This window comes from Lynx canadensis, chromosome B2 (assembly GCF_007474595.2).
Source record: "Lynx canadensis isolate LIC74 chromosome B2, mLynCan4.pri.v2, whole genome shotgun sequence".
Lineage (NCBI taxonomy): Eukaryota > Metazoa > Chordata > Mammalia > Carnivora > Felidae > Lynx > Lynx canadensis.
This window is the reverse complement of record NC_044307.1, coordinates 51,026,204-51,170,382: the sequence shown is the minus strand read 5'-3', so window position 1 is coordinate 51,170,382 and position 144,179 is coordinate 51,026,204. Positions and strand designations below refer to the sequence as shown.

Below are 144,179 nucleotides of genomic sequence, written 5' to 3'. Positions count from 1 at the left end.
TCAAATAATAAATATTTATTAAATATTAAAGAATACTCAAAGGAAATTAGAAAAGGGCAATAAATATTTTTAAAATTCATCTTAGTGAGTAAAGATCTTATTTGTATTATAGCCACCTGGCACCCATTTGCAGGATGCCTTGATATTTGTATACTCCATCCCAAAAGGACTAGCACAGCTCACAAGGTCTCTTTATTTTGGACCCGGACTTTCTATTTGAGAGCCTAGCATCAGGTGGCAGGTGCCTTCTTCGTGGCCACCACCAGGGTCCCTCTTTTTGATGACTACCTTTCTAAGGGAGAGAGGCTGCTGCTCATTCCTAAGGTTCTCTGTCTTGGTTTAGGTTTCTGGTCTGAAAAGTACACCATGATCAGGTAATGGATACCAGAGGTGACACTGGCCTTCATGTGATAGAGTTGGCAGTAATATCTGTGATCCCACTGATCACCAAGGTGATACTACTGATCTAGTTGTTATCAGCTTTCTCATGGAGGCTCACCAATCTTTCTAAAGCCATGCAAAGACACTAACCCAGAGGCATGGGCTTAACAGGGTAACCATGTCTTAAAAAGAATCAGAGATAACCCTGATAGAAAAGTAATTTCCTAACTAGTGTGTCCCAAACTTGTTTAATAAAAATCATTTAGGACGTCTGTTGACAGGTGAGTGGTAAATGGCAGAGCCAGGACTCCATGATTTCAAAGCCCTGCTCTTACACACTCCTTACACACAAATACTAATTATATACGTTTGGGCAGGTCACTTAACAGCTTCATTTACATAGGACCTTATGGTTTATGAAACAATTTCACACCATTATTTAATTATTACAACCCTATCAAGTTGATAAAATTACCCCCATTTTATAGATGCTCAGAAAAGTCGAGTGAATGGCTAAGGCAGGAGTCACACATTCAAATGCCTCTAGAGACCAGGCAGTTTCATCCATTTTTTCAATGACTGATCCATTCACTTATCTCTCTAGTAAGCATTTACTCATTCATCAGTTTAAGAAGTATTTATGGAATATCGATGACAAAGGATTTAGCAGTGAATTATATAAAATCCTTGCCTTCGTGGAGGTCACACATTCTGTGAGGAAAGACCAACAGTAAGCTCATAAAGAACAAATTAATAACACAATTTTGGATTATCATATGTACTATGAAAGCAATAAAACAGGCCTTTTGAGTGGGGGTGGGAGGCACTTTTCCCAGGATTGTCTGCTATGATAGCCACTACCCTCCATGTGTCTACTGAGCTTTTGAAATATGGCTAGAGAACATTGAGATAAAATACACACTGGATTTCAAAGACTTAGTACAAAAAAATATCAAATATCCTGATCATAATTTTTATGTTGATTACAAGTTGAAATGGTATTTTAGTCATATTGGACAGAATAAATTATTAAAATCAATTTCACTTGGTTCTTTTTGTTTTTAATGTAAAATTACATATGTGGGTCACATTTGTGACTCCCACCATATGTTCTTTGAATGGTGCTGATCCAGATTGACCTGTCAGAAGCAGAGATCTCAGCGATGAGAGAGTTCACCATGAGAAGATCTGAGAGAGGTAGTTCCCCAGGAAGAGGAAACTGTGGGTGGAAACTCACCTAAGGCGGACTGTGACTCTTGATCTTGGAAAACAGCAGAGAGTGGTAGAACCTACAGAGAACAAGAGTATTTCCCACCCAAATCATTTAAATCCAAAATGTTTAAACATCACAAAGGACAAAGAAGTGAGTGCCCGAATTATTTTCTGTCTTGCTCAACCTGACTTTAGATCATACTGCTCCCACCCTTAAAATGAGTAAATGTGCTGGTCAGGGTCACAGGGAAAGCCAGATCAGCCCCATCAATTCAACCAGCTCGGCTGAGCAGCAGTCAGCCCTGCCAAACCTCCTGCAAATCCAATCACTCAGCCAGAAAATACTAGGAGAATTTTTCTTCTCATTCCAAATCCTGTGTTCTTTCCACTTAGCCTGTTTGAGGCAACAGGTCCCTTTGAGAATCTGCTGATAACTATGGGCCAAATCCACCTCCAGTACCCCCACCACGATATGCCCACATTAATACTGTGTATCATTTAAGGGGCTCAGAAGTCCTTTTCCAAAGCCTATCCATGAACCTCAGATTAAGCTCTGCAGTATAGATATCTGGCTCCTTTCTATGCACCAAACTATAACATGGAGATAAAATCAGTTTCCTTTACATCACTGAAATACTGTCAGGATCAAATAAGATGATGTTAGTGAAATCACTGTCTGAATACACAGTATTACTGGTACATTTGGCTAGGATTTAAGGGCCTATAATGGTAGTGCTAAAGCCTTGAATGGATTTTTTTAACTGAAGACCTAATTACAGATTTACCAAGAAAGGGAAGAGGCCAAGTAATTTTCAAGTGATATAAATTTGGGGGAATCTATTTTAGATCTATGTTTCTCATTGCTGCCTGTATCTTAGAATCACTAAGAGAATTTTTTTTTAATTTTGATGAGGGCGCCTGGGTGGCCCAGTCATTAAGCACCTAACGGTGAAGTCATGATCTCACAGCTCAGTTCATGAGTTCCAAATCAGGTGAGCTTGTGCTCCACTTCGGGTGAGCCACACTTCTCTCTCACTCTCCCCCTCCTGGGATTCTCTCTCTATGCCACTCACTCACTTTTGCCCTCTGTCTCATAAAATAAATACACATACACACTCATCTATTCATTCTGATGAAATAGCCCAACCCCTCAGAAGGGAATAAGTTATATGTAAAAAATTTGCATGTGCCTTCTGACCCAGCAATACTTCTAGGACTCAATTTCAAAGATGTGATGGTAAATTTTGAAAAGGAGGCAAGTATAAAATTATCCATTGCTGCACTATTTCCAATAGCAAAAGCCTAGAAACAACCCAGTTGTCCAGAGAAGAAGGATTAACATGCTTAAGACTGAACCCCTGCAGGCTGGTTTTCTAGAAAAGCATTGGGCCTCCTGTGAATCTCCCTGGAAATCTTTGGGGCCCTGTGCTTCAGGTGATCAATTCTGGTCTGCTTAGATCCCCATACCCTCCTCATTCTGATGATGCCAGGGCCAGGGCTAGAACACAATCATCAACATTTTTGTGGAAAATCCTGCCATCATGAAGCCACCTCAAAGAGCTGTGGATCCCAGTGCCTTGATCATCATGGGAGGGCTGGTGATTCTTGCAACCTGAAAACTGATTAGCAGGATCAGACCAGAAACTAGGAGACACCTCACTGTATTGCAATGGCATCCAGTCATGTTGACAAGGGAGGGGTCAGTGCTTCCTCCATCTTTGAGCTTAAATGCCCCATATCACAAGAAAGGGAATCTGGGATTCAGATCAGCATAAAAGGACAAGGAGACACCAATCCTATGTCTGTGAGTTTTTCCTAGTGAATACTGTGCTAACAGGCCTGATATGCACACTACTTGACCATTTGCCCATTTTTACACTCAGCTAGTACAATGAGCTGAGCATCTGGCCAGCCAGTCACTATAACTTCCTGGAAAATAGTCAACAGATCAGGAATCAAAGTCCAACCATGGGGATAGGACAAATCTCCTTTGGGTAGCATGGCTAGCTATTGGGATGATTAGTCACTAATTGCTTGTGGGAATCTCGTGGAACCTCAGCAACAGGAGACCTAGTGGGTAAGACCTCCTGGAATAGAATTTGTTAGTATAAGCTGGCAAGAGAGTTTCCAAGGAAGGGGTGGGCAGCTCCATTGAATGAAGACTGAACCAGCACTGATACTAGTACCTTTCTGGAATCACTGAAGAATGTTCATCTTATGCCTAACCACTTAGTACCTAAGATGGAGAGGAGTTGGAAAAGGCACAGATCACTCTCAAGACTGGCCCAAGGAGGATCCAAAAATTACACTCCTTCTCTTTTGAATATAACTAGTAAAATCAGCAAGGTGAAACAAAAGAAACTGACTTTGTACTTTACCTACTTCCATTATTCCACTGGGAATTGCAAATGGTGATAGTCTAATTCGTTTAATCCTTTTTCATTTATTAGAATTTTTCCATAAAGAACATCCCTTCATCTGCTTTTTGTACATCTTGAGGTACCATACAGGAAAGGCATGAAAATTCCAGGCTTGTTTTCTTTATTTCCTGCCCCCAGATCCAGGCTGTATGTTCCTCCAAAAACAGTTTTGGTGTTTAGTGAGAAATTATATTTACAGACCATAATATGGGCTTACCGGTTCTCATTGCTTCTAAGCTGGTTATTTTTTTTTATATGCCTGTTTTGTAAGCAGAGTTAGGACATATGCATTTTTTCAAAGGAGAAAATATGTTAGGATTTTATTCTGACCTTTCCAATTCAAATTTAGGGTTAAAAAGATTTTATAAACCTATCTTATCTTTTCATCTTCTGAAAACTTAGTTCTTTATGATACTAACATCATTATCAATTTTTTCTATCTTACCTCCCAAGATATACCCACTGATCACAAAGAGAAAGGCAACCAGACCTGACATGCTTACTGACATGAAACAATAGGAAATACATATTTCATCGCCTAAGAAATATCTTTGCTAAAAATTCTAACCTGAATGTGAAGTAGATCTAATTAATGATTTTCAGAAAATACAGCAAACTAAGCAACATAAGACCAAATAGATGGAGTCAGCAAAAGCCAAAACGAAAAGAGTTTGGGAAGATGATAGAGTAGGAGGATCCTGAGCTCACCTTGTCCCTCTCTCCGCCCCCAATACACACACACACACACACACACACACACACACACACACACACACACATCAAGATAACAGCGACATCGATGCAACTAACTCAGAAAATGATCTGAGGACTGGCAGAACAGACCTCCCACAGCTAATCATAAAGAAAAGGCTGCATCAGAAAGGGTAGGAAGGGTGCAGACACAATCAGGAACCAAACCCCTAGTGAGACTAACAACTAACAAGAAGGACATCCCACGCACAGAGAAGTGAGAGCATCAGAGCCCACCAGACACTGGGGACCCACACTGGGAAGACCAGTCTTCATAACATCCGGCTGTGAAAAACAGCGGGGCTTAACCCAAGAGCTTTAGAAATCAGCTAATTCTGAGAGCTTTTTAAAAACAGTAAGCTTAGCACTGGGAGAGCTAGAGGCTGACGGGAAACTGAATACCTGCCCTTAGAAAGCCAGCAAACTAAGTAACTCAGACTGAGACACAGCACAGAAGCAGCAGTTTGAAGAGTGCTTGGGGTAAACGTGAGTGAGATTTACTGACTAATCTTAATGCTGGAGGGGTGGGGACCTTTAAGAGATTTCTCCTGGAACTCAGTGATGAACAGAGCTGGCGGCCTCCATTTCTCTTCCCCTCCCTTAGGCTACATAGGACACTTGTTGCAGCCAGAGCTGCAGTTCCCATCTACCCTGCTAGCACCATGGGTCTTCCATACCCACAGACCCCTGCTGACGGCCCACTCAACCCTCCCACCTTGGCAAGGTGCCCTTCCAAAGCTGCTCCTGCCTTCTCACACCTTGCAGGCAGCCCCTGCAAGGCCCACACCACTCAAAAGTGACTCCTGCACTGGGAAGAGGGGAAGATAACCCCAGACTCCTGCATGCCTGAAGTTCCAGCAGCTCAGCCTCTTAGCTGGCTGTGCAGGGAACAGGCCCTGCCCTCCAGTGCACCTACAGCCATAGCAGATAGGCTAAATGCAGACAGCTAGGCTGACTGCTGGCCCCAACCACCAACAATCCCACGGTGGCCTCAGAGAGCCCTTGCAACAGCGTAGGGACCAAACCCCACCCAATGTACTCAGAGCAGATCATTGCAGCTGGCTGGGCTAAAGGCAAACGGGGCTAAGCCACAACAGAAGGATGCCTACAGCCTACACAGGGGACACTCCTGGAGCACCACATGCTGTTGACCTAGGAGGGGATGGTACCATAGGGCATCACAGGACCTCTTCTATATAAGGCCACTACTTTCAAGAGTAGAAGATATAGCTGTAACTATTACATCCCTAATACATAGAAACAGAGAGTTAAACAAAATGAGGAGACACAAAAATATGTCCCAAATGAAAGAACAAAACAAAATCACGGTCTAGAGTTACATGAAGTGGAGTTAAGCAATATACTTGATAAAGAATTCAAGGTTATATCATAAAAATATTCACTGGACTTGAGTAAGAGTGAGCGAACGCACTGAGAACTTCAATAGATATATAGATAGATAGATAGATAGATAGATAGATAGATAGATAGATAGATGGGAGGAAAGGAGACTGAAACTGCTAGGAAGAAAATGGGAAAGCTGGAAAAAAGATAGGTGGGTAATTGCAAACTGGGGGAGATTAAAAAAAAGGCCTCAGGCACAGAGGGGAGGGACCCCCTTCTGCGGAGAGACAAAGGGCAAAGAAAGAGCGGCTAGGGAAGTGCAGGACCATAGCTGGACAGGAGAGAGACCTCAGACTGAGACTGAGAGGGATACCATCTCTAACTGCGGGGCTTTCTTCTGACTGGAGCCGGCTCCCTGTTCGTGCACCTGGGGAGGAGAGGAGGCAGCCTTGGGTGCAGTGGTAGGTCAAGGGCTCAGTCCGCAACTGGAGAAAGTGATTCCCTCCCTGGAGGGCTGCACGATAGCACGGAACCTGCCTGCGTCTGCCACCCCCGGGGCACAGTGGCCAGGCCAAGGGCTCAGTCTGCAAGAGGAAAAGTCTGCCGTTTCCCTGGAGTACTATGGGAAAAGACAAAGCCTCCCTGCATCCACCACCCCGGGGGCTCGAGGTGGCTAGGGCAGCAGCTCTCAGTCCACAGTAGGAGAAGGCTGTCCTCCCTGAAGTGCTGCAGCAAAGACAAAGCCAGCCAGGACCACATATTGCTGCCCTGAGAGGTGCTTCCCCAGCACCAGAGTACATGGAGCAGGACTTTGAATCCTAGCCAAGCACAGGGTCAGGGGTGTTGGTAGAGCGAGAAGGACCGTCCCATCTGCACTCGATGCACAGTGAGGACAACTCAAACTGAGTCCACTGGTCTGGCTCTGTGGGGAAGAGACTGGGGGAACACCATTCCCCTCAACACCACCACCACCACCACAACAGGGCCTCAGGGATCACTCCCGGGGCCCATAGTGGAGGTGGGTCCAGAAAATGCCAAACCACACCCCTTTGCACTGGATACCTGTGTATCCACCAGAGCGGCACAGACCCTGTGGACAGCTACTACCCATAAGTGCTGAAGCATTGCCTGGATTAACTCTAGGTCAATTCTGGATATAAAGATATATTCTCACTCCCCCCTTTTCTCCTCATCTCTTCCCTCCCCTAGGCTGGGTACTCTGGTTATTGGTCTGTCTAAACAGGCATATTGAATCCATTGTTTTGATACATGTTCTACACCTCCGTCTTTACACTCCTTTCTCTCTGGAATAATCAAGCCATATAGTTTCTCTGTCTGGGTAACTTTATCTTTGTTTCGTTTTTCCCACCTCCTTCTTTATTTTCCTTTCTCTCTCTCTAGATTAAGCCTTTTAGTCTCTCTGCCTCATCAACGTTTATTTCCACCACCCCCCACTCCTGTCATTTCTCTCTTTGTATGTGCTCTTCCATCAGCACCGCCTCCACCCTCTTGTTTACTTGTAGTCGGTGTTTTGGGTTTTTTTTGTTTTTAGTCTTCAGGTTTTTGTTTTTATTCATTTGTTTGTGTTATTTGTTTGCGTGTTTGCATGTTTTTGTCTCCTGTTTGTCTGTTTTCCTTTACAGGGCTACTCCAAGGAACAAATCAAAGCACACCTGGTGGAGGGTACAAAATAGTACTATGAGTAGGGTAATAAAATAACCAAAGTCACAACAACAGAGAACGAGTAACAATCCCCAAAAAAACACCTCCTGAAGGGCCAAGCCCTGGACAGTGTATGACACCCCTTTAATATAGCAGTGCTCCAGGTGCAGAGCACACAAGCTTTTAAAATGCATAAGGGACAGAAAACTAGCCAAAATGATGAAATGGAAGAATTCTATTCAAAAGAAACTTTAGGAAGTAGCGACAGCTAATGAATTGATCAAAACCAATTTAAGCAATATAACGGAACAAGAATTTAGAGTAATAGTCATAAAATTAATTGCTGGGCTTGAAAAAAGCATATAGGACAGCAGAGAATCTATTGCTACAGAGATCAAAGGACTAAAAAATAGTCATGAGGAAGTAAAAAATGCTATAAATGAGGTGCAAAATAAAACGGAGGCGGCCACAGCATGGATTGAAGAGGCAGAGGAGAGAATAGATGAATTACAAGATAAAATTGTGGAAAAAGAGGAAGCTGACAAAAAACGAGAGATAAAAAAATCCAGGATTATGAGAGGAGAATTAGAGAACTAAGTGATGCAATCAAACGGAACAATATCTGTATCATAGGAATTCTAGAAGAAGAAGAGAGAGAGAAAGGGGCTGAAATTGTACTTGAATAAATCATAGCTGAGAACTTCTCAGATCTGGGGAGGGAAACAGGCATTGAAATCCAAGAGGCACAGAGAACTGCCTTCAGAGGTAACTTGAATCGATCTTCTGCACGACATATCGTAGTGAAACTGGCAAAATACAAGGATAAAGAGAGAATTCTAAAGGTAGGGATAAAAGGACCCTAACATACAAAGGTAGACACATAAGGGTAGTAGCAGACCTATCTACTGAAACTTGGCAGGCCAGAAAGGAGTGGCAGGAAATCTTCAATGTGATAAACAGAAAAAAATAGGCAGCCGAGAATCCTTTATCCAGCAAGTCTGTCATTCAGAATAGAAGGAGAAAGGTTTTCCCAAACAAACAAAAACTTAAGGAATTCATCACCGCTAAACCAGCCCTACAAGAGATCCTAAGGGTGACTCTGTGAGTGAAATTTGCAAGGACTACAAAGTACCAGAGACACCACTACAAGCATGAAACCTACAGACATCACAATGACTCTAAACCCTATCTTTCTATAATAACACTGAAGGCAAATGGACTAAATGTTCCAACCAAAAGACACAGGGTATCAGAATGGATAAAAAAAACAAGACCCAACTATTTGCTGTCTACAAGAGACTCATTTTAGACCTGAGGACACCTTCAGATTGAAAATGAGGGGATGGATGCGAGGAGATAGGAAGATGGCGGTGTAGGAGGATGCTGGGCTCACTGCGACTCCTGACGCTGATTACTTAGATTCCACCTACACCTGCCTAACTAACCCAGAAACCACCAGAAGACTAGCAGAATGGAGTCTCCGGAGCCAAGCGCAGACGAGAGGCCCACGGAAGAAGGTAGGAAGGGCGGAGAGGCGGTGCGTGCTGCACGGACTGGCAGGAGGGAGCCGGGATGGAGGGGCAGCCTGCCGGCCAAGCAGAGCCCCTGAGTCTGGCTTGCAAAAGCGGAGGGGCCGGGTCGGAGTGTGTTCCAACAGCAAGCGAGACTTAGCATCTGGGAGGTCATAAGTGAACAGCTCTGCTTGGAAAGTGGGAAGGCTGGAGGACAAAGGGAGGGAGAGTTGCTGAGCCCCAGGACGACAGAGCTCAGTTTGGCGGGGAACAAAGGCACTCGCCAGCGCCATCTCCCTCGCCCATCCCTCAGCCAAAATCCCCAAGAGAACCAGTCCATGCCAGGGAACTTGCTTGCTCCGCGCAAACATCGAACGTGGTGCTTCTGCGAAGCCACCCCTCTGGCAGCAGGTCTGACTCCCTCCTGCTGCCACAGGGCCCCTCCTGAAGTGGATCACCTAAGGAGAAGCGAGCTAAGCCTGCCCCTCCTGCCCCCGTGCACCTTGCCTACCCACTCCAGCTAATACACCAGATCCCCAGCACCACAAGTCTGGCAGTGTGCAAGTAGCCCAGACGGGCCATGCCCCCCCACAGTGAATCCCACCCCTAGGAGAGGGGAAGAGAAGGCACACACCAGTCTGACTGTGGCCCCAGCGGTGGGCTGGGGGCAGACATCAGGTCTGACTGCGGCTCTGCCCACCAACTCCAGTTATACACCACAGCACAGAGGAAGTGCCCTGCAGGTCCGCACCACTCCAGGGACAATCCAAAATGGCCAAACGGAAGAATTCCCCTCAGAAGAATCTCCAGGAAATAACAACAGCTAATGAACTGATCAAAAAGGATTTAAATAATATAACAGAAAGTGAATTTAGAATAATAGTCATAAAATTAATCGCTGGGCTTGAAAACAGTATACAGGACAGCAGAGAATCTCTTGCTACAGAGATCAAGGGACTAAGGAACAGTCACGAGGAGCTGAAAAACGCTTTAAACGAAATGCAAAACAAAATGGAAACGACGATGGCTTGGATTGAAGAGGCAGAGGAGAGAATAGGTGAACTAGAAGATAAAGTTATGGAAAAAGAGGAAGCTGAGAAAAAGAGAGATAAAAAAAATCCAGGAGTATGAGGGGAAAATTAGAGAACTAAGTGATACACTAAAAAAGAAATAATATACGCATAATTGGTATCCCAGAGGAGGAAGAGAGAGGGAAAGGTGCTGAAGGGGTACTTGAAGAAATAATAGCTGAGAACTTCCCTGAACTGGGGAAGGAAAAAGGCATTGAAATCCAAGAGGCACAGAGAACTCCCTTCAGACGTAACTTGAATCCATCTTCTGCACGACATATCATAGTGAAACTGGCAAAATACAAGGATAAAGAGAAAATTCTGAGAGCAGCAAGGGATAAACATGCCCTAACATATAAAAGGAGATCTAATAAGACTCGTGGCTGATCTCTCTTTTGAAACTTGGCAGGCCAGAAAGGATTGGCACGAGATCTACAATGTGCTGAACAGAAAAAATATGCAGCCGAGAATCCTTTATCCAGCAAGTCTGTCATTTATAATAGAAGGAGAGATAAAGGTCTTCCCAAACAAACAAAAACTGAAGGAATTTGTCACCACTAAACCAGCCCTACAAGAGATCCTAAGGGGGATCCTGTGAGACAAAGTACCAGAGACATCGCTACAAGCATAAATCATACAGACATCACAATGACTCTAAACCCGTATCTTTCTATAATAACACTGAATGTAAATGGATTAAATGCGCCAACCAAAAGACATAGGGTATCGGAATGGATAAGAAAACAAGACCCATCTATTTGCTGTCTACAAGAGACTCATTTTAGACCTGAGGACACCTTCAGATTGAGAGTGAGGGGATGGAGAACTATTTATCATGCTACTGGAAGCCAAAAGAAAGCTGGAGTAGCCATACTTATATCAGACAAACTAGACTTTAAATTAAAGGCTGTAACAAGAGATGAAGAATGGCATTATATCATAATTACAGGGTCTATCCACCAGGAAGAGGTAACAATTATAAATGTCTATGCGCCGAATACCGGAGCCCCCAAATATATAAAACAATTACTCATAAACATAAGCAACCTTATTGATAAGAACGTGGTAATTGTAGGGGACTTTAACACTCCACTTACAGAAATGGATAGATCATCTAGACACATGGTCAGTAAAGAAACAAGGGCCCTGAATGACACATTAGATCAGATGGACTTGACAGATATATTTAGAACTCTGCATCCCAAAGCAACAGAATATACTTTCTTCTCGAGTGCACATGGAACATTCTCCAAGATAGATCATATACTGGGTCACAAAACAGCCCTTCATAAGTTTACAAGAATTGAAATTATACCATGCATACTTTCAGACCACAATGCTATGAAGCTTGAAATCAACCACAGAAAAAAGTCTGGGAAAATCTCCAAAAGCATGGAGGTTAAAGACACCCTACTAAAGAATGAGTGGGTCAACCAGGCAATTAGAGAAGAAATCAAAAAATATATGGAAACAAACGAAAATGAAAATACATCAATCCAAACGCTTTGGGATGCAGCGAAGGCAGTCCTGAGAGGAAAATACATCGCATCCAGGCCTATCTCAAGACACAAGAAAAATCCCAAATACAAAATCTAACAGCAAACCTAAAGGAAATAGAAGCAGAACAGCAAAGACACCCCAAACCAGCAGAAGAAGAGAAATAATAAAGATCAGAGCAGAAATAAATAATATAGAATCTAAAAAAACTGTAGAGCAGATCAATGAAACCAAGAGTTGGTTTTTTGAAAACATAAACAAAATTGATAAACCTCTAGCCAGGCTTCTCAAAAAGAAAAGGGAGATGACCCAAATAGATAAAATCATGAATGAAAATGAAATTATTACAACCAATCCCTCATAAATACAAGCAAGTATCAGGGAATACTATGAAAAATTATATGCCAACAAAACGGACAACCTGGAATAAATGGACAAATTCCTAAACACCCACACACTTCCAAAACTCAAATAGGAAGAAATAGAAAATTTGAACCGACCCATAACCAGTGAAGAAATTGAATCAGTTATCAAAAATCTCTCAACAAATGAGAGTCCAGAACCAAATGGCTTCCCTGGGGAATTCTACCAGATGTTTACAGCAGAGATAATACCTATCCTTCTCAAGCTATTCCAAAAAATAGAAAGGGAAGGAAAACTTCCAGACTCATTCTATGAAGCCAGTATTACTTTGATTCCCAAACCAGAGACCCAGAAACAAAAGAGAACTACAGGCCAATATATCTGATGAACATGGATGCAAAAATTCTCAACAAGATACTAGCCAATCAATCAACAGCATGATCAAGTGGGATTCATTCCTGAGCTGCAGGGCTGGTTCAACAATCGCAAATCAATCGATGTGATACATCACATTAATAAAAGAAAAGATAAGAACCATATGATCCTGCCAATTGATGCAGAAAAGGCCTTTGACAAAATTCAGCTTCCTTTCTTAATAAAAACGCTTGAGAAAGTTGGATGGAAGGAACATACTTAAACATCATAAAAGCCATTTATGAAAAGCCCACATCTAATATCATCCTCAATGAGGAAAAACTGAGAGCTTTCCCCTGAGATCAGGCACAAAACAGGGATGTCCACTCTCATCACTGATGTTTAACATAGTGTTGGAAGTTCTAGCATCAGCCATCAGACAACGAAAGGAAATCAAAGGCATCAAAATTGGCAAAGATGAAGTCAAGCTTTCGCTTTTTGCAGATGACATGATATTATACATGGAAAATCCGACAGACTCCACCAAAATTCTGCTAGAACTGATACATGAATTCAGCAAAGTCGCAGGATACAAAATCAATGTACAGAAATCAGTTGCATTCTTATACACTAAAAATGAAGCAACAGAAAGACAGATAAAGAAACTGATCCCATTCACAATTGCACCAAGAAGCATAAAATACCTAGGAATAAATCTAACCAAAGATGTAAAAGATCTGTATGTTGAAAACTATAGAAAGCTTATGAAGGAAAATGAAGATATAAAGAAATGGAAAAACATTCCGTGCTCATGGGTTGGAAGAATAAATATTGTCAAAATGTCAATACCCCCAAAGCTATCTACACATTCAATGCAATCCCAATCAAAATTGCGCCAGCATTCTTCTCAAAGCTAAAACAAGCAATCCTAAAATTCATATGGAACCACAAAAGGCCCCGAATAGCCAAAGGAATTTTGAAGAAGAAGACCAAAGCAGGAGGCATCACAATCCCAGACTTTAGCCTCTACTACAAAGCTGTCATCATCAAGACAGCATGGTATTGGCACAAAAACAGACACATAGACCAATTGAATAGAATAGAAACCCCCAGAACTAGACCCACAAAAGTATGGCCAACTAATCTTTGACAAAGCAGGAAAGAACATCCAATGGAAAAAAGTTTCTTTAACAAATGATGGTGGGAGAACTGGACAGCAACATGCAGAAGAATGAAACTAGACCACTTTCTTACACCATTCACAAAAATAAACTCAAAATGGATAGAGGACCTGAACGTGAGACAGGAAACCATTCATAACCCTAGAGGAGAAAGCAGGAAAAGACCTCCCTGACCTCAGCCACAGAAATTTCTTACTTGACACATCCCCAAAGGCAAGGGAATTAAAAGCAAAAATGAATTACTGGGACCTTATGTAGATAAAAAGCTTATGCACAGCAAAGGAAACAACCAACAAAACTAAAAGGCAACCAACGGAATGGGAAAAGATATTTGCAAATGACATATCGGACAAAGGGCTAGTATCCAAAATCTATAAAGAGCTCACCAAACTCCACACCTGAAAAACAAATAATCCAGTGAAGAAATGGGCAGAAAACATGAATAGACACTTCTCTAAAGAAGACATCCAGATGGCCAACAGGCACATGAAAAGATGCTCAACGTCACTCCTCATCAGGGAAATACAAATAAAAACCGCACTCAGATCTCACCTTATGCCAGTCAGGGTGGCTAAAATAAACAAATCAGGAGACTATAGATGCTGGAGAGGATGTGGAGCAACAGGAACCCTTTTGCATTGTTGGTGGGAATGCAAACTGGTGCAGCTGCTCTGGAACACAGTGTGAAGGTTCTTCAAAAATTAAAAATAGATCTACCCTATGACCCAGCAATAGCACTGCTAGGAATTTGCCCAAGGGATACAGGAGTGCTGATGCATAGGGGCACTTGTACCCCAATGTTTATAGTAGCACTTTCAACAATAGCCAAATTATGGAAAGAGCCTAAATGTCCAACAACTGATGAATGGATAAAAAAGTTGTGGTTTATATATATAATGGAATACTACTTGGCAATGAGAAAGAATGAAATCTGGCCATTTGTAGCAACTTGGATGGAACTGGAGAATGTAATGCTAAGTGAAATAAGTCATACAGAGAAAGACAGATACCATATGTTTTCACTCTTATGCAGATCCTGAGAAACTTAACAGAAGGCCACGGGGGAGGGGAAAGAAAAAAAAAGAGAGGGAGGGAGCCAAACCATAAGAGACTCTTAAAAACTGAGAATAAACAGAGGGTTGATGGGGAGTGGGAGGGAGGGGAGGGTGGGTGATGGGCATTGAGGAGGGCACCTGTTGGGATGAGCACTGGGTGTTGTATGGAAACCAATTTGACAATAACTTTCATATTTAAAATTTTAAAAAAAATACACATTTTGGTAAATTTAGAATTTTCCCTTAGTATCTTAATAAACCAATATATTGTCAACACCACAGTCATTTGAAAATAAAACACACCCCATAACATTAAAGAAAGAGAGATAAAAAATAGATATAAAGAAAGAACCAGAGAAGAACTCAGTAACTAAAATTAAAAAAAAAAATACACTAGAGGGAATGAAGAGCAGATTAGATGGACAGAAGAACAAATCAGTGATCTGGAAGACAGGGTAATGGAAAGCAACCAAGCTGAACAGCAAAAAGTAAAAAGAGTAACAAAAACTGATAATAAGTTAAGAAAACTCAGCAATATCATCAAACACAGTAACATTTGCATTGTAGGAATCCCAGAAGAAGACAGAGAGAAAGGAACAGAAAGCATATTTAAAGAAATAATAGCTGAAACTTCCATAATCTGGGGAAAGAGACATCCAGGTTCAGGAATCACAGAGAGCTCCAAACAAGATGAACCCAATAAGTCCACACCAAGACACATAATAATCAAAATGGCAGAAGTGGTGATAAAGAGAGCATTTTAAAGAGCAGGAAGAGAAAACAGGTACATACAAAGGAGCCCCCATAAAGTTATCAGATGATTTTTCAGCAGAAAATTTGCAGCCCAAAGGGAGTAGCATGATATATTCAAAGTGTTGAAATGTAAAAATCTACTACCAAGAATACTCTACACAGCAAGATGATCATTCAGAATTGAAGCAGAAATAGAGTCCCAAACAAAAAAAGTTAAAGGAGTTTATCACTACTAAACCAACCTTGTAATAAATGTTAGGGGGAATTCTTTAAGTGTAAAAAAAATAAAATGCCATAAGGAGAAGGACATTATGAAAGGATAAAAATTCGCTGGTAAAAGCAAACATATAACAAAGGAAGTAGATTAATCACTTATAAGTCATTCGTGGAGGTTAAAACACAAATGTAGTAAAATCAATTATCTATAAAAAATAGTCAAGGGGTATGCCAATAAAAAAGTAAAAAGTGACATTATATACCTAAAATATGAGGGGTAAAATTTAGAGATTTTATTTATTTTTCGATAGAGAGAGAGGGAAGGAGTGGGGGAGAGAGGGAAGGAGGGAGGGAGAGGGGCAGAGGGAAACAGAAATCTCAAGCAGGCTCCAGGCTCAGCATGGAGCCCAATGTGGAGCTCAATCCCATGACCCTGGGATCATGACCTGAGCCAAAATCAAGAGTAGGACAACCACCAACTGAGCCACCCAGGCACCCCAAATTTAGAGCCTGGAGAATACGCTTCAGCTTAAGCAACCATCAACTTAAGTGAACTGCTATACACATAAGATGTTATGTATGAACCTGATCGTAACCATAAATTAAAAATCTATAACAGATACACAAAAAATAAAGAGAAAGAAAACCAAGCATAACACTAAAGATAGCCATTAAACCACAAGGGAAGAGAGCAAAAGAGGAAGAGAGAACTACAAAAGCAACCATCAACAACTAGCAAATGGCAGTAAGTACATACATATCGATAATGATTTTAAATGTAAATTAACTAAATGCTCCATTCAAAAGATATAGAATGATGGAATGGATGAAAAAACAGAACCCATCTATATGGTGTGTTCAAGAGACTCACTACAGACCTAAAGAGACATACAGACTACTAGGGAAGGGATGGAAATAGAAAAAAAAAGCTGGGGTACCAATCCTTAGATGAAATACACTTTAAAACAAAGACTGTAATGAGAAACGAAGAAGGGCACTACATAATGATAAAGGGATCAATCCAACAAGAAGATAAGACAATGATAAATATCTATGCACTCAACATAGGAACACCTAAGTACATAAAGAAAAAATTAACATATAAAAAGAGCAACTGACAGTAATACAATAATAGCAGGGGATTTTAACACCTCACTCAGAGCAACTGATAGATCATCCAGAAAGTCAACAAGAAAAATGGTTTTGAATGACACACTAGACCACATAGACCTAAGAGATACAGAACATTCCACCCAAAAACAGAATACACATTCTTTGCAAGTGCACATGGAACATTCTCCAGGATAGATCACATTAGGCCTCAAAACAAGTCTCAATAAATTCAAGAAGATTAAAATCATATCATGCATCTTTCTTGACCACAAAAATACAAAACTAGAAATCAATTAAAGGAGAAAAATCAGACTAAAAAATTGTGGTGGCCAAACAACACACTACTAAACAACCAATGTGGCAACCAAGAAACCACAGAGAAAATTTTAAAAAATACATGGAGACAAATGAAAATGAAGACACAACAGTCCAAAATCTTTGGGATGCAGCAAAAACAGTACTAAGATGGAAGTTTATAGAGAAAGAGGCCTACCTCAAGAAATAAGAAAAATCTCAAATTAACAACCTAAACTTATACCTAAAAAGAAGTAGAAAAAGAACTAAGCTTGCGGCGCCTGGGTGGCGCAGTCGGTTAAGCGTCCGACTTCAGCCAGGTCACGATCTCGCGGTCCGTGAGTTCGAGCCCCACGTCAGGCTCTGGGCTGATGGCTCGGAACCTGGAGCCTGTTTCCGATTCTGTGTCTCCCTCTCCCTCTGCCCCTCCCCCGTTCATGCTCTGTCTCTCTCTCTGTCCCAAAAATAAATAAACGTTGAAAAAAAAAATTAAAAAAAAAAAAAGAAAAAGAACTAAGCTCAAAGCTAACTAAAAGAAGAAAATAATATCAGACAGAGCATAAATAAATGAAATAAAGACCAAAATAATGGGGGGGGGGGAGGAGAATCAATGAAACCAAGAGCTGGTTCTTTAAGAATATAAAAAAAAATTGATAAACTTTCAGCCAGATTAATCAAGAAAAGGAGAGGACACAAATAAAATCAGAAACAAAGTGGCAGTAACTGATACCACAGAAATACAAAGGATTACAAGAGAATGTTATGAAAAATAATGTGTCAACAAAGTGGACAACTGGAAGAAATGGATAAATTTCTAGAAACACACAATCTTCCAAAACTGCATCAGGAATAGAGTATCTGAACAGAGTGATTACTTATAATGAAATTATCAGTAATCAAAAACCTCCCAACAAACAAGAGTCCAAGACCAGATGTATTCACAAGTGAATTCTACCAAACATTTAAAGAAGAGTTATTACATATTCTTTGCAAACTACTGCAAGAGAGAGAGAGACAGAGGGAGAGAAAGGAAAGCTTCTGAATTTATTCTACAAGACCAGCATTACAATGATACCAAAACCAGACAAAGACATTAAAGACAAAACAAAACCAAAACCACAGGCCAATATACCCAATGAACATAAATGCAAAATCCTCAACAAAATATTAGCAAACTAAATTCAATGATACCTTTGAAAAAACATTTGCCATGGTCAAGAGGGATTTATTCCAGGGTTCCAAGTATGGTTCAATATTCACAAATCAATGAATGTGATACATCATATATCCAAGCAGAAGAATAAAAACCATAAAATCATCTCAATAGATGCAGGGAAAGCATTTGACAGACTCCAACATTTGTTCATGATAAAAACACTAAAGAAAATGGGTTTAGAGAAAACACACCCTATTAAAGACCATATATGACACTCACGGCTAACATCATACTCAATGGTGAATGCTTTCTTCTAATATTAGGAACAAGACAAGGATGTCCACTCTCATCATTTTTATTTGACATGTACTAGAATTCCTAGCCACAGCAACAAGACAAGAAAAAGAAATAAAAAGCATCCCAACTGATAAGGAAAAAGTAAAACTGTCACTGTTTGCAGATGACATGACACTATATATAGAAAACCCTAAAAACTCCACCAAAAACTATTACAACGGAAAAGTTAATTTAGGAAATATGTGGGATACAAAATGAATATACAAAAATATTTTCCATTTCTCTACACTAACAATCAAGTTGCAGAAAAAGAAATTAAGAAAACAATTCCGTTTAAAATTGCACCAAAAATAAAATACCTACAAATAAACTTAACAAAAAAGGTGAAAAATCTGTACTCTGAAAACTTTAAGACACTGATGAAAGAAATTGAAGATAACGCTAATGGAAAGATATCCCGTGCTTATGGATTAGAAGAATTCATATCATTAAAATGTCCATACTACCCCAAGCAATCTACAGATTCAATGCAATCCCTATTAAAATACTAACAGCATTTTTCACAGAATCACAATAATCTTAAAACTTGTATGGAACCCCAAAGACTTTGAATAGCCAAAGCAGTCTTGAGAAAGAAGAACAAAGCTGGAGGTGTCAAAATCCCAGATTTCAAGATATACTACAAAGCTTAAAGTAATCAAAGCAGTGTGGTACTGACACATACATCGATAGAACAGAGAGCCCAGAAATAAACCCACACCTATATGGTCAATTAATCTATGTCAAATCAATGTGCTGTACACTTGCAACTAATATAAACTGCATGTTACTTATACTTGAATAAAAAACAAAACACACCATTTTTTAAATGAGGGAAAAAACAACCTCACATTCCTGGGAAACTCTAGTTGATCCTGAAGTATCATCCTTTTTGCATATTTTTGGATTTGACGTACTAAAATTTTGTTTAGAATTTTTTAATTTATGTTTATAAAGGACAATGATCTGTAATTTTCTTGTGTTACCTTTATCCGGCCTTTATCAAGATTTGATAGTCTTATAGAATGAGTTGGGAAATATTCTCTTCTCTTCAATTTTCTGGAAGAGTTTGTGTATCATAGAATTATATCTTCCTTAAATGTTCTTTGGGGTTTTTTGGGTTTTTTTTTTTTTTTAATTTATTTTTGAGAGAGAGAGAGAGAGAGAGGGAGCGCATAAGTGAGCAAGGGCAGAGAGAGAGAGAGAGAGAGAGAATCCCACACAGGCTCCACACTGTCAGCAAAGAGCCCAATGTGGGGTTCAAACTCACAAACCAAGAGATCATGACCTGAGCCAAAGTCGTACACTTAATCAACTGAGCCACCCAGGCACCCCTCCTTAAGTGTTTGATACAATTCACAAGAAAAGCCGTTTGTACCCAGAGCTTTCTTTCTTCCCCCCGAGCTTTGAGGCATAATTGACAAAAATTGTACATATATATATATATATATTTTTTTTAATTCAAAATGTGGGAAACTCCACAAAACCAATGACCAGTTTCCTTAAAAAAAAGTGACAAAGAAAAAAAAGAGTGTAGAGGAACCTCTAGATTAAAATAAATGTATGAGGTACACTAACCAAATGCAATGTGTAAACATTGCATGGATCCTAATTAAAACAAACCTACCTCAAAAAATTGTTTATGAGACAATTGGGGAAATGTGACAACTGACTGGATATTTTATTACATTAGGGATTTTATTATTTGAGGTATGATAAAGATACCATGCTTTACATATCATTTTAGATATACATATCTAAGTCATCAAAGATGACATGATATATGCTTTGGGGGATTTTCTATAGAACAATTCAATAGTGATGAGGAGTAGGGGAGATTATGGAAGAAGTGAAATTGGCCATTCGTTGATAATTGTTGAATCAGGATGATACATATAGAGGGAAGGGCATCATTACACTATTCTACCTTTATCTTGATAGTTAAAGTTCTATTTTTAACTTTTCCATTGTAAAGGTGTTTTTTTAATTCTAATATTCAAACATTATGCCAGAAATTCTTATTCAATTGGTCTGGGATGGGGCACTGGGAGGTTTTTAAAGCTCCAGGTAATTCTAGAGTATAGCTATCATTGAGAACTAACACTATAGGCTGAGTTCCTTAAGGATGAAAGCTAGGTCATGGTCCTTTTTATATTTCAAGCAGTACTGGGCACATAGCACAGTCTCTGTAACATTGAATGTTTACTGAAATTATAAGGAGAGCACTCTATTTTTTACTGGACATGGGGAAGATGAGGAAGACTGAAGAAATATTACAACCTCAAATGAAGACCAGATAAACTAAGAAACTGCAGCCTGCCCAATGGCCCTCTGCACCAACTTCACCACATCCTCTGTGTCACCCAACCTCTTCCTCCAACCAAAGGGCAAACAGTCGTCATTTTAGGTCCACTCCACTTATCCTCCAGACACACTGGATAAATTATAATGGGCAAATCGGCCAGGGACAAAAAAAAAAAAAGTCAGAAACAGGTTTGTTATGTGCAGAGAGGTTTTTAAAATTATTAACCCATATTCTTTCTAGGATCAAAGGTACCATGATCACCAATGAAAATTCACCCTTAAATAACCAATGATCTGCCATTTTTGTAGGAGTCAGCTGGAGAGCAAGGATCATGCTGTCAGGTTTAAATCCTATAGAAGTGCTTGGAGGGAATCAGCACCTCCTTCACTTTGCACCTGTCCACTGAGGGCTGTACCTGCCTGCCACTGAGCACCTTAGCAGGACAGCTGCATGCAGGCAACTGATGACCTCTCACCAGGAGGTCTGGGGCTCATCCCTCCCTTTGCAGATATTTATTTATATCCAGCTGTTTTTCAACATCACACAAATACCTCAGACTCATCCAAAAGTGACTTTATCGAGGAGGCGCAGGAAGATGGCGGCGTAGGAGGACGCTGGGCTCACCGCGCGTCCTGCTGATCACTTAGATTCCACCTACACCTGCCTAAATAACCCAGAAAACCGCCAGAGGATTAGCAGAACGGAGTCACCGGACCCAAGTGCAGACGAGAGGCCCACGGAAGAGGGTAGGAAGGGCGGCGAGGCGGTGCGCGCTCCACGGACTGGCGGGAGGGAGCCGGGGCGGAGGGGCGGCTCGCCAGCCAAGCAGAGCCCCCGAGTCCGGCTTGCAAAAGCGGAGGGGCCTGATGGACTGTGTTCCGACAGCAAGCGCGACTTAGCGTCTGGGAGGTCATAAGTTAACAGCTCTGCTCGGAAAGCGGGAAGGCTGGAGGACAAAGGGAGGGTGAGCTGCGGAGCCCCCGGACGACAGAGCTCAGTTTGGCGGGGAACAAAGGCGCTCGCCAGCGCCATCTCCCCCGCCCATCCCCCAGCCAAAATCCCAAAGGGAACCGGTTCCGGCCAGGGAAATTGCTCGCTCCGCGCAAACACCCAACTCTGTGCTTCTGCGGAGCCAAACCTCCGGCAGCGGATCTGACTCCCTCCGGCTGCCACAGGGCCCCTCCTGAAGTGGATCACCTAAGGAGAAGCGAGCTAAGCCTGCCCCCCCTCCCGCCGTGCACCTTGCCTTCCCACCCCAGCTAATACGCCAGATCCCCAGCATCACAAGCCTGGCAGTGTGCAAGTAGCCCAGACGCGCCACGCCACCCCACAGTGAATCCCGCCCCTAGGAGAGGGGAAGAGAAGGCACACACCAGTCTGACTGTGGCCCCAGCGGTGGGCTGGGGGCAGACATCAGGACTGACTGCGGCCCCGCCCACCAACTCCAGTTATACACCACAGCACAGGGGAAGTGCCCTGCAGGTCTTCACCACACCAGGGACTATCCAAAATGACCAAGCGGAAGAATTCCCCTCAGAAGAATCTCCAGGAAATAACAACAGCTAATGAGCTGATCAAAAAGGACTTAAATAATATAACAGAAAGTGAATTTAGAATAATAGTCATAAAATTAATCGCTGGGCTGGAAAACAGTATACAGGACAGCAGAGAATCTCTTGCTACAGAGATCAAGGGACTAAGGAACAGTCACGAGGAGCTGAAAAACGCTTTAAAGGAAATGCAAAACAAAATGCAAACCACCACAGCTCGGATGGAAGAGGCAGAGGAGAGAATAGGTGAACTAGAAGATAAAGTTATGGAAAAAGAGGAAGCTGAGAAAAAGAGAGAGAAAAAAATCCAGGAGTATGAGGGGAAAATTAGAGAACTAAGTGATACACTAAAAAGAAATAATATACGCATAATTGGTATTCCAGAGGAGGAAGAGAGAGGGAAAGGTGCTGAAGGGGTACTTGAAGAAATAATAGCTGAGAACTTCCCTGAACTGGGGAAGGAAAAAGGCATTGAAATCCAAGAGGCACAGAGAACTCCCTTCAGACGTAACTTGAATCGATCTTCTGCACGACATATCATAGTGAAACTGGCAAAATACAAGGATAAAGAGAAAATTCTGAAAGCAGCAAGGGGTAAACGTGCCCTCACATATAAAGGGAGACCTATAAGACTCGTGACTGATCTCTCTTTTGAAACTTGGCAGGCCAGAAAGGATTGGCACGAGATTTTCAGGGTGCTAGACAGCAAAAATATGCAGCCGAGAATCCTTTATCCAGCAAGTCTGTCATTTAGAATAGAAGGAGAGATAAAGGTCTTCCCAAACAAACAAAAACTGAAGGAATTTGTCACCACTAAACCAGCCCTACAAGAGATCCTAAGGGGGACCCTGTGAGACAAAGTACCAGAGACATCACTACAAGCATAAAACATACAGACATCACAATGACTCTAAACCCGTATCTTTCTATAATAACACTGAATGTAAACGGATTAAATGCGCCAACCAAAAGACATAGGGTATCAGAATGGATAAGAAAACAAGACCCATCTATTTGCTGTCTACAAGAGACTCATTTTAGACCTGAGGACACCTTTAGATTCAGAGTGAGGGGATGGAGAACTATTTATCATGCTACTGGAAGCCAAAAGAAAGCTGGAGTAGCCATACTTATATCAGACAAACTAGACTTTAAATTAAAGGCTGTAACAAGAGATGAAGAAGGACATTATATAATAGTTACAGGGTCTATCCATCAGGAAGAGCTAACAATTATAAATGTCTATGCGCCGAATACCGGAGCCCCCAAGTATATAAAACAATTACTCATAAACAGAAGCAACCTTATTGATAAGAATGTGGTAATTGCAGGGGACTTTAACACCCCACTTACAGAAATGGATAGATCATCTAGACACACAGTCAATAAAGAAACAAGGGCCCTGAATGAGACATTGGATCAGATGGACTTGACAGATATATTTAGAACTCTGCATCCCAAAGCAACAGAATATACTTTCTTCTCGAGTGCACATGGAACATTCTCCAAGATAGATCATATACTGGGTCACAAAACAGCCCTTCATAAGTTTACAAGAATTGAAATTATACCATGCATACTTTCAGACCACAATGCTATGAAGCTTGAAATCAACCACAGGAAAAAGTCTGGAAAACCTCCAAAAGCGTGGAGGTTAAAGAACACCCTACTAACGAATGAGTGGGTCAACCAGGCAATTAGAGAAGAAATCAAAAAATATATGGAAACAAACGAAAATGAAAATACAACAATCCAAACGCTTTGGGATGCAGCGAAGGCAGTCCTGAGAGGAAAATACATTGCAATCCAGGCCTATCTCAAGAACAAGAAAAATCCCAAATACAAAATCTAACAGCACACCTAAAGGAAATAGAAGCAGAACAGCAAAGGCAGCCTAAACCCAGCAGAAGAAGAGAAATAATAAAGATCAGAGCAGAAATAAACAATATAGAATCTAAAAAACTGTAGAACAGATCAACGAAACCAAGAGTTGGTTTTTTGAAAAAATAAACAAAATTGACAAACCTCTAGCCAGGCTTCTCAAAAAGAAAAGGGAGATGACCCAAATAGATAAAATCATGAATGAAAATGGAATTATTACAACCAATCCCTCAGAGATACAAACAATTATCAGGGAATACTATGAAAAATTATATGCCAACAAATTGGACAACCTGGAAGAAATGGACACATTCCTGAACACCCACACTCTTCCAAAACTCAATCAGGAGGAAATAGAAAGCTTGAACAGACCCATAACCAGCGAAGAAATTGAATCGGTTATCAAAAATCTCCCAACAAATAAGAGTCCAGGACCAGATGGCTTCCCAGGGGAGTTCTACCAGACATTTAAAGCAGAGATAATACCTATCCTTCTCAAGCTATTCCAAGAAATAGAAAGGGAAGGAAAACTTCCAGACTCATTCTATGAAGCCAGTATTACTTTGATTCCTAAACCAGACAGAGACCCAGTAAAAAAAGAGAACTACAGGCCAATATCCCTGATGAATATGGATGCAAAAATTCTCAATAAGATACTAGCAAATCGAATTCAACAGCATATAAAAAGAATTATTCACCATGATCAAGTGGGATTCATTCCTGGGATGCAGGGCTGGTTCAACATTCGCAAATCAATCAACGTGATACATCACATTAACAAAAAAAAAGAGAAGAACCATATGATCCTGTCAATCGATGCAGAAAAGGCCTTTGACAAAATCCAGCACCCTTTCTTAATAAAAACCCTTGAGAAAGTCGGGATAGAAGGAACATACTTAAAGATCATAAAAGCCATTTATGAAAAGCCCACAGCTAACATCATCCTCAACGGGGAAAAACTGAGAGCTTTTTCCCTGAGATCAGGAACACGACAGGGATGCCCACTCTCACCGCTGTTGTTTAACATAGTGCTGGAAGTTCTAGCATCAGCAATCAGACAACAAAAGGAAATCAAAGGCATCAAAATTGGCAAAGATGAAGTCAAGCTTTCGCTTTTTGCAGATGACATGATATTATACATGGAAAATCCGATAGACTCCACCAAAAGTCTGCTAGAACTGATACATGAATTCAGCAAAGTTGCAGGATACAAAATCAATGTCCAGAAATCAGTTGCATTCTTATACACTAACAATGAAGCAACAGAAAGACAAATAAAGAAAATGATCCCATTCACAATTGCACCAAGAAGCATAAAATACCTAGGAATAAATCTAACCAAAGATGTAAAGGATCTGTATGCTGAAAACTATAGAAAGCTTATGAAGGTAATTGAAGAAGACTTAAAGAAATGGAAAGACATTCCCTGCTCATGGATTGGAAAAATAAATATTGTCAAAATGTCAATACTACCCAAAGCTATCTACACATTCAATGCAATCCCAATCAAAATTGCACCAGCATTCTTCTCGAAATTAGAACAAGCAATCCTAAAATTCATATGGAACCACAAAAGGCCCCGAATAGCCAAAGGAATTTTGAAGAAGAAGACCAAAGCAGGAGGCATCACAATCCCAGACTTTAGCCTCTACTACAAAGCTGTCATCATCAAGACAGCATGGTATTGGCACAAAAACAGACACACAGACCAATGGAATAGAATAGAAACCCCAGAACTAGACCCACAAACGTATGGCCAACTCATCTTTGACAAAGCAGGAAAGAACATCCAATGGAAAAAAGACAGCCTCTTTAACAAATGGTGCTGGGAGAACTGGACAGCAACATGCAGAAGGTTGAAACTAGACCACTTTCTCACACCATTTACAAAAATAAACTCAAAATGGATAAAGGACCTAAATGTGAGACAGGAAACCATCAAAACCTTAGAGGAGAAAGCAGGAAAAGACCTCTCTGACCTCAGCCGTAGCAATCTCTTACGCGACACATCCCCAAAGGCAAGGGAATTAAAAGCAAAAGTGAATTACTGGGACCTTATGTAGATCAAAAGCTTATGCACAGCAAAGGAAACAACCAACAAAACTAAAAGGCAACCAACGGAATGGGAAAAGATATTTGCAAATGACATATCGGACAAAGGGCTAGTATCTAAAATCTATAAAGAGCTCACCAAACTCCACACCCGAAAAACAAATAACCCAGTGAAGAAATGGGCAGAAAACATGAATAGACACTTCTCTAAAGAAGACATCCAGATGGCCAACAGGCACATGAAAAGATGTTCAGCGTCGCTCCTTATCAGGGAAATACAAATCAAAACCACACTCAGGTATCACCTCACGCCAGTCAGAGTGGCCAAAATGAACAAATCAGGAGACTATAGATGCTGGAGAGGATGTGGAGAAACGGGAACCCTCTTCCACTGTTGGTGGGAATGCAAATTGGTGCAGCCGCTCTGGAAAGCAGTGTGGAGGTTCCTCAGAAAATTAAAAATAGACCTACCCTATGACCCAGCAATAGCACTGCTAGGAATTTATCCAAGGGATACAGGAGTACTGATGCATAGGGGCACTTGTACCCCAATGTTCATAGCAGCACTCTCAACAATAGCCAAATTATGGAAAGAGCCTAAATGTCCATCAACTGATGAATGGATAAAGAAATTGTGGTTTATATACACGATGGAATACTACGTGGCAATGAGGAAAAAATGAAATATGGCCCTTTGTAGCAACGTGGATGGAACTGGAGAGTGTAATGCTAAGTGAAATAAGCCATACAGAGAAAGACAGATACCATATGGTTTCACTCTTATGTGGATCCTGAGAAACTTAACAGGAACCCATGGGGGAGGGGAAGGAAAAAAAAAAAAAGAGGTTAGAGTGGGAGAGAGCCAAAGCATAAGAGACTGTTAAAAACTGAGAACAAACTGAGGGTTGATGGGGGGTGGGAGGGAGGGGAGGGTGGGTGATGGGTATTGAGGAGGGCACCTTTTGGGATGAGCACTGGGTGTTGTATGGAAACAAATTTATCAATAAATTTAATAAAAAAAAAAAAAAAAAAACTCCAAAAAAAAAAAAATTCACTGCTACATAAACTAGAAAAAAAAAAAACAAAAAAAAAACAAAAACAAAAGTGACTTTATCATTTTTTTTTCTACTAAGCCTTCTCCTCCTCTTACATGTTCTAGCTCTAATGATGGTACCTCCATACACCTAATCTAGAAACCCATGTTACCCTTACTCTCTTTTTTCCTCAAACTGTACATCTAGGGAATTGCCAGGTCCTGCTGAGGACATGACCTGTATGTTTCCCAACTCCATGCCTATCTCTGTGTCACAGTTCAGGTTTTCTACTACAGCAGATGTCTCTTCAAATCCACCTGCCACACTTTAGCAGAATAATCTACCTAAAGTGTTTAGTCCATGTTATCCTGAGGCATGGAACTGTCAATGGATCTCCTTCATTTTTCTAGATTAAGTCCCAACTCCTTTACTGGCTATACAAGGCCCTCTATAATCTGGCCTTTGCCTACTTACACAGTCTCATCTTTCACCACCCCCTTTGGACATTACATGTACCAGCAGTATAAAAAATATTTGTAGGGGCACCTGGGTGGCTCAGTCAGTTGAGCGTCCGACTTTGGCTCAGGTCATGATCTCACACCTCATGAGTTCGAGCCCCATTATGGGCTCAGTGCTGACAGCTCGGAGCCTGGGGCCTGTTTCTGATTCTGTGTCTCCCTCTCTCTCTGCCCCTAACCCACTCGCATTCTGTCTCTGTCTCTCTCAAAAATAAACATTAAAAAATATATTTTTAAAAGTATTTGTAGGTCCACACACATACCGTCTTGTTTCTTGCTCCTGCGCTTTTGGTAGGATTATTCCTCAGCATGAAACGTCTCTTCTCTCCAACCTCCTATGGTCTCATCAGTCTTCACAACCTCACTCAAACCTTCCTCCAAGTCCCAACCAAGTCATCACCTTATAAGACATTCTCACTAATCTGAACACACATATATATGCGTACACACTTCCCACCCCAGCTAGGTTGTGTACCCTTCTCGATGCTGCCGTAATACCCTAGGTATTTTTTTTATCACTGCAATTATCAAATGATTCTCTACTCACTCTACTCACTTGTTCACTTATCTACCATGGGGTAAGGACTGTGGCCCTTTGAGGCCCAGGGCTGTCTTAGTGTCCTTGGCACTTCAAGTGCCTGGCCTACTTCTTGGCACCCAATAAGAACCAAATATCTTCGCTTTGAATAAATGAACAAAAGTTATATGGATTAGGTCAGAGCAGGCATGCCAGTGAAAAAGTATTGCAACGAGATTAATGAAATCTTGAATCAAGGCCAGAGAAACGAGAAAGGGGACAAGGAGAAAAGACTGAGGAGTTTTATTTTGTTATTTTTTTCATATGAAATTTATTGTCAAATTGATTTCTATACAACACCCAGTGCTCATCCCAACAGGTGCCCTCCTCAATACCCCTCACCCACCCTCCCCTCCCCCTCCCACCCCCCATCAACCTTCAGTTTGTTCTCAGTTTTTAAGAGTCTCTTATGTTTTGGCTCCCTCCCTCTCTAAACTTTTTTTTTTTTTTCCTTCCCCTCTCCCATGGTCTTCTGTTAAGTTTCTCAGGATCCACATAGGAGTGAAAACATGGTATCTGTCTTTCTCTGTATGACTTATTTCACTTAGCATAACACTTAAGACTGAGGAGTTTAAGAGTTTAACTCACTGGAGCTTTAGCAGCACGGCAGAGGAAGAGATCTAGTATGACTCAGCAGCATCTTCCTTTAGTGACGGAAGGGAGATGGAAATGCAGAGAGAGCTAAACTTTTGTGAGGGGAGAGGCAAAATAGTGAGTTCTGTTTTAGACATGTTGAATCTGAGGTATCAGAGAGAACAAAGTGGTTGGAGAGATGGGAGTCATCAACAGCGTGCTAGGTCGAAACCACGGCATGACTTAGTACAGCCAGAAAAAGGGTAAGGACTGAGCATAAAAGACTATCTGTTGTCTTTGATCATTTTAAAGCTTCTATTCTCTCTTTAGTGCTCTCCTTGACACTTGTTTTAACCTGATTTCCTTTTACCAAAATTGATGTGCCTGTCCAGGGATGCCTCCTGAGACCAAATGCATCAAGAACAGAATCAGATAGCAGAAACTTTTGTTTGTGGAGGAAGCTGGTCCTTCACAGATGTTGTCTTGGATGGCTACCATTAAAGAGTCAAGAAATAAGTATACCTATTTCTGCTTTGCTTTTAAGTTTTTTAAAACTTATTTTGAGAGACAAAGAGAGAGCATGCGTGGGGGAAGGACAGAGAGAGAGGGAGAGAGAAAATCCTAAGCAGGCTCCACACGGGCAGAGCAGAGCCTGATGCAGGGCTTCAACTCACCAACTGTGAGATCATGGCCTGAGCTGAAACCAAGAGTCAGGCACTTCAACTGAGCCACCCAGGTGCTCCATGTTCTGCTTTTAAAAGTATGTTCTCAGGGGCACCTGGGTGGTTCAGTCAGTTGGGCATCCAACTCTTGATCCCAGAGTGGTGGGATTGAGCCCTGCATCGGGCTCTGCACTGAGTATGGAGCCTACTTAAGATTCTCTCTCTCTGCCCCTCTCCCCTGCTCACACTCTCTCTAAAATAATTTTTTCAAAGTGTGTTCTCAAACTATTCATATACACAAACCTGAATTATTTAACATTTTTAAATCAGTATTATCAGATTTAAAAAAACATGTATAGTCACTTTCATATAGGTGCATGCTAGGTACTATAGTATGCTTAAGTTCAAACAAAATATCTTCTGGCCCCAACCTAACCCAGATAAAATAATTTCTTTCTTTAAAATTTAAAACCTGCCTCATAAAACAGGGAAGGAATTGCATATAATAGATCTTATTTTTTCATTTATTTCTTCATTTGGCAAGATTTACTAAGAAATGTCATTTGTCAGGCACTTAGTAGAGCCTATGAACATGGTCATGAATAAAACACACATGGTTATTTCCCTCACAAAGCTTGCAGTCTATTGGGGGAGATAGCAATATGGTTTGTAGGATGAACATTAGGGAATGAAAATGGTATACTAAGAGAAAAAAGCAAATAGTTAAAAGAACAATATGGACGACAATAGAAGTCAGGGAGAAGGATAAGGATGAAGAGTGAGTAAATGAGGAATTATATAAAGTATAAAAAGAAAGGCACAGCCATATTGAACAGAGATATAAAAATCTCCAATAAGGGACACCCGGATGGAGCAGTTGGTTAAGTGACCAACTCTTGATCTCAGTTCATGATCTCACGGCTGGTGAGTTGAGCACATCAGGCTGTGCGCTGACGGTGCAGAGCCTGCTTGGGATTCTCTCTCTCCTCTCTGCTCCTCCCCCCATTACTACTACTACTACTTCTCCTCCTTCTCCTCCTCTCACTCTCTCCCTCAAAGTAAATAAACTTAAAAAATTGTTTTAATATAAAAATCCTCGGGGCGCCTGGGTGGCGCAGTTGGTTAAGCGTCCGACTTCAGCCAGGTCACGATCTTGCGGTCTGTGAGTTCGAGCCCCGCGTCGGGCTCTGGGCTGATGGCTCGGAGCCTGGAGCCTGTTTCCGATTCTGTGTCTCCCTCTCTCTCTGCCCCTCCCCCGTTCATGCTCGGTCTCTCTCTGTCCCAAAAATAAATAAAAACGTTGAAAAAAAAATTTTTTTTAAATAAAAAAAAAAATCCTCAATAAAATATTAGCAAACCACGTTCAACCATATATTAAAAGGATCATTAACCATGATCAAATGGGATTTATTCTGGAGATGCAAGACTGGTTCAATATTCACAAAAATCAATGTGATACACCACACTAACAAAATCAAATGATATAAGTCATATTACCTCACTAGATGCAGAAAAAATATTTGACAAAATTCAACATCTATTCATGATAAAAACTCTCTACTCTCAAAGTGGGTTTAGAGGGACTATACCACACCATAATAAAGACCATATATGAAAACTATACAGCTAATATCATACTCAATAGAGACAAACTGAAAGCTTCTCTAGGGAAAACAAGGATGTCCACTGCCATCACTTTTATTCAGCACAGTACTGGAAATCCTAGCTGCAGCAATAAGAGAAGGAAAATAAATAGAAGGAACCCAAATTCGTAAAGAGGAAGTTAAACTATGACTATTTACAGATGATAGGATAATATACATAGAAACCCTGAAGATTCCACCAAGAAACTATTAAAAGTAATTAATGAATTCAGCAAAGTTGAGGATACAAAATTATTATACAGAAATCTGTTGTCTTTTTATATGCTAATAACAAAGTAGCAGAAAGATAAGTTAAGAAAACAATTTACAATTGCATCAAAAACAATAAAATACTGGGGCTCCTGGGTGGCTCAGTCGGTTAAGCATCTGACTTCAGCTCAGGTCATGATCTCACGGTTCGTGAGTTTGAGCCCCGCGTCAGGCTCTGTGCTGACAGCTCAGAGCCTGGAGCCTGTTTCAGATTCTGTGTCTCCCTCTCTCTCTCTGACCCTCCCCCATTCATGCTCTGTCTCTCTCTGTCTCAAAAGTAAATAAACGTTAAAAAAAAAACTTAAAAAAAAAAACAAACAATAAAATACCTAGGAATAAATTTAACCAAACAGGTTAAAGAAAAGCATTCTGTAAACTCTAAGACACGAATGAAAGAAATTGAAGGCAACACAAAGACATATTATGGCTTATAGGTTTAAAGAATTAATGTTGATTGTTAAAATGTCCATACCTCTCAAAGCAATCTACATATTCAGTGCAGTCCCAATCAAAATATCAACAGCATTTTTTTCACAGAACTACAACAAATACTAAAATTTGTGTGGAATCACAAAAACTCCAAATAACTAAAGCAATCTTGAGGAAGAAGAACAAAGATGGAAGTATCACAATCCCAGATTTCAAGATACACTACAAAGGTATGGTAATCAAAAGGCACCAGTACAAAAAGAGATGCGTAGATCAATGGAACAGAATAGAGAGCTCAATATGGTCACTTATATGGTCAATTAACCCACAACAAAGGAGGCAAGAATATGCAATGGGGAAAATTCACTCTCTGCAATAAATGGTGCTGGGAAAGCTGGAGACCTACATGCAAAAGACTGAAACTGGACCACTTTTGATAAAAAGATCAACAACCCAATTTTTTAAATGGGTACAAGACTTGAACAGACACTTCACAAAAGAAAACATATAAATGTCTAATAAACACACAAAGAGGTACTCAAGAGGATTATTTGTTAGGGAAATGTAAACTAACTTTAATAAGATATCATTGCAAATTCACTAGGAGGATTAAAATTTGAAGAGTGGAAACATCACCTACCAGCAAGGATGTGGAGCCAACAGAATTTTTTTTTTTCAAACAGAACTTTTATCATTGCTTGTGGGAATGTAAAATGCTACATCTACTTTGGAAAATTGGAAATTTCTTAAATAGTTAAACATACATCTAATCCTATGACCCAGCAATGCTAATGCTACTGTTTATCCAAAGGAAATAAGATGTAGGTCCACAAAAAGCCTTGTATGAGAGTGTGCATAGCAGCTTTATTCATAATAGCCCCAAGCTGGAAACAGCCCAAGTGTCCATCAATTGAATAACTCTGGCATATTTATACAATAGAATACTATTCAATAATAAAAATTGACAAACTACTAGCAACATGAATGAATCTCAAAAACTTTATACCAAGTTTAAGAAGTCAGAAACAAAAGAGTACAAAATGTATAATTCCAGGTATATGAAGTTCTGTAGCTGAAAAAATCATTTTATAAGAAAACAGAATAGTGGTTACTTCTGTAAGTATTGGGTGTTGACTGGGAAAGGGTGTGCGGGACCTTCCTGGTTGATTGAAATATATTTCTATCTTGATTATCTTGATAGAGGTGTGAGTTATATGGGTGTAAACATTTGTAAAACTGGTTTAACTGTAGGCTTGAGATATGTGCATTTCACTGTGTATGAATTCTATCTCCATCAAACAACTCATTTCCTGCAAAGAGCTGCATTGTGCATTCTCTAGCACCTTAATACTTTTGTTTTCAATAAAGAATACATAAATATTTGAAGTCTATTCCTATACACACCCACTTCCCCTTTTTGCCTTTTGGACCATGATGAAGGGAGTTATCAGGGACACCATGTGGGGCAATAGGGGTCCCTATGTCACTGGCTATAAACCACCAGCAGTCCAGAAGCTCAAGTAACATAAATTGAATTACCAATTTCAAATAGAAAGAAACATGAAATAAAAAGGAATGTTGTACATTTACAAAGTATACATAATAAAGGCTAATGAGCTAATATGTAACTATTTGTAAATGATCAAGCTGGATATCTGAAAGCAAAGGTCACTTTTCTTTAGTTTTAAGGGAGCAATGTCTTTAACAAGTCATAATCTGTACCATTACTTCTGTGCTTCATTAGGAACTAATTAACAATGTGCAAGGTATTTAAAATACCACTCACAATATTAATTTTTATTCATTTTAGAAACTAGATATAGATGAAGTAAACAGTTTGTTTGGATTTTAGCAGCACACCGTATGGACGATAAACCTAGTTTTTGGTGATTAGAATTTAGCAGTCATTTTGGTGGGTGGTGTAATTAAAACTATCCCTTGTTTCTTTATAGTGTTCCTCTCTTGGTCTCACTCAAAACTTTCTATGGAGATTCAAGTAGACATTTTCCCACTTTTTCTTTATTTTCTTAACCTATTGACAAAGATTCTCTGCTTGATCCAAACTCTAGCTAGGTTTCTGAGCCCTTCCCCTCACTAGGTCCCCATCTTAGCCTGTAAAGACTTGGACAAACATTAACATAGTTTCTAACAGCTCAAAGCCAAATCCCTAGGATGACTCTAACCTCATGAACACCTGCTTTTGGATTAGTCACAGAGCATTCCCCAGTGGTCGCCATCCTGGGCGGCAATGGGCTCTTTCCCAATATAGCCAAGGAAAGGATCTACCCAATGCAGGGGGAAGACTGTGCAAACCAGGAAAGGCTTTTCTACCTCAGGCAGAGACTCTTGGAAGCATATTCTGAGAAGAAGCCAGGGATGCAGGGGAGAGGAAAAACTGAATCAGACTCCCTGGGCATTTCAACCTGCAGCTTTTGTGTTGGGACTCAGAACACAAAGGACCCAAACTACTTGAGGTCAGTTACTTGAGGTCCGGGTGAAGGTAGAGATTCACTTTGTTTCCTTTTACTTTTCAGCATTTCCTATTATGGTTTTGTTGTGTTGTTTCGTTTTGCTGCTCCCCTAGTTTGCTTGGCCAAGGCAACAATCTGAAAACTTAGATTCTCCAGACCCGATAGCACACTCCATCATTATGTCACCTAAAACAAACACTCTGAGGGCTTTCAGAAGTTTCCAAGGCCTTCCAATCAGTTTACTTTGGGAGTATCTAAAACCATCTCTGGGGGCGCCTGGGTGGCGCAGTCGGTTAAGCGTCCGACTTCAGCCAGGTCACGATCTCGCGGTCCGTGAGTTTGAGCCCCGCGTCAGGCTCTGGGCTGATGGCTCAGAGCCTGGAGCCTGTTTCGGATTCTGTGTCTCCCTCTCTCTCTGCCCCTCCCCCGTTCATGCTCTGTCTCTCTCTGTCCCAAAATAAATAAAAAACGTTGAAAAAAAATTTAAAAAAGAAAAAAAAATAAATAAAACCATCTCTGTTTCATTTCAAGGGGTTCCCTCATTCAGTCCTCCATTACGTTATAACCTTCAACTGCAAGAGTCTTCATTTTTCCACTGTTTCTAGCTCTTCTCTCTACCTCAATCCCAGAATGGAATTGATCCTATCAATCATCTAAGACACAGATCCTTTTTTGTCACATCTCTGCTGAGAAACCCTGTCTCCCCACTACATCACTGGTAAATCCAAACCCGCAGCACAGAGGCATCTGGCCCAAGACCATTTTCTGCCTCATAGTCCATCACTCCTTCCCTCTTGGGCCAGCCCTCGTCACCCATATCCCTCTCCTTCTGTCTTCTAAGTGCAACAGAGCGGCCATTTTTCAATCACGCCAAGGGTTTTTATTTCTGTCTTTTGCTTGTATAGTATCCTCTGCCCCTGATACTTTCCTCCCCACACCCCACCTCTGACCTGTACTCCTTACATAGGCCTCAACACCAGCTGAAATATTCCTTCTCAACTCAAAACCATCTCGACTTTTCCAGGCAAAATGAATTTTCCAGTCTGCTCCCCAATTTACCTCTCTATTCCAATTCTTATTGCTTCAGCCTTATTTAACACTGTAAATGCATCCTTTGTTTAAATAGTTTCTTACCAGATTATAAAATCCCCAAAGGTAGAAATGGAGTTACACGCCAAATCTGACACATAATGATTTGTCACCACAAAATGTTTACATTTATTTGTTCATAGGTCTTAATCTTTCCATCTAGATTGTGAACTTTTTGAAGAGTTAAATCATTTTGTTACCTCTTTGACTTCTTCAACTCTTACAGTTGTGATGAACCTAGGTTATCGTTCTATCTGTGAAAGGCAGATTGGGTCTAACATTTGGTAACTCTAAGAGCAAACAGTAGGAACCCAAGAAGTACATCATACGGACTTCACAAGGGCTGCTTTGGTAATATTTATACTCAGGAACCAAACAGTGATTACCTTTTTTAAAGACAAAAGAGAAGTAGGAGCAATGGAGATCCTCCTCCTGTATGCTTGTGCTTGTTGACAACCCATCACATGCCCAACACTGATCTAAGCACAAGGGATATAGCAGAGAACAAAACCACTCTGAGGCCCTACCATCTGTGGAGATTACAGTCAGGTGGGGAGACAAACAAAGGCATACATGGCATGGCCAGGTGGCCACAATGCTGGCAATCAAAAACATTACCCACTACACTACTAGTAACAATAGAAAGCTGGGTAAGTAGCTAAAGAGTGATAAAGGGCACCGATATTTGGGAATGGCAATCAGGTAGGTAGTTCCCTCTAAGGCGATGCTAACCTGTGCATGAAATGCTGCCAGGAGGTCCCCGAGGCCATCCTCACCCTGGTCTGAGGAGTAAGTCAACACAGTGTGGTTAAAGCCCAGAGCTTTGCCAGTAACAGGCACATTTGATTGTTTAAGGGATACAGGAAAAGAGCTTAAAATCTAGTGAAGAAACAGATAAATGGGTAAACAAATTCTAGTATCGCCACAAAACCAAATACTATATAATCATAAATGGTGTTTTAGAGAGGTTTTCTTTAATCTGGAAAAGGAGACTCAATAAAATGTAGCGTGATGAACCATACATATGTATGCTCTCGTGCAAAATAAAATTCTAATTATGTCCACAGAACATACACTGGAAGGAACATCACAAAATATTAACAGTGGTTGTCTCTAGTTGATAGACTCACAGATGAATTCCATTTTTCTTTATACTTCTTTACATTTTTAAGTTTCTACCTCAAGCATGTCTCATTTATACTTTGTTATTGTGGTAAGAACACATGAGATCTACCCTCTTGCATTTTTTAAGTATACAAAACAATATTGTTAACTACAAACACAATGTTTCCTTTCCCGTTTTATTTTCATTTTGAAAATGGTATGTGTGGGGGCACCTGGGTGGTTCAGCAGACTTCGGTTCAGGTCATGATCTCACGGTTCATGAGTTCGAGTCCCACATCTGGTCTCTACTCTCAGTGCAGAGCCTGCTTCAGATTCTCTGTCTCCTTTCTCTCTATATCCCTCCCCTGTTCGCGGTCACTCTCTTGAAAATGTTAAAAAAAAAAAAAAAATGGTGTGTGCGCTTTCAAAATAATTCAAGTACTACGAATGTGCCTAAGGTAAAGAGTCAAAATCTGCCCTCCCCTTACCTTCCCCCCTTCTCTCCTCAGAGCTTTCAACGATTATCTGCCAACAGGTTTTCTCTATATCCTTAGAGAACTCTTATATGCAGGCACAGGCACATATAATATTATTCTCCACTGCCCCCCTCCGCCATGGAATCATAACATATATACCATTATGTAATCTTTTTCATTTGTTTAAAAATACACTTAAATACATTCCTGTGTCAGAACTTAAGGAGACGTCTCCTTTCTCAACCACCAGGTAGAATGCTCTTGTTTGTTATCTTGTTCTATAATTTATCTTAATGGATTGTCTCCAGCGTTTTGCTATTGCAAAGAGGACTGCAAACAGCGGTTGTCTGCAATTCAAGGGTTTCTCTCGCCAGCAGTTATCCGATGTTCAAGGCAGCCGAGAAGACCAGCTCAGCACCTGCGTGCTTCCCTGACTTCATGGAGGCCAACTGCCCTCGCACTGATGGTGTCTTCACACATCTGGCTTCTCCAGTGATTTCTAGGGTGAGACGATGTCTCGGAGGCCTTCAACTACAGAGTCACTTCTGAGATTGGCCAGAGTGTCTGCTGTTGTCATGAGCCACACATACACACCTGTGCCGTGTTCTCTTCTAGTTTGCACTGGGTACAATGTTAGAGAATATTGATATTGGCTAGGTTCTGTAATAGCATCTTTCTCTGTCAGGAAGTGAAGCACTCTCGAGCCAACACTACACAGAAAACCGAAATTAAAACAAGACATTTTGAAAACATAAGCTTTTTTGTCTAAATATCAACTATGGAAGTACATAATGCTTACAGTTGGCAATTGAGTGGACACCAAGCATGGATTTAGCAATGGCGGTAGCTGACTCTACAGCCAGTTTCAGCTAAGCAGGATGTTCTTCAAGGGAGTAAGGTGAAAATGGTGTCTTTTCTGAATTTTCAGATACCCTTGCTTAGAAAATTCCACACATCAATAAAGCTCAGAAATGGTCTTTCCTTCTTTCCAGCTGAACCTGATAAGAACTGATCACAGTGACCCCTTACATATGGTTTCTAGAAACACAATCACACAATTGAAGTTCTAGGCCTGGGCTGCACTGAAGTGGCCATGAGCAAAGTTCCAAAAGAGAAAAAATGTGGAGATGATGGTAGGTGATTCCCTTAATTTCATACCCCCTGAATGCACTAGTTTCCACCCACGGCTGCAGCCAGTCATCAACCATGACACTATTGAGTTTATATAAATATGACAACAGCAACTGGGGATTTTGAGCATCTGACCAAACAATGATAAATTCTCCGCAAGTCATTTTTCAGGCATGCATTGTATGGGTTTGTTTGACTGAATAGCCTCTGGTCAGGTCAAAATCCTTTATGAAATTCACAGCTCCTGGCACAACTCATCCTATAGAAGAATAATCAAAGTCTACATTATGCTATTAAAATGAAAGCTTCTGCACTAGGATACTTTAATCAGAATTGGAAAAGTGGTGTAATTCCCCTGTCCTGGGCATTTGCCTTATTAATGAAATGCGGCCAAAGGTCCCATGCGGACCAGACACAAAGTCCCAGGTATTGAGTAAATGTATAACAGAAGGAAACAAAGACAACTCCAAAGGTGACCAGGGTGCAAAGGACCAGGTGTTTAAATGTAAAAAACACAAAATTTGCTAAGCAAAATTAGAAAGAAAAATTAGGAATATATATGATGGATATATATATATCCATATACATATGCATATATATATCCATCCATATATGACTAACATATAGGTATAAATTATGTTTTTATGAAGACAGGAAAGAAAACAATGATGGGTTACGATATGATGGGTAGTTTGGGTTATTTTCTTCACACTTTAGCATTCTATAATTCAAGTTTTCTACAATGAATCTATATTACTTTATATACCAAAACACATACAAAAAGGAAATGGGATTTTTTTTTAACGAAATAGATGCTCAATCCAAACAGCTGGAATCAGTGCATATTTAAAAGCAAAAAAATAATAATTTTAAAAACTAAAAAGCAAAGGGGCACCTGGGTGGCTCAGTCAGTTAAGTATCCAACTTTGGCTCAGGTCATGATCTCATGGCTCTTCATGAGTTTAAGCCTACAGTCAGGCTCTGTGCTAACAGCTCACTGCTTCGGATTCTGTGTCTCCGTCTCACCTCTCTCCCTCTGCCCCTTCCCCGCTCATGCTCTGTCTTTCTCTCCTTCAAAAATACATAAACATTAAAGAAATAATTTAAAAAATCACTTTAAAAATTAAAAAGTAAAAAAACGAAATTTAAATTCAACACTCCCTGCTATAGAGCCCCTATCATGATTCTTAGCCAAAGCTAACTCCAGCATCCTGTCTGGGATGGGGCAGAGGCTTTGGCTGCCAGATTATGGGAAGTCTGGTTTGGCTAGTGTTCCCAATAACCCTCCTAGTCCTGAGACTTGGAAAAGCATGACAGTACAGGTTCTCTTGCTTGATGGTCAAATGACAATCAAATTGAAATCAATGACTCATCAGCTCTATTATGAGGACACAGAATCATACCTCCCGATCTCAGTCTTCAAGTAATGATCGTGTCATTAGCAGCCAGCCGCACGATTATTAAATAAAGCAAAGAACCTAGAGGTGTGAAAAAAATATTGCCAGGCTGGAAGACATGAGACAGCTTGTTATTCTGCAAAGGCAAGAGTCCACTACAAAACTGCATGAGGAGAGGAGGAAAAAGTACATGGACTGAAGCATTCCTGGTCAGAAAGAGCAGAAGCTGGGGCGCCTGGGTGGCTCAGTCAAGTGTCCAACTTTGGATCAAGTCATGATCTCATGGTTCATGACTTGGAGCCCCAAGTCAGGCTCTGCACTGACAGCCTAGAACCTGCTGGGGATTCTCTCTCTCCGCCCCTCCCCACCCTCTTTCAAAATAAATAAACTTTAAAAAAAAAAAAAAAAGAGCAGGACCTGATGTAATGCTTGATACTTGCTGAAGTATTTGTCTACTCTAAAGCAATGGTTGAATATTTTAAGGAAAAATTAAAAATACACTATCTGGGGGTGCCTGGGTGTCTTAGTTGAATATCCTACTCTTTTCTTTTCTTTTTTTTTAATGATTACTTATTTTTGAGAGAGAGAGTGTGAGCAGGGGAGGAGCAGAGAGAGAGGGAAACACAGAATCCGAAGCAGGCTCCAGGCTCTGAGCTGTCAGCAAAGAGCCCGTTGCGGGGCTTGAACTCAGGAACCGTGGGATCATGACCTGAGCCAAAGTCGGAAGTTTAACCCACAGAGCCACCCAGGTGCCCCGAACATCTAACTGACTCTCGATTTCGGTTCAGGCCACCAATCTCAACGGTTGGTGAGTTCAAGCCCCTCATCAGACTCTGTGCTGACAGTGTGGAGCCTGCTTAGGGTTCTCCTTCTCGGTCTCTCAAAATAAACTTAAAAAAAAAAATACACTATCTGTACCTGTATCAGGCTCAACTAGGCATGAACTTCTAGAGACACCTATATATGCGGAAGGAAATAGACACTGGCCAGTTTGCTATACAACCTGGTTATCACATACCATTTACTGAAGAACTTACTACCAACAGTTTAGAAGAAAATGCATCTTTTTTCTCAAACTAGGGAAAATAGTACTGAAAGACCCACGAGTTTCAAAAGAGGTTTGTCCCAGTGCTTACAATGTCCCTGGCAGTCTTTAAAGAGGCTGCCCTCATCAGCCAAGTTGCCTGGGGATGGACCAGCCCAAAGGAAGCCTAAACTGTGGTGTTTAGGTCAGTGTTCAAGAGCAGTAGAGGCTGCTCAAGTGTGTATGCCTACAGGCTCCAAGTGTATAGACCACAGTAAGTTGAAATCTCCCAGATCAACTTTGCCAGTTTTTTTCTTAGCTGTTTATAGGCTTGGATTTTCACTCACAGATCTGTTGGGGAACGTCATCAAAAAAGACATGATTGCCGGAGGCTCCTCACTCCCACCTCTGTCCCTGGGATGTGGGTTGTGCTTGCCTCTCCCAGAGGCTGCTCCAAGGACATAACCTTGAGATAGTGATGTGGTTGAGAACACTGACACCATACACATGACTGAACCCGGTGAAGGCCACTTTATTAACTTTAAGATTTGGCCTGTCTGTGCAAGCCAAAAGGTATGAGGTATGACTGTTATATTAGATTACTGATCTTTCTTCTCTGAAAATACATTAAGCATCACATCTGGGGAAGCTACAACTTTAAGGGAGTCAATCTCATGTGTTTTTCAAAAATGGAAGTGGAACCTGAATTACCTTCATTTTGCAAAGTGGCTATTGGGTTTATTGCTTAAATTCCATCAAGGAAATAATCCTATTTCACTCATTGTGACATTTGTCCTTAGGGAAACAGGGCAGATTCCAAGTTCTGATAACCTCAGTGTGCTTCTCTAATTTAAAGCCATGTGGAGGGGCTCCATCCCCAATTCCTGGGTCAAGGTGAATTAACCCCACTTTGGAGCACTGGAAACTGTTATTTGCAAAGATTACTGTTACCATTTCAAAATGTGTACACTACCTAAGTTTTCTTTTGAGAAAAACTATTCACCTTAAAAAAACAAAACAAAACAAACTGCCTGGACAAAAACAGTTCTGGTTTGACGAATCATTGTTTCTTCAAATGATAGGTGTTATGCAAGGTGGACCCTTGATGTGCCAACATTGCACGGTGGATACACATCTATGTTTACAAGCTGTCAGAACAGAAGGTGATGTATATAGAAATGTTGCTTTGAAGCAGTATTTGCAAAACATGCAAACTTCCGTATCTGTATTCAGGAAAAAAAAAAAAATCTCATCTTCCTGCCTTCTAAGATAAACCTTGTATGCAAGTCCCCTTTGCTTATTAAAATTGCCATCTATGAACCGAGGCGTCCTGCCTCTTCTTCTTCAGTCTCTCCCTGCCCTCTGGGTACAGCTGCTGTTTCAGATTTCACCAGAGAAATTCAGGGGCATTATAAACCAACAGCATCCCATGCCATCCCCCTGGAAGGAATTCACTAAGATTTTCATTGTCTGTTCACTACACTTGAGTGCAAAGAGTTAACATTTCTTAATATTTCTGAACTTGATTATTTCAATGGGTATTTTTGGCATTTAAGGGGGGAAAAGGGTGTTTAATTAAAAAAAAAAATTGTTTCCTAACCATCACAGCTTGCCCCGCTAAAGGACTATAATCTTCTTCAGGTCTGGATGGTTCCTATACTTCTCTCATGAAATAGTGTGTTTTACCTTTATCATTGTTTTTGTATTTCCTTCATCAAGCTGAAAGCTATTTGAGGCAAGATTTGTCTTATTCATCTTTGTGTGATCTGTAATACTTAGCAAGTGGTAGGAACCCTAGAAATGTGCATGGAGATGAATTTAATGTAATTATTTGGCATAAATGATAGGAATTATACTGTCTTACAGAACTGGCGCAAAATATCCAAAATTGCATTCATTATATCATTCACATTTGTGAATTAAAAGCCTGTTCATTGCCCTCCATTTTTTTTTAAATGTTTTTATTTCTGAGAGAGAGAAGGAGAGCATGAGCAGGGAGGGGCACCTGAAGTAAACTCCACACTGATAACAGAGAGCCAGATGTGGGGCTCAAATCCACAAACTCTGAGATCATGACCTGAGCTGAAGTCAGACACTTAACCAACTGACCACCCAGGCACCCCTTGCCCTGCGTTTTTAATGGCAAATGCCATCCACATTCTCCCAGATACCTATCACTCTCCCCAATTCTCCCCAGCAGCCCCTAGTTGTTTTGTTTTTACTGGTGCATCTTCCCCTCTCGCTCATTTCCTCTGTCCTGCTGCAGGATTATTTTTTTCTAACAGGCTCTGTGGAAGACCCTAATTTGTCTTAGTCCTCTCTGGTGAACCCTTCTCACCACCACCAAGGAAGCCTTCCTCGTACAGGTGAGACTTTAGTTTTCTTCCTCAAAACTTCAAAGCACTCTCACTTACCCAAAACCCAAACGGCTTCTCCAAGGCCCTCTAGTCTGATTTAGCTGGGCCCTAATTTCCAGTTAATCATCATTACCAGCCACGCCCTCCAAACAGACCCTTCATCATTCTACGTCCTTCCCCAGACATGTCCCTACAATTTCAAATGAAGCTGATTTATGTAGAGTCAAGTTTAACAGAGTGAAAGGAAGACACCTGAAACTTCTCCAGCTATTAGTAGTCATGCATTTCTTTAGCTGACGGAGTACAGAAGAACTAAAGCTGGAAGCCTAGACACTCAACATTTCCCCTGTGCTATACATCATGCAGGTATCAAACTCCTGGAAAACACAACTATGATTATACATTTTGACTCTGTGAGGGCAGGGATTCTGGTCTATTATGTTCCCTCATCTCCCAAGTTCTTAGAACAGTGCCTGCCACATAGTAGAAACTACATAAATACCTGTTACATGAGGGCAAAGGTCATGAAGCATATTGTATATGGAAGAAATTGAGGTCAAGATGCATTTAATGTGTACCCACTCTGTAGCTGGCAGTGAATGAGCCCTGGAGACAGCCAAAGGCATAGGGAAACCATGTCTCACTCTTGGGGAGCTTTGACTTCATGAAAGGAGACCAGCATAGAGTAATTATTTGGAGTAACTCAAGTGTGGAATCCTTGATGTTAGGCCTCTGTTTACTCAACTGTCAAGGAAGAAATCCTCTCAATCTCCTATGGTCCCTGTGTCTTGTCTTAAAAATGTGGTTTATATTTCCCAGATGAATGTCCCTAGAGGCCTGGGCTGTGCCCTCTCATCTTTATATTCCCTACAGTACCTAGTAGAATACCTTGTAATTAGTTGTTGCTATTATCTGGTTTTGTCATTAAACTGACTGGGCCACAACTGTGTAATTTTTAAAACAAATAAAATTAGAGATAAAGAGTATCTCTGATAATTCTCTTAAGAAAAGGGTACCCCCAATAAAGAAATCCTTTGAGGTGAGGCAGCACAGAACAGAACTGGCAGAGAAGCTTTCACATTCAGATAATGACTCCTGCTTTGAGTAGTTTCTTAGTAACTTTGAGCCTTGGCTACCTTATACATAGTACTAGAATAATCATACCTAGCTCACAGCATTAAGAGAACATCAGCAGATAATGAACATGAAATTGTTCTCTAGGTATGAAGAACATTCACTAACATTAGTGAATATTATGACCACTATGTGGCTGGCTACAAATCCACTTTGCATCTTCACTGCCTTCTTTCCTAACCTAGTCAATCAAGTAGAGTGTGGAAACATGGTCTTTTGTCTCTTTACCTCCTTAGATTTAAACTATTGGCTGTCTCACATCTAGAATTTAAAATGTGGCTAAAAAATCAAGATTATTGGAAATATCTGTTGATTAATATGACAAAATAATTCAAGAAAGTTAGGAAAATATATTAAAAGTCATACATACTTTTGGTTCATCTCATTTAGAAAAAAAAAAAAGACATGTCAAAAAATAAGGAAATTATCCAAAGAAAACAAAAGTTTACAAAGACATTTATTGCAAAATTAATTTACAACAATGGAAAATCATGACTTTCATAGCCAGCTCTATAAAACCACAAGTTATGTAACAGAGATACTTTAGCTCACCCCCAATATTTGGATTCAGTAGATTTGGTTCAACACCTAGAAATGTGCATTGAGCAACAATGGCTTAAGCAACAGTATGGGACAATTATTAAATGGACATTTTTAAAAAGATAATGTAGCACATGGAAAACCACTAATTGTAATTACTTACAGAATTTAAAAATCTGTATTCATTCAGAACCAAGCAATACGTGGATTTGAGATTTTATAAATCCTTCATTAAAAAAACAGCTAATAGGGGCGCCTGGGTGGCGCAGTCGGTTAAGCGTCCGACTTCAGCCAGGTCACGATCTCGCGGTCCGTGAGTTCGAGCCCCGCGTCGGGCTCTGGGCTGATGGCTCAGAGCCTGGAGCCTGCTTCCGATTCTGTGTCTCCCTCTCTCTCTGCCCCTCCCCCGTTCATGCTCTGTCTCTCTCTGTCCCAAAAATAAATAAACGTTGAAAAAAAACAAACAGCTAATAGCAGTGGTTTCTGCCTTTCCCATAAAGACTTCTAATTAGTGTAGTGAGTAAATATTTACTGGGCTTTAGCAAAATAGGTTAGATTTGTCAGTAGATAAGAGGACAAAACACAATACAGATCATGCCATTAACCTCTGAAAGAACAAAGGGACAACTACAGCAACTGTTACCAGAAATTTAGAACCCAGAAATGTTGGCATCTTGACAATTTAGTGTGCAGATACTACAGTCACATGCATGTAAGACCACTGTGGCTCTCCCAGAACCATTCAAAAGATTAAGCAACTTTGACTTTAACGTTCACTGGTGTTGCTAGATTTTAATCCTTTTGCACCTTTACCTGCAATGTATTCTCTACACTGCAGTTAAGATGAATCCAGAAGTTTGGGGCACCTGGGTGGTTCAGCTGGTAAGCGTCAGACTCTTGATTTTGGCTCAGGTCATGATCTCGTGGTTTGTGAGTTTCGAGCCCTGCATTGTGCTCTGCACTTACAGTGCCGAGCCCGTTTGGGATTCTGTCTTTCCCTCTCTCTCTGCTCCCCACCCACCCCTCTTTCTCTCAAAAATAAATAAATATGCTTAAAAACAAAAAAAAGGATGAATCAACAAGTTTGCTAATTTATAAAATAGTGAGTGTTTAGCAGTCTCCTACTACTTTGGATCCCAATCTCAGTAGTTAATCTCGGGCAATTTAAGTATTTAATAGATGAGTACTTTTTCCCCCATGCCTCTTCATTTCCCTGGGAATCTGTGTCATGCTTATATGTCCCATTGAAGTGGGAATTGGTGGATGCTGGAATCATTACCAGGTTGAATAAAATCAGCTGTGACTTAGGAGATTCAAGCCAAAGTAGATCTTCTCTATTTTCAGGTAACCACCTCTAATTCTTACTTTATTGAGAGCAAACCTAGTCGTGAGTGGAGCACACTAATAGCTTTCTTCTCAGAACTGACAAAAAGGAACAATTTACTCTAGTAAGTTGTGATATCTAGAAACAGAAAACTCTTAGCCATGATCTGGCTAACACAACCAGAGCTAAGGGTAAAGTCCCACCAAAGGCACTATTTTTGCCAGAGCTGGGATGCAGGAATTTGGATGGTATTAAAAACCTACTCTTTCATCCCATACCAGCAACCATGCTATACACAGTTGGTTCAGGAACTAACTTCTGATAACTATTGAAATGGTCAGACCAGAACATAATCTTAGGCCTTCCAGGGATCTTTTAAAAGAACTGAGCCACACCAAACTAACCTAAAAACAGCAATAAATATAAATGTACATAGATTTTTAAAAAAAACAAACTTATTTGGTACAAATGTTTTAGCAGTTCTACCATGCTTCTGATTTCATTTGGGCAGAGAATGTCCCTGCATTGTTTTGCAGAATATTAAACTCATATTTTGAGTATATGGATTTTTCTCCAATGAACTTCCGTTTCTCCCCTTATAGGCCTCTTCCCGTGCCAGAGCCGTTTTCGGCCCAACTCAGGTGAAATTTTAGTTCTGGAGGGGCACATGTTATTCCACCCAGGGTGGACTTGGTGTTGTAGCTCCAGCAATGGCCATTCTTAATTTGGGGCAAGTCCAAAGAACCAGACTGTTTCCTAAAGTGTTGGAGGGTCATAAGGATGTTGGAGGGTCATGAGTCAAGTCCAGGTGACCAGTGTAACTCAGACCCCCAAGAACCCACAAGATCAGCCCTCAGGCAGTTCTGGATCATGCATCTTACACTGGCTCCCCTGAGTGGCAAACCAAATTGAACAAATTCATCTCCCACTGTCACCTTCTCCTATACCTCTTGTCCTTGGGCCCAGTGTTCCTTCCTGAGTTTGGGTCAGTACTTACCTGGCTTCTGAGTGATTGAAAACTTCATGATTAATAGGACAATGCTGAATGTGTGCAGACAAGCCATCTCCAAGAGTAATATCATGCTGGTGCAATTTTGGAGGAGTGGGTTTTATCATGGAGGGAGTCAATATGGAGGAGCCTGTTCACAGTTTTATACCAAAGATCACGTGGCACTTGTTGAAATCCTCCTAAACTAGTGCTTTACAGAAACTGGAGCAGATGGAAAGCATCACCATGAACACACTGAAGAAATCCCATGCCTGTGATTAACCTTACCTGTGCCTCACCCTTGCCTCTCACCTCACCTGTACCTCTCACCTCAGATCGGAAAGCTCTTTCACACGTGGTACTCATTTGATCCCACAACAATTAAGGAACATCACGCTGGGATAACTGCCAAGTTATCCCATTACAGCAGAGAAAACACTACCTCTAGAAGGTTCCCACTTCGGCCATAAAGAAAGCCCTTCTCAGATTAGTCCTATTGTGCATCACCCGCCCCCCCCATTGCCCATCTAGGCTTTTCTGTATGCATCTTTTTATACATAACTTATTCTTCCAATTCTTAAATACTTAGATTCCTCATAATGTGCTACTCTCTTGCCTTCCTTACAAGCAGCCTTCCTGGTGCCACAGACATTAGTGAAACCTTCACCACAGAAATTTACTCATTCTCTCCCAAGGTCTCCATTGTCTAACCGAACCCAGTGCTGTCCAATAGAACATAACAAGGAAGCCACATACACAATTTAAAATTTTTCTGCTGGTGAAGATGTGGAGAAATGGGAACCCTCTTGCACTGTTGGTGGGAATGCAAACTGGTACAGCTACTCTGGAAAATGGTGTGGAGGTTCCTTAAAAAATTAAAAATAGAACTACCCTATGACCCAGCAATATCACTACAAGGAATTTATCCAAGGATACAGGAGTGCTGATTTATAGGGGCACATGTATCCCAATGTGTATAGCAGCGCTTTCAACAATAGCCAAACTATGGAAAGAGCCTAAATGTCCATCAACTGATAAATGGATAAAGAAGATGTAGCTTATATACACAATGGAATGCTACTTGGCAACGAGAAAGAATGAAATCCTGCCATTTGCAGCAACGTGGATGGAACTGGAGGGTATCATGCTAAGTGAAATAAGTCAGTCAGAGAAAGAAGATATCATATGTTTTCACTCATATGTAGAACTTGAGAAACTTAACAGAAGACCATGGGGGAAGGGAAGGGGAAAAAATAGTTACAAAAGAGAGGGAGGGAGGCAAACCACAAGAGACTCTTAAATACAGAGAACACACTGAGGGTGGATGGGGGGTAGGGGAGAGGAGAAAATGGGTGATGGGCATTGAGGAGGGCACTTGTTGGGATGAGCACTGGGTGTTGTATGTAAGTGATGAATCACGGGAATCTACCCCTAAAATCAAGAGCACACTGTATACACTGTATGTTAGCTAACTTGATTATAAATTATATTTTAAAAAATAAAAAAAATAAAATATTTCTAGTAACTGCATTTTTAAATGTGGTAAAATGTACATACCTTTCACATTTTAACCATCTTTAAGTGTACAATTCAGAGGCATTAAGTATATTCACAATGCTGTGCAAATGTCACCACTCTCCATTTCCAGAACATTGTCATTATCCCAAACAGAAATTGCATACCCATTAAGCAATAATTCCTCAATACCTCCAGCCCCAGGTAACCTCTATTGTACTTTCTGCCTCTATGAATTTGCCTATTCTAAGTACCTCATATAAGAGGAATCAAACAATGATTGTGCTTTTGTGACTGGCTTATTTCATCTATTTCACTGCCCAGGTTCATCTGTGTTGTAACACGTATTGAAATTTCATTCCTGGGGTGTCTTGGTGGCTCAGTCAATTAAATGTCTGATTCCCACACAGGTCATGATCTCACAGTTTGTGAGTTCCAGCTCTGCATTGATCTCTCTGCTGTCAGCACAGAGCCTGCTTTGAATCCTCTGTCTCCCTCTCTCTCTGCTCCTCCTCTGCTGGTGCTCGCTCTCTCTCTCTCTCTCAAAAATAAATAACTATTTTTAAAATATTAAAAAGAAAAAGATTGTTAAATTTTTTTTCATTCCTTATTAAGGCTGAATAATATTCATATATTCATACATATATTGTTTTGTTTATGGATTCATCTGTTGGTAGATATTTAGGTTTAACCAACTTTTAACTGTTATCAATAATGCTGTTATGAACAGTGGTGTACAAGTATCTGTTTGAATCCCTGTTTTGAATCCTTTGGGTATATACCAAAATTAGTGAAACTAACTCTAAACATATACTTTACTTAGACCAATATATCCAAAATAGGACCATTTCAACATGTAATCAGTAGAGAAAAATGAGATCTTTTATAATCTTCTATGAGGTCAAAATCCAGTTCAGATGATAAATTTTCACCAAAATTCATCTGTATTTAGATTTCCCAAAATTTATAGTTGAAAAGTAGATTTACATATCCATGTTGTTCCAGATATAGTTTAGGACATGCAAATTAATTAAAATTAAACAGAATTTAAAATTCAGTTCCTCAGTCACATTTCATTACCCTTCCATACTGAACTGGGCAGATCCAAACAATAGGGTAGAAACACTTCTCTCTGCCCCCTGCATCTGCTCCATCCAACCTTCTCAGCCTGCCTCCCACTCTTCCTCAGCATGTATTTTAGGTGGACAGATTCTGAGGTTTAATTTAAAATTTTTTAATGGTTATTTATTTTTGAGAGAGAGAGAGAGAGAGAGAATGACGGAGCGTGAGTGAGGGACGGGCAGAGAGAGAGGGAGACACAGAATCCGAAGCAGGCTCCAGGTCTGAGCTGTCAGCACAGAGCCTGACACAGGGCTTGAACTCATGAACCATGAGATCATGACCTGAGCTGAAGTCAGACGCTCAACTGACTGAGCCACCCAGGCACCCCCTGAGCATTAACTCAAGAAATATTTATTGAGCACTGACAATGTGCTAAGCATTGTGCTAACCACAGGACATGGTAAGAAATAAAACCATGTCTGCACAGAGCCCAAAACAGGTGGGGCCAACAGATAAAAAACAAATCATTTCCCAAATAAATATATGTTATAAATTGTTATAAGCCCTATGAGGAAAAAATGGTTCCATGACAGTACAGGCAGATATCAAAGAGATAATCACACAAATAACAATATATTACAAATTTTGATAAGTGCACTGGCCAAAAAGATCTGATGAGAGTTATAACAGTGGGCTTTATTTAGAAGGGGAACTTCTCAGAGGAAGCAACTTGAAGCTGAGATGGAAGAACAGATGAGCTAGGGAAAGGGGTATAGACAGGGGACAGGGTAGTGAGGTGACCAGGCAGAGGGGACAGCATGTGTAAAAGGCCAGGGTAAGAAAAAGTCTCATCTCTGAGAAACAAGGAGATGAAGAGTATGGTACAAGTACAGACAGTGGTGTCCCAGGAGGATGGGCAGGTAAGCAGGACCCAGTTCATGCAGGGCTTCACATCATGGTAAGGATTTGGGATTTAGTACCAAGTGCAATGGGAACACTATTAAAGAGTGCTTAATGATATTGGGTTGGCTTTTTTTTTTTTTTTTTTTAAGGCCATTCTGGCTGCTTGGTGAAGAAAGTCCTGACTCTTCAACTTGGAGCCTAAAGGGGCCTCCTTTCCTTCTGCATTTTGACCTACACTGCTTGGTAAAAACTCATCCATAACTCTTGCCTTGTATTTAGCTATTGTCACTTTATGTGCTGCCTTCCTTTACTGTTATTCATACACTGGACTCAATAATACGCTTAAGCCAACTGTGATCCTTTCCAGCAGGCAGGAAGAGCTTCTCACTCATCTTTGTGTACCCACAGCATGCAGCAAGGAGCAGATACACTCAGCCAATCTTTTAAATCAGATTGAGTTAAAAGTCTGATCATAGTTTGCTACTTTCTACCCACAAAAAGCATTCTGTGACCTAATTAACTCTGTCTTTGATCCAACTTTTCTGTACTCTGCTTGTCACAAAGACTGAAGTCCCTGAACAAGACCTGGGCAGCCTTCCAGCATCCCCACTGGCAATACTTAATTACAAAAAGGAGTTTTGTTTCAGGTCACGCTAGGGTTGCAAAAAGCATCGGCCCATATGTGACCCCGGTATTTCAGAACTTCAAGGAACTCTCCTTCCAGAACCCTTCAAAGTTCATAGAAAACTATGCACTTACCAGAGTTCTCAAGAAACACAAACCCATCTCCAAGAGGTGTTTGCACTTGGCTAGATGCACCATCTTTAGCTAAGGACTCTCAAAGCGTTGGATTCCTTCCACCTTACACTTATTGTGGATTGAAACTTCATAACCTGGGGGAAGGAAATGTGGACAGGGACCAAACTCTTAATTTACAAACTTGTGATCTTGGCCGGATTAATCTCTGAGCCTGTTCTGACATCTGAAAAGAGTGATAATACCTATTCCTACAGACTGGTTAGCAGAATTAAAAAGAGAAGTGAAAATATCTAGCCAGCAGTTTGCGATCAAACTGCTTTCTGTGCCTTTAAGTGTTTCGGGGGTGGGGGTGGGGGGCAGTGAGGGAGTGACCTTTGCCGCCAATAGAAAAGCCACTAGGTTTCCTCTTTTCCTTCCCGGTGAATACGACGTTATGGAAGATAAATCAGACGGCGGCGGAGAGAGCGCATTTATGAAATAATTCAAGAGAAATATTTTCAATATCTCAATTTATGAGGATACAACAATTAAATACAATTTTAACCTCGACAGAAGCAGCCTTTTGTTATACCTCTCTCACGGCAGAGGACACACGTTAACGAAGTCTATACAGCACAAGGCTAATTCACAGATTATTAAAAAATGACCAAAAGATGAGTAACGATTTAAAGCTTCTCTCTAGAGGCTTTTCCCAGCACCAGCCTTGGGCTGAGCTGCCCACACATTTTTTTTTTTTTTTTTTTTTTTTTTTTTTTTTTTTTTTTTGCTGCCTCATCTCCCCCTTTTATCCCGCCCACGTAGCTGCACCCAGTCGCGCGTCTCAGGACTGAGAATGTAATACGCGCCCATCTGGAAGCTCTGGGCTGGATGTGAGGGGCGTGGGGACCCCTGGAGTCAAAGCCACTTTCCATTCTTCTCCCAAGGCCCGGGCCACCCTCCGATCTCTCCGATCTCGGCAGTCCGGACCGCACGTCTCTCCGCTCCTTCGCTCAGCGCCTCCCCCACCCTAAGTCCCCGGCCGGGTCAGTGCTGGGACGAGGCCGGTCAATGCCCGGGAATAACCCAGCCCGGGCGCGAGCTCGGGGCGGGGCAGGGGCGAGCGCGCGCCTGGCGAGGCCCCGCCCTATCGCCAGATGCGGCGCTGTTGGTGCGCGGTGATTGGCGGGTGCGGCCGCGGGATGAATGGGGTGACCGCGGTGGGGGAGCGGGGCGGGGACGCGGAGAGCGCCGGGCGGGGGAGAGCGGTCGAGGGGCGCGCGCCGAAGGCGGCACCGCCCTTGTGCCGCGGGCGGCTAACGGTCCCCAAAGCGTGCGAGTGGAGGAGGGGACCCGCTGGGCGGGTTCTGGTCCCCGGGCTGGGCCTGCGAGTGGGGGCTCGAGAGCGATGGGGGCCCTAGAGGAGCTGCGGTTCTGACTAGGAGGGTGGGGGTGGGGAAAGGAGAAGCCGCGCCTGCTGCTCAGGCCACTGGCAAAGGGCGTCCCCGCCCCTGAGAATCCCTCCCGGGTGCTCGAAGCACCTTGTGCAAAAGAGGGCCTCGCTCACCGGAGTTAGAGCTATGATTGGAATCCATGTCTGGACATCCCTGTCTGGACACGCAGCTTTTTTCCATTCCTACACCGGTACCCTTTTTTGACTTCATATTTTACATTCGGTCACTCAACAAGTATCTATTGTGTGCATACTTTATGCTTGGCACACCCCAGTAGGCAAGGTAGACTTGTTTCGCACATCCTGAAGTTTAAAGGCTAATTAGTAAGGTAGTGATAAAAATAACCAGAACAATTACGGACTGTGCAAAGTGCTAAGAACTAAGTATTGACTAGTGGCCAAGAAAGCCGAAATGAAAAGAGGTGACTCCTTTCACCCGGGGTAATAGGAAAGACCTATCTGAAAAGGCGACTTCTAAGTCGAGCAGTTTTAAGGAGAGAGCGTAGCCTTCCCAAAGGCCTTGCTGCTTCACTCCCTTTTTCTCATCTTCTGCAACATCTGAATTTTCATGGCACTTTTTCTGCACTTCTTAAGATACATCACTTTTCACCAAGTATTGTGGTTTCGTTATCTCAATTCCTGGCACATACCAGGTCCCCAAAGAATATTCAGTAAATATATACTCAGCATCCACTGATTCCAGATATGCTGTGAGGTGAGGTGCCCAAAGTAATTTAAAAAGTGGACTGAGCATTCATAACTGCTTCCTGAATATTAATTTTGTATTTTTATACCTGTCCTGTACATCCACCGTGGCACCCTTTATCCTTGGCCTTTGGGATTTTTCTTGATTACTTAACCACAAATTTACCAGGCTTTCACACTTTCAGAGCTTAATTGGCTCATCCAATAAACTAATTAGGCCTATCTATTAGTGAATGAAAGTACAGTGGATCATTCTTCTTATAGAATGTGTTTGTTTTTCTGTTTGTGTTTTATTAGTAACCTGCAATGCCTTAACTCAAAGTAATAAATGAAAATTTAAAGCACTTGACTAGCCCCCTGCATTCAGAAGTGTTTACTGACGTTGGGCTGGGAATGTAGGTCCCTTCACCGTAAGCCCTCTTCTTTGGCGCAATCAGTACCTTGATTTGTTTCCAAAGTGGCCTGCCTTGATCTCTACCTCCTCCTACTGCAATTTGGCAACCTATTGCCATATGTGTAAATGTTTTTCTGAGATAGGAGAAAAACCATATTGGGAAAGGCAAATTTCTTGTAACTAAAATATTGACATAGTTATCAAAATACTAGCCATTCCTTGACTGTTCTGACATGTAAACTTTACTGCAATTATTCTCTGATTCTGTTTTAAAAAGTAAAACTATTGATTTTCTTTGCATCAGTTATCTATTGCTTTGTAACAAATTATCCCAAAACAGTGGCTTAAAACAACATTCTTTTCTCTCAAAGTTTCTGTAGGTGAAGAATTTGGGCATTGCTTACTTAGCTGGGTTTTATGTTTCAGGGTTTCTCACAGACTGCAGTCAAGATCTCCACTGGGCCTGTAGTCATCTTAAGGCTTTGATGAGGAGGCACTTCCAAGTTCACTCATGTGGTGATTGGCAGGATTCAGTTCCTTGTGTGCTGTCATACTGAGGACCTCTGTTCCTAGCCAGAAGCCATACTTAGTTTCTTGTCCTGTGAGCATCTCCAATGTGGCACCTTGCTTCACCAAAGTATGCAATCCAGGAGCACCTGGGTGGCTCAGTCAGTCAAGTGTCTACCTTCGTCTCAGGTCACCATCTCATGGTTGGTGGGTTTGAGCCCAAGGTGGGGCTCTGTGCTGACAGATCAGAGCCTGGAGTTTGCTTCAGATTCTGTCTCTCCCTCTCTCTCTGCCCCTTTCCCGCTCATGCTCACGTGTTCTCTCTCTCAAAAATAAATAAACATTTTTTTTTTAAGTATGTAATCCAAAAAACTAGATAGAGAATGCCAGTAAGATAGCAGTCAATTCTTTTCTAACCTAATCTTGAAAGGCCATTCCATCATTTTTGCCATGTTCTTTCTGTCTGTTAGGAGCAAGTAAGTCACTAGGTCCAGTCCATGGGCATGAAGATCAGATGCCAAAGATCTTTGGGAGCACTTTCAGAAGTTGCTAATCATATTATCAGAGCACATTAAACTGATGATAGAAACTTGGGGCTCCAAAAGTCTTTCCTGTGTAATGTGAAACAGCTTACCATGTCTCATTTGCTGTTTTTATTATCAAGAATGCAAATGGTCTTTTGAGAATCTAGTTTAGTAAACATTTATTGAATGCCTGCTAAATATCTGGCATAGCACAAAACTAGAGGAACAAAGATGACACATGACACATTTTCTCACCTTGAGCTGGGGAAGAGAAGTATAAGCAAATAATCGTAATGTTAATATTATAAGTCATCAAAAGAAAAAAAAAGCCTGCATAGAGTGCACTGATTATGGGGAGAATCGGAAAGAAACATTCTGTTCCAGGTCACATTCAAGGAAGTAGAAAGAATAGGAGAGGTGGAGAAATGAAAATGGTTAAAAATTAAAAGATTACATATACTTTAAGAACTATGTAGAAGTTGGGGCACCTGGGTGGCTCAGTTAGGTGAGGGTCTGGCTCTTGGTTTTGGTTCAGGCCATGATCTCGTGGTTTCATGAGGTCGAGCCCTGCATCAGGCTCTGTGCTGGCAGCTCAGAGCCTGCTTGGGATTCTCTCTCTCCCTCTCTCTCTGCCCCTCCCTCATTCACCCTGTCTCTGTCTCTCTCAAAATAAATAAATAAACTTTAAAAAAAAAAGTTTAAGACTATGTAGAAGTTAATCTTACTGATCAGCAAAATGCAGAAGTAATGACATACTATCGTACCTTTTATTTCTAGACCTTAAATAGCTTAAAATTGCCTCAATGTTATGCATAGAGGGTATCTGACAGCTTTTTCAGTTTTATGCCTGAGTTTTATTCTATTGAGACACATCTGATAGATGCATATAGGGTATCTGACAGCTTTTTAAGTTTTATGCCTAAGTTTTATTCTATTGAGATACATCTGATAGAGTGCAGTGTGTCATTTAATCACTTGGATTAGAAGACAATCCTGCATGCTATTTAGCTGAAAGAGAATTGACTTAGTGAACCTAACATTAGGACATTCACATAAATTTGAAAAACAAAAATGTGCTTCACAATCAGATGCCAAGCAATAGTTTGCAAAAATAACTGAAGTGCAACACACACTTGTAGAATTTCATAACTTCACACACTTGCCACATTCACTCTTGGCAAACCGCGAATTTAAGATTGCAAAAAGAAATTGTACTACCGGTTTTGTGACATGTAAGAGCATGTCTAATATTGCAGGTGCACACAAGCCAGGTCTTTTATAGCGCATATAACTAAAATATAACATGACCTAATTATGGAGAACTTGTTTCATAAATGATAGAAAAAGGCAAAGCATATGACTAATTATTGGAGAACTTGTTTCATAAATGATAGAAAAGAGCAAAGCATATTCCATTCTATATCACCAGCACCAAAATCATATAGTGCACTTTCAGAACACACTGCTTTACCAGAACACTCTGCTTTACTAGACATACTCCTTAACAACAGACACCATATGGCTATTCTTTGCCAGCTGCACATAGTTTTTGGCTAGAAGTTTGGTTATTGTCTGGTTTTGGCTACTCCCTAAAAATCTTTAGCTCTTTAATATGTTATAGAATTTTAAAAAATTGATTATGAAAGTTATCTGTTGATAGCCAGCAAAGTAAAAGACATATTGAGAATCTGTCCTGGTTTAAAATCTTTAACACAGTTAAGCCTTTGAAAAAGTTGAGAACTGAAACTTGAATTCAATCTTAATAATAAAAATAAATCTATAGTATGTCAGATAGTGATAAGTGCTTAAGGAGACAAATTAAGCAGAGTGAAAGAGTTCCAGAAAATGGGAGGCAGGGAGGGAGATGTTGCAAATTTAGAGAGTTTAAGGAGAATTCTCTAAAATGACATTTATAGAGATCAGAATGAAGCAAGAATATAAGCCTTGCAGATTTCTGGGTGACATTATTCTAGGCATGGCAGAAGAGTATGTGTAAAGGCCCTGAGGCAAGTCTAGTGCCAAGGAGGCTATTGTGGGTGAAGACAAAGTAGCATTAGGTCAGAGAAATGGCCTGGTGCTAAGACATGAAGGACCTGATAAGCCATTGTAAGGGTTTTGATTTGTACTCTTACTGAGAGGAAAGGTTGATTGATGGTAAGTAGACAAGTAACATGATTTGGCTTTGGTTTAAGAGGATCCCTCAGGCTGCCGGGTTGAAAATAGACTGTAGGAGGCAAAACCACAAGTAGAGGTCCAAGCTATTGCAAAATTCAGGGCATCAGTGTATAGTGACTCAAACCAGTGGTTGTGGTAAACATGGTGAAAAGTAGTAAGATTCTGGATATATTTTGAAAACCGAGTAGACAGAATTTTGCCGATGCGTGGACGTAGGATGTGAGAGAAAGAGAGGAGCTAAACAGAATGCTAAGGTGTTTGGCTTGAGAAAACGAATGAATGGAATTGTCATTTATAAAGGAGGGATAGACCATGGATTTGAGGAAAAAATCAAGGGTTCATTTTTTATTATTTTCAGTTTGAGATGCCTTTTAGACACCCAAGAGGAGAAGTCATTAATAGGCAGTTTTGTATGTAGGTCTAGAATTCAGGGAAAAATACATTTGGGACAAACACATTTGGGAGTCAGCAGAGTATAGATAAAATCCAAAGCCATGAAAGAGGTGATAATAACACCTAGGAAGTAAATGTATATAGAGAAGACTGAGGATGCAGACTCCTTTTGTTGTCCACTCACTCCTGGATAGAGTACTAAAGAGTATAAAAAGAAGGGGAGAAGAAAGCTAGAGAATCCAGAAATAGTTCAAACTGTTCATTGACTCAACAGATATTTATGGACATACACTGTTTGCCAGAGGTTCTACTAGCCATTGGGAAAACAATATGGTAGACCAGGCCTGGACAGTGCCTTCAAGTAGTTCACATCTGTCAAGATGAACATGCAAGGACAGGAATAGAGATAAACCCCAGTACAGTGAAGACGAGTAGCAGCAAGGTAACAATGGAAGTCTAGAAATTACTCCTTGTTCTGGGGAGGAAAGGAAACTGCCTTTAGTCTCTATCTGCTTCCCACAAAGACAAGCCAGGTCAATGGGAACCCAAGATAACAGAAAATACAAATTAGAAGATAAGAAAAAAAGTAAGATCATAAAGAATAGGGAGGAATAAACAGTAGGAGCCATCAGAGACTTCATAGTGATGTCCTTAACATAAACTAGCTTATACTTGGCCAATATTTTAGTCAACTGTCAAACATCCAAAGGCAAACATTACTCAAAAGTCAGATATTATGTTATACAAATATCCCCTAAGCGATATAGTATTTCATCCTTACATGAAACACGTCTCATTCATCAGAACTGCATTCTAATGAAACTTTCAATTGTATTTCTTAATTCAACTACAGATGCTATAATAACAGAACGTACTTTCCAGGATGTTAAATACTTTCTTTCTCAAGAGCAATATTGAAGTGACTTTCCCAGATGCTTGGAAGTGTGTGGTTGCAGGAGGTTTCAAACTGTTGATGAAAACTAAGAGCAGAAACTCTGCTACCAGAATTTAAAAATAAAGAAAAGCAGGAGGAGGAAGATTAAAAGGAATAAAATAATTCAGTAATCACTTCTTGGGGGGCTATCATATGGACATTGTAAAGGAAAAGGCAAGAGCTACAGGTTTTCTTGTTTGTTTTTTTACTGCACCCTACGTGGGCTTACTTTGGATATGTTGGTTATAAGGACTGGGATGGCTCCAGCAGTGTCTAGAACCTGGTTGGCCAAGAATCTGATTCTGACTCTAACTAAAATACCTTTCTTGAATGCTGGCATTGAATCCTAGGCATTCTTTTGATTTATTTTGAAAAAAAAATACCCACAGTTAAGTTGGGGATTCATTTCAGTTCTACTGCTTTCCTTGAAGCTTCATCCATGAATGTGATGGTGCTGCAATCTACAGTAATTCGTACTGTGGTCATGGTAGTTTACACTGTAGGGTATAAGATGAGGTGTGGTTGTGGGGGGGGGGGTGGAAACTCTCCTTAAATCATATATGTATCCAGAACCCTAAGTCTCTGGCTGGAGGAAGAAAGAGAACATGACTTCACTCATTTAGGATTAAGAGGAATCAATAGTCGTGGGACATGACTATGGGGGGGAGGGTTGGAATTCTAGAACAGAAAATGGAAGCACCAGGGGGATGATGGTGAGGATGAGAGGGAGTAAGAATTCACTCATTCACTCACTCAAAACATATTTATTAAGCTTATATACCAGGGACTGTACTAAGATCAGCAGATAAACAATGAGCAAAATTCAACATGTTTCCCCTTCTAATGGAATTTACAACCTAAAGCAGTGATCTTTAAAGTGGGGGTACAAGCATCCCATGGATTGAGCAAGATGGTAGTCAGAAAGCAACATGCATAAAATAGTATCACTTTATATTTACCTTTACCTTAAAATAAGAAAAAAAGTTTAATATTTCATGTATGACTTGACAGTTACATGAGTCCATAATTTAAAAATAAACACAAATATTTTGGTAGTATAGGCTTAAAATACTTTATTGATAAGTGAGCACAATAAAAGCAACTGTAGTGTAAAACTTGAGAATTTTGGAATACTAAGTTAAATTTGAAACTTTTAAAACCTGGAAAGACAGGACTTGGATAGGGTAATAGAGAGCTGAACAAGTTCTGGCCTTGGGCTGATAGCAGAAGTGACGAACAGGGGTGCCTGCGTGGCTCAGTCAGTTGAGCATCAGACTTTGGTTCAGGTCATGATCTCATGGTTGGTGAGGGTGAGCCCCAAGACAGGCTCTGCTCTTTACTGACAGCTCAGAGCCTGCAGCCTACTTTGGATTCTGTGTCTCCCTCTCTCTCTGCCTCTTCCCCATCTAGTGCTCTCTTTTTCAAATAAATAAACATTTACTGACAGCTCAGAGCCTGGAGCCTGCTTCGGATTCTGTGTCTCCATCTCTCTCTCTGCCCCTCCCCTTCTCATGCTCTGTCTCTCCTGTCAAAAATAAATAAACATTAAAAAAAAATAAATAAATATTTAAAAACAAAAAGAAAAAGAGTGAAGAACAGAGGAAATTCCTTCACTAAACTCTGAGGCTTTTCACATGTCCTTTATCAGAAATCTCTTAATCTGTGTATCTTGGTTTCCACTGTAGCATTTACCACTGCACAGTTGTTTCCTGACTGTATCACTTTACAGGCACCAGGGGTCCGTGAAGTTTTTTATTCCTAAAACCTAGGGTTGTATCTAACAAACTGAAACCATTCAGTGTTTATGGAGTTGAATGACAATTGACTATCAAAAATCTCAATTATTTGTGTATGTTTAAATTACCTAATTTGTATACAGTTTGTACACCTGTATTCTTAGTGCAATGGCCCAGTGCCTGGAACAACACAGCTGGCACAGGATAAACATTACATTGTAATTATGTAAAAGAATAAATTTGCCTACATTAACTGGTTGACGATGTTGAGACAATGGGCATGGATTAATAAGAGGGCACAAAGAGAGAGACATAATTTCTGGGGCTTGATATGGGGAAAGTGTGGGATATTAGGATGATGAAGGCCCAAAGTTATCCAATATCAATGAAAAACAGCAAGGATCTTCTATTCGTGCCTTGACCACAACACACTGTCTTACAAGCAGTTACATTTGTCCAGCTGAAAAAGGCGTTGCTTACTTCACCTTTCCTCCTTTTAAACGCCTTTGGAATAATCTCTGGAGCAGACATAAAGTTGGCAGTGACCTCTAAGAAAAAGTATGAATCCTTAATAAAAATCACATTAAGTCTATCATAAGGGAGTGAAGCTGTAACATCAATTTTGAGTGCTTTTCGCTGTTGCCTTATCTTGTTCAACAGCAGACTTTCGCTCCAGTGGTCTCCCGTATGCATTTAACCCTTTCAGCTAAAACAGAGGAGAACTGATCCCTTTCCACAATTGTAAAGGAGATGGCTCCGAGAGTGGGCTTCTGCGGTCCAAAACGCGGCAACTCAACCTTGCCCTGCCTGGCTTGGAGAGATTCAGAGTTCAGGGCATCAGGAACTTCACGGCAGCTATTGCGCAGGCTCTGCGTTCCGCGCAGCCTTGTTAGGAAGAAAAGGGATAAAACTGCCAGGACACATGTGAACCCGAGGGCACCAACCCCGGCCTTGGCTCCCCACTGCAACGGGTTCTGGAATTTACAATCACGAAAGTTCTATTGTCTCGCTATTGGCTCCAGGGCCGCATGACATCATAGCGCTTGATTCATCCCTCGGGCCCCGATTGGCTGGCCGCGCCATTGTGACGTCACGGTCAGCCCACGTTCTGATTGTAGATACCCGGCGCCTTCCTCTTCCCATCGCCGCGGTTCCTCGCTACCGGTGCCTCCCTCCCACATCTTCCTTCGCTCCGCTGGTCGCGGGCGCTCTTGGCCGCCGCCCCGCCTCTCAAAGCTACCGCTGCCCTCTCGGACTACGAGGTAAGCCGTCAGCTCCTGGAAACTTCGCCTGGGGCCGCCGCTCGGCCATGACACCGGCGCGAGCGCGCGGCCGGGACGCGACGGCTGCGAACCGCCGTTAGGACCAGACCCAGTGCCGAGTTACAGCCCCCCGCGCGGCCCGCGCTCCGCCCGCGTGGCGGAGAAGCCTGTCGGGCCCCAGTCCGGCTCCCGGGGCACAGACGGCGGGCGCGGGAGCTCCCGGCAGGCGCGAGGCGGCTCGCCGGCCGCCAGGGAGAAGCTGGGCGTCTCGGGAGTTCCACCGCGCCGCAGTCTCACCTGTTCGGCGGAGGAAGCAGCAGGCGGGCGGGTTTGCACGCTGACAGGCGCCGCGGGGCCGCACGCTGTGCCCTGAGTGCGGGCGGCAGGGATGGGTCTGTAAGCTCGGGTCCGCCCGCCTTGTCGGGACGAACTCGCGGATGGGAGGTCCAGGGAAGCGCCGTCTGGGAGAGCGAGTGCTTTCTTCGGGCAGAACAAAACCTGACTGAGTTCAGAGAGCCTCTGCGGGGTCGCGGAGCGGGTCGGCACCGAGAGCCGGGGCGCGCCCGCCCTCGCCCCACGCGGAGCTCAGGGAGGGCGGTGAGGGGACCCTCCGGCCTTCCTTTTTTCCTTTCCTCTCCCCGCCTCTGCCTCGAGGAGGAAAGCCCGCTAGCCCGGGGCCACTCGGGTTTTGTTAAAACCAGAGAACTGCAGCCCAGCGGTACTCCGGCAGGGATAAGGCCGATGGGGAAGCGGGGGGCGGGGACTCGAGGGCGACCTGGGCGGCCCTTTGGGGAATCCGGGCGCGGGAGCGGCGGACTGGGAGGGAGGCGCGCGGCGCGGCGCGGGAGCGGCTCCGGGCCGGGGTAGCCTTAGGGTCGCGGCTGTTGGGGGTTGTAAGGAAAAGTGCCCTTGTACAGTCTCCACGCCAGTAAGACCTGCCCCTCTCTGCCGCGTCTGCCCGCCTGCGTCCGGGTGGGGGAGGTCGTGCCTGGAGCAAGAGTTCTTTTAAACTGTCTCTTGCAACCGTTCCGTGCTCTTGCACTTTAAGGGTGTTGGTTTCCTCTTCTCACAACTGTAGTTAAGCTCATTTCCCGGCTTCTTGATTGCAGATTTGGAGAGCGTATTAGGCCAATTTTGGAGTGGGGGTAGGGGTCCTGTATGAAAGAATTCAGTGCTTGACTTATTAGCTGGGCTGGGAAACCAGGAGGTTCGGGCGAGGAGGTAATTGCGGCGAGCGAGCAGCCTTAATTCTTTTAAGAACCGACCCTTGGCAGGAAGTGCTTTTTAGAGGTGTACGGAGGAGCTAATATTGCTTGTTAGGTTTTGTAACGTGTTCCCTTAACCACTTAGGTAGATAACCTGTTGGTTTGCACTTGTTTTGCTTGCATGTCTCAGCCAACAACATTTGGTGCAGAATCTGCAGATACCGACGTAGCGAGTTTTGCATTCGATGGCTGTGGACAAACACTTTAACTTTACATCTTCGGTTAGGACACAAGTGAATCACTTTTTTAGTCAGCTCAGATGCTGCCTGGGATTCTCCCAGAAAGCCCCGCACTCGAAAGAGAAATGTAACTCATGTCCCTTTTAGGTTCTTACCCCCAAAGTTGTAACTTCTCATTGCCAGGAGCTTTTCCTGTATTGTTTTCTCTTTTTGCATTTTCTTTTCCATTTCTAACTGAAGACAAAAAGGAAAATGTTATTGATGGCTACAGATGGCTAATTTTACAGAATATAGAATTTTGCTGAACAGTGAAAGTGGAAAGCGTATTAAAATTCGTCAGATTTTTCAAGAAAAGTACCTCATAACTTCAAACGCTGACCTCATTCCCTTGACTCAGTTTCCTTGTGTATACGTGGGTGTTTTCTGATGCAGAATTTTTTTTAAATTTTTTAACGTTTATTCATTTTTTGATAGAGACAGAGCGTGAGTGGGGGAGGGGTGGAGAGAGAGGGAGACACAGAATCTGAAGCAGGCTCCAGGCCCTGAACTGACAGCACAGGGCCAGACATGGGGCTCAAACTCACCGACAGTGAGATCATGACCTGAGCTGAAGTCTGAAGCCCAACCGACTGAGCCACCCAGGCGCCCCTCTGATGCAGAATTTTTATGGATTTCAGGAGATGGATACAAATGAAAGCCCGTCTTGGGGTCCACCAAATAGTGGTTTAATAGATGCTTCCTTATTCTTGGGGAAGAGGAACTGAGATTTATAGGATGTGGCCAAGAATAAAGCTCAAGAATTTTAAATAAATGGGAAAATATTCAAAACTCTAGATTTTTTACACTTATTCCTGTATGCCTATGAAGTCACTTTTGAAAATGAGCTAAGTTATTCCCTTGGATCAGCAGAGCCTCTTTTTTTTCTTATTCCCTGGTTAGAGACCTTAATTTTGGGGATTGCAAGGATCTTTTTTTCACTACCTTTTCTTTTACTCTCAGCATAGTTATTGATTGTCCTCTTGCTTCTAGAGGTGAGTCTCAGTCCTTGGGCGTCTTATTTCCAACATGAATTATACAAATCAAGGCAAAACTGTTAACTTCGTTTCGGATAACTTTGGTGCTCAGTAGATGATAGAGTGTGAGCGACAGTTTTACTTTTTTATTTGGCCACATTCTTCCTCTCCCCTAAGAAATGTTGTTTTTTAATTCCTCATCTGAGCTACTAACTCTTCTGTTACTGATGGGATGAACTTTCCATTAGTTATCCATAAATATGTCTTTTTTGTGTGTGCGTTCAGTTTCAGGTATTGCTGATGTGAACACCTTTCAATTAATAGTTGTTTGCCGTATATAATTCTTATAACATCCTTATCCCCTGCCTCCTTTTTTTAATGAATTGAGACCTGGGGTCCCTGGGTTGCTCAGTCAGTTAAGTGCCCTACTTTTGATCTCAGCTCAGGTCATGGGTTCAAGCTCCGCATTGGACTCCGCGCAGGGTATGAAGCCTACTTTAAAAAAACAACAAAAAAAATTGAGACCTGAGTCCTAGAGATGTCAAGTGACTTTTCCAAATTCACAAAGCTCTGTCTCCAGTATCGTACTGCTCCTTCTTCTATCCTTGTACTGCCAGGATTTGTTCAGTCAGCTGTGTGCCATTTGTGAAATCCTGTTACTCTGTAACTTAAAAACCTAAGGTAGTCAACCCAAGATTAACAGTTTGTCATCTTTCCGATCTACCTGAAATCTGTTCCCATCCTTTTTTTCCTTACTTAATGCACTTTTTACAAATCCATTGGCTTGTCAGTTAATTGAATGTGTAGTGTGTGTGTGTGTGTGTGTGTGTGTGTGTGTGTGTGTGTGTTGGGAGAGGTTTATATACGAAGTTTAATGACATCGTTCTGACTCCAAAAGTCTTCCTGCATTAGTTTACACTTTAATCCTTTCATACCCATACTGAATCTATACCTTGGACTGAAGAGGGTTCAGAAGCAGATTTCTGGGAGACTTGTGTAACTGTGTCTGGGTAAGCTTTCTGTGGCAGAGCTATCCACATGAGACATATCAGTGCCTACCACTGCAAGATTGGTTAGGATGCTTTCAGTACAGGAAACTGGAAACCCAACTCGGATGGGCTTAAATGACCACCTGAAAGGTCCTGAGGGCAAAACTTTCTATCAGTTTCTCTGTGGTCCTTTTAGGTGTCACGTCCACAGGCTGATTTTGCAAGATGACTGCAAGCAACAGTCTGGACCCCTGTTAACATATTCTCATATGGGAACTTCACTTCCCACCACCTTCCAAAGAGGGCCCTTGGCGTTGAGGTGATTAACTTCGGCCTGGTCACTTGAACTAGTAACTAGAACAATGGAAATCTGATAACCTGGGGGCCCCATCTCAGAACTGAAGAAGTCAGTTTAAATCCCACCTCACCTGTTTGGCCGCTGCCATACCTTCAGTAAGGGCCAGTGTGGACATGGCGGAAGTCAGCCACTATGGGGACTGTAAAGGCCTCCAAGGATGCCAGTTCTAAAGAGATGAATAGATTAAAGTAAGTAGAACTGAATCAACATTTGAATGTAGCCTTACATTTCATAGAGGAATCTTACTGATTTGGAGAGAGAAGACAGGCATTCTAGGAGAGGAGGAGTTTGGAGAACAATGTGGAATCATTGGGCAAAAAGCAAGTAGCCCAGCCCAGCTGGCTGAAGTTGACAGTGCAGAAGTGGAAGAAAAAGTTAGAAAGGCAAGTTGTTGATGATAATAGTAATGGCTATCTTTTATTGAGCTCTTATGTGTCAAACCCTGCAGTGGACACTTTATATGGATTTATCGCAATTACTACTTTTTATTTTATTAAAAAGAATTTTTTTTTAATGTTTATTCATTTTTTTTTATTTAAACAACTTTTTTTAATGTTTATTTTTGAGAGAGAGAGACAGAGACAGAGCGTGAGCAGGGGAGGGGTAGAGAGAGGGAGACACAGAATTCAAAGCAGGCTCCAGGCTCCAAGCTGTCAGCCCAGAGCCTAATGCAGGGTTCCAACCCACGAACCATGAGATCATGACCTGAGCCAAAGTTGTACGTTTAACTGACTGAGCCACCCAGGCGCCCCTGTGTCAGTTACTATTAATTGGTACTGTGAGCATTCCCCATTTACAGGTAAAGAAATGGAGGCTCAGAGAAGTTTAGATACTTGGCCAAGGTCACAAAACATTCCAGCCCAGATCATCTTGATCCCCTAGCCTGCCCTCTCTCCTGAGGTAACAGTAACACTGAAGCTTTTGAACTGAGTGTTATGAATGCTGTACTCCAGGAATATGACTCTTATCAGAATGTGTAAGATGGATTGGCCTGGACAGAGGCTAAGAATGTAAAGAGGGGTTGGGAAGCTGTTAGAGGTAGCCTAGGAGAACAATAAAGCCCCACCGGGAACTACAGCCATGAGCACAGACTGGAGAGCACTAATCAATTGTACAAGATTATTTCTAGGTTAAGATCTATGAGACCTGGAGACCAGTTGGATTTGAGGGCCAACAAGACAAAGAACACTTGTAAGACTGGGTGGTAGAAGAAACATGGTGTTACAAAGAGAGAAGGAGGAAGCTTTGCAATCAGGTGTAATATCCAAACGGCCCAGACACATATCTGGACAGGTTGCTTCTTCCCCCAGTCTTTGCAGCCAGTTTTTTTTGTTGCCGGTCTACAAGTATGTGTTCCCATGTTTCATCCGTTTTCAGACAGTTTTTCGTATTTTAACATACCTTGGTAGAGATGCAGCTTATAATCAGTGGCATCGTAAAATCACTGCAGGTACTTCTCCACATTTTATCCGACTGCCTCCCAACTTTTAATCGAGTGTCATTGGTGAGAGAAGGAAAATCCTGTATTGGTAAATCTTGTGCAGCCGATTGCTTGGCAGAGCCAGGAAGAAGAACCATGACTTCTGGGCTCCATCCATCAGCTGAGTTTCCTCAGTTTATATGACAGATATTAAAATCAGTGTTGCCTCATGATACAGGATTGTAGTAAAACATATGCATATTTCTTTATTACAACTGAAATAATTTGAGAAGATGGGAAGGCATAGTTTAAGTAGGGTGCCTCATCCTTGTATAGAACCTGGCTGCCATGATTCCTTGTCCTAATTTGCCACCAACCGTGAGCAGATCAACTCTGGGTATTGGTTTCTTTCTTTAAAAGATTAAACTGAGGTGCTTTCCAAGTCCCTTTCAGAACTAAAATTTTTTATTTTCACTTTTGCCAAGAGCAAACCCTTTGTTTCTGTTTGACTAGGAATAGAGAGGGAAAGTTGAAATCATTTAGGTCTTAGGCAACATCAGGATCAGTGATGGAAGTTAGTTGTTAACCATAACTACTGGACATGTTCTGGCCTAGCAGAGTGAATTATATTTAGGAAGATAACCTGACCTAATTTTGAGTTTGTGTAATAGAACCCCTCCTTCCCCTGACACACATCCCCGACCCCTATTTGAACTCATAAATGTTATCATTTCCAAACTGTTTGGTTCCCACTGGGTTCCTGCTGGCATATTTTCTCAATGGGAACTTTTTTTTTTGGTCTCATGTGTATTTCCTTTTAGAATTGTATGGTCCCTGGATATAAATTATTTGTACTTGCTGAATGTTCAGAAAGACTAAATTCCCACCCTTCCTTCTCCCTAGCCCCTGCCAGTTGTATTTGAAGTAAAGTGGTATGTAACCTTTCTTAAATTAGACTTTTGTACCTTTTGTTTGATGTCTTTGCTGACAGGGATTTAGGAAATCTTTTCTTTTTTAAAAAATATTTTTAGTCCTAGTACAGTCATGTTTTCTCTAGTTAGGAAAATAACCATTTTCTTGAAATGCCTGTGATTTCTAACTATAATCCTAATACTTGGTTAGAACCCTCCTGCTAGCACATTCTGGTTAAAGTTTCCATCTCTATGAAGTTCTCCCTTTGCCCTTTCCTATCCCCATTGTCACAGTTTCACCCAGTCAGAACAAATCTTTATAAGCCCATACTAAAAAGACCTAATTAAAGCCACGCTGGAGAATTGGCCATTCAGGTCTCTACTGAATCTGTTAATGCTAAACCCCAGAGTATCTATTCTCCTCTTGTCTTGGAATAGCAAATACTACCACAGAGTAATTGTTAGGAATTTCTCTTTCCCCAAAGAACAGTTCTCATGATACCAAATTCAATAATATTCATTTACTTCTCTGGGAGTTTGGCAGTGTGGTGTGCATCCTTAGGGGATAGTGTTCAGGGTACCTCTGCTTCGGCCTTTGGCAGAAGAAATAAATTACTGATATTTACAGAAGTTGTTGACACCTCTATCTGCTATATTTGTGAGCTGATATGCACCTCTGAAAATTTGAATTTTACTTCTTTCAGAACTTGTAGATATTTACTGTGGATCTGAGGTGCATTTATAAGAGAAACTATCATTTTTTTTTAAGTAAGCAAAGCTGTAGGAAGCAGATTGAAGAAGATGCCTTGTAGGTTAGCAGCCACACATCTGGATGGGGTTCCAACTCTGCCACTTAGGATTGGGTAGGCTATGGTAGGTAAGTCATTTCCTCTCTCTGAGACTCGTATGTAGAACTTGGAGGTGATAATACAGGTGCCTACTTTGGAAGGGTGTTCAAACCATCAATGTTAAACATGAAAGTTAAGTAGGGGACTGAATTTAATGATTATGGTAAAAAGATCTCTCTATTGTACAGAATGTCCATTGAAGCATTGTTTATAATAACAAAAGATTGAAAGATAAAATAAATGCCTTTCAGAAGAATAAATTACAGCTGGCCAATGGAATATACTTTGCAACTTCTGTATATACTGAATGTAGCTGCTCAATAGCATATATTCAACACTTTTCTTCTTTTTTTTTAAATTTATTTATTGTTTAATTTACATCCAAGTTAGTTAGCATATGGTGCAACAATGATTTCAGGAGTAGGTTCCTTAATGCCACTTGCCCATTTAGACCATTCCCCCTCGCACAACCCCTCCAGCAACCCTCTAGTCTTTCTCTCCCTGTTTTTATATTATATTTGCTTCCCTTCCCTTGTGTTCATGTTTTCTATCTTAAAGTCCTCATACGAGTGAAGTCATATGATATTTGTCTTTATCTAATTTCACTTAGCATAATACTCTCCAATTCCATCCACTTAGTTGCAAATGGCAAGATTTCATTCTTTTTGATTGCCAAGTAATACTCCGTTGTACATATATACCACATCTTTATTCACTCATCTGTCAATGGACATTTGGGCTCTTTCCATACTTTGGCTATTGTCGATAGTGCTGCTATAAACATTGGGGTGCATGTGCCCCTTCGAAACAGCATACCTGTGTCCTTTGGATAAATACCTAGTAGTGCAATTGCTAGGTCATAGGGAAATTCTATTTTTAATTTTTTGAAGAACCTCCATATGTTTCCAGAGTGGCTGCACCAGTTTGCATTCCCACCAGTAGTGCAAAAGAGATCTCTTTCTCTGCATCCTCACCAACATCTGTTGTTGCCTGAGTTGTTAAGGGTAGCCATTCTGACACCTGTTGGCAGGTGTGAGGTGGTATCTCATTGTGGTTTTGATTTGTATTTCCCTGATGATGAGTGATGTTGAGCATTTTTTCATGTGTCTGTTCGCTATCTGGATGTCTTCTTTGGAGAAGTGTACTGGACACTTTTCTAAGGTGCTCTACATACATTGATTTATTTTGGCTTCACAAAACCCCACAAGGTAGGTACTCCAATTTTACAGATGAGAAAATTAAGGCACAGAAAGGTTAAGTGACTTGTTCAAGGCTCCACAGCCAGTAGCTGGCAGAGCCAGGATTTGAACCCAGGCAGTCCAGCTGCAGTCACCTTAGCTACCCTGCTACGCTGTATGCTTATTAGACCCTAAGTAGTCATCTTTGCATTTGCAGTTCTACCCATAGAACTAGAAGAAACAAAGTTGAGTTTCTTCATCATTACATTCTGAGAGGTTAACAGCATAACCAATATAGGACTTTTGACAGTAACTAAAGTTTTTAGAAAGAAAGCTAAAAGAATAATACTTATGATTAGTCCTTGAAAGAGTAACCTTTTGTTTATTCTGAGTCTTTTTTTCAAAATTCTGCACTGAAGCATTCTCTTCTTGGGTGTAATCAGAAGCATAGATCACAGAAGAGCTCTATAATTATTTAGTGTTAAAAAAAAAAAATCAGTGATCAAAAGCCCAGTTGCCAGTAGGCTGAACCAGTGTGACTGGCCAAGGACATCCAGCATCAGTTTCCTTACCTGGCCTTCGTTCCACCTGGGTTTGATTTACAAGGTGTATAAGACCTGAGAGGTGTGAGCTGGGAGGGGAGGGCACCCAAATCCTCTAGGGGGCCTCTGTCTCCAGATTGTCTGATTTCCCTTGGACGGAGGTGTAAGTCATGTGTATTTTGAAAACATCTACTAGGTCATTCTGACACAGGCCCCGTTAATGGCCACCTGTTCAGGCTCAAGATAGATACGTTTATCACCATCCTTAGTTCTCTTGGGATTATTAGACCCTTTTAGAACTTCATTTTCTTTCTGGGTTTGGGTCAGTAGATCTGACAACATTATGATGATTATGAGTACCACGGTTCCTCAAATAAGAGAATCACAAAATTCCCAGAGTGGCCTACATAGTAACATGAAATGTGACCAGGTGATAACTGTTGACTTTGGAGACACTCTTTAGAAGAGATGAATAAATGATTACTAGATTGTGTTTGCTTTTTAAAGTGCCACATTGTAGCAAGCTGTTTTTTTTTAAACATTTTAACTCTGCTTCTCCCCATTCACCTCCTTACCCAATAACCTTTGTAAAATGTGGGTGTTTAGATTCAGTTTAAACAAAGAAATGTGTTCTCATGACACATGCCTTATGTATGTTACACAGGTTTGAATTTAAATCTTTCAATACCTTTTCTCTTGGGGGTTGCATAACTTATCTTTGTTAATTATGTTTTTCCACCCTCTTTTAATTTCAGCTGAGGCTGTGATGCTGCCTTTGTGTATTTGTACAAATTAGCTTGAAGAACATGATAATTTATTTTGAATATTCAAGTAATCACATCACTTAAGAGACTGCAATCAGATAAGAATTATAAGTAGTTGCTCGTGGCAGAAAATGTTGCTTAAAGGCCCCCTTGTCTCCCAGTTATTTGCAATTGGCAGTCTCAGACGTTTAGGAATATGAAGCATTTCTCAGCCTCTTTAAGCTTAGTCTTTAAAGCAACCATTAGAGGCATGCAGAAGGTCTTGATGGCCATGATCTGCTTTGGCCATTGATTTTCTTGAATCATGCTTGTAGAGGAGACAGTGGTTGCTCTGTGAGAAGCAGGTTGGAGCTTCTCCAGATGAACCCCTTAAATACTGCACTCACTTCCTCTTCAGAGCAGCTCCTTTTTGTTGACTTGGCAAGGAGTGGTAGGTCTGGAATAGGCTCAGTGACCCCAAAGGAAGACGGCTGTGACTGCAGCGTGCCGTGAGATAGGTGCTTCTCACTGAGCATTGGTAGAGATAGAGCCTCATGCTTCAGTTCATCATCTTTGAGAAATGGGACTGGCATATGTTAAAGGACTTCCCCAAATTCAAGATTTAGGTGAGTAGTTGTAAAGTATCGTTGGAAGACCGATCTAGGTGGGTGCTCTCCTTGTCCATAGACTTGAGTATCCACCCACTGTCCATTTTATTTCTAATCCCCGTCTGGGCTGCAGACTGAACCTCTCATCAGCTAGTTTTCACCTAGATGTCCTACTAACTGCTCTGTCCTGTTGGCCAGCATGGTGAAGAGCACTACCATCTACCAGTTTGCCCAAGCCTTCAAGCTGGCAGCAGTGTTTGAGTTCTTCTCTCTCATCAGCCATGTCCTTCCTTCTACTCCAGCTGTCAGTCACCAAGTATTGTCCATTCAGGCTCCTCTCTGTCCCTCTCCACGGCCCCTTTCCGTCCTAGGGCCCAACCCTTGCAGCGCGTGAGTTTTTGGATAACTGAACAACTACAGTTTCTCCCTGGCTCCTTCTGGTCTTCCCTGTGGTCCGGTTCCTACTCTGTTGCCACAGTGGTCTCCTGACACGTTAATAGGATCATTTCACTTCATCCTAAAAATTTCATTTTCCCCCTCTTCTGGGCCATCCTTCATCCAACTTCATTTCCTGCCACTTTCCTGCCTGCACTTCTCACTCTGTACACAACACAGACTTCATTTCTCCAAATGTGCCTGGTCTAGGGGTGTCTGGGTGGCTCATTTGGTTAAGCGTCTGACTCTTGTTTTCAACTCAGGTCATGATCTCACAGTTCGTGGGTTCAAGCCCCACATTGGGCTCTGTGCTGGCAATGTGGAGCCTGGCTCAGGATTCTCTTTCTCTTCCTCTCTCTCTCCCAAAATAAATAAACTTCAAAAAAATTTAAATAAAAGAAAAAATAGAACAAATGTCCCATTTCTACTCCACATAGGCTGTATTTGGATGCCTCCTCATCGATTGCTCCCCACCAAAAAAACGAACACAAGAGCAAAGTAAATTTAATGGCAAAAAAAAAGCCCTGTTTTTCATGAATTCTTCAAATCCTCACAGCATAGGGCTTTTGATCCTTTTGATGGAATCAAATGTTCTTGGTTCTGATACCAACCTTCATGTGCCTCAGTTTCCTCATTCTTAAAGTGAGAATAACTAGTGCTTTGCTTTTCTTTTTGCTCAGTGTCTGGCATGTTTATCTCTGTGTCCTTGGTACCTATATGCCATCAGCTATGTGGTAGCTGTCTAGAAATTATTTGCACGAATGAGTCTCTAAAGATGTAGCTTTCAAGGATCAATTCAGTACAGTACAGCACAGTAATCTGTGCTAATGGCTGTGTGAAGATGAGTGTACCTGGGTAGCCTGAGAATACATAATTCATGAATGAGGAGCCCACCTGGGCAGGAGACTCTGAAGGATGGGCTTCCCTGCCTGTAATGTTTCCATCCTCCCACTCTAAGCTGTGGGAGTAAAGCAGCAATAACCTCAGACCATACAAATTGCTAAATATCCACTCACCCAGGAGCAAAGGTGACACATGCTATTATTTTAAAGAGCTTTGCTTATTTGCATATTAACCTTGTTAAGCATTCAAGTAGAGCATGACAGTGATATACCACGCCAGTAGCACTGCGCCCAAGGAAAGAATAGTAAATTCTGGTGTCTTAGGCACCTGGCTATTCCATGAGAAAATAATGATGGAGACTGACATACTTTTCTAACCTTGTTTTGGTGGGCCACAACATCGATCTGAGGTTGAAGTAGACCATATAAGTTGGACAGAGCCTATCTGTGTTAGTAGCCCCATGGCCATTAGTTCATTGATCATTCACACTCCCCATTGAGGATTTTTGTGTGCTACCCTCTGCTAAGGACCATAAATCCTGTAGTAACACATGACCATACACCCACTGGCAAAGAGATTGTAGTTCAGGAGAAGAGGTGAAGTATGTACTTGAGTCAACATAATTACTGGTATTGCAGATATGCCCTTTTTTTTTTTTTTTGCAGTAAGGTTTGGCTGTAAGTGATGAAGCTTCCAAAATAATAGTGGAGTCAACAGTGGGATCTTAAAATAAAATGGAAATTCATTATCTCCCATAAAAGGTTGCTGAGGCAGTCCAGGGCTGGTTTAACCTTCCATAGACTCACTTCTAGCTCACTGTGCATCAGGCCTAGGTTGTGATCCCTGTCTTCCAACTAGCAGGATGAAGGAAGAGACCAAAGAAGGGACACAGGGGTCATCCAGGCCTTCTTTTATTTTATTATTATTTTTTAGTATAACTTATTGTCAAGTTGGCTAACATACAGTGTGCCCTTGGTTTCGGGGGTAGATTCCCATGATTCATCGCTAACATACAACATCCAGTGCTCATCCCAACAAGTGCCCTCCTCAATGCCCATCACCCATCCCCCCCCCCGCCCCCTCCAATCAACCCTCAGTTTGTTCTCTGTATTTAAGAGTCTCTTATGGTTTGCCTCCCTCCCTCTCTCTATTTTTTCCCTTCCCTTCCCCCATGGTCTTCTGTTAAGTTTCTCAAGATCCACATATGCGTGAAAACATATGATGTCTGTCTTTCTCTGCCTGACTTATTTCACTCAGCATAATACCCTCCAGTTTCATCCATGTTGCTGGAAATGGCCAGATTTCATTCTTTCTCATTGCCAAGTAGTATTCCATTGTATATATGAACCACATCTTTTTTATCCATTCGTCAGTTGATGGACATTTAGGCTCTTTCCATAATTTGGCTGTTGTTGAAAGTGCTGCTCTAAACATTGGGGTACATGTGCCCCTTGAATCAACACTCCTGTATCCCTTGGATAAATTCCTAGCAGTGCTATTGCTGGATCATACGGTAATTCTCTTTTTAATTTTTTGAGGAACCTCCACACTGTTTTCCAGAGCGGCTGCAGCAGTTTGTATTCCCACCAACAGTGCAAGAGGGTTCCCATTTCTCCACATCCTTGCGAGCATCTGTTGTTTCTTGAGTTGTTAATTTTAGCAACTCTGACCAGTGTGAGGTGGTATCTCGGCGTGGTTTTGATTTGTATTGTGCCTTCTTTTAGGAGAAGTTCCCAGAAACTGCCCCTGGATAATTTTGCTTGTTTCCTTGGACAGAACTTCAGCATGTGGCCACGTGAAGCTGGCAAAGTCTCATTTGATCCTGGCCATAGGCAGCCAGAAGTCTGCTACTCTATATACAGAAATTAGGCAATAACGCTCAGTCTGTACGACAGGTGGTGGATGAGATTGACAGTCCTGCCCATGTGAAATTTAGATTCAGGAGAAGATACTGACAGATGAACAGATACGAGTACTGCAGTGATGGGGACTATGTGACTTCATGTGAATGAGAACAAACAGGAAGGACACCTAATTAATACGGGATCAGGAAAGCTTGCCTGGAGAAGCAGGAATCTGTCTGATGGAAAGAGGAAATAGGCCAAATATTCTAGCAAAGGCTCTGAAGAGAGAGGGGCAGGTGGCTAGGGAAGAGAGGAACATGTGAGGAACTGAAAAAATCAGTAAGGAAAACCAGAGGAGGAAGCAGAGGCCTGATCATGTGAGCCCTGGGAACCACACTGAGGAGTTTGGACATTTTTCTGAAAACTTTTAACCGGTAGTGAGGAGGTGAGTAACCTAGAAAGATGTCTTTTGGGGGTGGGGAGCAGAATAAGCCTTGAGGCAGAGATGATCCATCAGGAGGGAGGGCATTACCAGAACAGTGGCTTTGGGGACAGAGAGAAGTGGATGGATACAACTCCTATCAGTTTCATGGAGTTTAAGAACTGGGAAAGAATTTAGAAATAACCATGGTCTGCTTTTTCACTTGAGAGATGATGAAAGCAAGGTTAAGCATTTAAATAGCTTGCTCAGGGTCACCCAGCTAGCTGTGGAGCAGCACCTGGAAACTTTCTCTGCCTGAACTCGTTCCCTTAGGTCACTGCTTGATATGCCAGTTTGGCAGAACAGGGCATTGTGGGCATTCAGAGAAGGCAGAGTTAAAGAGAAGCTAAGCCACTCTGGAACTGGGCCTTAAGAGATGAGAGTAATGTGCACAGGAGAATGGACAGGGGCCTCTGGATAGAGCAGATTACCTGAGCCTGGGTGTGGAGCTCAGCTGTGTTTGGTGCTCCTGGGTTCTGCAGTGTCAGTACAGCTCTAGAAAACTTCAAGGAAGTAGTAGAAGATAATGCTGCAGAAGTATTTTGAAATCATGGAAGCCTTTAATATAAGACTAAGTGGATTAGACTTAATTCCTTAAGCAACAGGGAGCCAGTTAACAGTATCAGAGGACTTAATGTCATCTTGACAGCAGTGTCTGCATTTTGTTTAACTTTTGCTTGTCTCGGTGCTTTTGCGGGTGGTTGCGGTCAGCGGAACAGCGGCCCCCCGAAGATGGCTGCGTCCTAAGTCCCAGCACCTGTGAACATGTTAGGTTACAGGCAAAGGACAATTAAGGTTGCAGATGGAATTAAGATTGTTGATCAGCTGACTGAAATAGGGAAACCAGCCCGGATTATCCAGGTGAGCTCAGTGTAATCACAGGTGTCCTAAAATGTGGAAGAAGGAGGCAGGAGAGAACCAGACCAGTGGCAGCACAGGGAGATTTGGCCCAGTGTTGCTTGCTTTGAAGGTGGATGTAAGGACTGGGAACCAAGAAATGCAGGCAGGAAGAGGATTCTCCTATAGAGGCTTCAGAAAAGAGTGCAGCCCTCCTGCCACCTCTGATTTTAGTCTATTGAGACTCATTTGGGACTTCTGATCTCCTGAAATGTAAGAGAAAAATTGTGTTTTTTTTTTTAATTTTTTTAACATTTATTTATTTTTGAGACAGAGAGAGAGAGACAGACAGAGAAAGACAGAGCATGAGTCGGAGGGGCAGAGAGAGAGGGAGACACAGAATTGGAAGCAGGCTCCAGGCTCTGAGCCATCAGCCCAGAGCCCGACACGGGGCTCGAACTCACAGACCACAAGATCATGACCTGAGCTGAAGTCAGACGCTTAACCGACTGAGCCACCCAGGTGCCCCAAAATTGTGTTGTTTTAAGCTGCTTACTTTGTGGCAGTGTGTTACAGTAGCCATAGAAAACTAAAACAGTGGTCGGTATTTGTTTACCTAGTGAATGAGAGCTGTGCTTTAAGAAAGATCAATGGGACAGATCCACTTGTAACAGGGATTGGCAAGGAGGAGGTTCTGGGGGCCGAGTAGAAAACTGTTCTGGTAGAGAGGTGATGGGGTGAGACTGGAGGGGGAAGGGGTGGGGATGTGGGTGGGTGAAACTGCAGAACCTTTACAGGACTCAGACCCGAAGCCCTGGTGGCCCGGTATCCAGGGCAGGCGAGGAATGGAGCATACTTTGGGGGCTGGACTCTGGGGAAGGTTCTGGGGCTAGTAACAGAAATAGGGGAATCGGAAGAGAAGGTTATACAAGTATAATGAATTCAGTTTCTGGCTTACTGACTCTGAAGTTCAGGAGCACCACACATGTGTAGGTGGAGAGAGATCAGAGGCAAACTGGCCCTTGATGTCTGGGATTGGGATGCAGGAATGGGCGTCATTGGTTGTGATTTTTATCTGTACTGTTTCTTGAAATTTCTCCAGTATAGAGACTTGGCAACCCTTTTTTAAAAACCCAGTTACATTGTATTCCTTAAAATCAAGGAGTTTTTCCTAGTATTCTACCAAATTATTTTTGCTGCCATTCGAATTCCTTATACCCTGAAATTTTTTAATAAATACAATTAAGGTAATACTAAGTAAATGACCAATACATTTAAATAAGCCAAATAAAAATAAGTATCAATTTGCTGTTGAACTATATGTACACTTAGTTTAGATGTGGTTACATCTGGAAAGTTATGGTTTCCAAATTTCTTGTTTCTTCATAAAGTGCTTGGTTGTAATGATTGAAATTACAGCCTATTTCTGAGAAATGGGAGAGAAACCATCTCATGGCAACTATGTAGAATGTGTTGAGATTACAAAATTTTTTTCTGTGTATCACATTGTCTTCTGACCTGTCTGTCGTTGCTGTTTTATCTGTTTCATCAGCGTCCTTCCACTTGGTGGCATTTGCACCATGTAATCGAAGCTTAAAAGAGAGAAGAAAGATGTTTCAATGAAGACTGTGCTGAATACAACTTAAGTTTTTTTAAGCCTATAAAGATAGGAGGTATGACTAATAATGACTTCCATAAGCCACGCGTGAAATCACTTTGATTTCAATGAGCTACTTCTACTTCATTCTCCAGAAAAGGAAGTAAGATTGAAACAAGAGATCTCATTCAATGACCAACTAAACTTTCTGTTCTTTCTGCCCTTTGATTCAATTAAGATTTATGCATGCTAAATCGTGGGTTGTCATTTACATTAATCAGTATCTCTGTAAGACAGAGCTCCCGAAACATCCGGAGAGTAGGCACCAAGTGCACCACAGTTTGCAGCCCTGTTGAGAAGGAGGTGAGGGAGGAGGAAATGTTGATCCTGTGCTGCGTGCTTTAACAGTTCAACTATACTCTCCACTGTAAACAAGGCCGTGTGGCTTTTCTCCCCCTTGAATTGAATTCTTGTTTCCCCTAATGAAACAGTCTGCTTGCCTTATAGGCCTTTCTCTGTAACATTTTCCAAACTAAGAAAGCAACTAGAGATAACATTTTGTAGAGAGAAACCTACAAATGAGTGCTCTGTGGCTATGACCTGAAGGTGAATGCTCTGAGCTCTAGTTGAAAAGCATGATGGAGTCTTCATAACAGATGGGAGTATGTAATGTACTCCCAAGTAAGTGTTAAGCTTCACACAAGATTTGTTCTCTCATTGTCACTGCTCTTTTCAAATAAATATGCTTCAAACAGTGGAAGTCATGCTTGGAGAGGTGAAATGTCACTCTCAGATTCTTATTTTAGAGGAGAAGGGAGTGTCGTGTAATTTTCCCCTTCTTTCAGTCATATTCATTCTCTGTCTCTCTGTGCTGACCTGCTTTTTCTTCCTTCGGCTGGGACTCTGCTTTGCTTCTGGTAATTATATTCCTGTACAATACCAGGGCCGTGCCTGCACCTGACACCCCGTTTAGAGGAAGAAAGGAGGTGAGCCCACAGGCCAGCCAGTGATGCCGCCAGTAGATCGTGGCCATGCCACAGCCCGTGGGGGGGAAGCTTTCTGTCTGAGGAGGCGGCATTTTGAAGTTTTGAAAAGCCTCCTACTTGCTGGCTTGAACTGAATTGCTAAATGAGTCAAAGAAACCTGAGACCTGGTGAAAATTGGACAACTGAGGTGACAGCAGACAAAAGGAAAGTGTTTTTGTAAAAGGTGTTTTGCTGTGGCAAATCGAAGTCAGGAAAATGAATTTTTGACTTTCTAAGCTAGCATTTTCTCTTTTTATAAAAATGTATAAAGACATCAGCTTTTTATATAGTGGTTGATGAGTGAACATACTCTGTTTGCAGAGCTGTCTGATGTGATTTAGCCACAGCAAATTTGGATCTCTCGCAATTTATGACTTAAAATTTTAGTTTTTGGTAAGAGTTTCCACAAGGAGTATCCTCATTTGAAAGGGAAGTTAGTATCACGCTTTGACTAAAGGAACTTTCAGAGTTTTTATGTCCACATAGTAACGTGAAAATCAGCTCATCCTGTTTGTGTTGGGTGTCTCAGCGTACCATATTATGTATAATGTGATGAGCTGGTGGAGAACCAGTAAGAATTTAATTATCTCATGGAGTACTTTATTTTTTTTTTTTTTAATTTTTTTTCAACGTTTATTTATTTTTGGGACAGAGAGAGACAGAGCATGAACGGGGGAGGGGCAGAGAGAGAGGGAGACACAGAATCGGAAACAGGCTCCAGGCTCTGAGCCATCAGCCCAGAGCCCGACGCGGGGCTCGAACTCACGGACCGCGAGATCGTGACCTGGCTGAAGTCGGACGCCCAACCGACTGCGCCACCCAGGCGCCCCTCTCATGGAGTACTTTAAAATCTGTTTATTATAAGGTTTATTCATTACTGTTAGCCTCCTTTCACAATGACTACATTTAAAAAAAATTTTTTTTAATGTTTATTCATTGAGAGACAAAGCATGAGCAGAGGAGAGGCAGAGAGAGGGAGACACAGAACGGGCTCCAGGCTCTGAGTTGTCAGCACAGAGCCCGATGTGGGGCTCGAACCCACGAACCATGAGATCATGACCTGAGCTGAAGTCAGACACTCAACCGACTGTATAATGACTTCTTAAACTTTGTACTCCTAAGTTAAATTTAACCCCTACTAAAGTATAAAGACAAAATCTTTTTGAAGTGTATTTGGGATATTTGCCGCTAAATTTATAATATAAATTTATATAAATTTATAATATCTTTTTAGAAATAAAAACCTTATAGAGAAGGAAAGATTCTGTATGCAATTTTTTTTTTTTAATTTTTTTTTTTCAACGTTTATTTATTTTTGGGACAGAGAGAGACAGAGCATGAACGGGGGAGGGGCAGAGAGAGAGGGAGACACAGAATCGGAAACAGGCTCCAGGCTCTGAGCCATCAGCCCAGAGCCTGACACGGGGCTCGAACTCAGGGACCGCGAGATCGTGACCTGGCTGAAGTCGGACGCTTAACCGACTGCGCCACCCAGGCGCCCCATGTATGCAATTCTTAATACATTAGCTCTCAAACTTTTGGTCTTAGGACCTACACTTTTAATTTTTTTTTTTTCAGCGTTTATTTATTTTTGAGACAGAGAGAGACAGCATGAACAGGGGAGGGGCAGAGAGAGAGGAAGACACAGAATCTGAAACAGGCTGCAGGCTCTGAGCGGTCAGCACAGAGCCCGACGCGGGGCTCGAACTCACGGGCCGTGAGATCATGAACTGAGCCGAAGTCGGACACTCAACCGACCAAGCCACCCAGGCGCCCCAGGACCTACACTTTTAAAAAGTATTGAGACGTCAGAGCTGTTGTTTATGTGGGTTATATTTTACTATTTATTCTATCCGAAATTATTCTTAGATTGTTTTTAAGTAACGATTTGAATAATACGTCTAAAAATAATGAGCCCATTACATGAAAACCTAAAAAAACTATATTTTCATGAAAAATATATTTTCCAAAACAAGAAAATTAGTGCAAACAGGCATTGTTTTGACATTTTTGCCAACATATTACATATCTGGCTTAAGGAAAGAGAGCTGGGTTCTTTTATCTGCTTCTACATTCAGTGTTTTGAGCTATCATACATCATGCAGTCTCTGAGACACTTTACAATGATGAGAGAGATGAGATTAAGCAAGTAATCTCTTGGTAATGTAACACAAATAGTTTTGGTCCTGTGGAACCCAAAAAAAGGGCCCAAGGACCCTTAGTGGTATCTGTGCTATACTTTGAGAACCTCTGTTCTAATCAGATCCTATTTATTTTATTTTATTTTAAAATTTTTAGCACACAAGTGGGAGAGAGAGGCTGGGGGGCCGGGAGAGAGAGAGAAAGAGAGAGAATCTTAAGCAGGCTCTATGCTCTGCGTGGAGCCCAACACAGGGCTCATCCCACGGCCCTGGGATCATGACCTGAGCCAAAATCAAGAGTCGAATGCTCAACTGAGCCACCCAGGCACCCCTATTTTATTTTTAAATAAGGACTACTTTTCTACTTTGCTATGAAAACATTTTTTTTTTCCTTATTTCAGCACCGATTACCTCCTGTTTCTCTCTGCCTGAGTAAATTTCTTGATTTATGCCACAGGATCTCTAAATGTCATCTTCATATTTGAACATCATTAGGTAGACTCGTTTTGGTCATTTTATCAAATAAATGTGTGGGGTACCCTATTTAGGATAATATTTAAAAGTAAATCCATGTCCTCTAACAGTATTGGTCACTGTGTGGATGCTCATGAAACACTGTATTAGTCAGTTTTTTTAAATCCAAAGTAGAAAGGGGTAAATTCCAGGATTATAGTCTTGGGGCACCTGGGTGAGCATGCGACTTTGGCTCAGGTCTTGATCTCGTGGTTTGTGAGCTCAATCTCCACGTCAGGCTCGCTGCTGTCAGCACGGAGCCTGGAGCCTGTTTCAGATCCTCTGTCCCCTCCCCCCCCGCCCCGCCCCTCCCCTGCTTGCATTCTGTCTCTCAAAAATAAATAATGCTTAAAAAAGAAAAAGAGATTAAGGTCTCAATAGCATAAATAGAGCTTTGTAGATGTTCATTTTATTTTTTTATTTATCCTGTTTGCTATTTATGCATTATAGTATTTGGGCTTTCAGGTTGGCTGTCTTTTGGAATAGTTTTTAAAATAGGTGGTTTCTTTTTTTGTCCATGCCTATTTGATACTACTTTTTGTTGCTCTTGTTAACTGTTGAATTTGGACAGTGCTTTTGCTTTAATAAAAAATTGCTGCATCATGTCCCACTTCTCCATCTTGTTCTGTTTACCCATTTAACCTTAATAATTTCATGTATTAAAGGTTTCTCTAGCCTTTTTTGTGTAATGTCTGATCATGTAGAGCTCTAGTTTGGGGACTAGTAAACCCTACATGTGCCTCTCCTTTATTTTACTCTAGCGGATTCTTTCAAAATGTTTATCTTCTCCAGTTCTATGTTGTCTACATCGGGTGCATATTGAGCTGCACTATTTCTATATACCAAGATTTTCTAAGGGATATATTTTGCACTGACCAATGTAATAGTCACTAATAGCCACAGGTAGTTATTGAGCACTTGAAATATTGCTAGGGCAACTGAGGAACTGAGTTTTTCCCTTAATTAATTTACATTCAGCCGCATGGGGCTCCTGTCCCTCTTATTGGGCAGTGCAGCTCCAGGGATGTCTGGATGTTTCTTTTTAATGACTCATGCCTGGCTCATTCCTGACCTCAGTTTCTTACAGGCTCATCTATTCATTTTTACAACCCTTTTTGTGTATCTTACCAATTTTAGAGCAATTAAGTTTCACTATCTGTAGACTGCCTTATCACTGGAGAGGGAACTAGAGGGAGTATTGGAGCTGAAGAAATGGAGGCTGTTGATGTTGGCTGCTTTTTATGAGGTGTTGAGATGCTTCTAGATGAGATTTAAGGGGAAAACAAAGTTAAGGGAAGGATTTTTAGGCTGGGAAGGCTTGAACAGATCTGTCAGCAGAAAAAGGGAATTTAAAGGTAAAAGGAAATGAAAGTTGGGGCACCTGGGTGGCTCATTCGGTTAAACGTCCAACTGTTGATTTCGGCTCAAATCATGATCTCGGTTCATAGGATCAAGCCCTGCATCACGCTCTTGTGCTGACAGCACAGAGCCCGCTTGGTATTCTGTCTCCCTGTCTCTCTGCCCCTCACCCACTCTCACTCTTTCTCTTTCAAAATAAATAAACGTGAAAAAAAATGAGAGTTGAATAAATTCTTGAAAGAGGCAGGAAAGGATCCAGATTGCAAGTAGGAGGAAGGAGAGCCACTCTTTATGAATTTGAAGGTAAAGAATGATTTTTTTTTAAGTATTTGAATGTTTTTGAAATTCACATAATATTAACCATTTTAAAGTGGACAATTCAGTGGTGTTTAGTTGAACCACAATGTTGTGCTCCGTCACTTTTTTTTCTAATTTTTTTTTTAATGTTTATTTTTGAAGGAGAGAGACAGAGTGGGAGCAGGGGAGGGACAGATAGAGAGGGAGACACAGAATGCAAGGCAGGCTGCAGCCTCTGAGCTGTCAGCACAGTGCCTGATGCAGGGCTCAAATTCATGATCTGCAAGATCATGACTTGAGCCAAAGTCAGAAGCTTAACTGACTGAGCCACCCAGGCGCTCCTATGCTCCATCACTTCTGATTTCAGAACATTGTTATCCACCCCCAAAGGAGACCCTGTGCCCGATAGTGGTCACTCTGTTCTCCCCGCTCTGCAGCCTCTGAGCAACTGCTTATCTTTTTATCTTTCTGGATTTGCCTGTTCTGCATATTTAAGTAGAAGCCTACAATATGTAACCTTTTGTGGGTGGCTCAATCAGTTAAGCATCCGACTCTTGGCTTGGGGCAAAATCTTAACGATTGTGACATCGAGCCCCATGTTGGGCACTGCACTTGGCATGGAGCCTGCTTGGGATTCTCTCCCTCCATCTCCCTCTGCCCCTTCTCTGCTTGTGTGCTCTCAGTCATGCATGCTCTCTCTCAAAACAAAACAAAACAAAACAAAAACAAAAAACCCTTAAAAAAATATGACTTTTTGTATCTGGCCTCTTTGATTTAGCATGTTTTTGAGGTTCATCCAGGTAGCAACATGTAAAAAGTGACATGACTTAAAGAGAAGGAGTTTTGGGGTGCCTGGGTGGCTCAATGGGTTGAGCATCCGACTTCGGCTCAGGTCATGATCTCGCGGTTTGTGAGTTCCAGCCCCACGTTGGGCTCTGTGCTGACAGCTCACAGCCTGGAGCCTGCTTCGGATTCTGTGTCTCCGTCTCTCTCTGCCCATCCCCTGTTTGTGCTCTGTCTCTCAAAAATAATCAAATAAATGTAAAAAAAAAAATTTTTTTTTTACAAGAAGTGTTTAACATTAAAAAAAAAAAAAGGGAGTTTTAAGGAGGTCATCTTGGCATCCCTGAGTCTCAGCAAAACCATCAGTTCATCCAGTTGGAGTTGATTAAGGCTCCACAGAGATAGATGAGGATCAAGAGCATTTATGGAGTGGCTGACCATGAGGTCCAGTCTGAGCAGAGAAATGCATTCCCAGGGGCCAGAGCAGGGGAGGTGGGGAGCCGAGGTCTGAATCTCCTGATGCTAATAACCAGGAGCAAAATGACTGCCATGGGGGAAATGGGAAGGAGTGGATAGGAAGGAACTTGCTTTAAGAGGGAACGGAATGTCCTGTTTCAAAATAGGGTAAATTTAGGGTCACAAGTTAGAGAATAGATGTGGAAATAGGAGCCCATGTAAAGTGGGGGTTAATGTCGTGTGTTCGTCACTCAGGGCCCCCCAGAACTGCTCACTGTGGCGAGTAGGTGGGCAGACCCAAGTTTCTAAGGAGGCAAGTCAGGTGGAAGGCCTCCTGGGTGGTGACGCAGAGCCTGCTGCTGTCAGGTCTGCTCACTCAGCTGGAAGCAGGGTGGTAGGAAGCGGACCTAGAGTTTCTTTGTGCTTCCTCTGATGAAGTCGAGTCAGCCGTTCTGGTTGGTGCTGAGATTAGTGATGGAGGCCAGTAGTGTTGACAGCAAGTCTACATTCCTGACTGTCTACAGAAGAAAGTTTTAAGGACTTACTGGCTTTACAGGACCTTCCCCCATTTTGTCCTGAGTCTGCTTTCCAGCCTCACGACCCAGCACACCACCCATTCCGCAGATAGACCATGGGTACCCCCTGTGTCTCAAGCACTGAGCTTTTGGGATCTGGTGTACCAGACCAGGCACAGCCCTCAAGCCTTAGATACTAATTAAATATTCATTTGCATTTGGGGTGGAGAGTAAACTGAAGGACCTAACCTAGCCTGGGGCTTTGAGGGAGGAGTCAGGGAAGATTTCTCTGGGGTAACTGATCTTTAATAGGAGGGTTGCAGACTAAATAAAGGGAAGTAAGAAGTGGTGCAGGCAGACAACGGCATTTCCATGCGCAGGATCTGCCAGAGTAAAGGCTGCAGTGGAGAAGAGAGAAGGAAGCAGGTGTGGTTGGGGTGCAGAGTGAAGGAGGGGAGGGCAGAAGCTGAGCTGGAAGCCGGGGTGAGCCAGTGCATGAAGAGGGCACTCATAAGCTAAGTGAGCGATTGTACGTTACATCCAAGATCAAGGGACATAGTTGCATCCAAGATGGGGCAGGAGTGGCCTGATCAACTTTGCTGGTTTAAAAAGAATACTGTGGTGCATTGTGGAGATGGATGGGCAGGGATGGGACTGGATGCCTGGAATCCCGCTGGGGTCCATGTGAAAGACAATGGTGCCCTGGTCTGGAATTGTTGCACAGATGGGAAGCGGATGTGATAAGGATAGCAGGAGATGGTACCAGCAGGTGAGGAGATGACTCAAGTGCTCTGCTACCCTGCCCCTTCTTCCTACTGTATCTTTTCATGTCTCCATACCCCTTTTGGTGCTGTGCCTTCAGCTTGAAGTACGCATCAACACTTGGCCTCCTGGACCTTCCACCTTGTAAAACCCTTCATAACCTGGTCACATACCACCTGTGTGTAGGCTTCCCCTGTGTCCTGTTCAGAAGCAGTCTATTTCACAAATATTTAGGGGGCTGTCACATGTTTCAAAGTGCTTTAACTCGTTGCTGACTTGATCTTCTAGTGAAGGCGGAGTGTTGTCACCTGCATGTCAGTTATTCAAGCTGCTTGATCAAGTTGAGGTAAAATCTGAAACATTCCTCAGGCCCGCCCAGTATTGTAGTTCTTCCCACAGTATGGCAGCCTGTTTATCCCTCCACCCCTTGGTATTTAGAATATCCTTCCCTCATTCCTTGTCCTGCCCACACCTACTAATCCTGTGTCAGGTCAAGCCATTGCTCTGGGCTCTCTTCATGTCCCAACACCAGATCTCTCTCTCTCTTCTTACCACAGCCCTCACCTCTTTGGTTCTCCTCTTACTGGTTGCTTTTGTGGTGTTGACTTTCCGTGTATATGTAATCCCAGTTACGGTAGATAATTACAGACTCTTTCAAAGTTTTCTCCATCCAAAAGAGTACCTGTAAATAGTTGGCATGTGCAACTATTTACACATGGCTTCTAGTCCTAGTAAATTCCCACAAGTGATAGATAAGATATGGGCACTTCAAAAAATCAGCATTTGGATATAAATATCATACATTTGGCTTGTGACACGGTAGGTAATGGGTAGCCTAGAATTTGTGTTTCAGATGATTAATGCCCAAATGATTCTACTTGCTGTTTCTTTCCATAAATTATTTTGTGCTGGGATAGAACATCTAAACATGTGAGAAGTTGGTCAGTAGTAAACTGAGTGGGAAACAAATGGAATTTTGGAAGAGAAGTTGGAAACTGACCTTCCTGAAAGAACTTAACTATGGGATAGGATTTTCACATTAGAAAGTAGACCTGGAGGGTGGGGCAAAATGGGGAGACTTTAACACAGTGCTCTCCTGCCTTTATTCAGGCTGTGTGGAATAGGGTTATCCGTGTCTGACAAAATCCTTGTCTTCAGGTGGATCTGTGCTCCCAGCCGTTGAAGAGAGGTAGGATGTTACTTATGCAACATCCCCATGGGCCTGTTCTTTCATATGTCAAACCTACGCAAATACTTTTATTTTCTTTGTAGATAAATTTTCATTATTATTATTAAGAGGGAGAGTGAGCATGAACAGGGGTGGAGCAGAGAGACAGACAGAGAGAATCCCAAGCAGGCTCTAGGCTCCTACCTGTCAGCACAGAGCCCAACAGGGGACTCAAACTCACGAATTGTGAGATTAGGACCTGAGTGGAAGTCAGACACTCACCCGACTGAGCCACCTATGTTTCTCCCCCACTCATGCTCTGCCTCTCTCTCTCTCTCAAAAATAAACAAACATTCAAAAAAAAAAAAAGAGCTCAAGTTGTAGAAGCAGGCGGCCAGGGTTTGAATCCCATAAACCAGGCACAGGCTCAGTGGTAGTGTGCAGTAACTTCTAGTGTGTAAGCCTCCATTTTCTTTTCTGTAAAGTGAGGAAATAACCCTTTACAGGGTTACTGAGGAAATTAAATAGTGTATGTGAAATGTGTGATATGATGCTTAGCAGTACTAAGTGTTCAGTGTTAGTTACAATTATGATTATCATTGTTGTGTTTTCTATTTTTAATGATGTTACCATCCCCAAGCCAGGGACTCTCTAAAGGAAGAATATTATGGTTTCATAATGAAATCCTCTTAACTCATTAGTGAGGCATTACAATCTAGAATGATGGGAGATTTGTTTGATGCTGGAACAAATTAGGCCAGAGTTAATGCCATTTCATCCTATTAGACCTTGGATAGCTTATCCTAGGGCCTGCCTGACATTTTGCTGATCAAGTTTTCCTTTCATTGTGACTTAATTCTTGGATAGTGTGCCTCTTGTCGTCATGAGGATTTTTGTGACCCAAGTAGCAGGTGGTTCATTTCTAAATTGAAGCCGTTGGGTCTTATGCCACTTATTTATTCTGGATGTGGTGACTGAGCTAAAAAGTGTGGGCAAGAGAGAGGACTCTTTGGGGTTTTTCATTTGCGTCCTGTGAAATGTGTATGAAATTCTCTGTGAGCAAGTCAAAATATTTTTCTAATTGCCTAATCAGTTCCTCCCTCATGGATTGAGAAAAATCAGGCTGTTTCATGATACTTTATTGACAACACTAGTAATGACATAAACTGAATTTGGCTGTTTCTGCTACCGATTAGCAAAAAATGACCTATCTTCTGCAAAATGTTATGTACACAGTTAAAAAACCCAACTGGTAGTCTTCTTACTTTGAGTTATTAAATACATGAAACATTTGGGTGGGTTTTTTTGCTTCTTTTTAACATTTGCTTATTTTAAAGCTACTTTAATGACCCTCTCTTACTAGAATCAAATTTACTGTTGTTTTATAGGGCTCCTTTGTGGTTGGGTTATAGATAAAATTTTTAAAAAGAATAGTCCATGTGCCTAGACAAAATAGAAACTCAACAAATGCTTTATGCTTTTTTTTAAATTTTTTTTTTTTTTTTTGAAATTTACATCCAAATTAGTTAGCATATAGTGCAACAATGATTTCAGGAGTAGATTCCTTAGTGCCCCTTACCCCATTTAGCCCATCCCCCTTCCCACAACCCCTCCAGTAACCCTCAGTTTGTTCTCCATATTTATGTCTCTTCTGTTTTGTCTCCCTCCATGTTTATATTTTTGTTTACCTTCCCTTATGTTCATCTGTTTTGTCTCTTAAAGTCCTCATATGAGTGAAGTCATATGATTTTTGTCTTTCTCTAATTTCACTTAGCATAATACCCTCTAGTTCCATCCATGTAGTTACAAATGGCAAGATTTCATTCTTTTTGATTGCCAAGTAATACTCCAGTGTGTGTGTGTGTGTGTGTGTGTGTGTGTGTGTGTATGTGTGTGTATACCACATCTTCTTTATCCATTCATCCATCGATGGACATTTGGGCTCTTTCCATACTTTGGCTATTGTTGTTAGTGCTGCTATAAACATGGGGGTGCATGTGTCCCTTCGAAACAGCACACCTGTATCCCTTGGATAAATACCTAGTAGTGCAATTGCTGGGTCGTAAGGTACTTCTATTTTTAGTTTTTTGAGGAACCTCCATACTGTTTTCCAGAGTGGCTACACCAGCTTGCATTCCCATAACTATGCTTTTTAAAATCCATGCTTGTTGTAGCTAAAGTTTAGCATGCAGAAATGTTCATTGCAGTGTTATTTTATAAGAGTAAAACTTAGGGGTGCCTGGGTGGCTCAGTGGGTTAAACATCTGACTCTTGACTTCAGCTCAGATTGTGATCTCATGGTTTGCGAGTTTAAGCCCTGAGTCCCACGTTGGGCTCTAGGTTTACAGCATAGAGCCTGCTTGGGATACTCTTGTCTCTCTCTCTCTCTCTCCCCCTCCCCTGGTCGGGGGAGCACAGGCACATTCTCTCTTTGTTTCTCGCTCTCTCTTGCTCTCTCACAAAAATGAACAAACTTAAAAAAAAAAAAAGTGGGGACCACCTGGGTGGTTCAGTTCATTAAGCAGCCAAATTTTGACTTTAGTTCAGGTCATGATCTCATGGATGATGAGTTTGAGCCCCATGTCGGGCTCTGGGCTCGCAATGCAGAGCCTGCTTGGGATTCTCTCTCTCTGCCCCTCTCCCCACTTGTGTGCACTCTCTCTCTCTCAAAATAAATAAATGTTAGAAAACAAGAATAGTAAAAATTGAAAACAGATTAAATGACTAATAATAGAGGAATAATTAAAGCATTTATAGAAGTCTTGTTCCAGAACTCAAATTAGGTTCCTGAGGAAAATGATTGCTACAGTGTTGAAATGCAAGATTATAAGTATGGGCTTTTTTATTTTCTACTTATTTAAAAAAAATTTTTTTTAATGTTTATTTTGAGAGAGAGTGTGCTAGCAGGGGAGGGGCAGAGAGAGAGAGAGAGAGAGAGAGAGAGAGAGAGAGAAAGAATCCTAAGGAGGCTCCCTGGCAGCACAGAGCCTGACACAGGGCTGGAACCCACTAACTGTGAGATCATGACCTGAGCCAAAATCAAGAGGCAGATGCTTAACCGACTGAACCACCCAGACACCCCAGAATGGGCTTTCTTAAAGTACAGAAAAAAGTAGAAGAAATAGATCTGTATTTTAAATATTTATATGTACATTATAGAATATTAGCATAGCTCCTTGCTAAATGTTTTACATGAATCATCTCATCTGAAAGTATGATTTTTATTGATAGTTGAAGGGAATATCCCAGATGAGGAGACTGAGGCTTTCAGAAGTTAACTTGTCCACCATCACCCTAATAAATGGTAGAAGGGAAATATGGATTCTGCTACATTCTTCGTTGCTTTTACTTTTTTTTTTAATTTTTTAATGTTTATTTTTGAGAGAGAGGGAGAGACAGTGTGTGAGCAGGGAAAGGCAGAAAGTGAGGGAGACACAGAATCTGAAGCAGGCTCCAGGCTCTGAGCTGTCAGCACAGAGCCTGATGCGGGGCTTGAACTCACGGACTGCGAGATCATGACCTGAGCTGAAGTCAGATGCTTAACTAACTGAGCCACCCAGGTGCCCCTGTTTTTACTTTAAAATGATACAAAACAAACAAACAAACAAAAAAAAACCCTTTGCTTTTCCAAATTTCCTGCAGTAAATCTCTCTTTTTTATTTTTATTGTAACATTGGAGGGGCAGTAGGTGTGGTAGTTAAGAGAGCAGGCCCTGGCGTTGGCCTGGATAAGTGGCTCAGCTGCTCTCTGCCTCAGTGTACTTATCTGTGCAAAGGGGATGTGTGAAAGAGTGATAGGAGAATTAAGTGAAATCATCCTTGGAAATTTATAGCAGAAAAACTACTGACTCATTGTAGGGACTGAGTATTAGTTGCTATTACAATCATTATGATCCTCAAAGAAATGGATTTGAAAATAAGAAAAAAAATCACTTGAAATGGTGGGCTGGTTAGGTTCTCAGTGGTTATTAGCTTCTCATGGAGAGATGTTAATGTGATAGGAGAGTGGCTTGAGAAGCCACCTTGTAGCAGTGATTAGCAGACCATTTAGTAAAGGGAAATAGCAGCTTTCTAAAGAATTCAGCCTTGAAGTGTGTTGTAATTCATGTAGTAACATAGCGGGCTTAATGTCGTTTTTTTGGACAAGGGTGCGTGAATCCCTAAATAAAGGTATGGCGTAGGTCCCAGCATAAGCTTGAACTTCTTGTACTTAATGTCATGAACTCAGTGCACAGCTCATCTTCTAAATGTCTTCCCTGGAAGAGAACATGTCAGTGTAGTGAATTTTCAGTAATTTGCACCCCAATAATTCAACAGGCACATCTGAAACTGTATCATCGATCTGTGATTAACTAGACTAGTAGTAGAGCAGTACATTTCTAGATGGCCAGAACTTTCCCTGCTCCTTTCTTCCAGCCTGCTTGCCCCAGTGCTCCCTGACTCCTTTGAGTAGCAGCACCCCATCCAGGGTGCAGAGTGGGAAGCCAGAGCTTGGACTCCTTCTTCTCCCTCACCTGGCCCGCCCCTGGACATCTCTTCCCTCTGGCACCTGCATTCCCTCCCCGACATGGCCTTAGAGAGTCTTCTGTCCATGGCAGTAGTCTTCTAAGTGATGTGACCTTCATCTCCCCTTCTTTACAGCCTCCTGCACACCCCCACTCCTGCTCTCCCTCTCCCCTCTATCCCATCCTCCACTGGCAAGCCTTAACCCAAGCATTACTCTGAAGCCTCACCTGACCCACTTGTCCCTACGTAAAATTGTTCTTTTTTTACTCTCCCATTTCCCCCTGTACGTCCTTTGTCAAGGCACCTCTGTCACTTTATTACAGTTATTTATCACTTCTCTCTCCCTTGCTAGACTCTGACCTCTCTGGAGGCAGAGTTATTGTCTTGTGGATTTCTCTGTCGTGATGCATTCAGTGTATGTTTGATGGATGTTTGCTGCTGATAATAAAAGAGCTGCGATGAATTGAGGGACTGTGCATTGTGCCAGGTGTTTTATATAATCTCATTTAATTCTCCCAACAACCCCATGAGGTATAAGCATTATTTTGCACATGTTTATAGATCAGGAAACTGAGGTCTATACAAGGTAGCAGCTTTCCAAGCCTTTTATGTTACAGTGTTGTGTCAGAGCACAGGATTATAATTCAGTTTATAAATACTACAGATTATATTTTCTTACGGAAATATTGAGACTCTGTAGTCCTGCAGGTGCCATTTCACTATCAGTTAGGTGATATAGGGCCGATCTGGAGATCTATCAACCGCTTACAGCTAGGGTTCTTAATTTGGTGACAGGGGGTCCCCTAGGATTTAGAAGACTCTAAATGGTAGTTTTATCATTTGGAGAGAGAGAGGAGGTCTCTTTTGCTTTAGTCAAATTTTTACAATTGGTGTGGGATCCCCAAAAGGTTAATAACTACTGATACAGCATTATTTCTATAGAAAATAGAATTTTCCAAAGACCAGAAGATTAGTTTACAAGTTAACATCTGAAACATAGCCTTTTCTTTCACCAAGATTATGTGTTTTGGTAACTTAGATGAATGAAAATGACTCACCTCAGATATCAGGTGTTTTGTTGTTGTTGTTTTTTTAAGTATTTGTTTTTGGGGAACCTGGGTGGCTCAGTCAGTTAAGTGTCCCGACTCTTGATTTCAGCTCAGGTCATGATCTCGTGGTGGAATCGAGCCCTGTTTCAGGCTCTGTGCTGGGTGTGGCATTTGCTTAATATTCTCTCTCTCCCTCCTCTCCCTTTGCCTCTCCCCTGCTCTCACTGTCTCTCTCTCAAAAAAAAAAAAAAAAAAAAAAAAAAAGCCCTAATGAGAATTACTGTTTTACAGTGTCTAAAGAAAACTAAGCTACCTAGGTGCCTTGTTAGATCTTAAATGGCAAGTTGCCTCTCCGGTGTGGACTGAATGTGTGTATCCCTCCCCACCAAATTCATACGTGGAAGTTTTAACACCACCCCCCAGCCTGTCACCCCATCCCTACCCCCAGTGATTTGGTATTTGGAGGTGAGGCCTTTGGGAGGTAATTAGGGTTAGGGGAGGTCATGAGGATGCCCATGATAGGATTAGTACCCTTCTAAGAAGAGACCAGAGTGCTGTGTCCCCCACTTTGTGAGGAGACTGTTGGAAGGTGCCTGGCTGTCTGCAAGCCAGGAGGGGAGCACTCAACAGGAACTTTATCTGCTGGCACCTTATTTTGGATGTCTCAGCCTCCAGAACTGTGAGAAATAAATGGCCGTTATTGAAACCACCCGTCTGTGGGATTTTATTATAGCAGCCTGAGCTAGAACCCTCTCCCTTCCCTTCTCCTAGATGGTGCCCTGTATTGTTCTTGTCTGTGAAAAAAAATCACTGGAAAAAACCATAGTACATTTGTAAACATGTCACTGCTTCTGTAGTCACATTAATTTTCTTCAAGTAACTGTTTTCCTTTGATTCTTCATAGAAAATGTGATAGCTTTTCCAGATCAAAGCAGGATATTAAGTATCATTTTATATGCATTGCCCCCTCCCACCACCACCACTAACTAAATGTTCTTGCCTTTCAGAGATGGGGGGGCTGTTGAGCTGTTTTGCTGATTTGTGCTTAATTTGTGTTTTGAAGTGAACTGACAAACATGGATTCCAAAGCTAGATTTCTGAGCTTATGGGAAAGGACCATGTTCTCTTGTCTCTACCACCTACCGTAATCCCGTAAACATATCTAGTGTTCAGTAAAGGCACGTTGTTAAACAATGATTATGCCATTCTGCAACCTAAATTCTTTGCCTAAAATTTTCACCTGATCGACATCTCCCAGAAACAATTTTTGATAAGTTCTGTGCACAAATAGGTGTTTGTTTTTTCCTCCTTAACTCTGTTCTTAATTTTCATTTGGGGACTTGTTAGTGTCTCTCTCTTGGTGTTCTGGCTGTAGGTGAGCACCTAATTGACTCCATGTTAATTTGATCGCTGGCTTCCCTTTTTTTTCATTTTGTTACAGCAAAAAATGGCTTTTATGACAGCTCAGAGTTGAATATTGGTACTTGGGGAGAATTGAAATGAAAGGGAAGTCTTGTTATTAGCTAGTCAGAATATTCAGTTACATTAATATGACTTGCTAAAATGCTTGCATTTCCACTAAAATGTAATCACCTTAGGGCCCAATTCTCAGCACTTCATCTTTAATGGTTGTCAAGGGGGGGTTTAAACACAGTGGTGCACCTGTTGAAAGTAACACTTGGTGAAAAGAAGCAAAGCATTGCTAGGAAGAGATGGAGATTTGTCAGAGAATTTCCAGAGAGCTACAGAAGAGGCCATCTCAGCCTTTTCTGGAAAGCTGTCCTCCGGAGAGCCTCTGTGGATCACACGTGTGACCACTGCGTGCAGCTCATCCCACTGAACCGTGAAAGCATGTCACAAAAGGACTCCTTCATGTTATAAAAGTGCTTCTTTACCACTTTCCTTCTCAATGCATTGACACAAAAATGACCCAAAAGGTAGACGAAAGCACAGTTTTGATCTTTCATAGTGCAGTAAACCTTTTATTAATATCTTTCATTATCATAAAACATCTAGAATCTGACAGCTCACAGCGATTGCTATCTAAAGTTTTCTGCATTCCGTTTATGAGGATGGAAAGTTGCAAGGAAACGAGAGGTTGCAGGAATTTATTTAAACTATAGAGGCATAGTGTATTTACAGGTTTATCCCAGTTCTCCATGCCTGCTCATCTGCAGTCCAATAAAACGGGATTCGGCATTCATCATTCAGACTCTGAAACACTCAGATCACAAAATGCCTCAGAATTGTGAGAGATTAAATTTTATTTAGGAAGATTTTATTAGTTTTTGGTTGTTGTTTAAGCTCTACACCCACTGTGGGGCTTGAACTCATGACCCTGAGATCAAGGGTCACATGCTCTACTCACTGAGCCAGTTGAGTACCCCTAGGTAGATTTTATTTGATATATTTAGTCATTTTCTTATGCTATGAATACTGGCCCATGTAAGCTGTATGATCCCTCGAAGTGAATCAGAACATGAGGCTGATCCAAAAAGTATTCCCGGGGCACCTGGGTGGCTCAGTCAGTTGAATGTCCTGATTTGGACCCAGGTCATAATCTTGGGGTTCGTGAGTTTGAGCCCCGCATTGGCCTCCCTGCTGTCAGCCTGTCAGCACAGAACCTACTTCGGATCCTCTCTCCACCACCCCCCACCCCTCCCCCATTTGCACTCTCTCAAAAAATAAGTAAAATATTTTTTTAAAAAAGTATTCCCCATTGCCTGGGTAGTCTGGATATAAATAAGCATTTACTGAGAAGTTCTGTTAGACTGTGAAAATAAAACTTAAGGTAAAATACCAGTATTTAGGTCAAGGGTTAATCTTTCACAAATGGAATCATATTTCACACAGTTCTTTCCCAGCACAAACCTTCCTTTACTATTACAGATGTCAGAAGGTCAGAGCCGTGTGTCATTGGATTGGGGAGGGGTTGTAGGGAATGGTGTTTTGAGTTTTTTTTTTTAATCACAAAGCTTAGTCTTATTTATTGGTTTGTTTTCCTCACTTTTGTGGATCTTTTTTTTAATTAAACTTTTTATTTTGAGATTATTCTAGATCCCCAAGCAGTTGTAAGAAATAATGAAAGATCCCAAGTACCCTTTTCCCAGTTTCCCTGCGGAACTGTAGTCTCGTGTCACAAGCAGGATACTGACATTGTCACAGTCAATATACAGACTTCTAGCCACATCTGCTTGTCTCCTGCCTTTGCACCATCTCTAACCCCAGGCAGCCACTCGTCTCTTCTTCACCTCTGTAAGTTTGTCATTTCAAAATTATCATGTACATGGATTGGCATTTTTCACTCAGCATAATTCTCTGGAACTTCATCTAGGTTGTTAATGTGTATCAGTAGAGTGCTCTTTTTTTTTTACTGCTGAGTAATGTTCATGGTATGATTTTTCCAGTTTGGGACTATTAGGAATAAAGCTGTGACCAGGTATAGGTTTTTGTGTGAACATAGGTTTTCATTTCTCTAAATGCCTGGTAATCTAGAAATGGGCTTGAGATATAGAAAGTTTGTGGTTTTTATTTTCATAGGGGACATTTCAAAATATATTTTGCAGGTCATGAGCTGACAAAATTATAGTTTTAAAATATACTTAAAACAAAATCAACTGCAGGGTGATCTGCAAAGAGCCCAAGATGTGAATATAGTAATCAACTCTTCTCAGTGTGCCTGGGACTTTCCAGGGTCTTTTTTCCCCCACTTACTTTGTATCTCAGGAAACCCTGGAATTCCAATAACAAGGACAGTAGGCCACCCCTAGTTATAAAACCTACAGAGAGGCAACTGGGTGGCCCCATCAGTTGGACATCCGACTTCGGTTCAGGTCATGATCTCACGGTTTGTGAGTTCGAGCCCAGCGTCAGGCTTTGTGCTGACAGCTTGGAGCCTGGAGCCTGCTTCATATTCTGTGTCTCCCTCTCTCTCTGTCCCTCCCCTGCTCACGTTCTCTCTCTCCCTCCCTCAGTCTCCCCCGCCCCCGCTCTCAAAAATAAGTAAAGGTTTAAAAAAAAATTTTTTTTAACCTGCAGATAAGTAAATGACTGTTGTTTGACCAAGTTACCTAAACTCTGAACTTTTAGTTTCCTCATCTAAAAAATAAGGATAATTCCTTACTGAGTCTTTGAAAAGCTGGGTATGCAGTTAATCAAAAAAAGTTAGCTTCCTTGTCTGTTAAGCCTCAGGCTAGTAACAAAAGTATTATGTTGTTTTCATAACCCAATTCTATACTTTAGATAACAAACCTTTTCATTTTCTTAGCAGTGCCAACTCAATCAGGATGAGGGGAGCATTTATTCTTAAGGGCTGTCCTGACAGTTGGTGCCTTGATCATGTGTCAATAAGCAACAGGAAAGCTAGCAAGGGAGAAAGGAGAGTAGATGTGGAAGAACCTCCCCTCCCAACCCCACTGACCTGTTAGTTTCTAAGCGTTGCTTGCATCTGTTGCTGAGTAACAAATTATTGTGAAGTTTAACAGCTGAAGCCAGCAATGCTTTGTCTCCCTCAGTCTGTGGGGTTCAGGAATCCCACAGAGGCTTAGCCTAGTGGTTCTGGCTCAGGGTGTTTCAAGCAGCTAAAGGTGTGCTGCCCCCGTCTGAAGCCCCCTGGGGCCAGAGGTCTGCTGCCAGACTCACTCAGGTGGTCATCAGCAGAGGGCCTCAGTTCTTGCTATGCTGGCCTCCCCCATAGGACTGCTCACAGCATGTAGCTGGCTGTTTCCAGGGCTAGTGATCTGAAAAAGAGACAGAGAAACACAGGGACTGACAATTATGGAAGTCACGGTGATTTTAAAAGCCTAATCCAAGAAGGGTCATGCCATCCCTTTTGCTGTTTTCTGTTGGTCGTGCACAGAACCCTTGTTCACTGTGGGAGTGGATTGTTTGGGGGTGGACATCTTAAAGGCCACCCTTTCACAGATACCACATTCACTATAAGGAACCTTGACCATCTAAATTTGTTTTTTTTTTTAACATTCATTTATTGTTGAGAGACAGAGAGAGACAGAGTACGAGCAGGGGAGGGGCAGAGAAAGACACAAAATCCAAAGCAGGCTCCAGGCTCTGAGCTGTCAGCACAGAGCATGACGTGGGGCTTGAACCCACAAACTGTAAGATCATGGCCTGAGCCGAAGTCGGATACTTTACCAACTCAGGCACCCAGGAACCTTGACCATCTAATCCAGATAATGAAACCAGTAAGAAATGGCTCCGTTTTGGGGCACCTGGGTGGCTCAGTTGGTTAATTGTCTGACTTCAGCTCAGGTCATGATCTTGCAGTTTGTGAGTTCAAGCCCCACATCAGGCTCTGTGCTGACAGCTCAGAGCCTGGAGCCTGCTTTGGATTCTGTGTCTCCCTCTCTCTCTCTCTCTGCCCCTCCACCATTCATGCTCTGTCTCTCTCTCTCTCAAAAATAAACAAACACTTAAAAAAAAAAAAAAAGAAAAAGAAAAGAAATGGCTCAGTTTAGGACTAATGGTAACAGGGTCCAAGCCAGAGCCTACATACCAGCCAATGTCTACATTCTAACGGTTGCCCACTTCGTCTCCTTCCAAGGAAGACACACAATTGGCTGTGGCCAAGTAAGTATGTACCATGATTTCTGGCGGTGGCACCCATTCAGTGGCATCCCACATTGCCTAGTCCAATCCAGTTAAACAGGTAGTTGCTCAATTCCCTCTGTGTGCCAAGAACACCTGCTGGGGATTGTAGGGAGTGAGAGAGAAGTTTGCTGCCCTCATGGAGCTTTGCATACTTGGCCACCACTGATGCCTGGCTCAGGAGGTGGTGATAGGCATTAGGGTTCTCTCTTACTGACAGACATTCCAGAATGGGGAAAGAGAATTTAGAGTGATTTAATGCATGCTGGTTATATGTGATGTGTACTGTGTAACACAGTGTTTGAAAGATAAGAGAACTGATTTCTAACTTAATGGAGTTTTATTTCAGCTTGAGAGATGAGTTGAAATGATTTTTTGTTGTTGTATTTTTCTGATGGGTGGAGTTAGAGCAAACCGGGAATTGTAACAAAATTTGTTAGAATGAAAAATAGTTTGTCCTTGAGACCACAGTCCTTGTCTAGACTCTGTCGGTGTATTGCAATATATGGATACTGTCTGGGTGACAGAAGTTGAAGAACTACAGGGGATTTACTAGCGTTCGCAAGCCCAGTTGATATATATATATATATATATATATATATATATATATATATATATATATATAGCATTGGTTCCCAAAGAAGGCTGTTCATCTTAATTACCTCAGTAACTTTTCAAAAAGACAAATTTCTCAGTCTCTAGACTATTTCTAAGAGCGGGTGCCAGAAATTTCTAGGGGTGGGACCACAGCGTTGTATTTTTTAAAGCTCCTAGGTGATTCTCAGATGCACACGAATTTGAGAACTCTGGTAAGAAACTCTAAAAGGCAAGAGGCATTCATTCACTCATTCATTCATGGTTTCAACCAGTAATCAGCCATCTGTCGGGCATCGATCCAGGAGGCTCTTTGGAGATAACAAATGGGAACATCAGAAGGTTGCCCTTGAAGAGCTTAACACTTAATTAGGATTGTGAACAAATGAACAGATAATTACAGTGTAACTGATAATCACATCATTTAAAATATAAGCCTATAATTTTATCACTGATTGAGATATAGTGGAAATGGTGATGGGCACATGAAAAGGAGGCAAGGAGGATTTTGCTGCTCTCTTTTCCATCATCTTCCCATCTAGGGAAGATGTCTGGGGCCTCTGTTACTAAGCATCATAGGTGAGGTTTTTTAACTTGATGTTGTTTAAAAGAAAGTTAATCGGGGTGCCTGGGTGGCTCAGTCAGTTAAGTGTCCCACTCACGAGTTCGAGCCCCACTTTTGGCTCTGCGCTGACAGCACAGAGCCTACTTGGGATTCTCTCTCTGACACTCCCCTGCACTTGTTCTTGTGAATGTGTGTTCTCTCTCTCTCTCTCTCTCTCAAAAATAAATAAAATTTTGAAAAAAACAAAAGTTAATTATCTCATGGATATGAACTCAGACAAGCTTTATACATATTGTCACCATCCTTTTAATAAGCATATGAAAATGCTTCTGTGAAAGTTTACATGGGCTGTGTTAAGAGCAATAGATCATAGCGTAGGAAAACTGGCTTCACATTTTGTCTCCACCCAAGCCCTGTGACCTTTGTCAACTCAGCTACCTCCCCAGTTGTAATAAATGAATAAATTCATAGGGCATCTTCCATATGCTAGTTGCTGGGAATACAAAAAAGGCGTCTCAGATACAGACGGCCTTTCACTCTGTACTAAAGATGGTATGAACTCCAATCTTCTCTTCCACTCACAGAGGAGTCTATGACAACATCCCCTTTACATTCCGGAGAGATTTACCTAGAGTCTCTTAAAAATCTCCATATTCATAAGTGTCATTATGGCATGTGATCCATCCAAAATATAGAATATCAGAGCTGTGAGCTGTGGATATGAGCATGTTTCGTTGCCCATGACCTTTGTGGGGAACTCCGATTATGACTTAGCAAAACTTTCATAAATATTGAGTGTGAAGTTGGCCAATGCCAAAGGCTTTTGTAATGATGATAATAACACATATATATGCAACATGTATTGTGTGCCATGCACTCACTATTCCAAGTATTTGACATGTATTGATTTATTTAATCGTGTGAGGAATGTACTGTAATTATATTTATTTTACAAAGGCATGCGTGAAAGGGTGAGTCCCTTGCCCAAGCTCACATGGCTAATAAATGGTGGAGCAGGGATTTGAACCCAGGTTGTGTGACTCCCGAGCATGTGCTCCTAACCACTGCTTCCCCAAAGTGATTGACTCACGCCATCTAGTACTATACGTTTCAAGAAGATAGGGTCACGTCTGTATTGGTCACTGTTGCTTCAGTGTGCTGTGTGGCACATGGTAGGCATTTGTTAACTCAGATGACTGATAGAGTGAAGAGCAGTCCTGTGAGAATTTTTGGGAGTGCAGAAATAAAGCCAGTCACAGGGTTGACCCAATCCCTGCACTTGATCTTTTTTGCCTTGATCTCTCACTTGCAGCCTTATGGGGATTAATTATTTATTGTCAGCAAGACCGTGAGAGCAGAATTCTGAGCCATCTGCAGCCATCTGGCCTTCATCCACCTGCAAGGAGTATTCTCTGTGTACATTAGCCTGGTCTTTTTCCCAATGACCGTGTGCTTCACCCAAGTAGAAGTCATCACCAGTTCTTAATTTTGGTGTTAAGTGAGAATGAAGTTGTCATCTTTAAGGTAATAGAATTCTACAAGAGTAATTTTTTTTTCAGTGAACCCCTCTCCAAACACTTGTTGGGTAAATGGGTTGGTTTGTGGGGCCCTTTCCTCCCCCTCCTGAGAACTGGGGGGGAAGACCTTTGAACTTGGTGGCACAGTCTTTTCTTTAGCTATGGATAAGAATTCCCCTAGAGAAAAGTTGGAAGGTTATGTTACTCTCCCTCTTCCCACTGCTGAAAAATGTATCTACATCTGAATTCTCAGATTGAGTATATTTTTGTATTGCCTTCCAAAATTAGAAAAACACATCTCTCTCTCTCTCTGAAGAAATTCCTTCTGCTGTTTAAGGGTGTGTGTGTTAATCATTGTGGTATTTTGTTATTGTTTGTTTCACACCTTATGAGGAGAACATCTCTGTCAGAGCTCCACATCCCTAGCATGGAAGAGCTCTTCTCTGGGGAACACCTTCTACAACTAGGACTTAGTCCGTGTTTTAGGAAGCTGTTATTGTGGGTTAGTGTGTGCCACTGCTTGATGCTGTCTTCCCTCTGTTTTATTTTGTAATAGAAGGTTTATCTCCTCATTTAGGTATCCCCAATAGATAATCATTGCACACATAGAACAAACTGGCGTACTTGCCCTTTGAGGGATGTGGGCTTTACCTGAGGAAGTGCAGAGTATGTTCCATAATACCTGGAAACATAAGTATCCAAGTTGAAGTTTGCTGTTAGAGTGACTCCGCTCCTTTGGAAGACTGTCCTTCTCCCACAGTGGCGAAAATAGTACCTCTTAAGTAACTGGTGACAACCAAGGATGGGGAGATGGGCACTTCTCTTTTAACCTGTCTGATCCTTAGTACCCATGTACTAAGGAAACCTGATTATTGCAATATTTAAAATCCACCCCTCCCCAAATTGAACATACCAGAATGAAGCTGTTCAGCTTTCTTTAGCCATGTGGCTAACCTGAAGCAGTCCTTTGTAGTGCATATTAGCGCCCGAATTTGGCAGTTATTTATCTGAAGCTCCAAATAGGACTGTGTTTTCTGTACATGTATGATAAGACACATGCTTGTGTCAGAGTGTTAACAAGAGTTTCATATTTTATATTTTAATGTTAACATTTCTGAGCAAGGTATGGCTCATGTTCCTCCTCTCATTCTGGACCTGATTTTCTCCAACCTAGAGAAACCTTTTTACGTTCCGGAAACAGTGTTGTGACTACCAAATTAAAGCACTATTTGATTTTTCGTGTTATTGGCAGCCAACCTGAAGAATGTTCCCATGCCTGCTTAATGCAAGTTGACTGTTAAAGAGATGAATGGGTAGGAGAAGAAAAAACGGAGGGAAATTTCATCCTGAACCCTTACAGCTCATCAGCTCCAATGACTCATTTTTAGATGAACTGTGACAATTTAAAAAATAAATACAACAGGATATGATGGAAGTTATGCTAAACAGTAGTTAAACGTCTGCAGTAAACACATTTTTAAGCCAAAAACAATGTGACTCGAATGATACCACAGGAAAAGGAGTTTTCACAGCAAGCTGCCTGCTACCATTGCCTTAGCAGCAAGAAAAGCCAAGACTTGACTCTGAAGATCTTTCCTGCTGTGAGTTTAGGAAATTAACTTTCTTTACTATCATCATTTTTTTAAAAATCTTGTCTTTTAAAACCAATTTGCCCTAAGATCTTAGTACTTTACAGTTGCTGATCAGCCTTCCCGCTTCCTCCTGCTCCAGAGGTAAATAGCCAACATGATTCATGTTTGCATTCTCTTTTTTTTTTTTTTTTTTAAACATTGATTTATTTTTCAGAGACAGAGCACGAGCAGGGGAGAGGCAGAGAGAGGGAGACACAGAATCTGAAGCAGGCTCCAGGCTCCAAGCTGTTAGCACAGAGCCCAGTGCAGGGCTCGAACTCACAAGCTGTGAGACCATGACCTGAGCCGAAGTCAGCTGCCTAACCAACCAAGCTACCCAGGCGCCCCAGCGTTTGCATTCTTATCAAAACCAAAAGCTCATCTTGAGAACTGTGATGGAAGCAACTTTCTACACTGTCTCTCATTTACCCCAGCACCCTTTTGTTGTCACACACACCTCCATTCTGTCACATTTTGTTGCCCCTCTTGGGACCCAAATAGAAAGAGAGAGGGGCACACTGATTTGCTTAAAAGCTTATTTTGATGTCTTTTTTTTTTTTTTTTTCCTCAAACAGGCCTCTAGCAAATTCTTTGATAATAGATCAAAGAGAACACTAATGCTTATTTAAACTCATGCAGGTGATTCACCTGAGCATAACCCCCTCCTGGAGGGAGCTGACAGATGGATTTTCCACATAAGCAGGGCTCTCTTTGGAGGATGCCGTTTTCGCCCTTTTTTTTTGTTCTGCTTTCGTCAGTACGTCCAGGTTTCTGCATTTTATGCAGTGGTAGTTCCGATGTTTTCTCTTACATTCAGGCCTGAGGCTCACCTCAGTCCTAAAACTCTTAGTATATGTGGCGGGAACTTGCACCAGGACACAGTTAATACTTGATTCAGATGCAGGTATGCTAAACTCTCTCACACCCTCTTATAATCTAGTAATTTATGGAAAGTGACCAGCCTTGATTAATCAGTTTCCTTAGTGAGATCCTTACAGTGAGGCACAGTTATAATACAGTTGCATTGTTACCAAAGACATTCCAGAATTTGATAGTAGGAAGTGGCTTTCAACTCAGGGTGTCTTTTGGAAAATGTGCATAAAAGAGGAATAATTTAAAATCTATTCTAATTTACCTGCCTCTGTTTCCTACCCTTATCCCATTTTTATTGTCCTTATTTTCTGTGTGTGGCCTATGAACTGGTGAACACTTTGAATACTGTTAAGATTGGAATTTATTTTTAACAGATCCTGTTCCTCCCTATCGTGACCTGTAATTCTGGGAAGCCTTGTAGTTTGAGTGGGCATCAGAGACTTAGGGTTACAGAGGACGGGGAAGCGATGCTTGGCTGGATTTCAGCATGATCTGGTTCCTGAGAGGTGCTGACCATGCCCTTTTCCTGTCTCTGTGGGGAACCAGCCAGACCAAAGAATGGCTTATTCTTTTGCTTCATTTAGGACCCAAGCTCCTCTTCCATGGGCCCAGTGCCTGGGCTTGGCCCCTGGTAGTACAATTGTACGGAACAGCTGTGTTCCCACTTGGCCCAGCTTGCCCAAGCTGCTGGTAGGATGATTCAGGTTATTGAGAAGTGATGTCTCTGGCCCGTGGGTGGCTTGGATGACAGGGGACAAGCCGCAGACCTGGCAGTACGTTTGAATGTCTTGTACAAAGTGGGTCATGCCATTCCCAGGATTCCAGATCACTAGCAAAGTGTCGGGTTTTGCAGGGCCCTTTGCCCCTCCTGTTCCTTTAGAAAAGTGCAAGACTGTCGAGGTGGCCCACAGGCCACTCAGCAAGTGCCCAATTCACCCAGCAGGGTGCACCAGCCCAGCCTGGCAGTGAAGAATTCATTTGCTGAGACCTTTTGTACTGTTCCCGTGGCACGGCAGATAGGCTCAGCAAGGGAGATGAGGAGAAAAAGGGCATGGTGCTGGCAGGCAGGCTGCAGCCAGGAGGATGAGGGGACGGTGGCAGCGAGAGCAATTAAGGTTTGGCATCTTCTGTTCTCCGCCTTTGGGGCACATGCTCTCTGCAAGTTGTACCATGTGGTTGCTTTCTGTGGACCAGCACTGAGTGAGCTCCGGGTGCCAGGCGTGGAGTGGGGGACAGAAGGCCTCCTTCACTGCTGACATCCACTACCCCTGGCCTAGCCTGGGGCCTCTGAGCATGCCAGGCACCCGCTGGCCTTGGAGCCATTGCATTCTCCTGTCACTCTAACTGGAATGCCCTGTGCTTGGATGCTGTGTCCACCCAGGTGCCTGCCTGCTCTCTTGTCACTTTCTCTAACTGCGTTTTCCAAAGTAGTTCGTGCTCCATGGTCCCACCCCCTTTCCCCTGCTATATGATGTTCTTGCTGATAGTCACTCTACATAACAGATTATCTGTACATGTGTATGCGTGTGTGTGTGTGTGTGTGTGTGTGTGTGTGTGTGTGTATTTCTCCGTCAGCCTGGAATTCTGTCTTGTTCCCTGCTCCACCCCTCAGGGCCTTCATGCCCGGCATGTAGTAGGCGCTTGGTAAGTGGACGGTGTGGGTGAGAAAGTGACTATATGGTGCCGGGGGATGCTGGATGCGTGGTTGGCTGGACAGAACCGGAGCGTACGCTGAGTCAACAATGAAAGTAAACCTTGGGCGACTGTCTCTTGGTAACCTGTGAAAATAACAAACAACCATGTCTATGGTATGTGTCCGGCTGTGGGCGTGGTGGGGGAGAGTTTGGGGGAAACATTTAACGCGTCAAGAATCCAGCCCACGGGGCACCTGGGTGGCGCAGTCGGTTAAGCGTCCGACTTCAGCCAGGTCACGATCTCGCTGTCCGTGGGTTCGAGCCCCGCGTCGGGCTCTGGGCTGATGGCTCAGAGCCTGGAGCCTGTTTCCGATTCTGTGTCTCCCTCTCTCTCTGCCCCTCCCCCGTTCATGCTCTGTCTCTCTCTGTCCCAAAAATAAATAAAAAAAAAAAATTGAAAAAAAAAAAAAAAAAAAAATCCAGAATTGGGCCTGTGGTTCACAGTCAGGACTCTGCTGACTGAGGACCTGTGTGCCAGGCGCCTCCTCTGCCCTTCCTTTCTCCCCCTTCACTGTAGATGTTTCAGGAGTAATGCACCACTCTCTTGTTACTCTCCATGTGTGTCCTTTCAGAGAGGTTTGGCTGGCTGCTTCGTATGTTCCTAAATTTGACTGGGAGAAGTTCTGCCAACCTAAGACAAGAATTCCCAAGCTAAGAAGAAATGCAGTCTAAGAACAGATGTGCTGTTTGTGAGAAAATCACCTCTTGTGTGTGCTTTTGTAAGGATGTTTCATCTTAGAAAGACAGAAGAGTGCTCCTGTGCCTGCCAGCTTCTGAGGGGTTTCTGTGCAGCATGGGTTTAGCCTGGGATTACTCAGGACAGATGGCTTGTGACAGAATTCTTTAATATCTCCAAATACTAAATTTCACAGTTTCTTCTGGTAACCTGCTGCTGGCTTCCATATTCTTGGACTGAAACTTTACCTTATGTTTAGTCAAGCTGCTTTTCTGTTGCTGTGACAGTAGCCTGGATTGTCACATTGAACTATGTGCTAGGCATTGGTCTTAGGACGATAGGTCATTCTACCATTTTCTCCAAGACCGCTGATGTCCCCACCCCACCCCCCACCCCCTGCCAACCCCTTCCCACGGATCTGTTTCCAATCGTTTTTAACATTTTTTCCTTCTTCCTTCTTATGTTGTTCTTGTATCCTTATGTTAAAAAAGGGTGGGGTGTGCCTGGGTGGCTCAGTGTCCGACTTTGGCTCAGGTCATGATCTCGCAGTCCATGAGTTCAAGCCCCACATCAGGCTCTGTGCTGACAGCTTGGAGCCTGGATCCTGCTTCAGATTCTGTGTCTCCTTCTCTCTCTGCCCCTCTCCCACTCATGCTCTGTCTGTCTGTCTCTCTCTCTCTCAAAAAATAAACATTAAAAAAGAAAAAGTGGTTACAGCCCCTCTGAAAGTCCTTTTGGTTAAAATTTAGAATCATTCCCTTATTGCTTTTGTCAGGTAGTTTCCTAATGTTAGATCCCAGAATACTGTTACTTGAGTGTTATCTTCATGGCTTGCTATTAAGTATGCAACTTGTTTTAGTATGCATTATTCTAACATCTACTCATTTGCTAGATGAGTTTTGGTCTTGGTTTATAGCATCTGGCTTCTTCCTGCACCACAAATGTCTAGTTTGTTCTGGGTGTCTAGGTATGCTCCTTTGTGTCTGTTCCTATCCCTCGTACATAGTAAGTGCTTGATAATTTGTGTATCTGATTAGTACGTTCATTTTAGCCTTGTCTTCCCTGTTCAGACAATGCCTCACACTGACCAGCTCCTCTCTCATGTGATGTTATCAACATACCCACCTTCCATTGCTGTCCCCATAGGGGGTGTTAGGACTTGAAGGGGACATTGTGGGTGGGTTTCATGATGACTGGGGGCTCACTGATAGTATTGAGTACACAGGGGTCAGGGATGGAAGGCCAGCAGTGCCCCTCCTGAGAAGTGCCAATGGCCACAGATGGTTGGCAGTATTCATTATGGAGTTGAACCTATTGCAGACATACAGTAGGAGACCTTTATTGAGGGCTCACTGCATGCCTGGCACTGCTCTCAAGGTCTTACGTATATTAAGTCATTTGATTTTCTTAACCTTTGAGGCAATTACTTTACATTTCCCCCCATTTTATAGATAGAAGGTTAAATAACTTGTCCAAAGTCACATTGCTAATAGGTGGAAAAATGGGTTTCAAACCCAAACTGTGTGATGAAGAGCCCAGCACTGGACCACCTAATCACCTGCTAACCTGTTATGCCTCAATACCTGCTCTCAGCCCCTTTGTGTTTAATACCTGAGTTTTATATGTGTAATGAGCTCCATTATAAGCTATATACCCATTAAGTAGTAGCCGGATCTAGATTTCAAACTGTTGTGGAAGAGGTGGGTTTGTCCCCGGTGGGCAGTTTATCCATCAGTAATTCATCCAGTAGTCATGGTGTTCACCACCTTGTTCCTCCTTGTGCTTGTTTGCTCTGATCGGAGGCAAAGGGGACGGTCCACGATCCATCACAGTTGAAGCTAACTGTATTAGAGTGATTTTGATTACACAAAAACATGATGTTTGTCTTCTAAAACTTACGTATTTTAGATGATTTCCAATAGATGATGAAAAATAATTGGATATGGTTAATTTATTTTTTAACTGCAGGACTTTTAATAGATAAAGCAATTATTTGTTTTTGAGAGAGAGAGAGCACAAGCGGGGGAGGGGCAGAGAGAGAGGGAGACACAGAATCCCAAGCAGGCTCCAGGCTCTGAGCTGTCAGCACAGAGCCCATGTGGAGCTCGAACTCATGAACTGTGAGATCATGACCTGAGCTGAAGTTGGATACTTGGCTGAAGGAGCCACCCAGCCACCCTCTCAAGATTTTTTAGAATTATCTATCCCCCAAAGAGGTTCCGTCTGGGAGAGGAAGATGACTCAGGACCAGAATGGTCTTAGGAATATAGTATGTTAAAAAGCTGTCTAATTTCTGAGTTTCAGAAGGGACCTAGTACTGTGATTGTGTACTTATTAAGGGACCTAATTGTTGACACTCTGACATGTGGGAGTTGGTGGCTTCATGGTTTCCAGCCATGGGTTGAGAGAGTCAGTATGTTCCCTGCTCACCCTCACCCCCACCCTGGGGGGCAGGACAAATGGCAGAACAGAACCTGGTAACTACTACTTTCTAAGTGTTCTTGCTGGTTCCACCTGTCTCTTTCTCACTCCCGGCTGGATTCTCTGTCTCACTGCCGGCTAGACTGACTCAGTTGTAACTACTAGAGTCCATGGATAAATCGTCAAAGAATATGTATAATTCAGTGCCATAAGCCAAAGAAGAGAAGTATCATTAAGTTATTGACAGCTTACTTAGTTAATAAAACCAATTTTGCCTTTGCAGGTAAAATATTTGTGGTTATTTCTGTAAGAGTACTGACCAGGAAAATTGAAAATGTATGCCTTCTAACTTTAATATAGAAAATCTAGTCAATATACATGTGAAAAGATGCTTAGCTATACTATAAATGGAAATCTTAAATGGAGGGGTTGGAGGGAGCTATAAAGTCTTCGAAGATGAAGGTAGACGTGTAACTACTGGGAGGAGACAGTATCTCTAAGATGTTTCAAGTGAAGGCAAGCAGGTAGTATGTACTCCCCTTGATATAACATTGTTTTCCATTTAATTTTTTTTACTGTGACCTCCACAGCAAGAGTATATTTTATATTACAACAGAGTACATAGTACTTATACATCATCATACTAATGTAATACAGTAACACTGAAGACAGGAAAATGTTCGTTCTCACTAGGGGCAAAGCAGTCTTGGTTATTATTTTTATTATTACTAATAAAATTATTAATGCTAAGGTGACCTATCATCTATTAATGGATTGAAATCCACAATTGTAAAAACACCCATTTGGCATCACTCCTTTTGTGCTCAGAAGAGAAAAATCTCTAGAGGTATGTCCAAGAAAAGTTACCATTAGGGTCCTTTGAAAAGTGGGGCTTTGGGATTGTGGTTGGAGCAAAGCGATGAAATTTTTTTTACCATCTCTTTTCATTTTTAATATTTGAATTTTTTATCATGGACATGAAGTATTTTTAAATAATAATTGAGGCAAATAGCAAATCTCTGTACTGTGGCCTTCCTTTCCTAACATGGCTCTTCCCGTCTTGGCTACAGTCTTTCCTCAAGCTTTGGTTCTTGCCCAGATGGGATCGTCTCCCGTCTGCCACCTTTTTCAGCCCAGTTCCACTCTTCTCCCCACTGAGATTCCAGCTTCACGGGAAGCATTTTTATGGAACTGCGAAAAGAAGTTCAGAAAACTGACACTTCATTTATAATGTGAATTCACGAGATTCTGTCTTTACTTTTGATTTCCAAATTAGACCTAGCACACAAGTTACTTTGGGAATTCAAAACAAAACAAAAAAAAAAAGTTTGAACATAACCTTGTCCATAGCACATCTTTGAAAAGAATTTGTTCTTGTTCTTTTATGAAAAAAACACTGTATAAAAAACATTTTGAGTAGAGATTAATCAATGTCTGTTTTTCTTAATAGGTTTTAAAATGGAAAATTTTGATGCATCACTTAGTACCTATTTCAAGGCATTGCTAGGCCCCCGAGGTAAGGTGGTTTTTGGTTTTGCTCCCCTCCCTTTAGAGACACTTATAAATATTGCATGAAGAGATTCTAGAAAACATTAGCGTCTTCTGTGATGAGACCAGTGCTTTGTCCTGGATAACAAGGGGCTTGGAGAAGTCCTGTGACACTCTTGAAGCAGTGCAGTGTCCCCTGTGACACAGCTGCTGTGACCCTCTGGTGACGTTAGCTGGAGATCATATTGTGCTGGAAAGCTTGTAGCCTGAGAATGCTGCACATTTCACCATTATTGGTGCTGGGTTTTCCTCAGTTCTTCTGAGTATCCAGATGAAACTGGTTTCCAAAATGCACTGCTGTGGTGGTTTAAAACTCTCCCCCTTTTATAATTTTCAGGGCTTATTGTCCTTTCACGTTGTGTCACATCAGTGGGTAAATACATACACCTGATCTGACTTTTTGTGCTTAATCGTTTTGTTTCCTTTTAGGAAGTAAATCGGCTCCATGTTGCTTTTTTTGAATGTCATCTGTCATGTCTCTTGATGTGTCTATAAAGAAGGAACTTTATAGGTTCACAGAAAGAGTCATTAAAAAACTGCAAGAAGCTTTTAAACAAATGAAAAGATTGTCAGTTTCATTTACGATTTTTAAAGTACAAAAGAAAACAAAAGAAACTGCATTTCTTAGTATGGTAGAGATAAAACATGAGGGTGTGGAGAAACAGTCTAATTGATAAGACCTCTTTGGAGGGTAGTTGTGTCTTCCATTGAAATCAAAAAGCACATGCCTTTTGACTCTGCTATGTGACTCCTAAGACTTGATCCTATAGCTAATCTTGATCATTATTGCAAAGATGTGAATAAGGATACTCCTTTATAGCATTGCTTGTAAAGATTGGAAATAATCTACATGCCCATCAGTAGGGGAACTGATTCAGTAAGTTGGCATACAGCCAAATGAGCAAAACCAAATTAGATCATTTTTTTATGTGTTCTTGGGTTGAGATAATGCCTTATTTCAGCTTCATAGAACAAAAAAAGTCCAACTTTAAATGGCTGAAACAGTAACAAAAATGATCCGTTTACATTATCAAGATTGAGCAACTCCTGAGTTATTTCAGGGACCCAGCACACTTGTTCTTGTCATTTTCGACTTCACATTCTCAGTATATCAGCAGTTCTGCCCTTGGAAAAATCCCTCCACCTTTCATGGTTACTGGATGACCACAGCAGCTCCAGGCAGCACCTACGGAGGAGGAGGGAAAAATCTGTTCATTTGCATGCCTTTAAGAAGGAAACTCTTCACCAGGGCCTTTCACCCAGCTGTCATCTCCTCAAAGCTCAGTGGCCACAATTGCTTCACATGCAGTTGTCTGAACAAGTCACCAGAGAGTGGGCGAGGACTGCCATGGTTGGCTAGATCCCTAAAGATTTACTGCCTGGGGACACCGTTGGGGCAGCCAGCCGCTCTGGCAGCACTTGGCAGTATGGATGGAGGCTGGATACTTGCAGATACGGCCTTACAAGGTTTTAAAAGCAAGGTGTAAAAAAATAAAATAAGATGTAAGATAGAACATCAAATAAAAGGAAATGAGAGGGTTTTGTGTGTACATTTATTGTGTTTGTGATATGTATGTACACACAAGCATATGTAACTGTCTAATGTTAGTTGCTGTGTGGGAACTTGCTTTCTCACAGTTGACAACCAGGGCCTAGAGCTGAGAACAAAAGGTGCTACGAATCTCCTCCTTAAGTTCACTGTGGCCAGCCACCTCCCTGAAGGACTTCTAAGAACTACCAGTTCAGCAGAACTGTGGTAACCCCCTCTACCACCTTAGCATAAGTAGCGGGGAGAGGGTGGAGGGCATCTCCTCTTAAGCCAAGAGAGGAGCACTACAGAGAAACCCAGGGAGAATTTAGAATGTCCTTAAGAAAGGAGACTGACAATCCATTCCCCAAATGGATGGGTGCTTTTCCTGCAAGATCGAGAGAAAAAGCATCGGAGAATGTAGCAAGATGGTCCAGTCGGCAGGTCCAAGAAGGAACAGAGACTTTCCCCACTAGATGCTGCTTCTCTGAAGCTGCAGAAGGCGAAAACTGCATGCGCCTCTGAGCTCCAGAGTGGGTGGCCTTAGAGGGTAGATCAGATTGAGGAGCAATAGGTTTTGGGGGCTCATCAAAGTAGCGTGCAGACGGGAACATGCTGCGGAAGTGGCTTCCTGGGAGTCAGCCACAGGCAGAAGTTGACTCTTACAGGGGACAGGTTAACGCCTAGGGGGTCTGGCTGCCAGAGAGTTTCTCCCCATCCAAGGAGAGTGCTGTCAGATTGCTGCTGGCAACTCTATGGAACTAATCTTCCTCCTCTCTGCCTAGGAAAAGGGTGGGGGAAGGGAGATCTGTCCTGCACCTGTAGCGCCCCCTCCCCTGCCCCGAATCAGTGTAGGTCTTCCCTCTCAAGCTTCTGCTGCTCACATGGTTCCTTAAATAGTCACTTCACTGTCATTACTGCCTTGTCTTTTTTTTTTCTTTAAAATTATTGTCCTCTCTGCTGTTGACCATTGCACTCATAGCAGATGCTGCCTTTCTAATCAGTAATTGTTGCTAAGCTAGATAAATAGCATGTTTTCTCTGAGTCTGCACATGCTGGGCAGACTGGCAGACACTTGACTTAAGATGAGGACTTTGGAGTTCAAAGACTGCCATTTCTGGAGTTTCATTACCCTGTCTGTGCATCATTCAGCAGATCTGGTCTATAAATACAGTTAGTAGAAACTTAGCTTTGTCCTTGCTTTCTTTAAGATGCTTTGGAAAGGATTTTTTTTAATGTTTTTATTTTATGTAGAAGCCATGCATGATATACATGTTATTATTCAGAACATGTAACAAAGAGCTTCACCTTATATGACAAATATTGAAAACTCCTGCTTCCTCTTCCAACTGCTTTGCTGGCATTAGGAGCTTGAGTATTAGATGACTGTTACAAAATTATGGGGAAAGATTTTTAATGTTTGAAAAAAGTTGTGGTTTTTTTATCTGCCTTATTAATCACTGTGTGTTTTCCTTTTATTATTTTCCAGATACCAGAGTAAAAGGATGGTTTCTTCTGGACAATTATATACCTACTTTTATCTGCTCTGTCATATACTTACTAATTGTATGGCTGGGACCAAAATACATGAAGAATAGGCAGCCATTCTCTTGCCGGAGAATTTTAGTGGTGTATAACCTTGGCCTCACAGTGCTGTCTCTCTATATGTTCTGTGAGGTAGGTCTCTTCCTTAAATGCGTTCCAGTCGCCGTCCTGAATTGTGTTCCTAAATGAAGAAGGGCAGTGTGTCGGTGGTGGGATGGGTGCACCTGGAGATCAAATACATGACTCCATTTTGAGTATGTTTTAAAATTGATTTTTCAAAATGCAAGAGTTGTTTGTACAAATATGCCTTTTAGAGCATCTAAAATAGCCTTTGCTATCGATTCTTTGGTTATGTTTCATATTCAGAATTAAATATTTTCAGAAATACTTTTACGCAAGCAGAGCAAAGAATGGCAAATGAACAAAATGTGAAAAAAACAGACCTGTGAACGTTTTATTGTTGAGCATTTAATAAATGCAGGGTTCTCGTTTGGAGGTGGGGAGGAAGGAAGTGGGTGGCAGTTGTGTTCAGTGTGCTTTATGGTAAGTCAGCCTCTTGCCTGGTCTGATAACTGTAAATAGCTTTGAGATTTGACAAGTTATTTTTTTAGAAGCTAAGAAGAGAGGATAGTGAGATCTGCGTTTAGGATTTGAATGGTCTAAGTTGGGGCCAAGTTATTTTTTCTGTGTAACTGGGATGTTGAAAGCCATGTTTGATGATCTCAAAGGCTAGCATTGTAGCTGAAGTAAAAAGGAAAGAAACTGGAATCAAAACTTAGGTCCTCCCTCTTTCCCGCAGTTATGTAACACAGCCTTCAAAGCCAAGCGGGGGAGGGAAGCTGCCCTCCAAGGGTAAGCACGGCCTCTGTACATTTTTAGGGGAGGGGACTTCACCTTTCAGGCTTGCAACACAAATGCCTCACCACACAAAAGTGTCGCTGAATCTCTGGGTGGGGAATTAAGCCATACATAAACATTTGCAAGCACTCTCATTTAGCTTTTTAACCTTTTATGGTGGCTTTAATTCTCCATGGGATAGTAAAGAAGAAATAGGGGAGGTGAGGGAGGGGAGAAACCAGGATGAATCTTGAAATTAGTGTTTAGAGGAAAGCATGAACCCCCCCCCCCCATCAGCCGCAGGCCTCTCCATCTCTGTCTGCATGTGGCCGTGTACAAGAGCGTGTCTGGGTTCATACGCCAGTGTGAAACACTGTCTGATTGTGAGAGGTATTGATTGGACCTGGGCCAGGTCTGTGTCCTGTTCTCCCAGGTAGGTTTCAGAAGGCAGCGAAAGAGTTTACGATTAGAACGGTAGATGCTACTATCATTACTTTTACGCTTGGTACTCTGTGAAATGCTTACAACTTCCCTTTTTGCTTTTTTCTGTCTTGTTCTAGAATGAAGGCAGTTTAATTAGCCTCCAAGGTGGATATTGCAGGACTGGAGGCAGGGACAGTGCGCAGGAGTGTCTCCCGGGCCCAGCACTGTGCACATCTCTGTGTTTAAGGAACAAAAGTGCAGCAGGTTGTCAGGTTTTTCAGAGTGAACTGTTTACTTTCCCACAATTGATAGATGATACAGCCATTTCCTTAAGAAAGCTTTTATAGAGTTTATTATTATGCATAACAATATTCTAGACAAAAAAAATATTTAAGATTATTAAATCTTCTAGTGGTTAAGGATCTGCCTTTTCTGTTTCCCAAACCCTGGAGACAGAGCTATAACCTCATCATTTCACCTCTCTCAAACAGATAATTCTTGGGTAAAGAGGGGAAGCAAAGTGTTGTATAAATTGCTGCTGTGTGCAGGTGACTGAACTTGGAAGGGTCAAGAAGCACCGTAGTAGGAAATACAGATTTTCCCTGACAGTTTGGTGAGGACTAGAGAAGATGTTGAGCAGTCTCAGCACTGGATAAAGAGGCTTAAGAAATATACAGTCGGAAAACAATTTTAACTCCTGATTTAGAGTGAGTACATTAAGCAGTAATAATAATAATTCCTTGGGGCGCCTGGGTGGCTCAGTTGGTTAAGTGTCCAACTTTAGCTTTGATCATGATCTCACAGCTCATGAGTTCGAGCCCCGTATCAGGCTATGTGCTGACAGCTCAGAGCCTGGAGCCTGCTTCGGGTTCTGTGTCTCCCTCTCTGTTTCCCTCCCCGCTCATGTTCTGTCTCTTTCTCTCAAAAATTAATAAATGTTAAAAAAGATTTTAAAAAGTGTTTCAAAAAAACAATTCCTTAAATCAAGTTTCTAAAAATAAACCCAAATCAGATCTGCCTGAGTTTAAAACAAGCCCTGGTACTTCCCAAGTTAGATAGTATTTACATTTGATGTTTGTGTGACTTTTTTTCTGTATTTACATAAACCCATCAATAATATCACTGTAACATAACCTTTGTCAGTTTTTTCATTTCATTTTAGCTACTGTTTTTCTTTAACTTAGCATTTATATTCCACTGAATATTAAAACATAGGAGGGTAGTCATGGGGTTTTATGACCAAACAAAGTGAGGAGGGGACAGATCCCAGTTGGGCCCCTCATCCCACAGAAAAGTCCCAAGAGCTGGAGCCATTTGTCTGCGGTCACACGGTTGGCAGGGTTGGCAGGGTCATGATTATTAGTCGTTATTTACCCTTCTGCTTATCTGTATACTTGGGTCCATAAGGAATTTAAAAAATAAATACGTAGTCATTGATATTTGTGTGTATTTAATCCTGTGGCATGAATTCACAGCTGCCTTGGCAAGTTCTAGGCTAATACAAATAAAATTAACTGTCACTCACAGGAGACAAAGAGAAATCTTGAAAGAAGGAAGGTAACAAGGAAGTAAAAGGGGGAGAATCATTAAAGCTTTAAAATTACCAGAAGAAGGAAAATAACAATGACTTTTAAAACTGTGAAACGGAGTTTAAAATGTAGAAAAAATTTAGACTTGTTTATAGTTAATGCATTTGATAGCAAGAAAATTGAAAGGAGAGACATGGCATTACTTCTTATTACCTCATGAGCTTGGTGTTTTATTTCTAAGAAAATGTTTCTGGATCCCCGATTTGAACAGTGGTATGTTTTAGATTGAAAGTCTAGGGTTTTATGGCAAGCCTTTTAACTTTTACGTATTAAATTAGGTGTTACCTAAAATCACAGTGACGAGGCTCAGAAATAAAATTTCAGTTAATAGAAAACAGCTTGGTTTGTGTCACTCACCACTGTAAATCTCTATCCTTAGTAGCAAATATAAAAATCTTATGTGCCTCTGAGAGGCAGGGCATATTTCATGCTTTATCGAAGCCCCACTGTTTCTCCAAACTATCTGTATGTCCCCGAGGTCCAGATTGAGAACCCCCAACCAGACAATGCCAAATGTGGCTTTTCCTCATCATGTGGTGTATGTCCAAGTTGGACTTGTTTCCACTGTCCCCTCTGGCAGGCTTTCTGAGCCACTTCTGACTCCTTTGTTAATGTGCCAAACATGGGAGTCCCACTCGGGCAGCTGCTGTATGCCAACCATTTTGGTATATCTGCTCTCCACCTGCCTCTGGCCTCTTGTCCCCCTAAGCTGAGAGAACCTCATTGCTTGGTTTCTTACAGTCCAAAAGGGAGCATCCCTGTTGATCAGCCTGGGTCTCGTGCACTCATCCTGGGACTCAGCAGTAGCTGCAGAGGAAGCAGGGTCAGTACTGCATGGTAGGCTTTGAACTTTAAGAACTTCTGGCCCCTTTCCTCAGGAGGAGACACTGATCTCTCAGCCTGCGCCTTCTGCTTAGCTCTACTCAAACCCCCCAATACCAGTGTCTTTCATTTTTCCCATCTACCCCCAAGAAACTTCCTTTCAGACCTAACCAAGCCCACCTCTATTTGACAGTCTCCATCTCATTCTTGAAAACTACTCAAGGATCAGTTCCCCTGTGAAGGCAGGAGGACACTGAGTCAGAAGACTCAAGCTCTAAAAGGCAGTGATTCTTTAGCCTCTCTTGTCTTCCTGCTATTCCCAACAAACATGACACATGTCTTTCCATTAAACCGCTCCGTGGGTGTGGCCTCTGTCTCCTGTCCCTCACACAGATGATGCACTTACAGGATGGCTGTAATCTCCGTGTCTCTTCCCTTTGTTAGTAGGGCTCCATCAAATGTATCCTGAGCATTGGGATAGAACAGTTGCAAATGCTAAAAGAAAAAAGAAAAGGCCTCAACCACCATTTTACTTTATTAACAACAAAAATCACAGATTACAAACAAGATTATTTTTTGAGTACTTATGTATCTGTATTCCCTTGCAGTTAGAACTGTCTCAAGCATTCAGAACATTTAACGTGTAATTTTAATACAACGATTGAGGGGCACCTGGGTGGCTCAGTCGTTTGCCTCTTACTTCAGCTCAGGTCAAGATCTCACAATTCGTGGGTTCGAGCCCCACATCGGGCTCTGTGCTGACAACAAGCCTGGAGCCTGCTTCAGATTCTGTGTCTCCCTTTCTCTCTGCCCCTCCCCTGCTCTCACTTTGTGTCTCTCTCTCTCTCTCTCTCTCAAAGATATACATACATAAATAAGCAAGCAAGCAATGATTGATAGCTGACTGAATAGATGGATCTGGATTGGCATAGATCTAAAACGTATTCTTTTTTACCCTCTGAATTTATTATTTTAAATTGTAATTTCAGGGGTGCCTGGGTGGCTCAGTTGGTTAAGCGTCCGACTTCGGCTCAGGTCATGATCTCACGGTCCATGAGTTTGAGCCCCGCGTCAGGCTCTGTGCTGACAGCTCAGAGCTTGGAGCCCATTTCAGATTCTGTGTCTCCCTCTCTCTCTGCCCCTCCCCTGTTCATGCTCTGTCTCTGTCTCAAAAATAAATAAACGTTAAAAATAAATTAAATAAATAAATAAATAAATAAATAAATAAATAAATAAATAAATTGTAATTTCAGAACTACTTCAGAATATGAAAAATAAAATCACATAAACAATATCTACCTCATAAATATTGATCTTTTATTACCAGTTTGAATTGTTTACTTAAAAAAGAAAATATTACAAAAATGCATCTGAAGTACAGTCCCTTCCCAAATATAACTTCCTTCCAAAGTTCCTATGTTTCTTCTCTGGATGTATTTTTATACTTTTCAATACATATGTATGTATACTTGATAGCACGTAATATATTGTGAGGAATTTTTTTAACTTATGTAAATGGTTTACTGTGTCTACTCTTTCAAATAGCCTCCTTTTAGTCATTGTATTTTGAGATGAATCCATGTTGAAACTTACAGATTTAGGTAATTAATTTTAACTTCTTTATTATTTCAGTGTTACAATTTATCATACCATTTTGTGCAGTTCTCTTTGCATGGACATACAGGTTTCCAGTTGACAGTGTTATATTGAGTACTCTTGGTCTCCTTGTGCAAATGTCACTTGTTTTTGTTTGTTTTACCAGATATATACATAGGACTTTAATGACTGAATCTGATAGTCTCTTGTCTTTTAGTGGGGAAATTTAACCTATTTTCATTTAGTGTAGTGATTACTTTGGAATAATTTCTTTGACCTTTTTTGTGTGTGTACATTTCTTTTTTCATTTACTGATTTAAAAATCATTCCTTCTAATTGTATATTTTAGTGTTACCCATAAGTTTTGAATATGCCTTTATGATTTCATAAAGTCTAAAGTGAATTATTCTTTCTATCCTCCTGAGTAACACAGGACCTTAGAAGTTTCTGCTCTGATGCCATCTTCCATGTCTTGGTTGTCGTGTTGAGTCCCAGCGTGTTCCAAGGTCCTGAACAGTCATCATCTTTACACTCTGGGGTTGCTCTTCTCTGTGCTATTGACCTGTGAAATTCATTCTTGCCTTTGAGTCTCAGTTTTCTTCTTCTGGAGTAGTTCTTTCCTGTGAAGACTAAACTCTTAGTCTCCGTTTGAGCATCATTTTATTTGTCTCTAAGCTTGAATAGTATTTTAGTGGGGCATAGAATTCTAAATTATTTTTCTTCAGCACTTTGAAGATTTATTCCAGGGAGGTCAGCTGCAGTCTTGTTTTTGTTCATTTGTAGGTAATCTTTTTTGTTCCAGGTACTTGTTAAGTTGCATGAAAAACTAAAAACAGTTGCCTGGGTAGCCCTCTGCTTTCATGTAACTCATTCAGGCTCATTTGTGAGCCTTCAGTCCAAAAGTTTACATATTCCATGAGTTGAGGAAAGTACTTTGCCATCGTTTGCTAGATTCTGGCCTCTCCTCCTCTCTCCGCTGTTAGATACATGCTAGATAGTCCCAGACTCCACACATGCTGTCTTTTGAATATTTGTGCCTCTTTATCTCTGTCCTCTGCATTCTTCTGATTCACCCACATTTTCATTTGTGTCTCCTGTCTCATCCATCTATTGAGTTTTTAGTTCAAATGGCTGTATATCATTCATTTCTGAAAGTTTGCCACTTGTCTTTTGTTTCACTCCATAACGTAGGAGCATCGCGGGTCTTTTTTTCTCTGTGATCAAGATATGACAGTTCTCTCCAAACTTAACCATTTGTTTTCAGCCACATTCATTCCTGTGAGGTCATACCTCTGGGAATAATTATTAAATCTTCGTGAAATCTCTTCTTTGAAAACAAAAAGAGTTTGGTGTTCTGGATAAGCATCCCAAACTAGTTGTGCCGGGTGGGGTTATCTCAGGTAAAGTGTCTTCCCCAAGTCAAAGATTTTAAAAGGACTTCGATGTAGGCGAACTTCCTCCTTTCTGAATAATGCGTTGGGGAGGGGCCTCACCTTACAGTTAGGCATCAGAGGTGATGCACTTGTTTTGGAGGGTTCTGTGCAGCTTTTCTGTATATGAGTTTGTAGTGGGGGAGTGGGTTCTGTTTTTGTTCAGTTTGCTGCATTGCCAGAACCAGACGTCCGTACTTTTTTTTCCTTTGCATCTTCTTTTGAAGACTTCTGATGCTTCTGATGCTTCTTTATTGGAAAGATGAAAGAAGTTTGCGAGATGGGTGTTCTGCTTGTGCCTTCTGACCTCTCTGTAATTGTGGGGTTGACACTGTTGAAGCAGCTAGGCAAGTACCTGACAGCCTGTTCCTCCCAGGGCTCTGGCTTTGAAGGTCCTGATAGAACCACAGAGCAGTTGCTTTGGAAACACTATATTCTAAACTGTCTTGTTTTTCTTTCCCTTCAGGCTTTCCTAAAATAGAAATATTATTGTGGGGAAATAGGATTTGGAAAAACACTGAAAAGACCTGGTAGTTGATCATTGAATTTTATTAAAAAAAAAAAAAAAGATTTTGTTTACTAAAGTACTTTGAAAACAATATTTACTATTCTGCTTTTCTCATTTAACAGAGGTATAGAGAAGTTCAATCATCTGGTGAGATTAATACTTCTCAGAAAGGCCTAATGATTGCCATAAAATAGTTCTCACTCTCGGTTCCCCTGCAACAGAAGCTCTTTGCTCAGAAGGAAACTTATCTCAATGAGTGGAAACACCCCACGCAGTTATGCGCCCTCAGTTGATCTGGCACTGCCCTGAGAGAATGCCTTATATTGGGCAAATGGAGAAAAGGATGCAGCCTTCCCTTCACTTCCCACACCCAGCAGAAAGGGGAGGATTACCTGCCAGTTGAGAGCAAGCTTTGGAGTTGGTCCAAAGCCAGGCCTGACACCTCTAAACTGACCCCACAAGCCTTTGGTGTAACTTGGCCTGGCGGCATGAGAAAACACATTACTTTACAAATCCTCAACCAAAGCAGACTTAATCTGTAAAGCAAGAGTTGGTAGATGGAGAGATGGATATCTCTCTTTAAATTATTCAAAGGATGCCCTGGCTGGGGCTTCTGTAACAGGAGGGGCAACACCACCTCAGGCCTGCTCATGGGCTTACATGCTCTGGAAGCAGAAGGAGCAAACATCTGGCTAGAATCTTGGCAAAGATTTATATAGGTGCCTGCCTTACGCCAGGTAGTGGGCTAGCTATTTGACTGTTCATCACACTGCCACTGCCCTCTCTGTGGACGGAGACTTCCCAGGTAGGCCTGGGATTCCGGCCTGTGCCTTAAACCACTGTGCACCACTGTCTCAGGATGCTGAGTGTTAGCTTGAGGTCTTGCTCTCCCTAGCCACTAACATCCCCATGAAATATAAAATGAGCATTTCTGGCTGTATATGTGAAAGCAGCTTAGTAGAAGCCACTCCTCAGGAGACCTGAAAAGTGAGAGAAAAGGACTACCAGCTTAAGAGGGCAGGGTGTAGGGTTCAGGGAAAAATGCCAGACACACCTATTTTGGGTTTGGATGAGGACAAGCTGTTTCTTTGTGCTTTGTTCTGAAGACTTTTCTAGTGTATAGAGCCTGTCCTTATGACTTAAGAGTATTTCATTAAGCAGTAACCCAAGGGTGTTTCTGGTAATAAGGAAAAAAAACAAAACACTTTTGAAAGTTATGAGTGTGAATTATCTTAAGTGGGCATCCTTATAGTCCGGACATGAAAGATTTTAAATTCAAGGCCACATGCTTTGATCTGACCCTATTTCATAATAGCACAGCCAAGAGTGACTAGCCAAACCCTGGAAGAAATAGGTACTTTGAATTTTGGAGTAGCTGGTGGTTAATTTCAAACCAAACCACTGCTGAAGTAAAGATGCAGGTAACAAGTCTGCTTTTCCAGAGAATTCTTCATGGGTAGAGCACCCCATCGTGCTCTTATTAAGGATTGAACTCCCGTTTGAGATTGCAAGTGAACTGAGAGCCAGAATTCTGGGTGCCTGGTAGTATCACCAAAAAGTTGTGTGACCTTGGGGCACCCATATCACTTCTCATCTTTGTTTCCCTATTGAAAACATGAACTTATACACAAATCTAAAAAACACACACTTGGACATTCACATGGAAACCATAAAAACTATGAACATGTCAACCACACACTTGGTGTTGCTTAGAAATGCCCTTTGGGTCCTATAGATGCAATTGAATTCCAGTAAGGACAGTCTCTAGTCTCATTGTCTTCTATTGGATGGATGTCTGCTTGGGGGTAATGACCACACAGCTTACCAAACCCCTATCACTAAAAGCAGCCAGCCCTTTTGGAAAAGGGTTATCTTGTGGCTCTGACATCTTGGAATATTGGGGTGAATGGCTGATCATGGCCACCCAAGAAGACATTCTTCTGCTTATTCTTTAAATGTTAAATGACCTTATTTCTTGAGATGCTTTGGTGGCATTCCAGAAAGTGCTCTGGAAGTGGTTATCACGCTAGAGGTTATGCCTCATTTGTGGCTAACTGTGGTGTTAGATGAGAAAAGTCACCTCTCTCAATATTAGAAATGATTAACTCCACAAAGTGAATCATCCAGACCTAGCTGTGCTATTCACCTAACTTTTCTTCTTTAAATGAAAAGATGCATGAAACCACCTTTGGTTATTGAATTTGTCTCCTAAGAAGAAAAAGCTTCTAGCTCAGCTTTAATTATAGCTCTTTCCATGCTCCTGGCTTAATTAAAGTTTGCTTTACTCCAAGGAAGAGGAAAGCACATATGGTTTGTAGTAGTGCTATTTGTATTTTGATTACTTGGGAAAAGCCAGGTAAATAACGCACACTGTTGCTCTTGGAGTAGCTGTACTGTGCAGGTAGTGGCAAGCTGTGCGTTGTGGCCGCTTTTTCATTGAGGTATAGTCCTGCCCTCTTTTGAGCTGATTCCCAGAAGCCCAAGACAGAGAGACCTACCCTTACTTTCAGTGCCTCACCTTTGTCCAGCCTCCTGGGCCCTCTCACTTTGCAGTGTCTGCAGCAGTGTGTCAGATTTCTGGGGAACTGACCAAAGCAGCTCTCTGGAAAGGAGCCAGGCCTGAGCCCTGAAGGGAAGTGGTAGCTAAGGTGACTTTGACTAGAGCATTGTCTCCTCTGATATGTTCCTAGTGGAGCTGGAGGGAATAGCCTTGAAAACCCCATGCTGTTTCCCTCTGATGGGGGATGGAGGGAACAGAACCTTCTGGCAATGGCCCATTTTATGGAGAATTGCTGAGAGTCTTATGGAGAAACTTTAAGTCAGGTGCTTGGTCCTCGTGTGTTAAATTATTCTATCCCTTCGAAAGCAGAGGATACTTGAGAATTCAACTTTCCATATCCCCCCACTATGACATTTGATGGGGACTGGTTTTTCCATCTTGTGAACAGAATTCAGACGAATATTGTCAAATTCAAGTTTCACTAAAATACTTTGTTTCAATTTCTCCATTTGCAAATGACATCTTTTGGGGTTTGGGGTTTTTTTGTTTTGGTGGGGGTTTTTTGGCTATGAATAACACATTAGGCCTCAATTTGAGGGGCAAAAAGCCATGGCTTGACCTCTTTATCATTAGTTTAGCAAATATTTATTCAGCACCTCTAGTGTACAAGTCCCTGGGCTGGGGTCTGTGGATGCAGGAGCCACAGTCCCCACCTCTGTGAGCTTACCAAAGGGAGCAAAACAGACCCTTTAACAAAGGGCTGAAAGGAGGAGCATATGAGCACATACCACAAGCTCACAAGGGTGAGCTTAGAGGAAGAAGGATAGACTTCAGGCTGGAGTGCTCAAGCAAACGATCATGAAGAGAATTTTAACCAAGCTTTGAAGGTAGATAGGAGTTTTAGAGCTAGAGATGGGGGTACCTGGGTGCAGACAGCACTCAGGTTGAAAAGAATAAGTTCATGGTCACTGCTAACTTCATTGTGTTTGTCCCATGTGCCAGCTTGGGTAGGATAAGCATTTGTACACTCCATGCATCTCATTTATTTCTCAGGGCAGCCTGAAGAGGTGGGACTGCTATTTTTGTCCTGTTTGGGGAATGAAGAAACAGGTGTATAGAGATGGACATACTTTGTCTAAGGTCACCTAGCTAAAATGTGGGATGCTAGGATTTAACCTCCTCCTGGCTAGTGCCCAAACCTGTGCTCTGTGCCCTTGGCCATATCGAGGTGGGTGAGGAGTGGCATGCTTGGAGAAGGAAAGGGGGCCCGTCTGACTTTAGGTCAGGGAGCAGGGGAAGTCAGCTTGGGGGAGTGTGTGGAAGAACGTGAATGCTTTGCCTAGGGTTTGGGATTGGGTTCTGAAGGCACTGAGAGTCTGAAGGGTTTTAAACCCAGAATTCAGTGGTTTGGGAGACCCTGGGGCCCCAGTGGAAGTGCTGAGTGGCAGTGGTGAGCAAGGGAGAGATGCCTGGTTGGCAGGGAGTCTCTACTAGGAGATCAGGATGGCGGGCCCCGGGGCAGTTTGAAATGGCACTGGATGGATGAGAGCTTCTGGTTGGTGTACCTGCTTCACGTTGCAGTGCTGGGGAAGTTCATCCACCCAAGACCTGAAGTTCTTGAGCTTCTAGAGATGGTGGGTATTTTAGATAAGGATACTTTCCCCCATTTAAAGGAAAAGGGACAAATGGAATTTTAAGGTAATTAGTTTAAGGAGCAAGGCAATCCAACCTGGCTGCCTTCTGAAAGACATTTTGAAAGAAAGGCATGTGTCCCTTCTGCTGGAGTTAACAGACCCTTCCTCAGTCAAAGTGGCTGCAGGATTACAGGGAAGGATTAGTCCTCTTCTTCCTCAGAGAGAGAGCTCCCTTGCTTTTCCCCTCTACCACCAAGGCAGGCATTCATGGATGCAGCCATCTTTAATTTTGTGCGCGCGCGCGCGCGCACACACACACACACACACACACACACACACACACGCCCCATTCTGTTCTCAAGTTGGCAAAAGCAAGCCAACCCAGGGTATCTCAAGACACTATAAACCAAAATAGTAGCTGGAAAACAGTGATGGTAGGTCCTAGAATTTTAAATTAATAAGATGCTAAAATTTCAAAAATATGTCCTAGATACATGAGGACACTGTTTATAAATTTCAGTAAGGCTATCGTTGTAAATGTATCTTTTAAATGGCATAAATTTATCTTCATGAAGAACTTTGCTGTATTGTCCTTACTTTTTATCATTTTCAGGAGTCCTGTGAAAATCTCATCGAGAACCATTAGTTCCTTTCTGTATCGTCCAGCCACAGAAGAGAATTCATTGGTTCTTTCAGGGGGTCAAAGGAAAGGCAGCAGCTCTTCTGAGGGCACACATGCCAACACCACTGACTCCCGACCCCTCTTGGGGTTCAGGCTTTGTGTCTTGATTCTTGGAACTTGAAATAAGGTCTGCATGTGGTGTGCTTCACTGTCTGTGACTTAAGAGGACAATAGACCTTATAAATTACCTTGTGGATGTTGGTTTTTCAAAGATAGTGCAGTGTAGGGGCACCTAGGTGGCTCATTCGGTAGGCATCCGACTTCGGCTTAGGTCATGATCTCTCATTCTGTGAGTTCGAGCCCCACATTGGGCTCTGTGCTGACAGCTCAGAGCCTGGAGCCTGCTTCAGAGTCTATGTCCCCCTCTCTCTCTGCCCCTCCCCCAGTCACACTTGGTCTCTCTCTCTCAAAAATAAATAAACATTAAAAAATTTATTTAAAAGATAGTGCAGTGTAGTTTGTGTGTGGTTTATTTTTTTTAAGTCTTAACATAGAAATTGTAGAAAGTTAGAACAGAACCTTTAGAGATAATTTAGTCCAACCTCATCTTTTTACTTTAAAGTACCCAGGGCCTGAGGAACTCAGCGGGCTCGTCTCAGGTCCTGGGCCTTGGTGGATAGGATAGCAGCCTAGCTAGCCCAGCGCTCCAACCTTTCGCTTCCTAACGCAGACTCTTCATCACATAATGATGCCTCCCTCGTGTGTGCCCCACACCCCTGTGCTGGCCTTTGGCCACGAAGACCATGTTAATGCCTGATGCTTTTTTATGTATAGACGATGACAAAGCCAGAAAGCAAACCACAGAAAGGAAGTTAATAGGAAAAAAAGCAGTTTCTAAGCTGGGTGTCCAGTGAGAGTGCAGTGGCCACACCCACTACCGACATTTCTGAGGTCAGACTGGGTGGAAATTTAACCGTTTGTCTTCAGGCCCTTGTCATCCTTCGTGGCTCACCCACCGTGAAACCCGTGGTTTCCACTCCTAGTTGCATGTTGAAAGAGCTTGAGAGCTTTGTAAAAGGCCCCTCAAGATTCTGGTTTAATGATCTGGGGCGAGGCCAGGCATTAGTTTTTAGAAACTCCCCAGGTGATCCTGTTATGCAACTAGAATGGGAACCACAGCTTTGAGCCGGTGGTTCTCAAACTTTAGCTACATCAAAGTCACCTGTAAAACAGCCTGTTAACACACCGCTGGGCTTTGCACCCAGAAATTTCTGATTCAGTAGGTCTAGGGTGCAGCTTGTGGTTTTGTTTTTCTAACAAATTTCTGGCAGATACCGATGCTTCTAGGTTAGGGACCACACTTGATAAACCACAGTATTAGATTCTCCAAAGGTCTGTGATCATGACTCTGAAGCCCTATCTTGATGATCTGCCCCCAGAGTTTTGATTTTGAAGGTCCAGGGTAGGCTCAAGAATTTCCATGTCTTGTAAGTTCCCATGGGATGTGAATGCAGCTGGACTGGGGAACACACTTTGAGACCCAAGGCCAGTTTTTTATGCTGGATACCAGATGAGATCAGGCACGAGGCAGGCCACCACATTTGTACCCATCTAGTGCCAGTTGGCCACCAGAGAGAAAGTCACCAGGAAAACTCAAGGTCACCATAGGCTTTGGGAGGAAGCAGTGAGCTACAGTTTACCTGGACAAGGAGTAGCACCCCGTAGGTGTTTGTTTAGAACATAGTGTGGGGGCACCTGGGTGGCTCAGTTGGTTGAGCGTCCAACTTCAGCTCAGGTCATGATCTCACAGTTCATGAGTTCAAGTTCCACTTTGGGATCTGTGATGACAGCTCAGAACCTGGAGCCTGCTTGGAATTCTGTGTCTCCTTCTCTCTGCTCCTCCCCTGCTCACACTCTGTCTTTCTCTCTCTCAAAAATAAAGTTAAAAAAAAAAAAATACTGTGGACATGCACAGGTGTTCAAATTAAATCTCTTCTCTGGACATTACAGTGAATCCTTAAGTCTCATCTAGACCAGGTGTCCTCACTGTGTACAGATGAGGAAACTAAGGCCCTCATATTGAACTGGTGATACCTGGAGCTTGCAGCTCAATTCTGGGGTCCTTTCTGTGACACTGTGGAGGTCTGCTTCATGGACCCAGGGGATGATACAGCAACAGGAAATAATGAAGGCGAGGCTTACTGAATGATCCTAGGTTTTACAGCACCGGTTCTGGGAGTGTGGTCTCTAGACCAGCACCATCCATATTGCCCGGGAACCTAGGAATTCTTGGACCCCACCCCAGGCCTACTGGATCAAAAACATTCCCCAGTGATCCTGTTTTAACACACCCTTTCAGGGATTCTGATGCCCCAAAGTCAAGTTTGAGAAGCCCCTGGTTTAGGGAAGGGCTGAGGCTGCCTGGTGGGCAGGACCCAGAGAGCCTGCCACCAAGCTGGTCGAGGCCTTGTGACAGCCTGGGGAATTGAAAATTGTGGAGAGAGCCAGCTTGGTAAGGCAGCATCCTGGAGTGACTCCCAGTTCACCCCTTGTGAAATTGAGACTTAGGTCATCTAAACTTCCCTTTGTCCACACTCCCTGTCATCCTGATTTTTGCTCAGGAGCAAAGAGCAGACTTGCCTCAGCCAGCCCAAGGTCAGTTGTCGCAAATTCAGAAACTAATTGAAATTTAATTGAATAGGGCTTTATATGTTCTGATATTGTTGGTGATTGGCTTTTTCTGTTTTTTTTTTTTTTTTTTTTTTTATTGTTTGTTTTAGTTAGTGACAGGAGTATGGGAAGGCAGGTACAATTTCTTCTGTCAGGGCACACGCAGCGCAGGAGAAGCAGATATGAAGGTATGGTCTCTCTTTTTTTTAATAGTTTTTCTTTTTAACAAATTGTACAAAAAACAAAAAGTTCATGACTTCACTGCCCAAGGTAATTCCTACTGACATTTTTAAAAGAATTTTTTTTAACATACATATGGTATGAAAATTAGAACAACATGAAAGATTTAAGATAAAAACTACAGTTTCATTTAGTAAAATTGAGTCCTATTAATTTTAGTTTCCAGGTGGGGGGAAAACGCATGCATTTCTCAGCATTTATATAAACAGGATCTTATGAATAATGCCTTAAATGCTATAATCATTCCTCAGAGTGCCCTGGGAGAGTGGTCTATTTGTACATTGTGACTTCCACTCTGAGTGTTTTACACAAAAGCTGCTGCTATATGTTCAGCATGGCAGTCCTTCCGCTCCTTAAAACTATTTGATGGGGCACTTGGTGGCTCAGTTGGTTAAATGTCCGACTCTTCAGCTCGGGTCATCATCTCAACATGTCGTTTTTTTTGTTCATCTTGGAGGATGTCAGTGGTTCTTTTAAAATTTTTCCCTGTTGTCATCTCAAAGCTCCTCGCCCCCTGCCCCCATCCCCAGTATTCTTTAGTTAGCGATGCTCTCCAAATGACCAGAGCTCCTAGCTGCTGAACGACTTGAGCCAGTGGGGCTTTGAGTGAACCTGGGATTCTGAGATGTTAGTAAAACATGTCAGGGGTGATATTCCAGAGAAACATTGATGACCTCTTTCTCTTAGATTATCCGTGTCCTCTGGTGGTACTATTTTTCCAAGCTCATCGAATTCATGGACACCTTCTTCTTCATCTTGCGGAAGAATAACCACCAGATCACGGTCCTGCATGTCTACCACCATGCCTCCATGCTGAACATCTGGTGGTTTGTGATGAACTGGGTCCCCTGTGGCCACTGTAAGTCTTACATTGAGGCGGGGTCTGGGAACAGGTGCGAGCAGAGGGGCTGAATTAAAACCAAGGCTTTTAGAGAAGGTGCTGCCTCTGTAGATTTCTAGGTCAAGCATTTAAACTTTGTGTCTGAGTTGCTTTCATGATAGTGTGGCTGTGCACTCATTGAGCTGATAGAACCTTTTTCTAGCTAATAAACCATCCTCTGCTAACTTGGCAAAGTGAGGAAAAGACCAGATTTCCAGCCTGGGGCATATTAATAAATAGGGACAGTGTCCTCTGTCATAGAGGGCAGCTGTTCCAGGTAATTTCTAGTCCTTGTTTCTCTACAGTGTGGAAGGTGTTTGACTGATACAGGCAGGCCAAGAAGACAGAAGCACACCCTTGAGGGAGTACCAGGGAGTAAGACTACTGGTGAAGCACAGATTTAGCTGAGGGGCACCTAAGAAGTCTTGCATATATGCTAATACAATGACCCTCCCAAAGCATCTTCAGGGGCAAGCACCAGCATTTGAAGTAAATGCTCAAAGAAGGATGGGTGTTGTTTTTAGAAAGCTTATGGTCTGAAGTCTCATAATTTTCAGAGATTAAATTGTCACCATTAGATTTAGCTTGGGAGTTCTAACAAATGTTCTGATCAAAATTTCTGCCATCCGGCACTGAGGAATTTGAGAACCTTTGGGTCTATTCATGTGTTTTTTCCTAGGATAGCACTGACCTTGATTAATTCGGCCCACCAAGGTTCACGCAGTCATAGAATTTTAAGACTAGAAAGGGAACTTGCCAAACTCAGCTCCCTTTGGGTTTGGGAGAAATGGAGATAGTAGAAGGTTTGGTAGAGCTCAGGTTCCAGGGCCCCCTCTCATGTTTTTTTTTTTTTTTCTTTCCCCCACCATCACATCTTATGGCTCAGGATTAATGACTTAACTTTCTAATAGAAACAGTGTCTCATTGCATTTGAAGAGTGGGTTACATTTTCAAAGAACTGGCAGGATGGTGGATTTTAACAAGCCCCGCTGGGCCTATGAGGAACAACCACAGGAACTGCACGTGACTGGCCCAAGGTCACACAGCCAGTTACTGTGCTAGCCAGGAGTAGAAATGCACTCCCTGATCCCAGTCTTGTGGACCGCGGCTCATGGGAAAGCTGGAGAGCTCTGTTGTGTTTCCTGCTGTGGAGGAGGAGGACAGTTTAAAAAAAGAATTGGTGATTCTACTGGAATTTAAAAATCATGCGATAAAAGAGGAGTCTTTTGTCTCTAAGGAACTAGACTCTGGATTGTATTACTGAAAAAAAAAATATATGTATATATAAACACACATATATGTGTGTGTAGGCCTTCCAAGGCCTCTTCAAACCTAAGCATGTGTATCAGACAACCAGCTGTGAACATACTGCTCGTCGGCTCCCTTCCCCAGGCCTTCAGCACAGCAGTCTGAGGCACTTGGGCATGTAAAGAAAAGCAGCTAGGTGATAGGAGTCTGGCGACAAAACCATTTGGTGCCAGAATGGGGTGGCGGCCTCCTGACTCTTGTATTCAGTGCCTCCCTGGCAGCTCCAGCTGACCCTGGCCTTAAAGCATCCCTGCAGCTGCCTGCCCAAGTGCCAACTGAATTCTGAGTACAGGTCAGTGAAGTGCTTATTGCTGCAGTATCTGCCAGCCCCTATTCGAAAGGATCTTTTTTTGGGATTTGAAAAGAATTTTGGATTTTTTTTTAACTTGTTATGTGTAAAACACTGATGCATTCTCCTTCCCAAATCCCCTCTGTTCTTTCAGCTTATTTTGGTGCCACACTTAACAGCTTCATCCACGTCCTCATGTACTCGTACTATGGTCTGTCATCTGTCCCTTCCATGCGCCCATACCTCTGGTGGAAGAAGTACATCACTCAGGGCCAGCTGGTACGTAACTCTCCCTCCCAGGACTCTCCTCCCAGGACTCGGTGGCTCCTCCCACCTCTTCCTGGCTGTATTGTTATTTAATAGCCTCTAGGGGGCGCCTGCGTGGCTCATTCGGTTAAGCGTCCAACTTTGGCTCAGGTCATGATCTTGCAGTTTGTGGGTTCCAGCCCCACATCAGGCTCTGTGCTGACAGCTCAGAGCCTGGAGCCTGCTTCGGTTTCTGTGTCTCCCTCTCTCTCTGCTCCTCCCCTGCTCATGCTCTGTCTGTCAAAAATAAATAAACGTTAAAAAAAAAATTAAAAATAGGGGCGCCTGGGTGGCTCAGTCGGTTAAGCATCCGATTTCGGCTCAGTTCATGAACTCGCGGTTTGTGAGTTGGAGCCCTGCGTCTGCCTCTGTGCTGACAGCTCAGAGCCTGGAGCCTGCTTCCGATTTGTGTCTCCCTCTCTCTCTCTCTCTCTTCCTCCCCTGCTTGTGCGCGCGCGCGCGCGCACACACACACACTCTCTCTCTCTCTCTCTCTCTCTCTCTCTCTCTCTGTCTCTCTCAAAAGTAAATAAAGATTAAAAATTTTTAAAAATAAAAATAAAGTAATAGCATCTAACATGTGCCTCTCGCGCCCTTTCTTATTTGATCCAGTTAAACTACTTGCAGAGAGGAAAATTTTCTTAATTTTAATTGGTGAGGAAATTGTGCCTGTGGGCACACAGCTAATTGGGTTGTAGAATGAGAACTAAAATCTAATTTCCTGACTTCAAGTTAGGCCCTTTGTCCTTAGTTTGTGCACAAAGTGTGTGTGTGTGTGTGTGTGTGTGTGTGTTTCCAGGAGTTTTAGAAGGAGCTGGAGGGCGAGGTTGCAGGAGTCCCAGCTACTTGTAGCTGTTAGGCAGTGAGGATGTCTGTTAAGGCAGGTGCCAGGTGACCTCTCAGCCCCCGTGTAGCAAAGCACCTGTTGGTGAGAATGGCACCTGCTGTGCTTCAGATGACAGCCTCCTTCCTGAGATTCACCACACCAGGGCAACTGTTGCATTGGTGGTTTTGTCTCACCATCCATTGTTAAGCTTCCCCGAGCTGTCAGCATATTACAGACGCATACTTCTCTCCCCTTGTGAATTCTTTCGTGAACTAATTATTAATATTACTACTAATCTTAAACACTGACATTTGTTGAGTCTATGTAAGGAAGCAGTTTTACGTGGACTATTCCAATAGTCTCATTTCATGTTGTTATCCCCATCTTGTGGATGAGGACGCTGAGGCAGTAGGCCAATGCTAGCTGATTGAGGGTTTAGACATTAAACCCTTAGCCTTAGCCCTGCCCTATCAACACATTTTTCTAAAGAAACCAAGCTGATTCCAATCTTTCCAAGTCAATTATGATTTTCCAATATTTAAAAATAATCTGGCAAAAAAAAATCTGAGAAGATGGTCTGAACTACTTATGTGTTTGACATTTCATTATCACCTCTTTGCCAGCTGCTCTGCAGTCCTTGTTAATTTTTTCAGTCACCTGTGAGAAGGGATAATTGTTCTTTAACCTTCTTGTTACACTTGAGAAGTGATGCAGAAATTGATTTATACCACCCAGCCCTGGCTACGCAGAAGCAGCATTTAAAAGAACAGACTGGGAAAGTTGGTTCCCCATTTAAGCTCTGCCCTTTGAAGTAGAAGATTGCACTCAGTTTGCTTAGATTTAAGCACCACTCCTAGTTATTTCTTAGCCGGGAATACTTAACCTTAAAAAAGAGAAGAAGGGAAAAAAAACCAAAAAACAGTTCTACATAAAAACCCTGGGAGCTGGGATATGTGGTAGACAGAAACCTGCCCCCTGTTGTTATTCCTCTAGAAGACAGCACCCTTCAGGAGCCACACCTCATTTTCACTCCTTTTCCCTGTTTCTCCAAGCAATTCCACATGCTTTTCAAGATTTATTCATCAGAAATTATCTATGGACTTAGCATTAAATCCCGATAGAAGTTCAGACCAGCCTTCTTCAAACCCAAATGGTACATGGATAAGGAATCAGAAGAGTGTCCAGTGGGATTGCATATCCCACAGAGATAACACTGTTATCTTTAAACATACACCCCCCACACCCTTCCTTTCTCCCTTAAAAAGGTAAAGCAAACAAAAAAATATCTTTCGTCTCTATGAGGCACCTGGGTGGCTCAGTCAATTAAGCATCCAGCTCTGGATTTCTGTTCAGGTCATGATCTCGTAGTTTGTGGGTTCGAGCTCTGCTTTGGGCTCTGCGCTGACAGTGTGGAGCCTGCTTGGGATTCTCTCTCCCTCTCTCTCTTTCTGCCCCTCCCCCACTTGCTGTCTCTCAAAAATAATAAGTAAACATTGTTTTTAAATACCTTGCATCTCTCTATACAGGGTCCCTAAAGTTTGTATGTGGAGGGGGGATTAAGTTTTCATTTCTTTACCCAGCTTCATTGAGATATAATAAGCTTGTAGCATTGTATGAAGTATATGGTATAATGATTGGATATATGTATGTATTGTGAGATGATTAGGACAATTAAGTTCAATTAACCTCTAGAGTCACTATACATAGCTCCAGTTTTTTTCTTGCTGTGAGCACTTCTAAGATCTACTCTCTTTTAACAGCTTGCATATGTACAATATGGTATTTTTAACTATTCTTTGCATTTTTTTTAATTTTACTTTAGAGAGAGAGCATGCTTATACATGTGCATGTGAGTGCAAGCAGGGGAGGGGCAGAGATTGAAGAAGAGAATCCCAAGCAGGCTCCATGCTGTCTGTGCAGAGTCCGACATGAGGCTTGAACCCATGAACCATGAGACCTTGACCTGAGCTGAAATCAAGAGTCCAACGCTTAACTGACTAAGCCACCCAGGCATCCCTATGTTCTGAATTAGAGAAAAGGTGATTGAAGTAGCCTGGAAGGGGAGAAGAACATATATAAGACAAAGGCACAGGGTCCCTGGGTGGCTCAGTGACTTAAGCTTCTGACTCTTGGTATTGGCTCAGGTAATGGTCTCACAGTTCATGGGTTCGAGCCCTACATCGGGCTCTGCACTGACAGCCTGAAGCCTGTTTGGGATTCTCTCTCTTCCTCTCTCTCTGCCCCACCCCCCCAATAAATAAATAAATAAATATTTTTTTTAAGACAAAGGCAAATATATAGTGTAGGATAAATTTATGTATAAATGTATGCATAGTGTTTATGAAGTGACTGACTTCTGCACCAGAAAGGCCTGTAAGTATTCATTCACAGACTGAGGAGTGCCGGATGGAGAGCCAGTCTGGGGTGGCACTGTGTCCATGGGCCATGGCTGATCAGCTGTATCCCCTCTCTCCCACCAGCTTCAGTTTGTGCTGACAATCATCCAGACCAGCTGCGGGGTCATCTGGCCGTGTTCGTTCCCTCTTGGGTGGCTGTACTTCCAGATCGGATACATGATCTCTCTGATTGCTTTCTTCACAAACTTCTACATTCAGGTAAATCTCACTCTTCTGTGGCCTTTGCTAAAAAGCCCCTCATCTGTTCATTTCAGGGGGCCATCACAACACGTGGGACCCTTGCTGTCACAGTGACAGGGCAGCCCCTGCCTACAGGAGGGGGGCTCCTGCCAACATAGGAGATGCTGAAATCTGTCCCAAACCTCCAGAGGGCTCCATCTTTGGAAAGAGGGCTCGGGATTCACGTGGGAAAGCAGAGCTGTTGAATAAGCTCCGTGTTGGAAACTCAGGGCCCCCTGCAGACACGTGATGGGTGATTTCAGTCAGTCTTACAGCCCTACTGCTCAGAACTTTGTGATGAAATTAAATGTCCAAAGAAATTTCCCTCACAGCTCTCAGCTGTAGATAGAAATCTGCCTCTTTGTCCCAGTTTTCTCACACGTCCACTGCTTGGGTTTGGGGGCTCAGTTCATTCCCAAGTGCATGATGTGAGGTAAGTTTTACTCACAGAAGGGTCCATTTAGGGTAGATTGTCTCCCATGGATCACTTGGTGGCTCCCTGCCACCCCTGGATGACGTGTGTTCCTGCTCCCGTGCAGTGCCTGGTTCTGGGCAGGCACCAGAGGTCGGGAGCAAGGGCAGAGGCCATGGATGTGGAGGCAGTAAAGCCCAGTCCGTCGACCAGCCACCTGGGGGCTCAGCCCCTTCCCTGTGCCCACAGGCACCTTTCTTCACACACCCCTGCACATGGTGTGTTTGAGTGAGCTTGTGAGCAGACCTTGAAGATAAGAGATGTGAGTGACGGGAGAGCTGCTACTACAGAGAGGGAGAAGCTGGTGTGGCCTTGTAACCTCGATAACCTGCCATCCGGATACAGACAGGGCGAAGCCAAATAAAGTGCAAATTGAATTTTCTACTTAATTTTTAGAATAGCACTTATATCGCAGCCTATACCTCCCTGAACTTACCTCATGCTACGCCTCAAAAAAGAAAAAGTGATTAAAACCGGTGGCAAAAAATGTACCCAGGGTCGCCTGACTGCAGACCTCGTGGTATTGGATGCTAGCAGAAAACTAGGTTGGAGTTAGGGAAGCAGGGCACCCCCATCCACCAGCAGAGCACCCATTCACACGGCCTGTCTGCCCTTCTTCATTTCAGACTTACAACAAGAAGGGGGCCTCGCGGAGGAAAGAGCACCTGAAAGACCACCAGAATGGGTCCGTGGCTGCTGTGAACGGACACACCAACAGCTTTTCTTCCCTGGAAAACCATGTGAAGCCAAGGAAGCAGCGCAAGGATTGAGGCGGAAGAGTTGAAGACCTCCAAAACCCATCGTCTGATTGTAAGCACAGTATGAGTTGTGCCCGATGCTCGTTAACAGCTGCTGTAACTAGTCCGGCCTACAATAGTGTGACTCATGTAGGACCTCTTTCATCAGTTCAAAACCCCTAGAATACCTATACAGATTATACACGTAGGCATAAGATTTTTAACATTTCTGGGCTCTCACCGACCCTGCGCTAGACTGTGGAGGGCGTATTATTGTAGTATACGACACTGCTGTTGCCTTATTAGTTATAACATGATAGGTGCTGAATTGTGATTCACAATTTAAAAACACTGTAATCCAAACTTTTTTTTTTTTACTGTAGATCATGCATGTGACTGTAAATTTGTACAATGTTGTTACAGTAGAAAAACACACATGCCTTAAAATTTAAAAAGCAGGGCCCAAAGCTTATTAATTTAAATTAGGATATGTCTCAAGTTTTTATTCATTTTTAATAGCTCTGTTTAGAAAAATCAAAGACCATGATTTATTGAACTAGCGTGTGACACATAATGTCAAGTGACTTGTATATGTGAAATCAGAAATGGCACCTTCAGTTTTATAATATTGGCTTTAAATCAGGCAGGCTCAATTCTAGTGGAACAGTCAGTTTAACTTTTTAACAGATCTTATTTTTTTATTTTGAGTGCCACTATTAATAATGTAAAAAGGGAGGGGGGGGCTCTAAAGCAGTTTTGATGAAACCTAAGTATATATTCTTTGTCTTCAAGATTTTAGGAAGTATGTAGGGCGAGTGGGACATTTAAAATATCTGAAGTGCTAAGTGTTTTTATACGGGAAACAACGCCCATTTTGCTTTCCACTCGTCAGAGGGAGGATGTACACTTTTCAAAAGAGATGATTGAATATTTACCATTTGACGGAATCCCATAGATGAACAATGGGGAACTAGTTGGCCAGGGTCCAAATTTGGATTGATTCCTGTGCTGCTGTCTGTTTTGACACAAACTTCTCTTAAAATGTGCCTAGCTTATTAAAATGAATAAACGGGGGGAAAAGGGACCTTAAAAAATTTTAAGGTAAAATTAAACAGATAGCTATAGCCTAAGAGAACTGGGAAATTGGATAGAGATAATTTGTTTAATGTAAATCTAATGGTATCTGTCATTTTTTTTTTCTGCTTAGAATCTAAAGATTTGTGTAGAACTGCTTATTTAAAAATAAGACTGCTTATCATAAAATCATGTCTATCACACTTGAGGCAGTGGTCAAACAAATAAGGACTATTGTGTGTGTCATTTTAAAGTGTTGAAATTTAGTTTCTGAATATCTTCTCCATTCGGGGAAAAAACAGTCATTGAACCACTCGTGACGCATCTGAGAAGGTCATTGACAATGTATAAACTAATTGTTGGTTTGATATTTATGTAAATATCAGTTTATCATGCTTTAATTTTGCACATTCATATTATAGGGAGCCGATTGGTTCTCTTCTTAGTCTTGTGGGTTTTCTGTTTGGAAGGAGTCACAGCATCTGTTTACATTTACCTTATCAAATCTAGAATGTGTATATTTGTAAATGTGTGTCTTCCTAGGTACTAGTTTGCGAATGTCTTTACATATTTCAATACAGAAACTATAACATTCAATAGTGTGCTGTCAAAGTGTGCTTTAGCTCACCTGGGTATATCCACACTGTTAAATAATGTCTGAACATTAATCATTAAAACATTTTTGATTACCTGTGCTCGCGTTTTACATTGTTTGTATGCTACCAATTCGGACACATTGGAGGAAAATCCACTTTCTTCACCTTGTAGGAACTTACCCAGGTAGATGTAAATAATTCAGTGGGAAAGGTTATCCTGTTGCTCAGCTCACATGAGGACAGATCCCCATGTAGTGAGGCATGGTGGTCAGTCCCCCCTAATGGTTTCCTCTCAGCCTTTTTCTGATGTCCCAACCAAAGGTCCCAGCTTTCTAAGCACACCCTTTCCCCCTACCCCCTCCCCTCCATGCCCCCCTTCCCCCTTTCCTCCCATCCTCCATTCCACCCTTCTCCCCACTTTCACCTCTTCCCCTACCAAAATTCTCCTCTTCCCCCTTCCTCCCATCCTCTCTCCCTCCCCACACCTTCAGGCGATTAGTTACTTTCCTAGGTCTAGAACAGAGGTCTGCACATTTTTTCTGTAAAGAGCCAGAGAATATAAATTTTAGGTTTTGCAGTCCATACAGTCTCTGCCACGACTTTCTATGCCGTTGTGTAGAGCAAAAGCAGCCATAGACAATACGTGTATAGATGGACGTGGCTGTGTTCCAATAAAGCTTTACTTGGAAAACACAAGACCTGCAGCCGTAATTTGCTGACCCCTTCTCTAGAGTAATGAGAGCCCACCTTAGTCCCAAAACCCTATCGCTTTCTTTGCCAAAGACCATTTCGTGTCCCCCAGTCTGACCTACAGATCCAACCATGTACACAGAGCACTGACATGTTCCTTCCATCTCCTTCGTACCACATGGTCCCCAGTGTAGGCTGGAATCTTAGCTTTTTTTTTTTTTTTTAATTTTTTTTTTTAACGTTTATTTATTTTTGAGACAGAGAGAGACAGAGCATGAATGGGGGAGGGGCAGAGAAAGAGGGAGACACAGAATCCGAAGCAGGCTCCAGGCTCTGAGCCATCAGCCCAGAGCCCGATGCAGGGCTCGAACTCACGGACCGTGAGATCGTGACCTGAGCTGAAGTCGGACGCTTAACCGACTGAGCCACCCAGGCGCCCCTGGAATCTTAGCTTTTGAATGCCTTCCAGCTTGTCAATATCACCTTAAAAACGTCATGTGAGACTGCATTCAGTATTTGGGATATCGTCTGAAAAATACAGAGGGCTATGGGGGTTTGGTGGTGGTGATTAGTCCGATCCTTGCCCTTCCCCTCTAAATCCAGAACACTTTGAAAAAAACACAAGACCTAGAAATCAGATGAACGAAGATCAAAATAGTTCATCTCACTGGAAAGACTGGCTGGGTGAAGCTAAGATTACAATAGGGCTTACTTATTACCCTGGCCGATAACCCTACTGACGTAAACTTAGCAGGGCTGGCTCTAGCACACCAGTGGTTTGTGGTATTTGTTGGTCTGGTGATGAGGTCATTAAAATATTTTGCATTGACCAGTAATTGACCCACCTTAACTCCAAGCTCCCCTTGCAGCGTCAGATTCTGTCCTGGTGACGTTGCCGTGCTGAGAAAGTATGTTCAGTGTATCTCCCAATCTCGGCAGCCAGAGTCGCCCTCCTCCCCTCAGAGACGTAAGTGGGTAAGAGAGCAGAGCGAGGCCACACCTGTTCCCATCCTTTTCTCTCTCTATAGGGAATTGGGAGGGCGGGAGGGGGTGGGGGGGAGGGAGGATTCACATTTCCCTTCTTCTTAGCAGCCTTCCCATGTATGTGGAGGGGCAGTGCAGCCTCATGTGAGAAGCACAATGTGGAGCCCTAATTGCCTGGTTGTTGTTCTGCCTGTATGGCCTTTAGGCAAATACAACACAGAGCCCTTGGAACCACATCAAGCACAGAGTAAACTAAGTTGTTAGCTGTTACCTTCAAGATCCTGTTCTGTTCACTCCACTCATCTCTTAAAACTACCACCTATTGGGGTACTTGGGTGGCTCCATCGGTTAAGCGTCCAACTCTTGATTTCGGCTCAGCTCATGATATCACAGTTGTGAGATCGAGCCCCGTGTCAGGCTTTGCACTGGGCGCGGAGCCTGCTTGGGATATTCTCTCTCTCTCTCTCTCTCCGCCTGCCCCCTATTCATGCCTTCTCTCTCTCAAAATAAAAAGAAAAAACTCATTTTGTCATTTTTAACATTTTTTTGAGCTTCCTTTTCTGAGGAATATGTGCCATAAATATGTTGAGTGCCAGCATATTCATGGCACTCACCCAAAGGGAGAAAGTTCCCAGGACTGATTTTTGCCATTGTTTTCATATAATGTCTGGACTCAGCTTGTGGTCTAAGGTTGTGCAGATGGCTCAGGCTCTGCGGTGGAAGTTGTAGGAGTAAGCCAACTGGAACCCAGTACCTGACGATATAGTGGTGGCAGAGAACCCATCACATGGTTGTCACTGAATGTCCCCTTTCCCAGATCATCCGGACTCACTGGGAGAGTGCTTGGTACAGAGGGCTGAGGGAGGTGTCCTGAGCAAATGGGGATCTGTGACATAATACTTCAGTTCCTAAAGAAGCCTTTGTTGGATCGGGATCAAACATGCACACAGATGATTTCACAGGGTGGTTTGTGGTGAGTGTCACGAGATGGATGTAAACCGACCAGTGTAAAAGCCCAGGGAGAGAGAACTTTTCTAACAAGGTGGTTGAGAAGAGCTCTGTGAAGGTGGGGGCTTAATCTGAGCCTGTGCAGACCATCTGGATTTAGGTAGGTGGTGGCTGAGGTTGCCTGAGAGAGACTGCAGGAGCGAATGAGCAGAAGGCTGAGCCAGTGAGGTGACACATGGCACCCAACTATTGATTGTGTAAGAGAAACTGCTTATTTTTTAAATAAGGTGAAGTGGGAAGAGGTTGGAATTTGGGTGTTCCCACTGATGACATGTGCTCAGAGTTCCCAGGGGAGGTAGTAATTATGCCTCGAAAAGATTATCCCTAGCTATGCCTCCTGCCCAGACGCCCTCCTCCTGCTCCCTGTTACTAGCAGTGCTGAGGCAGGGCCTGGCGGTGGTTATAAGACTTGGGACTCTCCTGTTATTAACTGATGGGAGTATGTCCGTTGAGCAAATGCAAAGGGGGCCTCAACCCTGGTGACAGTTCTTTCCAGCCAAAGACCTAGCACTTGAAGTCTGAAAAACTTGGGGCACCTGGAGGAAGGATCACGGGTGGAATTCCATGATGGCTTGTAAACAAATTCGTAAGCAACTATGTCAACACGTATTACTACTGGCATTCTGTGTTCAAATGATAAGCATAGATGTGGGTTTCCCTTGACTGATGAATTTGATCATGCTTTAACCGATCTAGCCCTTTTCAGCAATGTCCAGTAAAACAGGTACCTGTTTGTAGCAAACCGTCAGTACCAGGTTCCAACAATCTCACACCCTCCTGTACTCCCTTATCGGTTGTCATTTCTTTGTAAAACTGTGTGACCAGGGGTTGTCAAAGCCCCTCCTGCCTGCTGATGGACTCATCCAGAGCTCATTTTACTGAGTAAGACCAAGGCCCAAAGTCATGCCATGCCCTTAACAAGAGAGCAGTCAGAATTCAAATATTAAGCTTTCCTAAGGGCTTCAGAAGAGAGAATTATAGTGGCCCCAACCTAGACCCTAAATTCCACCCTTATTTTAGAACTGAGTGCAATGGGATATAAGTCTTAGGGTACAAAAGGCACTCTTACCTGTTCTAGAAGGGGTCTATGTATCTTTGGAAGTGACACAGTGTACATGTTAGAATAAAGGCTTTGCCATTTACTGTGCGATTGCAAGCATTACCTCGCTCTTCTGAACCTCAGTTTCCCCAACTGTAAAGAGAGATATAGATACCTAGCATAGATAGCTGAACTTAAATACAGAGATGAGGGGTGCCTGGGTGGCTCAGTCAGTTAAGCATCTGACTCTTGATTTCGGCTCATGTCGTGATCTCATGACTTGTGAATTTGAGCCCTGAATCTGGCTGTGCACTGACGGTGTGGAGCCTGCTTGGGATTCTCTGTCTCCCTCTCTCTGCCCTTTCCCCACTCATTCTCTCTGCCTCAAAAATAAATAAATAAACATTAAAAAAAATTTTATTGCAGAGATGAAATATTAAGTGTTTAGCACGGAGCCTTGCAGTAAAAGTCACTTACTATCAAGAATGAAAAGATCACATAGGTAAGTAAACAAGGAAGCATGCTGATCAATTCTGTATCCAATTTTAAATCTGTTCAATACAAATTATTTGCACTAAGCTATCCTTGGTTGAAGCTCAGTTATTAATAGCTCTTGGTGGGGCATCTAGGTGGCTCAGGTCATGATTTCATGGTTTGTGAGTTCGAGCCCCACATGCACCGGGGTCTCTCTCTCTCTCTCAAAAGTAAATAAGCATTAAAAAAAAAAAAAAAAAAAGCTCTTGGTAAGGGAACTCAAGTTTCTTAGGAAAATGGATGAATTGAACATCTTAAATTTAGTTGCCTCACAAAATGATATTAAGTAGGATAATAGTCTAATCTTAAGTGGTCACTCAAAAGTTATCTATTAATAGCACCAACTGGCATGAAATTCTGGTAGGATACATCATGATTTGCTGGGTCTTTCATGAATAAACGAGGGGGTTGTAGGAGCATTCTGGTCCCTTCCCTCTTAAACATTGTGTGATTGCAAAGTAGGACTCCCGACAGCCCGAATTTGCTTATAGCTCCTTGCCTTGTCAGGACATTGACACGTAAGGCAGAACATACTTGCTGTTCATCTCCAAGGTGAGACTTTGAACACACAGAGCATGATACAAGGAATACTATTTGGCTCTGTGGGACCATAGACTGTAAGGCCTTCCCTATGTATCTCAACACTTCTTAAGAAAAGCAGCCTGGATTTTTTTTTTTAATTTTTTTTTTCAACGTTTTTATTTATTTTTGGGACAGAGAGAGACAGATCATGAACGGGCGAGGGGCAGAGAGAGAGGGAGACACAGAATCCGAAGCAGGCTCCAGGCTCTGAGCCATCAGCCCAGAGCCCGATCCGGGGCTCGAACTCACAGACCGCGAGATCGTGACCTGGCTGAAGTCGGACGCTTAACCGACTGTGCCACCCAGGCGCCCCAACAGCCTGGATTTAATATAGCAACATTTTGTTTGGGCTCTTTTATTTTATTATTTTTTTTGTTTGTTTATTTTTGGGAGAGAGTTCATGAGCAGAAGAGGGGCAGAGAGAGAGAGAGTCCCAAGCAAGCTCCATGCTGTCAGCACAGATGCAGGGCTCGATCCTACAAACCACGAGAACATGACCTGAGCTGAAATCAAGAGTCAGACGCTCAAGCAACTGAGCCACCCAGGTGCCCCTTATTTGGGCTCTTTTAGATTAGTCCCCAGTGTTTGGAGAATTTAAGAGCTTTATATTTTTTACAGCGTGTTTTGCTGAAAATAACTCTTTTTTTTTTTTTTTAATTTTTTTTTTTTCAACGTTTATTTATTTTTGCGACAGAGAGACAGAGCATGAACGGGGGAGGGGCAGAGAGAGAGGGAGACACAGAATCGGAAACAGGCTCCAGGCTCTGAGCCATCAGCCCAGAGCCCGACGCGGGGCTCGAACTCACGGACCGCGAGATCGTGACCTGGCTGAAGTCGGACGCTTAACCGACTGCGCCACCCAGGCGCCCCAAAGCTTTGGAGTATTTAAAGGGCTTTAACTTACTGCACGATTCCCTTCCTTCTGGGATGCCACTGGGTAAAAGAAACTGCCAAGTCATAAAAGCTAATACCAAATAATATCTGTAAATGTGATAAAAATTTTTTTCAGGAAAAAAAAAAGTTCACAAGTCTTTTTTTAAAAAACTAACGGTAATCTATATTTAGACAACCACATAGCATTTATTTTTTTCAGCATCACAGTAAGACTTGAATTTAAGCTTCTCCCAGACACAGAAGAAAGACGATTCCAAACCGTTTTGGCCACAGGGAAGTTACACAGCATCTCAGCCACATGCCTCTTCCTCCAGCCCCCTGTTTTTGGTTCTTCCTCTGCACATGCCCACTCCGCTCCACGCATCTTGCCAGTTGCTGGGGAAGCAACGGTGAAAAAATCACTCAGTTGAGCTGCCTCAGCGTGACAGGCGGGCTTTGACATCGACAACTTGTCTTTCTAGCCCTGCATGATAGGCAGGGCTATCTTGCTGAAGATTTTTTCAAGTGACAGTTTACGATCCAAATTAAAGTGAAATCCAAGTATGAACAGGGAGTACCAATGTCAGCCAAGGACAAATGGCTCAATGGATGCTATTCATGAATGGCACAACCTGCCTGGCAGCTGGCAAGGTTCTTTAATGAGAAGAAGAAGACAAATCTCCATTTCAGGAAGTCTAAAATGGTTTGTGTGTTGGCCGTGGGGCATCTGTGTGTTACATGATCTCACTCCATTCTGGAAGATGAGGTATGGATTCCAGACAGCCCACTCTATTCTAAGACACTTGAGGGCAGGGACTGTCTTTTATTTGTACCTCCATCCCCAGGGCCCACCTGGTACAGCTCCAAACAGTACATGTTCCGTAAATGTTGTGATGAAAGGAAGTACTCAGGAAAGATTAACCAGTGAGATAGATCGTTAAGAAAACAAAAAACAAAAAACAAAAACAGGTTTTCCAGCCAACTGGATCTGAATTTAGATCCCGTCACCACTTGATAACCATGTATCATGGACTGAATGTTTGCATCCCCACAAATTCATATGTTGAAACCCTGCCCCCCAATGTAATGGTAATGGGCTTTGGGAAGTAATTAGGAGTAGAGGAAGTCGAGGGTGGAGCCTTATTAATGGGATTAGTGTTCTTCTAAGAGCCATAAGAGAGCTTGTTTCTCTCTGCTCTCTGCCACTTGAGGATACAATGAGACCTTGGCAGTCTGCAACCAAGAAGAGGGTCTCACCAGAACCTGACCTTGCTGGCACTCTGGTTCCAGACTTCCAGCCTCCAGAACTATAAGAAATAAATGTCTGGGGTGCCTGGGTGGCTCAGTCGGTAAAGCGTCCGACTTTGGCTCAGGTCATGATCTTGCAGTTTGTGAGTTCAAGCCCTGCGTCGGGCTCTGTGCTGATGGCTCAGAGCCTGGAACCTGCTTCAAATTCTGTATCTCCCCCTCTCTCTGCCCCTCCCATGTTCATGCTCTGTCTCTCTCTCTCTCTCTCAATAATAAATAAATGTTAAAAAAAAATTAAGAAAAAAAAAAGAAAGAAAGTAACATGTTTCTGGGGCACCTGGGTGACTCAGTCGGTTCAGCACCAGATTCTTGATTATGGCTGAGGTCATGATCTCACAATTCGTGAGATCGAACCCCACATCGGGCTCTGTGCTGACAGCTCCCACACTCACACTCTCTCCCTCTCTCTTTCAAAATAAATAAACTTAAAAAAAATAAATGTCTGTGGGGCACCTGGATGGCTTAATCGGTTAAGCATCCAACTTCTGATTTTGGCTTAGGTCATGCATGATCTCATGGTTCTTGAGGTCGAGCCCATGTCAGGCTCTGCATTGAAGGTGCGGAGCCTGCTTTGGATTCTCCCTCACCCTCTCTCTCCTCTTCCTCTGCTCAATCTCAAAATCAATAAATAGACATTTGAGAAGTAAATAAATTTCTGTCTGTAAGCCACTTTGTGTATGGTACTTTGGTATTGAACTAAGACACAATGTGACCTTGTCAAGGGCTGGAGAAAATACATATGGATCACATGGTCTACCAGGGGGACTCAGAAGGAATTATCCCCACATAATAGTTGATGGTTATGCAAGGT

The 144,179-nt window shown here is 42.2% G+C and overlaps 1 protein-coding gene across 3 annotated transcripts; it reads left to right on the top strand.

Annotated features, from left to right (window-relative positions):
- Positions 1-61,352: 61,352 nt before the first annotated feature.
- Positions 61,353-136,449, top strand: ELOVL5 (ELOVL fatty acid elongase 5). 3 transcript variants are annotated; one of them, XM_030315722.2, is made up of 8 exons: positions 61,353-61,495; positions 109,185-109,250; positions 112,300-112,487; positions 127,097-127,174; positions 127,914-128,085; positions 129,858-129,982; positions 133,316-133,450; positions 134,570-136,449. In XM_030315722.2, the coding sequence occupies exons 2-8, from the start codon at positions 109,193-109,195 to the stop codon at positions 134,711-134,713; spliced, it is 900 nt and encodes a 299-aa protein (XP_030171582.1). In that variant the 5' UTR covers positions 61,353-61,495; positions 109,185-109,192; the 3' UTR covers positions 134,714-136,449. The 3 variants fall into 3 exon arrangements, with proteins under 3 accessions (XP_030171582.1, XP_030171581.1, XP_030171580.1); XM_030315720.2 differs by lacking the exon at positions 61,353-61,495 and adding an exon at positions 95,300-95,414; XM_030315721.2 differs by lacking the exon at positions 127,097-127,174 and having other exon boundaries at positions 61,384-61,495.
- Positions 136,450-144,179: the final 7,730 nt, after the last annotated feature.

What these genes read in the sequence shown, in the direction of transcription:
- ELOVL5 (XM_030315722.2), top strand. Translation starts at nt 109,193, where the DNA reads ATGGAAAATTTTGATGCATCACTTAGTACCTATTTCAAGGCATTGCTA. An exon ending in CTCTCTATATGTTCTGTGAG is followed by an intron (nt 112,488 to 127,096) that starts GTAGGTCTCTTC and finishes TGTTTGTTTTAG; the next exon opens with TTAGTGACAGGAGTATGGGA. An exon ending in CAGGAGAAGCAGATATGAAG is followed by an intron (nt 127,175 to 127,913) that starts GTATGGTCTCTC and finishes TCTTTCTCTTAG; the next exon opens with ATTATCCGTGTCCTCTGGTG.